General features: G+C 39.1%; 10 protein-coding genes and 1 long non-coding RNA gene across 20 annotated transcripts; 4 read left to right on the top strand and 7 right to left on the bottom strand.

The window, feature by feature from the left end:
* The first annotated feature begins 8470 nt into the window (after window positions 1-8470).
* On the top strand, window positions 8471-26912 carry nkpd1 (NTPase, KAP family P-loop domain containing 1). Its single transcript, XM_081605122.1, is given in 7 exon segments — window positions 8471-8486; window positions 21940-22006; window positions 23251-23367; window positions 24488-24816; window positions 25444-25629; window positions 25631-26341; window positions 26644-26912. Coding segments are annotated over 6 exon segments (1614 nt in total). The 5' UTR covers window positions 8471-8486; window positions 21940-21987; the 3' UTR covers window positions 26896-26912.
* On the bottom strand, window positions 14360-15524 carry LOC145551088 (uncharacterized). Its single transcript, XR_014086886.1, has 3 exons — window positions 14838-15524; window positions 14685-14733; window positions 14360-14533 (listed from the first exon to the last, which is right to left on the bottom strand). It is a non-coding gene; the product is annotated as an uncharacterized LOC145551088 (long non-coding RNA).
* A 674-nt stretch (window positions 26913-27586) lies between the features above and the next one.
* lims1 (LIM and senescent cell antigen-like domains 1) lies at window positions 27587-34033 on the bottom strand. Of its 2 annotated transcripts, XM_081605123.1 has the most exons (11): window positions 33845-34033; window positions 32223-32379; window positions 32031-32097; window positions 31606-31726; window positions 31249-31398; window positions 30977-31127; window positions 29910-30002; window positions 29757-29805; window positions 29530-29605; window positions 29156-29314; window positions 28716-28822 (listed from the first exon to the last, which is right to left on the bottom strand). In XM_081605123.1, the coding sequence occupies exons 1-10, from the start codon at window positions 33871-33873 to the stop codon at window positions 29176-29178; spliced, it is 1032 nt and encodes a 343-aa protein (XP_081461249.1). In that variant the 5' UTR covers window positions 33874-34033; the 3' UTR covers window positions 28716-28822; window positions 29156-29175. The 2 variants fall into 2 exon arrangements, with proteins under 2 accessions (XP_081461250.1, XP_081461249.1); XM_081605124.1 differs by lacking the exon at window positions 29156-29314 and having other exon boundaries at window positions 27587-28822; window positions 33845-34032.
* A 1081-nt stretch (window positions 34034-35114) lies between these two features.
* LOC103461978 (F-box/LRR-repeat protein 3-like) lies at window positions 35115-42385 on the bottom strand. The gene is made up of 6 exons (XM_008404399.3): window positions 42063-42385; window positions 41293-41497; window positions 40363-40527; window positions 40145-40267; window positions 38487-38658; window positions 35115-37650 (listed from the first exon to the last, which is right to left on the bottom strand). Exons 2-6 carry the CDS (start codon window positions 41494-41496, stop codon window positions 37010-37012), a joined length of 1305 nt encoding a protein of 434 aa, XP_008402621.1. The 5' UTR covers window position 41497; window positions 42063-42385; the 3' UTR covers window positions 35115-37009.
* Window positions 42386-43579: 1194 nt separating this feature from the next.
* On the bottom strand, window positions 43580-57102 carry tgfbrap1 (transforming growth factor, beta receptor associated protein 1). 2 transcript variants are annotated; one of them, XM_008404398.3, is made up of 13 exons: window positions 56339-57102; window positions 53630-54340; window positions 53135-53329; window positions 52558-52712; window positions 51438-51520; window positions 50834-51014; window positions 50584-50744; window positions 49277-49334; window positions 49030-49173; window positions 48520-48663; window positions 48064-48223; window positions 47492-47955; window positions 43580-46468 (listed from the first exon to the last, which is right to left on the bottom strand). In XM_008404398.3, exons 2-13 carry the CDS (start codon window positions 54324-54326, stop codon window positions 46280-46282), a joined length of 2631 nt encoding a protein of 876 aa, XP_008402620.1. In that variant the 5' UTR covers window positions 54327-54340; window positions 56339-57102; the 3' UTR covers window positions 43580-46279. The 2 variants fall into 2 exon arrangements, with proteins under 2 accessions (XP_008402620.1, XP_008402619.1); XM_008404397.3 differs by having other exon boundaries at window positions 53630-54345.
* A 62-nt stretch (window positions 57103-57164) lies between these two features.
* On the top strand, window positions 57165-65685 carry cul4a (cullin 4A). The gene is made up of 20 exons (XM_008404396.3): window positions 57165-57753; window positions 59190-59305; window positions 59512-59615; window positions 59918-59987; window positions 60068-60141; window positions 60214-60376; window positions 60463-60552; window positions 60636-60718; window positions 61405-61472; window positions 61735-61853; window positions 61947-62139; window positions 62264-62368; window positions 62472-62582; window positions 63492-63577; window positions 63661-63768; window positions 63858-63971; window positions 64054-64159; window positions 64250-64422; window positions 64582-64734; window positions 64825-65685. The coding sequence occupies exons 1-20, from the start codon at window positions 57624-57626 to the stop codon at window positions 64918-64920; spliced, it is 2262 nt and encodes a 753-aa protein (XP_008402618.1). The 5' UTR covers window positions 57165-57623; the 3' UTR covers window positions 64921-65685.
* Window positions 65686-66642: 957 nt separating this feature from the next.
* lamp1a (lysosomal associated membrane protein 1a) lies at window positions 66643-72866 on the top strand. Its single transcript, XM_008404395.3, has 9 exons — window positions 66643-67090; window positions 69874-69980; window positions 70089-70308; window positions 70604-70765; window positions 70873-71072; window positions 71158-71280; window positions 71360-71426; window positions 71506-71673; window positions 71758-72866. The coding sequence occupies exons 1-9, from the start codon at window positions 67018-67020 to the stop codon at window positions 71895-71897; spliced, it is 1260 nt and encodes a 419-aa protein (XP_008402617.2). The 5' UTR covers window positions 66643-67017; the 3' UTR covers window positions 71898-72866.
* Window positions 72867-73284: 418 nt separating this feature from the next.
* On the bottom strand, window positions 73285-79873 carry grtp1a (growth hormone regulated TBC protein 1a). Of its 2 annotated transcripts, none has more exons than XM_008404394.2 (8): window positions 79222-79873; window positions 77278-77429; window positions 76997-77155; window positions 76367-76491; window positions 75369-75465; window positions 74553-74725; window positions 73652-73837; window positions 73285-73502 (listed from the first exon to the last, which is right to left on the bottom strand). In XM_008404394.2, exons 1-8 carry the CDS (start codon window positions 79254-79256, stop codon window positions 73410-73412), a joined length of 1020 nt encoding a protein of 339 aa, XP_008402616.1. In that variant the 5' UTR covers window positions 79257-79873; the 3' UTR covers window positions 73285-73409. The 2 variants fall into 2 exon arrangements, with proteins under 2 accessions (XP_008402616.1, XP_081461251.1); XM_081605125.1 differs by having other exon boundaries at window positions 79782-79868.
* Window positions 79874-81433: 1560 nt separating this feature from the next.
* adprhl1 (ADP-ribosylhydrolase like 1) lies at window positions 81434-89472 on the bottom strand. Of its 2 annotated transcripts, none has more exons than XM_008404392.3 (7): window positions 88664-89472; window positions 87321-87485; window positions 87112-87237; window positions 86200-86340; window positions 85912-86039; window positions 85681-85816; window positions 81434-85501 (listed from the first exon to the last, which is right to left on the bottom strand). In XM_008404392.3, exons 1-7 carry the CDS (start codon window positions 88875-88877, stop codon window positions 85332-85334), a joined length of 1080 nt encoding a protein of 359 aa, XP_008402614.1. In that variant the 5' UTR covers window positions 88878-89472; the 3' UTR covers window positions 81434-85331. The 2 variants fall into 2 exon arrangements, with proteins under 2 accessions (XP_008402614.1, XP_081461252.1); XM_081605126.1 differs by having other exon boundaries at window positions 85681-85813; window positions 88664-89468.
* Window positions 89473-90462: 990 nt separating this feature from the next.
* On the bottom strand, window positions 90463-96647 carry dcun1d2b (DCN1, defective in cullin neddylation 1, domain containing 2b). 4 transcript variants are annotated; one of them, XM_008404387.3, is made up of 7 exons: window positions 96516-96647; window positions 94369-94585; window positions 94107-94275; window positions 93886-94016; window positions 93711-93793; window positions 93326-93422; window positions 90463-92435 (listed from the first exon to the last, which is right to left on the bottom strand). In XM_008404387.3, the coding sequence occupies exons 1-7, from the start codon at window positions 96534-96536 to the stop codon at window positions 92356-92358; spliced, it is 798 nt and encodes a 265-aa protein (XP_008402609.1). In that variant the 5' UTR covers window positions 96537-96647; the 3' UTR covers window positions 90463-92355. The 4 variants fall into 4 exon arrangements, with proteins under 4 accessions (XP_008402609.1, XP_017159667.1, XP_008402610.1 ...); XM_017304178.2 differs by having other exon boundaries at window positions 96475-96610; XM_008404388.3 differs by lacking the exon at window positions 96516-96647 and adding an exon at window positions 95684-95918.
* On the top strand, window positions 95342-105469 carry slc9d1 (solute carrier family 9 member D1). Of its 3 annotated transcripts, none has more exons than XM_008404391.3 (16): window positions 95342-95581; window positions 98014-98152; window positions 98232-98270; window positions 98804-99107; window positions 99953-100120; window positions 100792-100971; window positions 101071-101271; window positions 101371-101499; window positions 101592-101684; window positions 102244-102430; window positions 102873-102990; window positions 103393-103588; window positions 103673-103823; window positions 103929-104008; window positions 104093-104242; window positions 105208-105469. In XM_008404391.3, exons 4-16 carry the CDS (start codon window positions 98850-98852, stop codon window positions 105319-105321), a joined length of 2025 nt encoding a protein of 674 aa, XP_008402613.2. In that variant the 5' UTR covers window positions 95342-95581; window positions 98014-98152; window positions 98232-98270; window positions 98804-98849; the 3' UTR covers window positions 105322-105469. The 3 variants fall into 3 exon arrangements, with proteins under 3 accessions (XP_008402613.2, XP_008402612.2, XP_017159666.2); XM_008404390.3 differs by having other exon boundaries at window positions 95485-95607; XM_017304177.2 differs by lacking the exon at window positions 95342-95581 and adding an exon at window positions 96643-96766.
* The last annotated feature ends 915 nt before the right edge of the window (window positions 105470-106384 follow it).

A 106384-nucleotide genomic window follows, 5' to 3' on the forward strand; every position in this document is an offset into this window, starting at 1 on the left:
CCCATCAAAGACAGCTGCACTAGCAAAGAATGGTTAGGTTTCCGTTTATTGAAGGTGGATGGGTGAGAACGTACAGACCGACGGATCTTCATTCATCACTGGCTCTTCAATATTTAGAATCAACATATTTGGGGCATTTCACTTTGTACATTATTAGTAAATTCTGTTCAGTGCCTGACCATTTTTAGAGAGAGATGTTCTTTTCTTCTTATTATTGTTGTTGTTTGCTAAGCCATCTAACTCTGACCTATGAATCATTCAGGCATGAAAAGCTCCTCACCTCGAGTCAACTCTGCAGAAGCATGTATTAAATTTGATATTTAGGCATTTTATTAGCAGCAGTCCATCACAGCAACACAATTTGTTCCAATTTCTATAACTCGGCAAAAGCAAAACACTATTTGACAGCCATAATGAAATTTTAGTGCCAATAAGTTAATTCCCAAAGAGCTACTATATTAAAACTCGGCTTATAGTGGATGATTAGCTGAAGGATGATGCATCTGCCTTTATAGGATAACGTTAAGATACAAATCATCTGCTCTGGGCAGTTAGACTTTATACTTCATTTATGTGCTCCGTTTTTCTATCTCCCTCCAGTTTAAGTACATAACCAAGAAAAAAAAAAAAGACAAAAGATGAAAATAACCTTATGCCATTGAGGCTGACCATTTGAAAGATTACATGAAAATCTGGCTATTTGAAGGGAAAACACATAGAAGCAAAAGGTGGCTTAAAACTGTCGCGTAAACTGCACAATAAATGACTATCACCACTTTCCTTGAATAAGTCCAGCACATCCTAATCCTTCAGCCGCACCCGATTTTCAAATGCCTCCTTTAGTGTCAGGCCTGCTCCCCCATACTAAACAGAGAAGTTACATGAAGGGCTGTTGATCAAACGGCACCGTCCTGTTTTCATGTACAATGCTTTAGCACCCTCTGTTGGATTCCAATAGGACTTTAAAAAGCCTCAGACCTGTTTACCCATCAGCTCATGCAAATGGACCAGTGAGCCTCCACCTCTCACAATTACAGCTGCCTGTTCCACGAACCTGACACATGACTACATTAGTTTAATTTCCCCTTATTTTAGTGAGCAAATCTTCTGAATTTTCCCCAGTGTTCAGCAACACTTTATCTCTGTTTGATGCTTATCTTGGATTAGTCATCTAAGAGAATTTATTTGCCTTAATCATAAAGTCTATTCGGTGAGAGGGCAAGGTGTGTTGAAGGTGTGCAGACTGGGTGACGATATCCAGTTTGTTCTGTATTCATCTGCAAAAGACTTCTGGCCAAGCAATAAGTGAGAACTGTCCGTCACACACAATCTTACTTTTTGTCTATGACAATCAAGTTAATTAAAGTAGTTGAACAATCCACTTCTTGCAGAAAGTAAAAATAATCAGTCACCCTCAGGCCAAGCTTTTTTAGTACTAATTAAATACATTAATTAAACTTTTGCAAATTGCCTAAAGATTTAGCCTTTTACTCTTTGAGGGTTGGGATTAAAGTTATCAACGGAAATGACACCAATCGGTAGGATTGCTTAAGAAAAAAAAAAGATCTAGTTATGTTCATCATTTGCTTGTTAAATGTCAAATGTACATAGTGTCAGTTTTGTCTTGTGATTTGAGACTTCACTTTTGCTTTAGCGTTTTTTGTGAAATGGGCTTTTAACACACCAGACAATGCAAAGACATTTTCTGCAAAGACGTGAAAATGTACAGCATAATGACTGCCGTCTCGTTTATGACCTGCATTTAATGAAGAACGATGCTCTTTTGTAAGTTTGAAGCATCCACTTTGAAATGATTTGCATAGTGCGTGAAAGAGTTCTGCTGCAGACCATGCTGTGACAACCCAGCATGGCTAACCTCATGGAAATAAATAAATAGATGCTAAAGAAAATAAAGTAAATATATCAAAGGGAAATTAGGCCTTTGGCTTGTTTTTGAAAGCTTGACTAACCAGTTGTGTCAAAACAAACTCTACTTTAGGCAAAACAAAAAGAAAAGAACAGCTTTGGTGCTGCTGTTTTGGCATCTTAACTGTTTCACATGTCAGATTACGCCGAGCAAAACGATCCAGTCAATCTCCACCTGAGGGACTCCCAAAGTAAGAAAATGTGGTTCATGAATCATGCAGACCCAACAGCTCTGAAGTAAAAAATAAATAAATAAAAAAATCACTCATTTGTTCCATTTTTCCACAGACAGAAAATGTTGGACAGTTGTTGCCAGAAGCTGTTTGAAGAATAGGAGATTTTCTATGGTTTGATGGTTTCAGGCACTGCCTAACACCACAGACCCCTATTATGTGAATGGTGAAGTAGACAAAAATACCAGCTGGGAAAAGGAAAAATAAGATAATGTGCAGCTTTAATTGTAAGACATGGCGTAATTCAATCTTTTTTTATGACTTCACTTCCTGGAAAACGTCAAGTCTATAGGAAACCTGTGGTTATCTGTTTACTTTCCCCCCACCCCTTTCTTTTACGCGTTATAAAATCTGTCATAAGCTCTGCCGCACCTTTTACTTCTACCTGGAGCTGCTGCTAGCTTTCTGTTATTTGTAGTGTTTTAAAAGCATTGATATTAGATGACCTGAAGAAAAGACCAACCACATCATCCAGGTAAGCCTGTTGGATTGAAATCATGTCTCTATCCTGAAGTCATGGGATTGAGTTATACAGAAGATTAAAAAGCATGGTTTATCCACTTTGATCAGAGCTTGGACCATGAAACATAAACAAACTTCAGCAGAACTCTCAAGTCTGCGACCAAGAGCTGTGCGGTCTGTTTGAATCTCTCAGGCAAGTTCTGACAAGGTTAGAAAATATGTTGCTAAAAGAGGAAGGTGAACTGAATAGCAATCATTAACGGGAATAAACCTGTTGAAATAACAGCGGCAATAAAATGTCTGTCAACTTTTGCACTGTTCGACAAACACCAAAACGCAGCACAGCAATAACATAATCAGGTAGTTATGCAAGAAAAAATAAATAAAAGGAAATTTTAGTTCAAAATGAAAAATATTTGAGATATTAACCTTTATAAATGAGCAGCTGTTACATGGATTGGTCGTTCTGGAGCAGCAGCAGAGAAGGTACAATCACCTTCAGCTTAGACTTGAGAATATCAGATTTGACCTCAGTGTTCTCATGGATGGATGGCATTTTGTAAGATTAGAGACCATTAAAACTGTTCGAAACCAGTAGCAACCAGCAGGATTCATTTCAAAATGAATGAGATGACCTGAAGAAAAGACCAACAGCGTTTTGTTAAGGTTGACTGAATTACAGTAATCTAAGCAAATTTATCTTAAAACAATCTTACTAAAGCATTGCTTTAGTAAGAAAACATAGCTGAAAAAAACTCATCTCGACAACTGACCTGAGGTGCTTTGTGAAATGAGTAGTCAAAGAAGATATGACTCTTCAGAGCGCTCAAAAATGACAATTGAAAGATCTAATATCCAAGATACCATAACCTCTGTTGTATTATGGTTGAGGAGGAGGAATCTTGAGTTCATTCACACATTTATATCAGCAAATCATTCCAATAATGCCTTTACAGAACTGTTTTTTGCAAATGGGCAGATAGTGTTGAACGCCATCAAGAAAGCAGTGGAAAGAGACATTTCACAGAAATAGACCCTATAAAAAAAGACTGGCCCTTGAATGAATCTTCACAGAATTCCCCAAGTGACAAGTGTTGCAGCTGAAGAATATGTATCTACCTGGAATGGGAAGCTTTTTTTCCCCCCCATTAAAGACTTAAACCAATGTAGCACAATTCCTCCCAACCCCACACATAAAAGGATTCAAAAAAGCCTTCATAAAAGGATGCAATAATCCAAAGTTAAACAAGGCACTTAGATCTCAAAGAGTCAGGCAAGCATGGATTTTCAAAAACAGTTATAACCAGGTCATTAAAAACTTTAGGATGGCAGTTTTAGTGCTGTGAAACTTTTTAAAGCCAGATTGAAACTTTTCATGAACACAATTCTCTTGTAAGAACAGTTCCAGCTAGGGCAAAAAAATAAAAAAATTAAAAAATAATTTTGTAAAAGAACCTGTAAAAGAAAAGGCAACTTCTGTTTGGATCTGGGAGGTGTCTGCATGTTTAACCCTTTGTTGCAGTTCGTGTGGTCGTCCTCATGAGGGCGCCGGGTAGCAGGAGTCTTGACTCGCTGCAGGTGTTTGGCGTTAGAATCCAGTAGGTGAGTCTGCTGCACAGACGGACCCGAGGTGGAGAACTGATTTTTTCGGGTGAGTACCAAGATAAAGGCAGCCGAGTGGAGGGGTTAGAGGTCAGACAAGTAAAGCAGCAGCAGAGGGGCTGGATGGAGCTAACCGTGGAAGTTTGTCCAGAGTCAACGGAGCAGACGAGGAACCAGGAAGTCAGGACGAAACTCAGGAAATTCATATACGGAGATCAGCAAAGGTAACCTGCGCGTGGAGATTACGAGGATGAGGAGAACCAAGAAACCGCAGAATTGGAAGACACACGGACTACCCAGAAAGCTCGGAGCTTTACCACTGCAAGTTAACGCTAAGGCGTTGAAGTACGTCCAGGTCCTTAAATCCTTCACCTGGTGAGTGGAAATCAACTCCAGGTGTTGGAAACACCTGCAGCTGCTACGTGGCACCCTAATGAGGGCGACCATACGAAGTGCAACAAAGAGTTAACAGAACATACACATACCTCCCAATCCGAACTTCGAAATAATGCCCAGGTTCCACAGTCAGAAGGGTTTAAATGTTTCAGCTTGAAGTGGCAGAACCACAGAATGTTTAAAGGCAGACCTCACCTGAATTGTGGGAAGAGGTTATCAATAGCAAAATGAGTAACCTAACAAATTCAAGAAAATCCTATAAAAATTAGGTTTGTCTAAAAAAATGTCTGAGGCCATAGATGTTTCACACTATCCTTTAACTACTAAATACAGGAACAGAATGAAACTCTGTTCCACCTTTAAGTGTCCCATATTTTGGGAATAAGTCTATTAAAGCCCCTCTCTCACAGAGACCATCTTACAGGTGTGGACTCGAGTTCGCCCTTTAATTTCAGCCATCTTCATGGACACCCAAACCAACACACCAAATTCACTCACAATCAAAAGTTCAAAAACTTTTCCTGAACCTTCAGACTACAAATAAAAGACTGGAGTGTGAACTGTAGAGGAGCCCATAGTAACATAAAAAGCTCTGATTAGTGACAAAGTCTGTCATTCTCCAGAAACATGTTTTGCCTTGACAACTAACCTCATATGAGAAGTTGTAGGAATAGACTAGCCAATGAAAAAAAATCTATTTTAAGGTAATTGAGAAGATCCTAAAGGTGTTTAAAATGTAATGTTTAAAAAGACGTTGAAGCATATCAGTAGGTTGCAATATTTTATTAAGCTCCGAGATGGAAAAACAACACGTTTTACTGAAGAAAAAAACCACAATAGGAAATTAAACATGTCTGCATACCAAAAGCCCAAATTAATACAATTGAGAATAAATCATCTCTTTTGGCTGACGTTAGAGAAGGACGCTTTGAAACACGCTGAGAGGAAACTCATTTAAAACGGCCTCAACAAGCCTTACAGAAGCACACAGCAGCAGGCTATGTCAGACCAACCTGTCGGGGAACATGAGGACTGGTGACCATGACAATAAATCGCAAATAAGCACCTAATTAAATTAACGGCACAGTTGTTAAAAAGGGAATAACTCACTTTCTAATTTGGCCAAGTCGGCCCAGTAGGATTCTTTCACAGAATTTGATCAAAGCTGTTCTACCAGGATGAATCCGAGACATAGATGAAGATGAAAGAAATGGTGCAGAAATCTCCATCATCACGTTATAACTGCAAATATATTATGATGGTTCTTTTGTGGAATAAATTAGTGTTGTTGTTTTTTTTTTCACACCAAGTCTCCAGTGCAAGTAATTACAGAGTTCAGTAACGTGTTGTCAGCCCTTTACAGAATTAGGAACATGGATGATATTGTAGTAAATGCCAGCTTATTAGTTTGTAGGTTTAAAAGGAATATATTAACATTTTATTGGTCCCTGAACATCAAAAAACGAAGCATATTAAAAGTTTTGGCAATAATGTTTTATGAATGCAAACAATGTCAATTAAAAGAGCTGCAAATGTTAATAAATCCTTTGTTCTACAGCCATAAATGTTCAAAAGCTTTTACATAATTGTTGAATGGCTATGTTGGGGCACATTTAAAGCAGGGGAATAAACATAAAGCCCATTTTTCAGAATTAAATACTCCATGACTTGTTTTTAAGTATTCAACATATAGGTTGGTAGTAAATATTGTATTAACAATATCCTTCATAAATACAGCCTGAAGTCTTTATGATTGTTCAATAAAAAAATAAATGCAATAATATGTATTAATCCCATAAAGGTTTGAGGAGAGGAAGAGATGTGAGAGGAGAGAAGTGAGGAAAGAGCTGGAACTAAACAGATTACACATGGCTGCAGAAATGTCTCCAAAATGTCCCAAGCTGAGAGTCTTGCTGTTTCTTATTTTTCACAGATCAAAGGTGTTTTCTCTGACAGCTACGTGCCCCATCCTACAGTCATCATGAAGGAGGTAACAACAGGTGAGTTATTCCACAAGAAATGAATGTGCATGTAGAAGAGTACTTCCCTTCTCCTCAGAAGGACTCTATTTTCACTCTGTTTCAGGGTGCAAATGAATTCTCCCTAACACACTTCGCAAACATTATTATGTGAATCAGTGGTGGCTCTGTGTGAGTTCAGCCTCTGATTTCTATCCTGTTTGATGGGAACAGTGCCTGTCTGGGCCAAATTAATGAACAGCAGCCATAAGGTGTTTGAAAGTCTGGAGGGGAAAAAAGTAGCAGGAGCAAACACAAGGAGTTTGAGAGCATTTTCAGTAGCTGCTATTGCACAAGTCTTGTCTTTCTGAAAATTTCAAGACAACAGCATCACAACTGAGCTAATTCAATGATAGATGGGAGAGGACATAATACCCCCTGTCTCTCTCATGATACCTAAGCAGCTCCTGCAATTCCTGACACAATTGTTGTAAAAACATTGCAAGACTGCAGTTGTTTTTACCAAGAAATTTCACACATTCAAACAGCTGATGTGCTTTACCTTGCTATGGTCGCATACTAAGTTCACCTCTGACTGTGCCTGAAAAGTAATTGCACATTTAGAGCTTTAATGAAAATGTATATGCCAATGAATATTCACTTAGCAAATAATATATGCTGTGTATCGTTACCACTGATAAATCATTCAAAATTTGGTCAGTTTAAGAATATATCCACACTTTTTAATTTTTGGAATGTCTGATAAACCAGTGTCCATCTATTATTTAACATGCTGATCTTTGTGGGGTCGCTAAGGGGGTTGGTGGCTATCTCCAGTGGTGACCAATCCATCGCAGAGCAACACAGAGACATACACAACAAACAACCATACACACACATGCTTAAGGAGAATTCAGAGAAACCAATTGACATTACAGTCATGTTTTTGGACTGTGGGAGGAAGCCAGACTACCCTCAGAGAAACCATACATGCACAGGAAGAACATGCAACTTTCATGCTGGGATTCAGATCCAGGATCTTCTTGCTGCAAGGTGGCAGTGCTACCAACTGCTTCCCTATGCAGCCATGAACCAGCAACTCTTAGGAAATTTCAGTTCATAAGAAAATGTACTGCAGATATCATGTACATATTAACACTCTTACTAATATAGTGATTGTAAACATGTACACTATAATTCAACATGATGGTGGCAGCGTGATTTTGTGGGGATGATGGTTGGGGTTGGTCGGGAAATGAATAGAGTTAAATACAGGAAGAAACTCTGTTTAAGGCTTCAAAACAACATCCAGTTAGACAATGAAACTCTACAAGATCTCTAATGAAGTAGTTTAGATCGAAACATATTCAGATTAGAATGGCTCTGTCAAAGATTTGACCTAAATCCAATCATGTGGCAAGAATGAAATAATGTTTGAAGATAATTAGATAATTTGACTTCATTTTGATCTTGTCTGTAAAGAAGAATAGGCAACAACTTCAGTTTCTCAGTGTGCAAGATTTCTAAGAGTAATACAGTGTAAAAGGCTGAGGTATGAGGCAAGTGTATGCAGAGAACAGTGAAACCTAGTGGACGTCCTCTGCAAGTTTATGAGACGTTTCTCGGACCAAAGTTTACAATTTCACCAGGAAATATGTAGATCTGCAGAGCTTTGAAAGAGAACACCTCTAAATCTACAAACTAAAGGAATAATGTATCTTTAGGCAACAGCAATATTACCTGCATTATAATGAGTTAGCTACATCAACTGTTCACATAAATCTGCTTTCAGATAATATCTATGCATACGCTCTGTCCAAGACGCTAACGAAGGTTTCATCACCGGCAACAGTGGGACTCTACTCTTCTTGTCAGGACCGGCTGGATGTGATTCTCGATCAAATGGAAGGTAAATGGTGTGAAAAGTACAAGCGGATCGTTTCTAAAACAACCACTTAAACCTGCCTGGATTTACTCTGTGTGACACTGATGACTACTTTCTGCATCAGATAATTTGCATGTTTGCAGTGTTTATGACACCGTCTCCTTATCTGCTGTGTGAGCTGTGAACGTGACAGAGACGTGTGAAACTGTGATGCACTGACTATGCAAACTGCACCTGTCCATAATAATATTATGGTGAAAGAATATTACAACATATTATGTTCCAACATAATGCAGTCAAACCCAAAGGTCTTAACTTCTTAAAAACTGACTGGATGCATTTAAAAAGGGACATTTTTAGCATTTTACTCAGTCATCTAAGTCATCCTTAAATCTTTTAAAAAGGATTTCTTTTTTAAAGCATGGTAAACTAAATTCTGGAGAGTTAAACAAAGAGGAATAAGCAAAGTACACAAAAAAGATAGCAAGTCAGACTGAACATATAAATTCACCCTGTTCATTCAAATTTTGGAAATATATTACAAAGACAAGTCATGTCAACTAGTCTGAGTGGTGACAGGCCTCCATGGAAAAGAAAGGTATTGCTGCTGTACCCTGAAAGTCCTGCTGCAAGAGGAATTATTATTTTTCTTTTTACTTTGGCAGATTTATTGCACGTTTCAGATCAAGCTTCAAGCTCAGATAATAAAATTCACAGAATAATGAGGCTCTGAGACATTAATTGTTTTTCTGGAGCAAGTATTGGATTTAGTTTTTGCTGCAGTGTATTTTACTTGAAGCCAAATGGGTAAAATCTATAACATTTTAAATATTTACCAGAGAATTAAGTCAATTCCTTGATTTTAGAGGTTGAATGCACAATATTGCATTTTTGATCATAGTGTTTTGTACGTTTTTCTTCCGACTTTGTTTCTACTTGAGACGAGTTACTAAACAAAGCATCCATAGAAATATATTAAAATATATCTTTTATTCTGGTTTTCCAAGACTGGGTCACAGATGCCTTTTTTGATCAGTGCAGACGACCTGATGATGATATTTTTCATCCATATTTTCTAATACAATCATATGGATCTAAACTACTTACATCCTCAATGTAAATATTGTAATTGTTGTTTTTCAGTGTACACAAATCGGGAGTCTTTGAGGATTGAGCAGAAATCCGACAAATCAGAAAAGCCCCTTGCAGCCAAACTTTCAGTCAAACATTTGTTGCTTCTCATTGTGAGGCTGATCTTCTACACACCAGTCTGGACTATGGAGAACCAGAATCGCCAGAACGTCAGGTTCCTTTATGTGAATTTCAGTGCTTGGCATTTTGCAGGCAGTGACATGCTATGGGCTGGTATAGCCATACGATTGTTTCATGCCATGCAGGTGAATTTTGGGAAACTGCAACTAGCACTCTATCGTGTCACTCAATATGATGAAGAGGATGAAGTAAAGGAAAAGGTGAGTTTCTTCTGGCTCTTTTATACCTTAAGAACATATTTAAAGGTTATTATTTTGACGTGTGTGTTTTTGTGGGTAATAAAAAAAATCATTGGAAAATATTCTGCCTTGTTGGACAGCCAGTTTATGTCTTTTCAGTCCTTCTCTGATTCAATGTGTAAAACATTAACATGCTGTCCATTGGCTTTTTCCAAAAATTAATAATTTCACTCAACTGAATCTACTTATTAAATATTGATCTCATTTTGAGATCAAACTCAACATGACATCTGCATTATAGGGATTAAATTTGAAGGAACGATGCATTTATTTTACCAAACTATCTTCCAGTTACCTAGTGGTTTCAAAACAAAAAGTGGGCAACAAACTGATAGAAAGTCAGCATTTAGTTAAGTAGACATATCCCTAAAACACAGCAGTGATTGGTAACCAGTTTTTTCTTCTTGGGTTACTTTTTGTCACTTCAGGAGGTGAAGGACAGCCCCAATAACTGGATATCGAAGAAGGTTTGCTGCTGCCCCCTGTGGTTTTTCCTACTGTCCATCATTGTTGTCCCGATAGTTCTCGTAGTGGTCTTTTTTGTTTGGGTTTTTCCTAATGCTGAAACAACACCAGAGGAGCAGGGAACAGAAGCACATAGTGAGATGAATATCCTGGAGGGCTTTGCTATTGCAACCTTAGGAGTCCCAGCAGTAACAGGACTCAGGTTTGCCTTTCAGATGATCAAGAACCTCATTTTCAGTCAAAAACATAACATTAAGAAAGAAATGGACAACGAACGGATCAGCAACCAATTGGGATTCATGAATGAAGTCAGGAAAGAAATGTGGTTTCTGACTCAATTCATCAAGTTCATGGAGGTGTTTGAAAAGAGGAGGATTCGTATTGTGTTGAAAATTACTAATCTGGACCGTTGCTCCCCCAAGAAAATTGTTGGAGTCCTGGAGGCCATCGATATGTTACTCTCAGATGAGGAAAGCTCAATTATTTCCATTCTGGCTGTAAATCCAACTGTTCTGTTAGAAAAAGTGAAATTTGCAGAAAGCTCCATCTGTAAAGAGGACAGAGCTCACGGACTGCTGAACCGCATAGTCACTCTGGCCTTCACAGTCCCAACAATGTGTGAAAATTCAAAGCACAAGTTGTTTCACAGTCTTAACAACACTCCAGGCATCTCTGAAGATTCATCTTTAAGATGGAACAGACACAGGAGAAATACATCTTCAATAGATCTGTCTGTGGTGGCAATTGAGGAATCAAAAGAGTCAAATCCTCTGATCAACACAAATAGAGATACTTTAGATGTGAAGGAGGATGAATTGGAGAAAACGGTTCTGACAATCCTTAGCAACGGTGAAAAAAAGCTGAACAAGTACATGTTAGATGATGCCATCTCAATGAAGAGGATGATCAGCTCTGTCTGGGTAACGGTCATAGTCATGAAGTTACTGAAGAAAGAGTTTCCTGACCCAGAGGACACTGCAGCATGGGTGGTTCTAGCCAACCAGTGGCCCTGTCGATTCAGCTGGATCCTGCAGTGTGTGGAGGATGAAAAGCAGAGAGCAGCGATTGATCAACAGAACGTGAGCACTGATGATTCAAAGACCCTTTGGCAGGTCTTCAGCGAGTCCAGGCAGGAGCTATATGTGATGCGGACAAACATTGAGGACCTCCTCGAGCAGGACGGAGACCCTGAAGTGTTTGAAGCGTTTCTCAAGGATGACGAGTTTGAGTTCACCTTAAAGAACCTGGAGATCTTTCAAGTAGGGATGGTGAATCTGGATCAGTCAATCAGGAGGGAACTGGCTCTTATCAGAGGGACATGCAGGCTGGAAGATTCTGGTTGGATGAGGAACATAGCTCCTCTTCCAGTCACAAGTCTTATCAAAATGACCACAGACGACATATGTGAAGAGGTGAGGAGTTCGGACAAAGTTAGTCTACCTAATGCGCTTATAGCATATCTTATATATTTTTGTTCTAAGGCTAGCTCGTTTGAAAAAAAGAAAAACTTACAGACTAAAATTTGTAGTGAGTTTGTCAGAAAGAGATCTTGTTGGACGTTTTTGCATTATTTAATGTTTTTGCAGAGGTAGCAGTTTTGCGCATTCCTTTATGCATTTGTGTATTTATCAGTGTTGATAAAATATTTCATAACATTTCTCAGTCTTACTCGTTGACCTAACATACCCCCACTGTATAAATATATTAATTCACAGCTGAACCACAGCAGCTGTGTTGCTTTTAATGTAATTACGGTTCATAACTATTTAAGTAAAAAATTAAAAAATAAAAAAAAATCAATCTTAGTTTGCAAAATGACCTACTAAACTTTACCAGGTCACTAAAGATGCGTTTCCAGAGTAAACCACACAAGTCATTTATAGCTGATATTTTTCAAACTTTAATTCATAGTAGTTTATAAGTGACTTATGAATATTAATCACATAATGAGATTAAATGAATAGGACTGTGATGAAGCAGACGACATATGTGAAGAGGTGAGGAGTTCGGACAAAGTTAGTTTGTCTGACTTATGCACTTATAGCATATCTTGCTGTAATTAATTTATTTACATTGGATAGTTTTGTTCTAAATCGTTCTTTAAAGATCTGTCTAGATCTTTCTAGCTCATTTCTCAAAAACTTTCAGATTTAAATCTGTAATGACAGTTTTTCAGAAAGAGATCGTTGGACATTTTTCCATCACTTTATGTTTTTGCTTTGATAGTTTGCACATTCCTTTATGCATTTTGTGCTAAAAATATTTTAGAACATTTCTCAGTCTTACTCATTGACCTAACATACCCCCATTGTATTTTCTATTCTTTTTTTCAGATGGAGAGAATGAAATTGGACAGTAAGTACAGGGAAACAGTGAAAAACCACATGCTCAATGGTTCTGCTCTGGTCTTTGGTGACACAGAAGATCTGAAAGCCCTCCTGGGTATGACATTCGGTGAATGGACAACTTTCAAACTTCACTTCTTGAGTTTCGTCTCACCCCTCCGGCCACAGCACGAGAACATGCTGCTGTTACCTGCCAAAACCCACCTGTCCAAGTTCCTCCAGTGTGTAGCAAAGAAATAATTACTCATCTACCACCAGCCTGTGTTAACAGCTGCCTTTTAAATACAGTTAAATACATTTAGTGTGCTAAAGTACTCTGAGTACTCCAAATAATTTTTTTAAACCCCTTTCCATGTTTGTATGGCTTTGATAAGCAGACGTGTTGATCAAGTGTTGAAATATGTTTTCATTACACCTCAGCTGTTGGTTCTGGCTTCCAGGATATGGAGTCAAGTCCCAGAGTGCAACATTTTTCACCCATTGTATAAATATATTAATTCACAGCTGAACTACAACTCAAGCGTCTTAGTGAGTCATTTGACTTCTACTGATAATGTTTAGCATATGCATGTTGCTTTTAATGTAATTATTGTTCATAACCATTTAATAAAATTTAAAAAAAAGCACAAAAGTTCAGTTTTAGTTTGCAACAACGGAAACTGATTATCTACTAAACTTTACCAGGTTACTAAAGAGTTTCCAGTGTTTACCACGTGGGAGATTTATAGCTCAAACTGTTCAAACATTAATTCATAAGAGTTCAGTCGTAAGTAAACTGTCGCATTATGACCTCTAAGAAACTTAACACCACAGAGCACTGAAGTTATGTTGTGGGGAAAAAAGGTTGATCATAAGCTCATAATGATTAATTCCTGTAAACTTAAGTTCAACAATATATGTTCAGAATACTTTATTGCTCTTTGGTGAAGCAGCTCAACACTGTCCATAAGATGCAGTAAACTGTATGTTTTCATTCCATCCTAAATGCCAAGTCAAATGAAATGTAAATAAAGTGTTCCAATAGTAAAATTAGAAACCTTATTTTGTGTGGCTGTCTTTTCAAAACACACTCAACTTTAAAAATAATCAAAGCAACTTGAGGGTTGGTTTTTTAGTGACATTTTCATCAAACACGTTAAAATACTAACTAGAGAACAGTTCTATTTGCTTTCCTTTTAGTCATGCACCTTTAATGTTACGTTAATTAATACAGTAGTATTCCACAAATCTAGCCATTTTCGATACATAACCACATTCAGACAGCATACATTATTAGATTTTGAAATATAAAACAAAACCCATGTCGGGCATGAATTACCACAGTTAATTTCACAATTATATTCATTCATTATATTCATTAATAATACTAATTTTATGCACTACTTTGAAAACTTCAAGATTTTTCTAAAAAATAACAATAAATCAATTTGATAATACAGACATTAAGGCTCAAAGGATTCTGTATTCAACAGTTAATTACAGACAAACACGGGCACAGCTATTCTGAGTGAAGATGCAAGTTGTAATGTAGAAGCCATTCCCATTAAAACTCTTCTTGTTTTTAAGGCACGTGAGAAGTGTTAAAGAAAAGTCAGAGGCACAACAAACATGAGGTGGAAGAGTTGCGTGTGACTAGATTTTATGGTTTGCATCAACGAACATATTAAGACTTACTTGAGAGTGAGCTTGGTGTTGCAGGTGGAGCAGGAGAAACAACTGACACACCAGGCTTTGTTGAGAGCAGACACAACTGAGGGGGTGCAGAAAAAAATAAATAAAAACAGAAGATTCAGCTGCTGTCACTGAAAGCAACACTTTGTTCATTGCTGAACCACAGAACGCTTTTTAATTACTGAATCATAGAAGATCCTAATTATGTGTTTTATCACACCGATGCTCACCATCGCCTTCAATCACACGGTTGCAGTGATAACACACGTCCCCAAAGAGCTTGACAGCAGAGAAACAAGGAGAGAAAGCAAACAAATTCCATCATTGTCTACCTGCATTGTGATGTTAGTCGTGTCATTCAAAGCCAAGTTTTAGCTTCTTACCTGATTGTAATGCGTCTCACAATAAGCCAAACCTTTTCTCTCATAATGGCGGTGACCGAGGAAAGGTTTCTCACATTTGGCACAAACAAAGTGCTGTAAAGAAACAGCTGTTACTGAGGGGAAGACACATTTCTAATGAAAGTCAAATACTGATCAAACTGAAGAGATGCTGGCTGCAATCTAAACATCTAAACATGATATAAATGGCTGTTAAATAGTCAGGAACATTTACAAGTAAAATGTCTGAAACTACAAAAAACACTGCAGTTTGTATGTAGTCTCTTCTTGTTGTGTTCCCATGCATCCCAAAATACAGAGCATTCATGGTGTAACTAATAAAAAAAACAACTCATGTCTGTCATACACATTTCTGAAGTGCAGGTTCGATGCAAAACTACTTGCTGCCAATTAACATCTTCAGCTTTACACCGCCTGCTGAACGCTGTTAGTAATGTCAAATTTTTAAAGAGTATGAAATGCAGCAGCCTTAAGTCAGATGAATCCATCATTTGATCTGCCTTGCTTGACCTCTGGAGAATTTGTCTTTTCCAAACTCTCAGGCCCGTCAGAAACACTCCAACTAGCTTAGAGCGTTTTGGGTCCAAATACCTTTTCCTTCATTTTCAAGTTCATATATCTTGACAACATGCATAATTTATTGAATGTTTTTATATTCTACCCAAGTCTGGCTGCACTACAGACAGATCTGAATAAGACCAAGGATGTATTTATGATTTGGACAAAATCATGTCTATCTATATAAAAAAAAAACTGACAGTTTATGAAGAATATCTTAAATCAGAATATAATCGGACAAAAAAAATTATAAGAATTAAAATATGAAAAAACAACATTCTTTCATCTTTAATTTCAATTCAAGATGAAAGAATTGAACAAACAAAATATTTGAACAAGGTTTGTTTTAGACCTATCAACCTTTAAGACTTCCTGTTTATTCAATCGTAAAACAAAATGATTTCTATGAAAATTTCTTATATTGTTTGTGTAAAAAAAAAACGTAGTGTTCGATTCAGTTAAAGACAGTTAAAGACTGAATCAAACATGAACCGGAAGTGTTCCGTCGATGCAGAAACTGTTGCTATAGAAACATGACTAAACGACTGAATAACCGTTAAAACGGTACGTCCTATGTTTTTTAATTACAATTTGGACATGTAAAGAGGGAAAGAACCGATTATATATATAGAACAACCTTACTTGAGCGACGACTGGAGCGATTCAGTACTGCCATCAGTGAAGTTTATATAGAGGACAGCAAAACCCAGTTTTTATTGTGATATTCCAGTTCCGCTTATCGGTAAGCAAATGTGCCAATAATTAGTTCGTATGTAAATATTGAGGTCCGAGCTAAATAACGCCCTTCATTTAGCTTATAGGTTTATAACTAAACCAATAGCTAAACAGATTTAGTCATTTGTTTATCTCACAGATAAATAAATCTTATTTAGTTACCAATGTAATATTAATTAAAAAAAAAAAAGTTTATAGTTTTTCAATATATTTTCTGTGTACTCTGGTAGCTAAGCAATGACATTTTGTTGCCAAATTCACTTTTGTGTCTTTGAGCAATGACAATAAAATAAGTTGAAGTCTAAATGCTGAAGTTGAAAATTAAATGTTTAGTTTGGACAATAAACTAAATATTTAGTTAGCAAAATTAAAATTTAATTTGGAACTACATATTTACTTAGCAAAAATAAATATTTAATTTGGATCTAGATATTTAGTTTTAACATGTTGACATGCTTATTTTGAAACTTGAACTTTTAGTAAATAAATATTTAGTTTAAAAAACTAAATATGAAGCTTCTTAAATAAATAATATTCAATTTAAATATTAGCTTTATTTATCCTAAATATTTAGTTTGCAAACTATACGAGTAAACAAATCAACATATCAGACCAGATTGTCAGAAGCATGACGAAACACTATATGTTATCTTTATTTAACAATCTGAGTGATGTAGGAACACATAAATTTTAGTTTGAAACTCTGACATTTATAAATATATAAATAACATGATGAAAATGGGACTTTGAAAAATGAACTCCCACTTTTTGGGGGCTTGCCATGGCAATGCATAGGCAGGCACCTATTGTTCTACACCTCAGAATAACTGCCCCTTCCTAGTACCGTTAATGCGGCTCGTACCGCTGCGTGCCCCCTCCCAATACATACCAAAACGTGCGGCTCGATCCCGTGAGGGGAGTTATTACTTTTGTTGGCATTTCGAACTGTGGCGACATAATTAACAAAAAACGGATCAAATTCAACTTCAAAAAGTGACGGAGCCCTCCAGGGGACATGGGGAATTTTTTTTTTTTTCTTTTGCGTTCCCTCGCAAATCTCCTAATCGGTTCAAGCGGCATAATTGAATACTGTACGCCAGTGGTCCCCAAACTACGGCCCGCGGGCCGGATCCGGCCTTTCTTACGGACTATTTCTGAGTTATTATCGCGAGGTCATCTGATTGTGTCTCTGTTGTGTTCGTCTGAATGGTTTAAAGGGCTGCTTTCAGTGCCGTCCCATCTTAGCCTTAGCAGACATAAACATGCAGTAAATAAATCGACTTTCAATCAGTTTTTTTCACCAAAGCGTTAATAATAATAAACACGTTTTATTATTATAAAACACAGCAAACTAATGGTGATAGAGGGCCACACTGGGTTAATTTGAGAAATCTCATCCGTCCGTGTATCAATCAACTTCAAACCTCTTCTTTGTTCTGTCACAATTATCGATTTATTTAATTTTGAGTATCGTGCTCCAAACTTTGTGAGGATTGACCATCCCGATCACCCGCTTCCTCAGAATTTTATTTTGGGGCCCTCTATATCTGCTAATAATGTGGACTGCTGCAAATCAACAGACGATTAGATAATTCAAACAACTGCTATAAACTCATTGCATCTCTGAATAGTGCTGTTTATGTTATATCTTAAATGCATATCATCTAGTGGTGGCAAAAGCAACAAAAAAACTAGTATGCTCTGGACTTGAGATTGAGTACATGGCATGCACACGTATTCATGACATGCTTTGATGAAACTAATTTATCTTTGGTGCAATTCCAGTACTGAAAAATTAACTTTATACCAGGTGAGTTTCTCTCACCTGAGAATGTGAACATGTACTAGGCTGATTCTGTACCTTCAAATAATTTAAACAGCTCCTAGAAAAGATTCATAACTTATAACTTATAAGTCACAGGCTGTCTGAAAAAACAGTCTGTGTGCTACACTCAAGAGAGAGATTCATTTGATGCATCAAAGAGTGATGTCATCACTGATTATGTAATTGTTACCATAGGAACTGAACATTCTAATGGTGCATTCACACCTTTTGAGCATCAGGCGAGTCTGGTTTATATTCAAAGTCTATGTGGAGCGTCCAACGTTGCGCTAGATGCTCGTAGTGCTCAATAGCCCTCGACGCGCCTCCACATCGAGTTTGAATGTAAACCAGACATGCCTGATGCTCAAAATATGTTTGGTGCGAACACACCATTATATGTACAGTGTCATATTATGTCCATCATAATAGGACCAAGACCTGGTTCTAATATGATGGATTCATTGATTTGGATCAGGGGTAGCATTTAGAGGTAAAGTGCGAATTAAGTTTTAGCTAATTAGGAATAGACTAGTATTGGTTAGGGTTAGGGAAAATCGCAGCTACTAAAATGAAGAGAAATGAATGCAAAGTTCTAATATAGGTCGAAATAGATTTGACAAGCCTGTACAGCATTTTGTTTTCTAAATCATTCTATAAATAAACAATGATGATCTAATGTTAGGTTGTATTTCTGCCAATTGCATAGCTGCAGTACATTAGTAGTCTAATGTGCTGAATGTGCTGAGACACATTCAACACATCAGAAACCAATCAGAACCAAAAGTTTGCCTTTTGGTTCTGACTTGATTGACTTGATTTTGGAGTCAGGAATTTTATTTGCCTGCATCTGTTTAGATTTCCTTAATTTGTGTAAAGCAGGGGTGCTCAAAGTCAGGCCTCGAGGACCGACTTTGGGCACCCCTGGAGTAAAGGATTGAATTTACATAATGCCCAGTGTTGGCAAAACCTTGGCTTGGATAGTGACCTGGGTTAGTACCACCTGGGTGTGGGTCGGTGTAAAGGCCGAGCCAGGCTTAGATTTTTCTTCATGCCAATGCCAACATGAAGGCCCTCCATGCAACCAGTGGAGGTTGGTCGAATGGACGTCTGTCTTTCTTCAGACCTCTGTGTTTGATAGTTGGTCTGTCTTTCCTCTGACCTCACTGGTTGATTGGAGGTCCATCTTTCCTCGGACCACCCTGGTTGAGTGAAGGTCTGCCTTTCCTCAGACCTCCCTGGTTGATTGGAGGTCCGTCTTTCCTTGGACCTCCCTGGTTGAGTGAAGGTCCGTCTTTCCTCGGACCTCCCTGGTTGAGTAAAGGTCTGTCTTTCTTCGGACCTCCCTGGTTGATTGGAGGTCCATCTTTCCTCGGACCTCCCTGGTTGAGTGAAGGTCCGTCTTTCCTCGGACCTCCCTGGATGAGTGAAGGTCTGTCTTTCCTCGGACCTCCCTGGTTGATTGGAGATCCATCTTTCTTCGGACCTCCTTGGTTTAGTGAAGGTCCGTCTTTCCTCAGACCTCCCTGGTTGATTGGAGGTCTGTCTATCCTTGGTCTCCTCTGTTTGTAGGGAGCCTTCTGTTTGCAAGCTGGATGTGGGTTGGCGCAAAGGCCGAGTCAGGCTATTGCTGGAGACCCCTTGTTGATTGAAGGTCTGCCTTTGCTTGGGCTCCTCTATTTGCAGGGGGGTCTCTGGTTGGGTGGAACCTCTAGGATGGTTATTTTCCAGAGCAAGTTGTAACTCCACCTTCAGGTCTGCAACCTGACCCTGGAGAGCTTTCACCGTTTCCTCCTGAGCCTTAAATTTGGAAGCTTGCTCAGAGTGACTTTTGAGCTGCTCCTCATATTTAAGTCTCACTCTGTATTCTTCAACCATTACTTCAATTAGACCTTTATTGCGGGAGGCGTATTTTGCAGCCTCCAGCTTGAAGTACTCCAGCTGTTGAAGAACACTCTTGTCAACTGTGACTTTGGAAGAGCAGGAAACCTTTGACACATCTTTAATCTTTTGCTGGTGACGTTCTTTTTCCAACATTTTTTGCAGTTTTTGAATCTCCTCCTGCTGTGATTTGACTTCAGCCTCACATGCAACCCTTTCGGTCTCTTTCCTTAAGGAGTTCAAAAATCTGATTCTGCAACTCTGTTTTAAGATCGTCCACCTGCTTTGTCAGATCTTTGATGTGTTGGTTTGTCTCTTCCACGTCTTCCACTGAGGGGGTAATCTTGAAGCCAGCAGAGGGTGAATTCTCACTTCTCTGGAATCGATATCTAACAAGCTCTGAAGGGTGATCTGTCGCGATTGAACTGTGGAACAGGTCAGAGAGAACTTTGTCTCTCTGGCATTCTATAAATGTCAGAGAGACATTTATAGAATGTCTCTCTGACATTATAGAATGTCAGAGAGAAATTATAGAGTGTCTCTCTGACATTCTATGCCAGAGAGACACAATGTCTCTGACATAACACAGAGACATACACAACAAACAAGATATATTCAAGATATATCTTGAATATCAAGATATGTCTTGATATTCAAGATATATCTCTCTTGAATATCAAGAGAGATATTCAATATCTCTCTTGAATATCTTTATTCAAGAGAGATATTCCCTTTTGATATAGAGTGATGACATCACTGCTGATGTCATTGATACCATTGGAATTGAACATTCTATCCACCTTATTCCCGGGAGGCTTACTGGGGAAACGATTATGGGTCTTACTTCCGGCGCCCACCGGAAGTAGCAGTGTTTCATGTAATTTGTAGGGGTTTTGGCTAATCTATATTCATGACAGAAGTTACATCTCTCTTTTTGGTTATTGTACAATATTTAATAAAAGCCTTCATATTTTTCACAACAGGTAATTGCTGTATATCACTGGTTTAACCCAACCACTGTTACACATGGGATTATTGTGGCACTTTAAAATGAAGCTTAGGCTGTGCACAAATATTAGCCTTTACCATAAAATAAAAATCTCCCAGGTTAGTGCACTGCCTTGCACAATATTCCTCCACTAGAGTGAGAAACGGAGAGGATTTCTGATCCCCAAACAGTTTTTAACTCACCTTCATACCTACAAATATAGTTTGGCTCTATTGGTATGAAAGTCGGTCATGATGACACCATCTCAATATTAGTGCACCGCCATAGGCGGCAGTGAATTAACATTAGCACAAACATTAGTACAAGCATTAGCATTTCACTGCCCCCATTAGCCTTATTACTAAAAAAACTTTTAGGTGTTTTTCTTATTTATTAGCCACGCTTAGTACACTGAATGGAGTAAGTCAATGTAAGACAACATGTTAGTGATGCCCCACATGCTACTGCCAGCATTTAGACTAATGTTAGCAATTTGGCTCATTTTAACTTGTACACTAATTTCAACATACTGAATGGTATAAGTCCATGTTACTCAACAAGCTTGTGCCTCTCCACATGCTCTTGAGTAAATTGCAGCTTACTTTAGTATTGATGCTAAAGTAAGCAGTAGCATCAATACTACAGCATCAGAATGCTGGGTTCAAACCGATGGGCACACTTTGGCAAGCCCCGTTTAAATTTCTTCAGAAATGTTCTAGTTTCTCTCTATTACAGGCTAAATAAACCTAAATGTTGCTGATAATTCCTTACTGTTAACATTACAAACACCTCCCCATACATTTTCTACTCAGAATTAAATTTACCATTATCTGTTTATAAGCCTTTGACATACAAACTATCAGTAACTGTTGTATTAACAATTAATATCCTTCATAAAATTTCTCTAGAAGCCTTTATGATTAATTAATAAAAAAATAAATCCAATGATATGTATTAATACCTTAAAGGTTTGAGGAGAGGAAGAGATGCGAGAGGAGGGAAGTGAGGAGAGAGCTGGAACTAAACAGATTACACATGGCTGCAGAAATGTCTCCAAAATGTCCCAAGCTGAGAGTCTTGCTGTTTCTTATTTTTCACAGATCAAAGGTGTTTTCTCTGACAGCTACGTGCCCCATCCTACAGTCATCATGAAGGAGGTAACAACAGGTGAGTTATTCCACAAGAAATGAATGTGCATGTAGAAGAGTACTTCCCTTCTCCTCAGAAGGACTCTATTTTCACTCTGTTTCAGGGTGCAAATGAATTCTCCCTAACACACTTCGCAAACATTATGTGAATCAGTGGTGGCTCTGTGTGAGTTCAGCCTCTGATTTCTATCCTGTTTGATGGGAACAGTGCCTGTCTGGGCCAAATTAATGAACAGCAGCCATAAGGTGTTTGAAAGTCTGGAGGGGAAAAAAGTAGCAGGAGCAAACACAAGAAGGAGTTTGAGAGCATTTTCAGTAGCTGCTATTGCACAAGTCTTGTCTTTCTGAAAATTTCAAGACAACAGCATCACAACTGAGCTAATTCAATGATAGATGGGAGAGGACATAATACCCCCTGTCTCTCTCATGATACCTAAGCAGCTCCTGCAATTCCTGACACAATTGTTGTAAAAACATTGCAAGACTGCAGTTGTTTTTACCAAGAAATCTCACACATTCAAACAGCTGATGCTTTACCTTGCTATGGTCGCATCTACTAAGTTCACCTCTGACTGCCTGAAAAGTAATTGCACATTTAGAGCTTTAATGAAAATGTATATGCCAATGAATATTCACTTAGCAAATAATATATGCTGTGTATCGTTACCACTGATAAATCATTCAAAATTTGGTAAATTTAAGAATATATCCACACTTTTTAACTTTTGGAATGTCTGATAAACCAGTGTCCATCTATTATTTAACATGCTGATCTTTGTGGGGTCGCTAAGGGGGTTGGTGGCTATCTCCAGTGGTGACCAATCCATCGCAGAGCAACACAGAGACATACACAACAAACAACCATACACACACATGCTTAAGGAGAATTCAGAGAAACCAATTGACATTACAGTCATGGAAGCCAGACTACCCTCATGCAAGCACAGGGAAAAATTGCAACTTTCATGCTGGGATTCAGATCCAGGATCTTCTTGCTGCAGGGTGACAGTGTAAAAGGCTGAGGTATGAGGCAAGTGTATGCAGAGAACAGTGAAACCTAGTGGACGTCCTCTGCAAGTTTATGAGACGTTTCTCGGACCAAAGTTTACAATTTCACCAGGAAATATGTAGATCTGCAGAGCTTTGAAAGAGAACACCTCTAAATCTACAGACTAAAAGAATAATGTATCTTTAGGCAACAGCAATATTACCTGCATTATAATGAGTTAGCTACATCAACTGTTCACATAAATCTGCTTTCAGATAATATCTATGCATACGCTCTGTCCAAGACGCTAACGAAGGTTTCATCACCGGCAACAGTGGGACTCTACTCTTCTTGTCAGGACCGGCTGGATGTGATTCTTGATCAATTGGGAGGTAAATGGTGTGAAAAGTACAAGCGGATCGTTTCTAAAACAACCACTTAAACCTGCCTGGATTTACTCTGTGTGACACTGATGACTACTTTCTGCATCAGATAATTTGCATGTTTGCAGTGTTTATGACACCGTCTCCTTATCTGCTGTGTGAGCTGTGAACGTGACAGAGACGTGTGAAACTGTGATGCACTGACTGTGCAAACTGCACCTGTCCATAATAATATTATGGTGAAAGAATATTACAACATATTATGTTCCAACATAATGCAGTCAAACCCAAAGGTCTTAACTTCTTAAAAACTGACTGGATGCATTTAAAAAGGGACATTTTTAGCATTTTACTCAGTCATCTAAGTCATCCTTAAATCTTTTAAAAAGGATTTCTTTTTTAAAGCATGGTAAACTAAATTCTGGAGAGTTAAACAAAGAGGAATAAGCAAAGTACACAAAAAAGATAGCAAGTCAGACTGAACATATAAATTCACCCTGTTCATTCAAATTTTGGAAATATATTACAAAGACAAGTCATGTCAACTAGTCTGAGTGGTGACAGGCCTCCATGGAAAAGAAAAGTATTGCTGCTGTACCCTGAAAGTCCTGCTGCAAGAGGAATTATTATTTTTCTTTTTACTTTGGCAGATTTATTGCACGTTTCAGATCAAGCTTCAAGCTCAGATAATAAAATTCACAGAATAATGAGGCTCTGAGACATTAATTGTTTTTCTGGAGCAAGTATTGGATTTAGTTTTTGCTGCAGTGTATTTTACTTGAAGCCAAATGGGTAAAATCTATAACATTTTAAATATTTACCAGAGAATTAAGTCAATTCCTTGATTTTAGAGGTTGAATGCACAATATTGCATTTTTGATCATAGTGTTTTGTACGTTTTTCTTCCGACTTTGTTTCTACTTGAGATGAGTTACTAAACAAAGCATCCATAGAAAATATATTAAAATATATCTTTTATTCTGGTTTTCCAAGACTGGGTCACAGATGCCTTTTTTGATCAGTGCAGACGACCTGATGATGATATTTTTCATCCATATTTTCTAATATAATCATATGGATCTAAACTACTTACATCCTCAATGTAAATATTGTAATTGTTGTTTTTCAGTGTACACAAATCGGGAGTCTTTGAGGATTGAGCAGAAATCCGACAAATCAGAAAAGCCCCTTGCAGCCAAACTTTCAGTCAAACATTTGTTGCTTCTCATTGTGAGGCTGATCTTCTACACACCAGTCTGGACTATGGAGAACCAGAATCGCCAGAACGTCAGGTTCCTTTATGTGAATTTCAGTGCTTGGCATTTTGCAGGCAGTGACATGCTATGGGCTGGTATAGCCATACGATTGTTTCATGCCATGCAGGTGAATTTTGGGAAACTGCAACTAGCACTCTATCGTGTCACTCAATATGATGAAGAGGATGAAGTAAAGGAAAATGTGTTTCTGTTGGCTTTTCTATACCTTAAAAACATTTTTAGTGGTTATTCTTTTAATGTGTGTGTTTTGTGGGTAACAAAAAAGTATTGAAAAATTTTCTGCAAAGCACTTTAAATAACACGTTAGCCAGCCTTCTAGTGTCTTTTCAGTCCTTCGCTTACTCCGTGTGCAATATATTAACATAATGTCCATTTTTGGGGGGGGTTGATGAACTTTTATTTGACTCAACTGAGTCTTCTAATTTAAAATCATCAAATCTAACTTGCTATATTGTTAGGACTGGTCAAATTGAGAATCCGAATAGGATTCCAACCTCCATTAGGGAAAGCTGAAGATAATTAAGAATCACTTTAAGGGGCTGTGATCAAACTTATCATTAGATCTGCATGATGGGGATTAAATTTACAGAAACAATGCATTTATATTAGTAACATACACAGTACACAGCAATGATTGGTAACCGTTTATTTCCTTGGGTTACTTTTTTTCACTTCAGGAGGTGAAGGACACCCTCTAACTGGACATACAAGATGGTTTTAAGCTGCCCTCTGTAGTTGGTCCTGGTGTGTATCATTGTTGTCCCAGTAGTTCTCCTAGTTGTCTTTTTTGTTTGGGGTTTTCTTGTAGTACAGTCCCCACAGAAGAACGAGACGGAAGATACTAAGGTGGAGCTACTTGAGGGCGCCACAGCTCACACACAGCCTGCTGAACCGCATAGTCACTCTGGCCTTCACAGTCCCAACAATGTCTCAAAATTTAAAGCGCAAGTTGTTTCACAGTCTTTACAACACTCCAGGCATCTCTGAAGATTCCCCCCTTGAAGTGGAACAGACACAGGAGAAAGATATCTGTGATAGAGCCAATAGTGGTGGCAATTGGGGAATCAACGGAGTTCCTTGCAGATACTATAGAAATGAAGGAGGATGAATTGGAGAAAACGGTTCTGACAATCCTTAGCAAGGGTGAAAAAAAGCTGAACAAGTACATGTTAGATGATGCCATCTCAATGAAGAGGATGATCAGCTCTGTCTGGGTAACGGTCATAGTCATGAAGTTACTGAAGAAAGAATTTCCTGACCCAGAGGACACTGCAGCATGGGTGGTTCTAGCCAACCAGTGGCCCTGTCGATTCAGCTGGATCCTGCAGTGTGTGGAGGATGAAAAGCAGAGAGCAGCGATTGATCAACAGAACGTGAGCACTGATGATTCAAAGACCCTTTGGCAGGTCTTCAGCGAGTCCAGGGAGGAGCTATATGTGATGCGGACAAACATTGAGGACCTCCTCGAGCAGGACGGAGACCCTGAAGTGTTTGAAGCGTTTCTCAAGGATGACGAGTTTGAGTTCACCTTAAAGAACCTGGAGATCTTTCAAGTAGGGATGGTGAATCTGGATCAGTCAATCAGGAGGGAACTGGCTCTTATCAGAGGGACATGCAGGCTGGAAGATTCTGGTTGGATGAGGGACATAGCTCCTCTTCCAGTCACAAGTCTTATCAAAATGACCACAGACGACATATGTGAAGAGGTGAGGAGTTCGGACAAAGTTAGTCTACCTAATGCGCTTATAGCATATCTTATATATTTTTGTTCTAAAGCTAGCTCATTTAAAAAAAAAGAAAAACTTATACTAAAATTTGTAGTGAGTTTGTCAGAAAGATCTTGTTGGACGTTTTTGCATTATTTAATGTTTTTGCAGAGGTAGCAGTTTTGCGCATTCCTTTATGCATTTGTGTATTTATCAGTGTTGATAAAATATTTCATAACATTTCTCAGCCTTACTCGTTGACCTAACTTATCCTCATTGTGTTTTATATTCTTTTTTTTCAGATGGAGAGGTTGAAATTGGACAGTAAGTACAGGGAAACAGTGAAAAACCACATGCTCAATGGTTCTGCTCTGGTCTTTGGTGACACAGAAGATCTGAAAGCCCTCCTGGGTATGACATTCGGTGAATGGACAACTTTCAAACTTCACTTCTTGAGTTTCGTCTCACCCCTCCGGCCACAGCACGAGAACATGCTGCTGTTACCTGCCAAAACCCACCTGTCCAAGTTCCTCCAGTGTGTAGCAAAGAAATAATTACTCATCTACCACCAGCCTTTGTTAACAGTTGCCTTTTGTCACATGGTTAAATACATTTAGTGTGCTAAGGTACACTGAGTGTTCCAAATCTTTTTTTAATCCTTTTCCATGTTTGTATGGCTTCAATAAGCAGATGTGTTGTTTAAGGGTTTAGATGTTTTCATTACACCTCAGCTGTTGGTTCTGGCTTCCAGGATATGGAGTCAAGTCCCAGAGTGCAACATTTTTCACCCATTGTATAAATATATTAATTCACAGCTGAACCACAGCAGCTGTGTTGCTTTTAATGTAATTACAGTTCATAACCATTTAAGTAAAAAAAAAAAAAAAATCAATCTTAGTTTGCAAAATGACCTACTAAACTTTACCAGGTCACTAAAGATGCGTTTCCAGAGTAAACCACACAAGTCATTTATAGCTGATATTTTTCAAACTTTAATTCATAGTAGTTTATAAGTGAAACTTATGAATATTAATCACATGAGATTAAATGAATAGGACTGTGATGAAGCAAAATATGTCAAGGGAGATAAATGTTTATATGAGCATAAGGATATTAGACAAACTCTTCTTACAGCTACGGGTTTAAACTTTGGAAAATTTAACACCCCCAAGCACTGAAGTTATGTTGCAGAGGGAAAAAAAATACATAATAAGCTCATTAATTCCTGTAAACTCAAGTTCAACATTATGTGTTCAGAATACTTTATTGATCTTTAATGAAGCATTTCAGCACTGTACATAAGATGCAGTAAACTGTCATTTTCAATTTCATGCTAATAAAATGCAAGCTCACAACTGAAATGTGAACACAAAATCTTCCAATAGTAAAATTAGCACAAAAAACTTATTTTGTGTGGCTGTCATTTCAGAACGCATTCAAGTTTATAAATAACCAAAGCAATTAGAGGGGTTGTTAGTGATCATTTCACATCAAACAGGTTAAAATACTAGCTAAAAAACAGTTCTGATTTCCTATTAGCCGTTCACCTTCGAATGTTTTAAATGTTAATTAATCCATATATATCCAACAACTCCAGGCATTTCAAATACATAACCACATTCAGACAGCATACGTCATTAGATTTTGAAGTATAAGAACAAGACCCAAGATAGGTGCATAGATTTTACACAGCCATTAATTTCACAATTTGATTCGGAATATATATTCAATAAGGATATTATTTTTACTCAATATTTTCAACACTTGAAGATTTTACTAAAAATTACATAGTACATAAAGGTAAAAGGATTCTGTATTCAGTAGATTAGTCAAAGACAAACACAAGCACAGCTATACCGAGTAAAGATGCAAGTTGTAATATAGAAGCAATTCTCATTTAAACAGCTCTTGTTTTTAACGCACATTTGTAATTAAGAGTCATGTTAAACTCTATATTCTGGCAGGCACACTAACACAGCTAACAGACATGGTGATAGTAGAGGGAGAATAGACTTAAACATTGAAACACTCCACGGAAAACATATTAAGAATTTAGGAATGTACAATCAAACAAAATATAAAAACTTTTTTTTAAAAAAGATGGGTATGAGGTGAAACAGCTGCATAAATCTGTATAAATGCATATTTTTCAATGAATTTCACCTTTTGGGTCAATGTTTGTTTGTAAACAGATGGTTTTTTTTAAGCAAACCTGATAAACCTTCACTTACAACTTTACTGGTGTTGATCTAGAGCTAAACTTTTCCTTTATTCAGTTTCTCCAAAATGGCTTTGTCTTACTATAACATCTTCCCTGGATATTTTACCACAGCAGGAGCCCATCCAGATGATCATCAGACAGCAGCTCACTTCCGTCCCAATGACTCCGCCAGCTTCTTGAGCCTTTTCTTGAGCTCAAGCGGAAACTTCTCATAACACTTTTTACAAACAGGCTTCATGTCAAACTCTACAAACTTGTTCCTGCAAAGACGAAAACAGGAATAAAACTACTGGAGTATTTTGGGTGTTATGTTGTTGATTAGATTACAAAACTTAAGAATGCAACACGTTGCACCAAGCTTTTTTCTGTCTGACCAACTAAAACAATTACCAGGCATCTGAATTTAATCAACCAATCGAGCTCTGCTTATATTTAACATGCATGTACATGTTTTAGATTCATGCCACCAACACAAACAACTACACTGGTTTCACTCTCGAAAATAAATGACAAAAAAATAATGACATGCTATAGAGCCAAAGAAGTTAACAAGGACAACCACAGGAAGAGAGGAAGGCAGCGACAGCACCAACCCATGGATGGAGTGGTGAAGCTACAGGCACACTGCCGGCTTTTTCCTGCGGTCTTTAGCATCACGTTCACGCCGAGCAAGTCTGCGTTTCAGCTCTTCAGGCAAGTGCTCAAAGCAATGCTTACACACTGGTTTCAAGTCAATTTCAACAAACTTATCTCTGAGTTGTCATAAACACACCAATTGAGGCGTGGAAAAGAAGACACAGGAGGAAAACAGGAAATAAGAAAGAAGCAGTGTTGGAGAATCATGAAAAAAACACCTATTAATAGTGAGAAGTGTTAAAGAAAAGTCAGAGGCACAACAAACATGAGGTGGAAGAGTTGCGGGTGACTAGATTTTATGGTTTGCATCAACGAACATATTAAGACTTACTTGAGAGTGAGCTTGGTGTTGCAGGTGGAGCAGGAGAAACAACTGACACACCAGGCTTTGTTGAGAGCAGACACAACTGAGGGGGTGCAGAAAAAAATAAATAAAAACAGAAGATTCAGCTGCTGTCACTGAAAGCAACACTTTGTTCATTGCTGAACCACAGAACGCTTTTTAATTACTGAACCATAGAAGATCCTAATTATGTGTTTTATCACACCGATGCTCACCATCGCCTTCAATCACACGGTTGCAGTGATAACACACGTCCCCAAAGAGCTTGACAGCAGAGAAACAAGGAGAGAAAGCAAACAAATTCCATCATTGTCTACCTGCATTGTGATGTTAGTCGTGTCATTCAAAGCCAAGTTTTAGCTTCTTACCTGATTGTAATGCGTCTCACAATAAGCCAAACCTTTTCTCTCATAATGGCGGTGACCGAGGAAAGGTTTCTCACATTTGGCACAAACAAAGTGCTGTAAAGAAACAGCTGTTACTGATGGGAAGACTTATTTCTAATGAAAGTCAAATACTGATCAAACTGAAGAGATGCTGGCTGCAATCTAAACATCTAAACATGATATAAATGGCTGTTAAATAGTCAGGAACATTTAAAAGTAAAATGTCTGAAACTACAAAAAACACTGCAGTTTGTATGTAGTCTCTTCTTGTTGTGTTCCCATGCATCCCAAAATACAGAGCATTCATGGTGTAACTAATAAAAAAAACAACTCATGTCTGTCATACACATTTCTGAAGTGCAGGTTCGATGCAAAACTACTTGCTGCCAATTAACATCTTCAGCTTTACACCGCCTGCTGAACGCTGTTAGTAATGTCAAATTTTTAAAGAGTATGAAATGCAGCAGCCTTAAGTCAGATGAATCCATCATTTGATCTGCCTTGCTTGACCTCTGGAGAGTTTGTCTTTTCCAAACTCTCAGGCCCGTCAGAAACACTCCAACTAGCTTAGAGCGTTTTGGGTCCAAATACCTTTTCCTTCATTTTCAAGTTCATATATCTTGACAACATGCATAATTTATTGAATGTTTTTATATTCTACCCAAGTCTGGCTGCACTACAGACAGATCTGAATAAGACCAAGGATGTATTTATGATTTGGACAAAATAAGGTCCATCTATATAGATAAGGGGAAGAAAAAGGTTTTGTGCCTGAAATTTTATGAAGAATATCTGAAGTCAGAATCGGATGAGACACAAAATTATAATCTTTTTCCCATTTGAGAAAAAAACGACATTCTTTCATCTTTGAGTTTCATGATTATCTTTATACTGCTTTCATTCTGGCCAAAATATGTGAACAGTGTGTTTTTTAAATTAGAAAACACATTTTTAGACCGAAAAACAATATGAGCCATTTCTCAGGTATCGAACGCATTGAAGTCCGATAAATATTACCAAGAAAACCAAGGACTGAAGCATTCACAAACCTCCACATGCCACTGCTTGCCCATGGCGTTGACCACACGTCCCTCAATGGGCCTCCTGCAGGCACCACAGATTGGCACACCCATCTTATCATGGCAGGGCAAACAGAAGAGCTCCCCTTTCAGTTCTCTTGCATCAGCAGTCAGCTCTTTTCTAGGAAAAAAAAAATAGGAATAAAAGGAATAAAATTTAATAAGACTGTTGGCTTTTTAAATTTATCCTACCAGTAAAATGTGTGGAAATATGAGAATAAGATGAAGGTGTTGGCACCGACCCGCAGTTGTTACAGTTGAAGTGGTCAGGGTGATATGGATCGTTCTTAAAGATCAGCGGCTGCTCTTCAATAATAGCATGGCACTTCTGGCAGATATACTTGCCTAGACCCCGAGCCTTCTCCCGATTATGGCATGGACGACACAAGTGCCTGAGGGAAACAAAAAAAAACAAAAAAAGCAATCACAGGGTGCCAAAAACATTCCTACGGATTTTGTGACACACTCCATCACAGCTGCTTAAAATTCCATTATTTACTAAAATGCAAAGAGAGTCACAAGCTTGGCAAGTGGCGCCACCTGTTCAAAAGGCTGTCATGCTGTTATTTGTTAGACTGTGAAACGCCGGGATTACTAACCTGCCAGCATTTTTGACAAACCCCACATCTGCAAGTACTGCCTGACAAATATCGCAGCAGAAGCAGTCAGGGTGCCAACTGTTGTTCATGGCCTTAATGACACGACCGATGATGAACTCCCCTGGAAGAAGAAGGAAAAAAAAAAAAAACAACATACGACAGATCAACTCGACTCACCAGGCATGAGATGAAAACGCACAATTAAAATGAGACAAAGAAACACTGCAACACTTAGGCTGTTACGTTGATGAAAAAAATAGTTTAACTGTATTATCAACTAAATTTGGAATATCGTCTAGAATTTTGATATGAATAGATTACAAATAGATCCAGTTGCCACTTGTCAAAAAGCTACAAAAAATGTAGTTTTCTGAATCCACACAAAACGTGGTCAATACTAAAATTTGAGGCCGGCCAACACTCACCACACTGGTGGCAGCAGGGTGCGAAGAGCATCTGGAAGTCATGCTCACAGTATTTCCTGCCTTCAAACTGTAAAAGGGAAACATTCAAAATATTTGTTAAGGAGAGTCAACAACTTCCTGTGCACTAGGTATGGCTCAGTATTGCGTTGATTTGTGACATTCAAAAGAGCACCATCAGGTGACGTGCGTTACCTCATAGAAGAGTCCTTCTGGAAACTGCTGGAAACACTGGGCGCAGACAAAGCACTGCTCGTGGTAAAGCTCTCCATTACTGTTGACGATTTTCTCAGTTGGAGCGAAGCCACTTTTACACCGCTCACACACTGCGCTGACCAGGGCATTCGCAAAGCTGTGTTACAGGGGGAGAAAATAAAACACGTGTGCATTTCTCCCCCCGGTGTTCAGGCTTAGTCCGGTGTTTATCATTTCTCACATAGCTCATATCTGAAGTATATGTCAACTGTGTTGAGAAGAACATAATAATAATCAACTCACCCTTAGTCACTGCAAAGACATCACCTAATTTGGTAGGGTTAGAGAAGCACTGATGGCTGGTTAAGCCTTCATACGACTATGCAAAAAAATAAATCCTTCTCCCCCTTACAGGTTTCTTCTGTTTTTGTTCCACACAAATGTATCAAAACAAGGCAACTTATTAATACATACAGATAACCTGAGAAAATAAAAATAAGTCTTTCAGATTGTGATTTTATTTAATGAGAGAAGAGCTTTAGCCAAGCCAAGATGCGTCTGTGCGTAAGAATAACCACTCTTCCTGTCAAGTCACAAATGTCCTCCATGTTTAGAGGAGTAGGATGACCCTACTGAAATTAGGTGTGGCCATCCTCCTGAATTTTCATTCAAGTGCTTCCATACCAAAAAATAACCTCAAACAACATCAGAAGCCTCGATTGCTTTATTTAATGTCAGTGTTTAAGATCTGTCAGAAAGAAAGAGAAAGTCAGACTTGAAGTTGTGGTATCCCACATGCTTTAGTCATTTCCCTGGTTCAACACACCTGAATCAAATCACGGTTCATTAGCGAGCCTCTGCAGATTTCTGACATGCTGAGTGAGGAGGTAGGTGGACAATGTGGGTTAGCTGTGTTGGCGACATCAAAAAACAGCATTACACCAGTCCTTGAGGACAGGAGCTGCCATGCATACCAGTCCTAACTATGAATGGGTTTCAGATGGGCCTAGTTAAAGTCAGGATTTATGCTCAGCTAAGATACTATGGCATTACCTTAAACAGGCTGTTTATTCGCAAAAAGCCTGCGGTTGTGCTTAATTAAAACAATAGGACAAAACTAATTTACTCAATACTCAAAAAGCCTGATGACAGTGGGTGGCAAAAATAGTAATTACATTTAGCTGACTTTTTTGTTGAGTTTTGGGGGCGATTCTTATAGGGTCATGTTGGTTTGTTTTTGTCGTAAAACAACACTAACATCACCAAAAACCTTTACACACAAGACATTTTGGTATGTGTAACACATACCTTCACGTTAAACGCTAAAACTGGCTAGTAGGGCTAGATAGACCCTCAACAGCCAAGCAACTACCATGCTAATATTGCAACTTCGCAAAAGATAGGGGTTGGATACATCCCTATCTTTTTTCACTTGTAAAATCAAATTCTGAAGGAACCGAAATAACAAAAATAGGTAGATGAAAGACTCCAAACTAGTTACTTGGTAGCAGAGCCAGTTTACTAAACTACTTTATTCTGAGATTAGTTACGTTGGCAAGCTAACCTGACATTAGCTTTAGCAACGCTAGCAGAGTTCAGGTTAAAGATTTAACTGTCCGTACCTGCCCGTCATCCCAGCTACCCCCAGCATCACCTCCTTAAACACAGTCTGAGGGGGAAACGGCTTACAAAACGCTGTGCTTGATTATTTTCAGAATTACAAAGTTTAGTCGACTTGAATGTCCCCGTCCGACGCAAACGCAAGGAGACTGAGTAGGCAGCAGCGGGGAGTGTCAGAGAGTCTGAAACCAACCAGGGGGTCGCTTACCCAATGTAGGTCGCGAGCATAAAAAGATGGGTCTGCTTTTTAAAGATCAAATAGCATATATAGAAACAAATATTGTGGATAACTCATTCTAAACATACAATTTTCCAGCAGGTAAACAACCATCATAATCTGTTAAAAATGTCTGTTAGTCTTAGAAAGTTGCACGTTTCCTGGCTTCAGAGTAACCACAATCTTCACATTTCATGTTGAGTAAGAAATTAAAAACAAAAGTTTTAATGGGGAAAATGGGAGGCTAATCATTAATCCAGAAAAGAAGAAAAAATCCAATAGGTCACCCAATTCAGACAGTGACTGTTATAGCACAAATCTGTGTTTCTGGCCTTAGAATTTGTGTGTTTGCATTTTCACTAGAATTATAGCATTAAATCCCTGATTTATGAAGAAATCGGGTGTTCATTTTTCTTTTCCAAAAGTATAAGATAGTGTAAAAACTAGGTTAGTTGATACATTTTCAGCAAACAGTCACTGATGTCAGGGTTATTGGAAAACATGAATATTAGCCTTCTTTATTATTTCCAGAGCCATTTTGGAGGTGTTTTTGGGAGTATTAAACACCCAAGTATGTCCACATTTAACCCTTTCTTTATTAAGGAGATGTTGAAAATGATGTATTCGTTATTTGATTCACCTTGTGCAATGCATCAGTACTACTAGAAGATAACAGGTGTATAGCATGTTGCTACTCCAGTGCCCTGATAGTCTGAAAGCATATAGAGAGGGTCACTTTCTAATGGAAGGCTAATCAAACATTAGATGTATGAATATTTCCTCTCAGTAGTTAATGTGTCAAACTTCTACCATGTATTCAACATACCCTTAATAAATATTCATAACTGTTCAATACAAACGAAATTAAAAGGACAGATAGAAAACGAATTACAATTGTTTCTGTTCAGTTTAATATGAAGATTGTGCATTTGCCCACTAAATATGAAGTAAACTGTAAATGCACAAAATAAATATGTAGGATATTCAATGTAAATGCAAAGAAATACAAATTCAACAGCCATAGAAATATATGTAAAATAATTCCAGACAATATATATTTTTTAAACAAGCATTTTTAATGACTATAAACTAAAATATTGTATAACTTTGGGAAAAAAATACAAGTTACTTTCAAATAAATCTCAGTATTATACAGCTTTAGTAAGAGAAAATATAACTTAACAGCAGCTGAACTGTTTCAGAAGAAAGATCAGCTCTCCATCCCATGCTTAGATTACAATAATCATCTTCATGCACAGGTGAAAAGAAATGCAGTTAACCACACTAACCAGCAGATGGCGTGTATTTACAAAGAAAAAGAAATATGTTCTGAACGTATTTTCATTCGGTTTTCGAACAAACGGGATGAATCATAAAAGGAAAGAACACGCATAAAGACAGGGATGGGTCTATTAACAGAGCATCACGCTACTAAATTTGAAGTTTTTACAAATTTAACTAGTTAAATATGTTTATCTCTGGAATTTAACAACATCCATACATCTTATCAGTGATTCGTGATGCAGTCTCCTTTTTCTGTTTCCTTTACCAGTATTAAATGCATTCGATATTACAATACAAGCTACAAAAACTAAATTAGAAAATCCTTCTCAGATAGACATTTGTATTAATAGTAGCACATAATTTCATTGTGTTGTTAGGCAAGTTTCTCTTGCCAAAGGGATTTTCTACTCGTATAATAAATAATCAGTTATATTCATTAGACTTAGAATGTAAAAAAAAAATTAAAATAAGTCTTAAAAAAAACAACAGACATTCAAGTAATCTACAAAGAGAGTTTGTGACAACAGAAAGAAATGACCTCTGCGGCTGCATGGGCTTACTTTGCCAAGCTTGGAGACCTTCATTAGAGAAAAAGTGCATTAAAGTTATACGTTGTATGTACAAGTTTACTGCATATTAATGTCTGTAATTAGGGTTTCTTTCATGTATACGTTTTCAAATATTAACACTTTTTTCTTTACAGTTTCAACAGGATAATTTGTCATACAATGCATAAAAGAGAGAGAGAAAAAAAAAAAAAAACATGGTGCAACTCGGAGATATTTACAAGCTCATCATGGCCAGCCAGTTAATGTTTCAAAAGGAGATAGGCTATCTTTGGAACACAAAAATAACAAGTGGTAGTGAATCAATCCACAGGGAATAGTGGCTTTACGAGGGAAAGCTGGAGAGGTTAGAAGAAACAAAACCATAATTTCAAGACAGAATCCACCTCTGCTGCTGCATACCAGACTGCTGTCTCATGACCACCACCCAGTCTGGGCCACACAAAGCCTCTTTGCAAAGACCAGTTAGCAATTACACCCCGACAATAACGTAAATTAAAAAAAAAAAAAAATCCACAAACGTTTGCAGAGCGATTAACCAAAAACCCTCTTAGCTTATCATGCTGATCACCCCGTCAAATTTATTTTATCTTTAATCCACGACGAAGATGATTACACAAACCGATTTCACACACATTGTGCATTTAGTGTGATGACAACAATTGTCTTTGTAAAATTCATCTCTGTGAAGTTACTTCCTTTTATTAAAAGGATTGTAGTTATGCCCTTACAAAGGCAAAAAATATATATATAAAAAAAATTACCATATATACAAAAAAAGATATCTGCCTGCATGTCGCCAACACAGATGTGGGGCAACTTCTGTCTTGAACATAATTCCTCAAATTCCAGTTACACCCATCAGTTCACGCTACTAACTGATGTGTAAATAACAACAACAGGTCTGAAGGGCTCAGAGGAAGAAAATGCTAAATGATATAAGTGATTGAATTATATAAATGCATCAGCTAGATCAAATTAAAAACAAAATAAGATTTAAAAAGACGTAATTTCTTCTTCTGTTGTACCTGTAAAAATAAGAATCTGCGCACAAAAAAACCAAATTAGCCCCTCACCAAACCTTTCCATTCTCCAGCTCTCTACCACGTAGGCATCATGTCAGGGAACCAGACCCGACCCAAATGCTTCGACACCTCCCAGTGGATGTCGTCCAGCTCGTAACGGTGATCCGGAACCAGCACTTCCTCCATGATGGACAGCTGCTTCAGTCTCTCTCCGCACATCTTCACGAACTCCACGAAGGCGCTGCAGGACACTTCGCACTCTCCCAGGCCGATGGCGGACAGCTGCGTGCAGCGCTGGGCGATGCGGATGAGCTCCTCGTCGAGAGGCCGCAGCCCGTTGGCGCACACCACCAGCTCCACCAGACGCGGGCAGGTGAGCCCGACGCGGCCCAGCACGTCTTTGCTGACGGAGCGGCCGAAGTACAGGTGCGTGACGGGGATTTCGTCGCGGAAGAAAGGGTCGAACTCCTCCTCGTAGAGGTAGAAGTACATTACCAGGTTGAATTTGGGGGAGTGGCGCACCATGGCGTCCCAGCTGCTCTTCTTGATGGTGTGGAACTGCTGGCCCGGGTTCTCGCTGACCACGTCGATGCGAAGGTGCTCGAGGTGAACGTGCTTCTCCGAGGAGAGCGCGATGAGGAGCTCGTCGCTCAGCAAGTGGTAGTTCAGAGCCAGCTCTCTCAGGCCGTGGCACTGATCGGCCACGCACATGATGCCTACAAAAAGGAGAACACAGTGAGTCAGGATCTATGGCACAAAAAGAAAAAAACTTTATACAACCTGAGGTTTTATCACATTGTATCACATTAAAACTACAACCTCCAATGTACGTTGCTTGGATTTTATGTACTAGACTCTTGCAAAAGGTTGTTCCACAAAGTATTGAATTATGGAGGATGAATGTTAATGAGCTCCAGAACTTTCAGACTTTAATTTGTAACAAACTATTTATCAGTTTTATATTTCGTATTCATCCATCTTCTAAAATCCCCACATATTAAGATTTTTGGTCATCACATAAAAAAAAAAAATGCGAAAAATCTAAAGGCACAATATAACTTTTGCAAGAAACTATATCAATATATATTTTTAATATTAAGTTATGTTTTTTCTCCACATTAGGATACGGAAGCATGTTTATAATCAGCAATTTGCTATTTTTGTGAGTCGTCTACATTAGGCACTTTAGGTAATAGAAAGATTTTTTTACCCATTTTTTTTAAAGAATAATTTCTCATGGATGTGAAATTAAAATAATAAAAATAATAATAATAAAGTAAACTAAATGAAAGAGATGGCAGAAGTTAGTGTTTGCATTTGCAGCCAAACTGAATGAAATTTAATACAATTAGATTCATCTGGACTGCATGGATTTCATCTACATGCCATCTGTTTAATATGAAGAACACCCCGAGTCGACTTTTATTGTGAATCAGTGCAACCTAGATGAACTAAACTGAATTTATCTTGGTGAGAAATTAGCTTCTCAAGAATAATGAGTCGGTTATTAAGAATTAACAGTGGTGCCGTAAATCATGTGTTGTGTTCGTACCTGCAGGTGAAACATGAGGGCAGCTGCTCATTTTCAGCAGCTTGAGTGTGTCGCTGTTGTTGGCCACCAGGACTTTGAGGGACGGATCGTCCACAGGGGTGTCATCGATTTTCAGGGAGGAGAGAGACTTGGAGTTGACGAAAACAACCGTCAGAGCAGAGATGAAGTGAGACTGTAAAGAGAAAGAGACACATTTAATGGCATAAAATGCAATAACCAGGGTGACATAACACCATTATGACTGTACCAATCTGGTTCCAACACAATGGTAACAGTGGTCCAAAATGAAATTACGCGATTGCAAAACTAGCAGGAAGCCGTTTTAGTAGAATTTTCTGCACAAAAATACAAATAAAAATCTTTTCGATTTAATGGCTGAAAAAAGATAATTTAAACATACATGTGTGGGGGTTTTTTTCAAATTAAAAGGAGAAAAAAAAGTAATTGTTATATATCTATTTGTTGAGTAAAGTCTACAGTGTGTGTAGTTAAGAGAGGCCTTGTAGATTTTGACTGGAAACGTCACAGCTGAATTAATGTCCCAGTAAGAGAGGCGCAAGGAATTACAAAAGTATCAACTTTTACGAATCAAAGTATAGATCCCATGTCTTTAGAACGTGGCCTGCCTTACCAATTGGATCCGATCACGAGTGTGAGCTAATGTCAATTAATTGGAGCATTTTCACATTATTTCCAAAGAAAGGCTAAGGCTCGCGTCATTCTTTCAGGTGCTACTTATAACTCACGAGACTTAAAGCTTCAACATGACAGACAAAAAAATAACAATAATTTCAACAATGAATAATAGAAATCTGCTTTTGCTTTTAAAAACAAAATAAACTTGTATATAGTCAATCTTGCTTTTATATATAATATTTGTCTTGTTTAGTTTATCCACGTATGTTTTATTATTCTGTTTTTATTTTTAGTTAATATTACTCTCAACTGTTACTCTTAAAACTTTGTTTTTCAAAATTTTATTGCTTTTCTTCTACTTTTCTCCTTTGGTAAATGAATGTGGCTCCTTAGTTCATCATCAGAGGCACAGCCCTAAGACTACATGTCCTGCATTGTAATAAATGGTCAAAGTCTACAAGGTTTTTAAACACAAACTTAAATTAGGTATATAAAAGAATAAAAATATCAAAAAAAATAACTGATGGTTTAAGTGTGGGGCCAATGAGCACACGGCCAGCACATGGGCTGGCCGTGTGCTGAGAGGGGCGTGGCCAGGAAGGGATCTTGCTCCACATATCTTGTTTGATTTATTAATTAATTAATTGACTGAACACTTGCCACAGTCAGCCAACAAACCGAATCCATTAAAAACGGAATACAACACTGTTCGTGAAAATACTCGACCTGCAAAGCTTATCAAAGTTGTTGAACTTTTAAGGCTTCCTTTTAAAATCAGGCCAGTATAAAAACTTAGTAAAGCCTAAAATAAAAATAAAAAATCCAAGCTGTGACCTCCTCTCAAAGATCAACTGTTACGGAAAATAAACACAAAAAGTGACATTGTAATCCGTCAGCTTGAGAGTTTCCAGGTCTTAGACCTTCCCTTGGGCACACGGCATCAATCAGGACGGCCTCTTCTCATCCATTCATCAAAAATCTTAAGTCTGGGCGGCTGAGCTATCGCTGCCCTTCAGGGTTACCTTGGGCATCTCCATGAAGCTGGGCCTGGCTGTGGATATGAGTCCCAGGGTTTTCAAAGAACAATTCACCAGCTGAGAGAGGATGTCGCACGCCGCCTCTGCAGACTCTCTGCTGCTGTCCACCTGCGAGTCCGACGCAGAAAATCAAACCCTCTTTTTAGAAATGGAGGAGGTGAATCCACTTCCGTTTTTAAACACAAACCGTCCGCCTGTCTCACCTTGAAGCTGACGTACTGGAGGTGGTTGGAGTGCTTTTTGATGATCTGCTTGATGAGCTCCGGGTGTGTGGCCTTCAGGTAGGAGCTGGCCGGCTGGTTCAGCTCAAACTCAAAGCAGCGCCACAGCTCTGGCATGTGGAAGGTGTGATTCCAGCCCCGGCACACCTACAGAAATTACCCAACAGACTTCATGTAAGAAATGGAGTAATTTAAAAAAAAAAAAAAATGTAGTAATATGACAGAATGAGACTCTGGGCGAAAGAAACATCAACCTTTGTGACCTTTACACCAAAAGACTGTCAAATTTGTTGGAAGAATGGATGTGTGTGTAGCCAACACCAGCTACAAGAGTGGCTAAATTGATACTGTGACCTTAAGTCACCTTAAGGTAAGGTAATAAATGTTTGCCAAGCCATAAATGATGAAACACGCTTAACCATCACAACTTGCTCTGCTCTACTACATAGCCAGTAAATAAAGGTGGGATCACATGTCTCCATCTTAAAAACTAATCAAATCCAGGCTTACAAGCAAGTTGCTAATGATTAATTAGTGGCAATTAGTCTCCTAACTTTTAGAAATCAGCTAGGAGTGGAGGTGGTGTCAGTCTGAAACCGAATGCTGGCTTTAATTCACTGATAAAACTGTTCTGTTTGACTCGGCACCACCACTTGAATGCAAAGTGCTTTGCAGAAGCATTTATACCCCTCTGTGTTTTGCTGTCCAATTAATTTTCCTAGAATCTCATGTGAAAGACCAAAGTACAGTCGTGGATCATTATGAAGCGAAAGGAAAATGAAGCATGGTTCTCAAGTCTCTTTTCTCTCGCCAAATACAACTCGCTAAAACATGACAAAGTTTACGGGAGTGAATACTTTTGCGATAATGCTAAAGAGTATAGTTGACATGTAATCAGTGCTTTTAGGGTACCAGAGAAGCATAAGCTCTGTCCAGCAGTGGGAGGTACTGGAAAATGTGAAGCAGGATCTCCTGCGGCAAACACTCCCAGCTGGCTCCTTGCTCTTCCAGTTCTTTCTCTCCATCCTGCTTAGATGACCATTTGATACTCTTCTGATACCCCCCACTGGGGCTTCCTCCTTCCTCCTGCTCATTCTCTTGGAGACCACGTTTCATCCTGGGAAAGGAGAAGAGGGAGTTTAACGTGCTCTGAAAGAATGCAATCATTTTATTTGCAATCCAATAATTAACACATCAGTTCATATTCGGTTAGTGGCCTGCAAATGCTTTAGAAAAAATTATTGCATTCGGCCGTAAATTAAATCACTGGACACTGATGGGCTATCTTTAACCTTGATTATCGCACCACTCGTGGCGCCGCCTAGTACACCGGGCTGTGAATGGTGCGGACCCAGTCTTTCTCGTTCACAATGAAAACATTTGTACTCATAGGTCACGCCTCCCTCTATTTCAACAATCAACACCGATGTCAAATTAACATGTTGTAAACTTGTTAACATCAAAGCAATGGCTAAAACAGCTTTAAGTTAGCGCAAATGTGCAAAAATGTCAAGAAACTGACGTTAAAAACTGCACAAAAACAGAGATCAATAGTTAGCTTAGCCACATTTAACCACGCTGGGAGTTAAGCTGACAATTATTAGCAAGTTGTAACTAGCGACTAAAACCAGTCGACTGAAACAAATTTAATTTCTAAGTTTAGCTTCGTCTGTTTATCTTACCTGGCTTTCAGCTCCACCGTTGGTTGTTTATTTACGGAGGACCACTTTCAACCTGGACCGACAAAATAAAACTGCGTACGGGCTGGCCGAGCGATCAAACACATTGGACCATACGACAGTGCGGTGTGGCCGGGCCTTACTGAACACCAACCGAGGAGGCTTCCGACGGGAGATCTCCAAAAGTCTTCGAGTTTTCCAGGCGTCTGACCTAGTTTCGATCCACAACTCTGCCTCAGTACAGCACTTAGTTGGCTAAAGATGGCGTTTGTGTTGCTGTGCGGATCAGAGCGCTGTAGTTATAGTGAACAGTCGAAAGGGGGCGCAGTTTCACCCAAATGCGTGTTGCAAGGCAACAATGGCTCAACTACTAGTTTTACTAGGAACTGACAAATCAACTCAAGATAAAGACAAAAAAAAATTGTCTAAACAATTAAATTAATTTATAGAGTTTATGAAATCAAGGTATTTACCATGTTTCTGTTGCCCTACTTTAATCCTAACTTATCACCACCCACTCATGCTTGTTGGTAATGGTAAGTCAAAAAAGTTGGGGTTTTGTTCGTAATGATAAAATAGGTGAAGAAGATTAAACAACCACAGCCAATTATTATCAAGGACAGAAGACCGCATCGGCATGTGACAACATAGGGAAAACTTAAAACATGGCACAGAGTTTTACAAAAAACAACATGGCTTCCCCATAATGAAGCATAAAGCTGCAGATCTGTATCCACATGGGTGGATGAACCAAAACATGAAAATGAAGTCGAGCAGAAATCCATCCTAGGCAGCTCATCTCAATGAGGGCATTTAACAATTGCTAAATGTTTTAAATACACAAATATCGGGGTGTTCATGTCTGACACTGCTAATTAGGATGACCCAGCATAGGTCTCTTTTTACTTTGTACATCTTTGTTGCTGGTTTCATCTGTAGTATAAGCTTTGCTTTTTCATTTTCCACATGTACACGTGTTGCAGCTATTGATATTTTAGGTAGATTTCTTTCTTGCTCTTGTAAAATACGTTTTGTTACCAAAACTTTAGATTCTCTTATAATAATCAACTCAAAAGCTTCGGTCTGAAAAACCAAATTGAGTTTGCAGGGACACTGAATGAAATTAAAGCTGTCGTCTTTGTTTTTGTGATTCAGTTTTCACAACTGAATATTTCTACTGGTCCTGCACTGTTTTTGTTACACACCGATAGTGAAAATCTTTATATGTATGCTATTTTTAATGTACGAAACCTCTTTTCTCAATTAGTTTAAGACCATCAAAAGAACGATTCATGAAAGTAGCAACATAGCCGATCAGCCCAAACTCACTTAAAACATTAGCAAAATATGTTCACTCACACTTTTGAGTCCGTTTTGGTAAAGCTCTTGGGTCCTATGTCTCTTTTCAAGAGACTCTTAATCCAACCCTGCCATTTAGTGGTCAGTTTAATAAGAGAACTTACCAGAAGAAAGCATCGTCAAGCCCAGCTACCAGAAACGAAGACAAGTACAACCGAAAGTTTGAGTCGGAGCTGAAACATATGTTTATTAAAATGGGACGGATTAGCAGTTTTTTTTTTACACTCCATCCACAGTGGCATCGATTTAGAAAGCAACAAACACGTACAAATGCAGTATTTACACACCACTATACACATATTTATAAAATACAATTGCAACTTTTCATACAACTTTGCAGAATTTTCTTTTTTATATGATTTAAAGTAATGGTGCGGAGGCCTTTCCAACAAGCTACAGTTAAACTCTTTGGACAGCGAAGCTTTAAGAAATGCAGAACTGGACAGTAGTTTTAATAGTGTCAGCCTTGTGGCAGTCATTTTCGTTTAATGCACGTTCCGACAAGGTTTTCTGAGGACAAATATGTTATACAAGTAAATATGGCTCTGATGAAGTAAGTCCATACAGTTTGGCTGCATCTTGCCAGACTGAAAAAAAATTATTTATGACGTCCAAGCCACACCTCATTCTTATCCGACAGATACGCAGCATTTAGAAAGAAGCTGGAGACAAGGTTCTTTGCTCTGATGACAAGCCCGTAAAGAAATTCAGGGTTTCTGTATGACAGAAACCCGCTGACCTCCATCTCTCTCCGTTTTCCACGGGGGTGTCACAGCACAAAGGTTAAAACCATAACTCCAGGCCTCTGAAGCAGGCAGCTTTGAAAGCTAAGAAGTATTAAGCCATTCGGGTATGTTCTTGGACCATCAAAGCAGTTCATGATAAAACTTTTTTTTTTTCTTTTTTTTCTTTTACCCACATTTTCCAATGAAAGAGAAAAGTCGAAATGACATATGTGTCACTGGCACATTTTTGTTAGAAATCCATCCTCTGAGAGTGTCAGATGCTGTTAGATCATGTCTGCCGTCAACAATCTGAGTCAAATATAACCATCTTTTACTCTCTGCAGTGCAAAATAATATCTGTGGCATGTAATAAATGAAGAGAACATACTTGTAGTTATGTGAAATGTATATTTATGTTGTTAGATGTAGCCATTCTGAAGACCTGCACATTGGTTTCGTTTTAAATGTTACACAATACTGCCATCGTGTGGCCAGATTTATTTTTGCAGATTAAACAGTCGCTTTTCTTGCACCAAAATTGTTATTGTAATAAAAACCGAAGAAATTTCCTTCATTAATGACTATTCATTAGTCTGAATAAAATTATTAATTGGGATTTAGGTGTTTAAAAAATTAAACATTTGCTACGTTTTAAACCTTTTAACCTACGTAAATTATTCAAATGTGTGTCATACTTCTAGTGTGAAGTTTAAGGGTAAAATTTAATGTTTGCATAACGCAGAGCTTCCAAAATCTAACCTGAAGGTTCAGCCAAGCTGTCCCTTCTTGGGTATGATTTTTATTTTTCCATATTTGCACAAGGTACAACTACATGGAAAATTGTTTTCCTGTTCTGTGCTGCCGTCGGTAACCCTGGAAAAATGTTTTTTTAATTATTCATGTTCCCACTTAAAAGTACTTGAAGGTTGTTCAAGATTGCCTTTCATTTTCTTCTTTCTTGTGTGGCGTTTGTTCGGGATTAATGACAGAAGACAATGTGATGCTGAGAGCTATTCTTCAGAGCACAGATGATTATTCACCATCTATATCGCCTTCTGACCAATCCATCTTTGTATTTCATTCGACTAACAAAAGGAATTTACAAAGTAAACAAAACCTGTTTATTTTGAAAAACTTTTGCCATTTTTTTTTTTTTTTTTTGAATATGACAATATGGCTCTGTGAGGCAGCTGGGCGTCTTGAGGCGGGAGAGTCGTGGGTTGGAGATCAAAGACACTGCTGTTGACAATGAGGTGAAGTTTGATTTAATTTGAACTGCAGTGCACTTCATTTGTAAAAGCATCTTCAGTGTAACAGAAGCTGAAAGCGGAATGGAAACCATTTTTTATTAGTCAAAGCCAGACAGTAAGATTTTCCCCCCATACTTTCAATGGGGGGGTATAACATTTAATTCATTGCACAGGTTTCAGTTTTCTTTCAATTCCCTTATTTGCACCTGAAGCTGCATTCAAATGTACGTTTCTCCACTAATGATCCATAAGAGCTCATCATATCATTTCCTCATAGACTCCACAGGTCACCAAGTTTTTTTTTTTTACTTGGATAATAATCAAAATGTAGCAATAGGTCGGATCAAAGTGTTGCCATGTGAAACGCTGTGATACAGAAACGACTGATGTTGCAGAGGACGACGGGGAGGCGGCAACAGAGACACCTCTTGCAAAAGACACACACAAAGAAAGTGCCTTTGTAGTATTTCACATTAAAACCTGGGTGTGCAGCGCGCACGTTAGGGCAGAATAACAACACAAAGTGACTTGGACAAGAACCGGAGGAGTCTTGCTATTATTCCATGCTTCAGAAATATTTGAAACGGGACTAAAAATGAGAAGAAAAAAATATATAAATCATCTGTTGTTAATTTTGTTGATCCAATTCAGGGTTCCACCTTTTTTGAGTGAAGACGGGATACGGAAAGAAACTGAGCTGGGATTTCTAAATCTGCACGTGTGGCGCACATGAACTGAACTGAGCACAACACGGTGGCACTGAGCCGGCTCCCTTCGTGGTGTTCACGCCATGGCCGAAACTGGATTCTCCTCTGTGCCTCTTGTTCTCCCAACAAGACTGCAGCCTCCGGTCGCACATCAGACAGCAGTGGGGGAACGTTTAGTCTCACGTGTGGTTACTGCTATTAGCTAACTGTCTCTTTGTGGGAGAGTCTCTTACTCTCTGTGCGGCGCAGTGGACGTGGACAGGCACTCCTCCGGGCAGACAGACCACGCCGGGCTCACTGAAGGTGTTGTGGCACAGGTGGCATCCCTTCTTCTCCGACACGACGATAGGTTTCCTCCGCTCTTTTAGCTGTAGAGGAAGAAAACGCGAGTTGCAACAAATCAAAGCTGAAAACTTTTTTTTTTTTTTTGCAATGTTTTGAAATTGAGTGTCAACTATCCAGAAGAAGGAGCAAGAATAACGTCTGATCAGACTTTGCGATTATGTGCCTCGGTTTATTTATATTTTTATTATTAGTTCTAAATAAAAATGGTTTTTAAGTACATTTAAAATGCAGGTTTGACCTAACCGACTCATGGAAGTGTTTAACTGCCAGAGCTTGAAAATAAATTAATTTCATTTAAACGAGAAAACTTAGTTGCAAAACTCGTTAAAAAAAAATTTCCGCCATTTAAAAAAAAAAAAAAAAAACTTGTTAAAAATGAAATTTATACATCTCATTAAAACCAAAATATATTCTCTTAAATAAAGGTTGTAGCATCCTTTCATGCCACGGTGAGAGGAAGGAAAGTCCCGGCAAGCCCCTCTATACCTTTGCAAGTCGTAATCTGTCCGAGCGCATTTTCACACCTGGTTAAAATGAGCGATGTTCTCGTTATGACGAGATATAAAACGAGAAAGTTTTTCTTTAAAGCAAGAAAATCTCATAAGACGCAAAACTCGCTGAACGAGGAAGTTTTTCGTTGAAATGAGAAAGTTTCCCGTTTCAGCGAGTTTTGCTTCTTGTTCAAAGTTTTTTGTTTGTTTGCTTAAATGAGAAATGATCTCGTTTTAAGAAAACACTTGATGTTCCTGAATTAATTCCCAATCTGTTCGTTAAACACTTCTGTGGAAACTGGCCCAGCCTTAAAAAAGGCAAAATATCCAAAAACACCTACCAGCACATAAGAAACAACAAAGACAAAACAGACTTATTAATAATTAAAACAGTCTGTAAAGCCCACTGGTTTAATTAGCTCGTCCATTAATTAAAGCATAGCCAACATTTGGTTAAAAAAAAAAAATAATATGAACATGAACAAATAAGTGGACGGTTTAGGGAGGCAGATAAAACTTTTCATTCAGCTTTTAGTGCTTTCCTGTGTTGCTCACCCTGTCGTGCAGCAGCTGCACGTTCTCAGAGCGGGCGAGGCCCAAAGCGATCTGGGAGGTCCGGCCGGCGTGCATGCTGGCCCTGACGGCCCGGTTCAAGAATGGCCTCAGCAGCTGCAGCGACCAGCTCTCCGGGAGCATCCGTAGGACGCGGACGGCGTCAAACACCTCGCCGTGCCTGTTTAACAGATCCACGGCCGCCATCTCCATCTCGCCACCGCCGCCTCCAGCTGCTTGACCTTTTCCAGGAGGGCTGCCGTCGAGGTAGACCCCCAGGAGGAGGTGGAACAGCCGCTGTCGATATCCTGGATCGCGACTGGACGAGGCCCAGATACAGAAGGCCTCGGCGGACGGGAAGTCTCTGAGTTTGTGGACCAGGATGTGCAGCGCTTTGTCGTGCTCCTCCAATTTCCCATGTAGTGTTGCACGCTCTAGCAGCAGCTTGTCACAGCTCTCCATTTTACCTAATCCGGGTTTAAACAGATAAAACAAAAAAAAGAGCTTCAATCTGAAAAATGATCTCACTGACTCTAAAATAAATATTCCTGTTGCACTGGGTGGTTTGTGTTCACCTAAAACAAACTGTACACGGTATAAGTCAGACTCCCTGAGCATGGCTTGGAGCTTCTCTCTGGCTCTGGACAGCTGCCCCTCATCAGTTGGCGACTCTGACAGCAGCAGCATGACCCTGTCCAGGTACAACATGACCAGGTGTGTGTGGAACTTCTCTTTCTGCACAACAAGAAGGGAAAAACAACCCCAGAAATAGTCAAATCCATCTAAATAACAACATGATGACCTGTTACTGTGCTTGGGTCTGGCTAGGTTATCAATGCAACCACCAGTTTTCACAAGCAGTAGTACTTATGCTGCAGAATTTGTGAATTCAAATCACATTTATTTGATTCAAAAAGCTTACAAGTCCTGGTTGTGGGATATTTTCACATTTGTGAAGATATTTTCTGGCATTTTTTTTTCAACTGTGTCCCCATATAAAGGTTACATCTAATAAACTCTTTTTCTTTTACCTGCATTTTTCTCTCCAACACAAGATGCTCCAAGTAGAGAAGCAGAGCCTGGCTGTGTTTCCCCAGGTAGGCGATGGCTTCATCTGGGTTCACCTCTGATCGATCTTTGCCGACAGGCCTCTTAGTAAAGATCCGAATACCTGTCTATAAAGAAAAAAAACAACAAATAAATAAAAAGTCTTTGAAATGATCAAAAACAGCTGTTCGAAGAGAACCGCAAGGTCTGTGGAAGTTCCTAAATACTTTATTTGCAGATTTCACGACCGTGTGTAATAGAAAAGTGAACTCATTTAGTTTTTTCTGTTGAAAAAAAAAAAAAACACCTTTAATTACATGGCAGTTTGGTGAAGAGAATAAACAGTAAATATTAAGAATGAGGAAGAGAGTAAACATATGGTAGCCATAAAAAGTGGGAAGTTGGATCTTCCCAGAACACAAATGTTGAAGAAGATATTTGGGTCAAAGCTTCACCAAAAGTCAGACATCAGAGTTACATTTTTGGGAACCTACGGTGGGATCCTTCCGCAAAGCCCAGTCTGCATACTTCCACACAATCTCAATACTGGAAGAGCAGCAGAGGAAGTCCACGATGTACTCATACAGATCGGATCTAGTGGAGTCCTGCAGTTCGCCATCTACAATGCGAATCCACAACTAAAGACAAAAAAAACAAAAACAAAAGAGAAGAGAAGACACGTTAGTGATCTGGTGCAGGTTCTGTTTATTTTTGGGGAAAAAAAATCATAGGAATACAAACCTTTAGCGCTGCCGCATCCTGCCCATTAAAATGATAGAGAAGCCCGAGTGCAAAATATCTGAGAGAAATAAAAAGAGCGGATTGAGTGGAGCTTCAAAAACATAATTACATTTCTGTGCCGAGTAATTAAACCGGCCTGGCTGAACCGGACACGGATTTAACAGCTTCATCAGGAAGTTAATTAACAGCACGGGACAACGAGCGGTATTTACCCAACAAAGGCTCGCCTCGGACAATCCTTTAGGAATTGGTCAATTTCATCGCTGCAATAATTAATGAAAATCATACCGATTCCCACGGTAATCCTCTCTTCCAACTCTACACGCCAATTTGCTCAGAGTTTAAACAGAATCGCTGAGATTAATAATTGAAAGTTCTCGCTTCTCATAGAGCTGATAAAGAAATCACAGCATAATATTTGCGTCTTAATCCGCTGGAAAGAAATGGACATTTTAATGTGGAATCTGCATTTTTCATTCGGCAGGGTTCCAACTCACACTCATGACCAAATCACCGCCAGAAATTCTCAGTCCGGTTTCAACCCATTTCTTAAAGCCTACATACAAATGACAACAGAGTTTACAGTATAGTACAGCACGGAGAATACTGTTGTTGTTTTTTTCAGCGCTTCATTTCCTGTTTCCAGTCCATGTTAAAACTCCCCGACACCATGACAACCAAATGATATCTCAGGTAACTCAGGCTGCAACTAATTATTATTTTAGTAATAGATTATTTTATGGATTAATTTAATCTAAAAAAATAGGCACATTCTGCAGATATTTCATTTAAAACCCCTAGTCTCCTTTTGTACAATATTAGAAAAACATTAAAAGAAAAAAAAAGAAAATATGTTTTTGTTGCCTTTTTTAAATAAGAAAGTAGTACAGCTTTCTTTAGTGTACTCCTGATCATCTGCAGCTAAAAAAAATCTATTTCAAACATCAACATGTGAAAAGCTCAGCCCTTTTCTGTTTGACTCAACATCAGTACAATGAAGGCATAATCTGACGATTTATGTTTGGATTAACCGGTTAAAGCTAAAACTACGCCAATATAGTTCTGAGTAGAACATATTTACAGGTTTTTTTTATCTTAAATGCAAAATGTACACATTTCTGTACAGTTTTGACTTAATTACTGTTCTGACTGTGTTGTTCTTTCAGCCTTCTTTTGAGTCTGCACACTCTAGCTACAGACTAATCGATTACTTAACTAGTTGACGATTACTCCAGCAATCGACTCGTCACGATTAATCGCTGCAGCCCTACTTTAAACCAGACGAACAATCACAGCAGCATACACACTTGTGATACTTCTCCAGCCACGAAACGCTATCTGTGAGCACGCAGAAATTCTCCGAGGCCAGCAGGTCCAGCAGGCTGTCGTGATCCTGCTCGGCGTAGAGCTTCAGCAGAGCCGTGTCCACGTCGTCTCTGCAGCCGTTCGCCACGTCTGTGCTGCGAACCTGAACGGAAGGAGGGGAAAAATGCAACATAAAGCCGCACAACAACGCCACGTGCTGCTAGATTACGAGGCCATTTTAATCCGGGTTACCTCTCCCAGATAGCTGATGAGGAATTTCTTGCATCGCAGCACTTTCTCCTGGTCACCTTGTGCCAGGTGGTTGAGATCCGCAAACTCGTGAAGAGGAGGGTGGCAGCGCATGAACGAGGAGGAAGCCGGTAGCAGCAGGGGGTAGAGAGAGATGAGCTCCCGCACGTCCAGCTCACCCTTGCTGGAATAATTCAAGATATTTCATATGACGTATCAAAAGAAAAAAAACAAAAAAAAAGACTAATATTTGTCATATAGGACCGACACATTTATCAAATTACATGTAGCTCCTTTTTGGAGGTGTCAATAAAAAGACAAAGACGTAGAAAAGGATATACAAGCAACTTATTTCCGAAAACATCACAGCTTTTATCAAATTATTGAAAATGGTAATTATTAAAATCTGTAACGGTTTTTGAGAGTAACACGATAGCCTTAATGTGACAAGATGAGACTGTTATTTTACTCAAAACCTTTACAGCAATGATTAAAGTGAAGTGCACGAGATGCACAAGGGAAGAAAAATTCACAAGAATCAGATGGTTCTCGTGAAAGGGTTTCGAAAAGGGTTGAGACGTCAAGAAAAAGCAACTCCAGCTGTTACCTAAAGTGTTCTTTAGCCTCCAGGAACTGAAGCTGGCCAAACTTTATGAACCCTGCCTGCTGAAGGATTCTTCTGTGCAAAACCTGAAGAAAGTGGCAACAATGGAAAGAAAAGTGTCACTACAGAAATTACAAAGTGCTCCAAGTGCAGCATGACATTTTTCCATCCTAAGCAAAGTAATTGATCAAATATGTAATTGTATAGCAGAGCGATGACTTAAAATATCAAAATTCTTAAGAAAATATTTATTAGTAATTTCCTCTTGCTGTTCAGTCCAACAGAAAAAGTTCCAAAGTATCAAAAAAAAAAAACATGCTGACAGCAAGTAACCTCATCCCTAGATATTAAAACGTCTTTCTATTCTGTGAGATTTAATTATCAAGCAAAGGAAAATAACTTAGTCACCTAGCTGGAATTAACTATTAAGATTAACTGGCATTAATCACCATAAGAGCTTTGACTCATTCTCTATGTATGTTCAAATGTCAAAAGAAATCATGCTGCCTCTGTCAGTCATTTCAGTCCAGATGTATCCAGAAATGTTTGATTGCCTTTTCATTTGTGAAAGTAAATTAAATTCTGCATTTTCACTAACCCCTTAAAAATGTATGTATGGAAACTAAAAAATGTCCTAAACACCTCAACAACACTTTTAGACCTGCACAGGACTAAAAGTCTAAATTTATAGCAGAAAAGTCTCACTACTGTACATTAAAATTTCTGAAGACATAAAATTATTTTGACATATTAAAAAAAAAAAAAAGAAAAAAAAAAGGCAAAGAAAGCTCCACATTTTGACTCAAGTCTGACTCTGCTTCAAGTCTCATGACTCAAGTCCACACCGCTGGTGTATATAGAAAAACATTTGAGATGCTTGTTTATTTACATTTCGCTTCATTAAATCCAGACAAACTGAAGGTCGTTTTTTTTTTTTTTACCTTCTGTGCAAACAGGATTTGGTGTGTGTCCAATAATTATAGCTCCATAAGTTGATTAAAAGTTTCCGTTTCTCTTCGTCACATTTGTACTCTACGACATTCAGGCACCATCAGCCTGGCATCAGTAGTTCTTTTAGGCCTCGGATTTGGTCTTTCCATTGAAACGACCTGCTGATATTTACCTGGAACTTGTCTTTGGGAATATTTCTCTGAGCTCCCTCGGTTAAGACCAGAGCTTCCTCCACTCTGCGGCTGGCCAGTAAGTCTTGAATCTGTCTCTCCAGTGGCAGAGGAACCAGGACGTAAACAGACTTAGTGGAAGCCAGCATGACTTTACCTAAAACACACACAACCCTCACACACTCAGACTGTGACTGCGCGTGTATTTGTTTTAAGGAGAGCCAGTCGACTCATCCTCCCTTTAATCCACCGCCATGCAAAGCAACCTTTAAAGAGTGTTGAGCTCTAAAACGAGGTCAGTTTTGTTATTATTTTATAATTAACATTTGGCAAACAAGAAGAATTTATATTAGGATTTTTTTTTTTACACAAAGCCTTGCAAAGGTTTTTCAACCTATGGAATTGCAGCTTTTAGACTTTTGAAGCTTAACGTGAACGAAAGACAATGAAACTAACAAACTAAACAGAAACACTACAGCTAAGAAGACAATAATTTGAGTGGCTGTAATAAAAAACAATCATATTTTAACCACATAAACATTTTTGATCGCATGTGAAACCCAGAGGATGCGAGCACACCTTCGAAATCTTGCAGAAGGCGCCCATCCCTGAATGAAAGAGTCTGTTTCAGTTGTTGGTCCAACATGCTGTGGATGGTGACGAAGTTCTCGTCCAAAGCCACCACATACGGAAAACACACAGCGGCGGCAATCACGCTCTCTGACCAGTTAACTGGAGCCCGCTGAGACGCTCCCTCTGAGTTGGCGAACATCCCTGGAGGCAGGATGAAGAGGGAGGGGAAAAAAACTAACTTTTACTGAGCACAACAAGGTAGAGTTAAAACCTATCAAACTTTAGAAAGACTGGGAAAGCTGGACTCTTCACTCACTATGTAGCTTGCCTTTTTGGGAACAGAAAACAAGACTGTCTAAGCAAAACTAATTCTACAACCTAAAACAAAAGACAAATTTACTCTAGTACAAGGTGCAAAGCCGATTTTCGTAGGTGGATATGAGTGCAGCTTTTGCTCTCGGCAGAACTCCCAACTTTTTGAGCCACCGTCGACAAACTCACCGAGGCCGCCGGGAGCGGCGAGGAGGAACTCCTCCCGGCTGATCCTCTTCACAATGGGCCTCCTCTCCTCGCTGTTGTAAGGGAAGAGCTCCTGCGAAGCTCCTGTGTTGTAGTTAAGAATCACGTACTGCGTCGTGAGGGCCAAGCACAGGAAGTACCCATCGATGCTGACGGCGCACGGCTGCTCCGGAGTATTCACCTCTTTGACCAACTGCACTCTGTCCTCGTAGACCATGTAAACCTGAACTGTCCGCCTCTTGGACGACAGCACGCCCATCTCCACGCAGAACGGGTCCCCGTTGACGGGGTTCTCGTTGACGCAGAACGCGGTCACGCCTCGGATTTTGGCCCCGCCGCCAGCTGCCGAGGGAACCGACTCCAGAGTCACCATATCGACGAGGAACACCATTCCATCGCAAAGCACTATGAGACGCTCCAGAGCGGAGGCGGCGCGCAGCTCGGCGACGGGCTTCTTGAGGCCGAGGTATTTGTGAAGCAGCTTCTGGGTCGAGTAGATCAGCTTGCCCTTGGAGGAAGCGACCTCGTCCAGGTGAAAGTGGTGGATGAAGCAGTCGTTGGTGCCCACGTACAAGTGTTTCCCGCAGCATTCGATGCACTCGATGTTGATGCGAGCCTTGTCGCCCATGAGGAGGTCGCGCTCCACGGCGGGAACAAGCTCAAAAGCCTTCACACTCATCTCAGCCAAGGCATCTAGGCTAAACAGCAGAAGACAGGCGTCAGCAAAACCGCATGAAGACGGACGGAGTAGTTGATTTAATGAAAATAAATGTTAAAGTCAGGCAGCTCGGACCCTTTTAACATGAACCTAGCAGTAAGAAAAGGGTCGAGTATTTCACAGCATAATTTCTCTCAGAAAGACATTCGACCCTGGAAATGTACAAAAGGTCAGTTCAGACCTTTGTTTTTGTTTGTTTGTTTAATTTTGTGGAAGCATCACGATCCACTCGGCTCCGTAAAAAATGAAGTACGCCCTTAACTGTGTGCAAGTCCCGATTAATTTAAACTCTCTACTGTTTAATCCACTGTATTAAACGCTGCAAGGGATTTACAATAAAAATACGCACATTCATTTATTAGGATTTTGCCTAATGGTAAAAAACAAATCAGCTCTGAATGGTCATCAGGCAGGTGAAATACTCAACCCTAGTTCATTATATATGATTTGCAAAATTTTCCCCACCGTCTAAATCAAGAGAAGGTCCTTCGATGTGCTTTTAGTGTTTAATAAAAATCCAATAAAGGATGGGAACATATGCTTTGAAGTATAAATGAAGACAAGCTTACTAATCTTGTGTAATATTAATAATTATCCATTAGAGCTACAAATGGGCTTTATAGACTTATGAAGTCAAAATGGAGTTTATCCTAATATCTTGCGGCATTTAGTTTGTTGAAGATAAAAAAAAATGATGATAGGAAGTCATAAAAAGAAACCACTGCAGTCGTTTTTAGCAACAGACTTCATGGCGGGACTGCACCGTCCTGCTGCCGAAGCCCACAAACACAAGGACTGCACTTAGGAAAAAAAACTATTTATAGACAACGTTAGGACCCATTAGTACTCAGGTAAAGCAGTTCTATTGTTAAGCAGCAAACAACAAGCACATTTAATCATATTTTGAAAGATAGTGCTGTTCGTTGCTGCTCGTGTAGGCCTAAGCTTGGAAATACTTTTTGGAGGGGTGAAGAGGAGTTCTGCAAACATCATCAAGTAAAGATGATCGCTGTCGCAACAACTCAAACATCCTATGACGATTAGAAGAATTTTACAATAACGATAAACAACAATTTCCCACCCCTAGTTATAGCCTTTAAAGCCTTCATTTCTGTTTACATTTTGGCTGTCATTACTTTTCGAATATCTTTCCAGGAGAACAACGAAATATTCCCTGAGGGTCAAGTTAAGTTAATTTAATGTAATCTGATCGCAATTAAAATAAAGTCGAGTTAATGTGTTTAATCTTCCCAGAAGTCAATGCTAGTGATAAATACTTCCTGAAACGGTTTTCCATATAACTGTTTCACATGGCATCACATGGCTATGACTGCAGATTTCAACACAGCTGTACATGAAGCACGTGACTCAGTACTTCCTGGCCGTTAAATCATTAACATAAAGACATTTGCATTATATATATATGTATATACGGATTCTTAAGCACGCATACAAGAATTCGAGAAAAGAAAGGGGGAAGGAATTGGAGACTTTCTCTTTCATGCTTCAGGATTGACTTTAGCTGCCTGTTAGCTTCCCAAACCAAGCGCCCAAAAACGGCAGGAAAAGTTCCCTCCGAGGTCAAACCAACTGTCAGAAAACAGGGTATTGTGTTTACATGTTGACACCATTCAATGAAGATTGAAATGGGTTCTCGCTTTCTTAAAAATCCGTGGGAATCTTACAGTTGAAGCTACCATTAGCTTGCACCGTTCTAGCCAGGCTAAAGCTAACAGTATTTTTTATAGTTCTTGGATTTCCAATTATGTGACTGAAATGGGAGATATTCAGTGTGGGTTCAAATCAGCTAAGCTGGTTTGCCGTTTCATGTGCGTGCCTGCTTCAAAAATAGAAAAAAAACCTAAAAAGCCATGAATCCAGTCGATCACTCATCTCTTGATCTGATGCTCGGCGGACCAACTCCCTGCCGAGTTTGTGGTGGAGTTGTCGGCGTTAGCAGCTACGATACCTACCGCTGCAGACAGGCCGAATCAGCACCAAAAGGCGAGCCCTAATGCTCTGGAGGCAGCCGTCATGGGTTGTTTGTAAAAATACACATCAATCTAGCCATGGTGTCCAAGAAGGCACCGAGCCACACTGAAGAAAATGTTCATTTTTACTGCTCGAGTCCTTCCGATCCAAAGTAAAACAGCCTCCCATCTGAACCTCCGCTGACTGCAGGTGGAACGCAGGTGCGTTCAAGACCATCCGGGCGGGGTGGAAATCTGCAAAGACTAATAGGCAACACATTACAGTGGCAATTCCATCCATCCATCCATTTTCTGTACACCCCTGTCGGGAGGATTTAAAAAACGAAAGAAAAAACAAACAAACTTGGAGACAATTAACATTTGATCAAGTCTAACAAGTTGATTTTGTTAACACTTTTTTTTATAAAGCTCTACTTGCAGTATCAATGAAGCAAGTAGTTCTAAGTACGTCATATTTATACTTCCTTACCACTGTAAATATAAAGCATATAGTTTATAAGTACGTTTAAAGTTATAATAAACACAATAAAAAAAATACATATATCACAATCTCAGTTGGGGAGTGTGTTTTAGTCTCATGTAACAATAATAAGAACTGAAGTGATTGTTATTTCACTTTAGTTCTTGAGAGACTGAAAATGTTGAGTTAACACATATATGTAAGTAGAATGAAAAGTTTAGAATCTACAAGAATCTACTGTCAAAGTACAGACAAGCCTTATTAAAGGTGAAAATCCGAGCCACACTTGAACGCACCTGTCCAAGGGAGCCCGTCTGAGAAAAGCCATTTTGTTATGCTAGCTAGCTAAATGGTAAAGACAGCTACCAACAACATGAGTCGAACATGTCAACGCTATAACTAAGTCGCGTTGGAGCTCCTCTTTTCTTTTGCCCAACACATTAACTGAGCTGGTTAAAATCCGTATGTAGTCCGCACTGACATGGACTAGCCTACAAAGCTAAAAAGAAAAGTGGCGAATGGGACGAAAAGTGTGCTGCAGTTTTAGATAACACTCCGTTAGCTAGCTATGTGTTTACTTAGCTGTCTCTAGTTTATTTTTTATGCTCACCTAGCGTTGTGTTTTTCAAGTTTTTGCAACATCATGTACTTTAAATAGACTTCCTGTGGTGCCATCCAGAGACAATCTAGTTCAACGAAGGGACTGCATTGCTGAAAGCGAACAAAACAGGCAACAGGACAATCCAGCAGTAACTTAGCAAAAACACTTTGAAGCACACAGCGGTAAGCCAAAGCGCTAATCTGATAATGGCAGAGGACACCCGACAGGACAAGAGGGCCAGCTTCTCGGCTCTGACCGAGCACGGCACCAACGGGATGGCCAGGACTTCAGGCAAAACAGGCGCCTCAAAGAAATTAGTGATCAAAAACTTCAAAGGTACTGTCACTGTAGTGCTTTTTACCCCCACAGCATCAGCAACAGGGGAGGGTGCAGGTCTCGAGTCATGCTACAGAAGATTGTGTGTGACAGTTTTTTTTCTTTGTTGTTTTATTTAAAAATAATTTGCTCCTTAAAGCCTGCTATTTTAAAACCAACCAACTTGCTCACACTTTCGTTTGAAAGAGTGGAGATATGGAATGATTTTATTTTGTCTTGCATGCTTCATAATTTTAAGCAATTAGTTGTGTTATTTCCTCCTGAGATTCTCACTTTCCACGCAGAATTACCCGCATCTTGGTAAAGCAGCCTCACCAAAAAGTGTATTTGTCTATTTCTGGATCTCAGCTGAATGAAATCACAACTTTACAACTTATGGTGTTATAATATAGGCCACTTCTCTGGTTAAATGTTTGCTCCAATAAAGCAGTCATATAATTGTGACTTTAAACCCTTGATGTGGTGTGTACTACAATATTCAGTTTAAATTCAACATCAAGGTAACAAGGTTTTAAAACATTTGATATTTTCAGTCCTGTTGCAGCTACGGTTTAAAGTCCTTTCATTGAGAAGACTGAGAACGTGCCAGAGTAATCAGAGATTTTTTTCTGGCTGCTTTAGGAATAGAGTAGTCCAGTACTGCCCCTCCCCCACTTGTTTCTGCACACTACCTTTCAGCTTTTTCAGCTTTCTAAAAGAAGGAAAAGCCTTCTTTACGGCTTTACATAATTTATTCACAGTTATATATATATATATATATATATATATATATATTTTTATATATATATAAGTTTTATTCTGGGTTATTTGGGAATCTCAGACCTGCTCATGTTTTGTTTTGTTTTTTTGTTTCAGCAGCAGAATATATCCATGTGTTTAAAAAATTGAATTTCTCATTAAACTTTAAATCTATAAATATGCATTTTACAAATGTAAGAGGAAAAATATGCAGATTTTGCAAAAAGTAGAAAAAAATATAAGAATTGTTAAAATATCAAAAACAAAAAGTTCTCAAAAGAAAAAAAAACCCAATTTGAACCAAAAACACTTTTTGGAATTTCCACCATGTTTTATTTGTTTGTAGAAAATACTCTAACAGCAATTTGTCAGCAGTTCAAAAAAAAAAAAAGTCCAAGCTTGTAGGAAAATATTGTTCTTTTGAAATCAAAAAGCAATAAAAATTGACGTGGGTCTTTAATAAATACACAATAAAAGTTGGAGATTTCTGTGGAAGCATTAAGACATAAAAGCTTAATAAAACTAAAACGTCAAAGTGGATGTCTTTAAAAAATGCAGTTAAATGTTTGGGGGCATTAAATGGACGAATAGTTGTCATCTCACCTTTGACTGGTAGAGAAAAGGGTTTTTTTCCCCCCCTGTTTTTGTTAATCATATCAGCGATTTGTTTGATCTCGTCTATTGTTATGTTTCAACAGATAGGCCAAAACTAGCAGAGAACTACACAGAAGACACGTGGCTGAAGCTTCGAGATGCAGTGGGTGCCATCCAGAACAGCACCTCCATCAAGTACAACCTGGAAGAGCTCTATCAGGTCAGTGTAGTTAAACATCAAGCTCAGATCTGAAAAATTTGTCTCAGGTTCTGTTTTTAGAAATCAGTTTTGCATAAATATTCAAGTTGCTTAAATACGTCTCCTTTGGAGAAGGCTGAAGTCGTGGCTGAAGACTTCACTTTCTCACGTGTTTCTCGTCTTTTTCCTGCGACTCTTGCCAAACGTTTTGCTGGAACGCCTACAAGGCCGTGGAGAACCTGTGTTCGTACAAAGTCTCCCCCACGCTGTACAAGCAGCTGCGGCAGGTTTGCGAGGACCACGTGCGGGCACAGATCCATCAGTTCAGAGAATATCCTTTTTAATTGTCCACAACCTTGTCAGCCAAACCAGGAGAAACCTTTACGAAGCCCGACAGCCGGTGAGACGCTTTGGTGATTGGATCATCAGTTGGAATATTTGGCTGGCTGACTGTACTGATAAATTTGTAGCTTTAACAGTCAAAACTTTCTAATTTTGTTGAGTTTAGTTGCTGTTTTCGAAATAATTTTGGAGTTGAGAGCTAAAAGCTTTATGAGTGATATTTTCCCCAGTGAAATTAGAAGTTGTTGTGACTATGCTTGTTTGTGGTTTTACCTTTAACCTGGAGCTCACAGAGTCGATGGACAACCTGTCCTTCCTGAAGCGAATGAATCGCTGCTGGCAGGACCACTGCAGGCAAACTGTAAGAGATGACCTTCAATCCTAAAGCTTTCAAAGGTGTTCGCTTAGTAGGTGACGAGATAACGATTCCCCTCTTTCCAGATAATGATCCGAAGCATCTTTCTCTTCCTGGATCGAACATATGTGCTTCAGAACTCTCTGCTGCCCTCCATCTGGTGAGGTTCCGTCGGCTCGGTTGTGTTTCCAGCGATGCGTTCAGGAAGCTGATGCTGGTTTGTACGCCGCAGGGACACCGGGCTGGAGCTGTTCCGCACACACATCGTGAGCGACAGTGCGGTCCAGAAACGAACGGTGGAAGGCATTTTGGAGCAGATAGAACTGGAGCGAAACGGAGAGACCATCGATCGCAGTCTGCTGCGGAGCTTGCTAGGCATGCTGTCAGACCTGCAGGTATCCGACGGTAACGGGGTAGCAGGCTGCAGGGGTCGTTTTTTTTGCTACAAATAAAGACTGCGTTTTACTTCTTTTGCTCAAAGGTTTACAAAGACTCCTTTGAGGAGAGATTTTTGACTGAAACAAATCGTCTCTATGCAGCTGAAGGACAGCGGCTGATGCAGGAGAGAGATGTGAGAGACACTCCTAATAGATCCTGGGGTTATGAGGTCAAGTTCATCATCGGTGTCTTAATCTATGCTGTCTTTGTGTTTAGGTGCCTGAATACCTGCACCACGTAGCTCGCCGTTTAGAAGAGGAGAATGATCGAATTGTGAGCTACCTCGACCAGAGCACTCAGTAAGATTCAGAATGTTGTTGTTGTTGTTGTTGAGTCATCTATCTCTGTTCGCCCTGGGGAGACACTCAGGCTGAAAACAAACGATAGAATTTCCAAAGTTTGTTTCAGTTTATTTAAGATTTCCTTTCTTAAATGGGTTGAACCCATGAACAAAATAATACAGTCATGTAAACCTGATTAGTGTAGCTGGGAAAACATTTCTTCTATTACAGATAGAGTTGTAGATTGAGTGAGTTCTGGTACAGCTAAGAAATGATCTACTTCCAACCAAGAGGTAAAAAAAATACAGTATATGTCTACAAGTTCCCTCGCTTCTGGTTGTTAACAGGTTTAAACTTCAGACGGATTTATCGCTGCGATAAGGTCCAAAGGCCTCCCGTATTAACAGAAGTTAATTTTTGAGTGAAAAGATGAGAAGTAAAACATAGCATTACAAAACAAAAGGGAGCAAGAATTGATGTTGAATTGGTAAAACTTAATTAAAACATATATTAAATCCCTATAAGCTTATTTTGGTAAATATTTTGAACTTGTATAAAACTGTGTGTGTGATCTTTAAACTGGAAGATCTTCTAAACCGAATAACTGGAGTATTTTACATTTACATATTGTATTTTCTTATTCAAATTCTTAGGTTTTGTCAAATTTTTAAATTTTGTATTTTTTGCGTTTCATCATTTGACAGGAAGCCCCTCATCTGCTGTGTCGAGAAACAACTTTTAGGAGAGCATATGAACGCAGTTCTACAAAAGGGTGCGTCTGTTTAATTTATTTAAATTTCTCATAATGGATATAATCACTTTCTTTTGAGCTGTGGCGTAGTCCCATATAATGTTACTGTTTTTTTCCTCCTTTTTAGTGAAAAAATTAAGTTTGTCCAAAGTACAATGCTCATGTAAAATATCAATGTAATACATTTAGTGATTTTTGAGTCTCTGGAAGTGAACAGAGACTGTTTTAGTAGACGTAACAGTTTTAGCTGTGACTTTAAAATTAGTTGTTCGTTTTATGTTAGGTCTGAGCAATCTCCTTGATGAGAACCGTGTCACTGAGCTGGCCCTCCTCTACCAGCTCTTCAGCAAGGTAAAAGCAGGACTGCCCACGCTGCTGCAGTTTTGGAGGGACTATATTAAGGTAAATATGTTAAACACATACATGACATATTAGAGATGTATGTTTTAGTCCTGTCACTTCTCAGAAAAGCCTAAATAAACCTTCTGGTTGCAGTCATTCGGTGGGGAGATCGTTTGCACACCAGAGAAGGACAAGGACATGGTTCAGGACCTTTTGGACTTCAAGGACAAGATGGACAATGTTGTGCAGAGCTGCTTTGCGCGCAATGAGGCGTTCATCAACGCCATGAAGGAGGCCTTTGAAACCTTCATTAACAAGAGGCCTAACAAGCCTGCTGAACTCATTGGTAGGTCAAGCGAATAACAGTCGTTTACAATCATTTTTTAGCCCCATTAACTTTCGTTTAGTTTTGATGCTTTATTAGTTCCAGCCTACGATGACATGTTTTCTGGTTATTACTTCCCGTTCAGCTAAATACGTGGACTCCAAGTTAAGAGCTGGAAACAAGGAGGCGACAGAGGAGGAACTGGAGAGAATCCTGGACAAGATCATGATAATCTTCCGCTTCATTCACGGTCTGTTACACTCTACACGGATGAGGAACGAACCTTTTCATCGTGCTTCGCTGTGATTGTCAGACCTGTTCTAAAGTAACAAGGACTCCCTTCGTCCATGCAGGAAAAGACGTGTTTGAGGCTTTTTACAAGAAAGATTTGGCCAAGCGTCTGCTGGTTGGTAAGAGTGCCTCTGTTGATGCTGAAAAGTCCATGCTGTCCAAACTCAAACATGGTGAGTTTCTTGTTTTTTAACTTAGTAAACTATTATTGAATACTTTTCTGGATATATAGTGCAGTATAAAAATGTTCATAACTCCTGGACTTTTCACATTACAGCCACACAATTCAGCAGATTTTTTATTGTAATGCATAGCTGTGAATTGAGGGGGGGAGAAAAAGGAAAAAGTAAATCTATTTCTTTACAAATAGAAAGTCTGTTGACCTAAACTCACAGGCTGGGTAAGGAGAGCATAAAAACACAGAAGTAACTATGAAGTTCCTCAGAGCTACATTGTTGTAGTTTAAATCAAAAGATATTCATATCTTACTTTGGAACATCCAGAGTCATGAATTTGTGGAATGACTTACAAACTGATGTTCAAAGATGTTCTCTAAATATTCTGATTGAAGTATTTTTTCCAATGAAGGGTAAGAATATTAGTGTCTACATTTGCAAAACCAGTTAAAAGCATACCCAAAACGATTTGCAGCTGTTAAGATAATCAAATATACTGCAATCTGCTGGGTTTCCTTAGATAGAAACTTTTTAAACTATTTGAATAATTAACTGAGCTTACCTTCTTTAATAACTTGAATCAATTGATTCAAGTTATCAAACTTGTTGAAATGTTTGTTTTTTTTAAATAACTCGAGACGACATTTGTTGTGAATTTAATTGAAATACAAACACTCTTCAGTTTGCAAAAAGTATAATATAAAAGTCATTCAAGTTGTGGAAAAAAAAATACAATGCGTATGAATATTTTTGTAAGGTACTGTGCATTGAACTTAATAGAAGAGTTAGGTTTTAATTATCAGATTTATTGAGCTAAAATTATACATTGAGTCACTAAATCCCAAAGTAGTCTGTGTGTTTGTAGAGCATGGGAACATGTCAGCTGTGATGTTTGTGCGTTTGCAGAATGTGGCGCAGCCTTCACCAGTAAGCTTGAGGGGATGTTTAAGGACATGGAGCTGTCTAAAGACATCATGATCCAGTTCAAACAGGTACCAGAGACATCCCAGCACATGGACTTAAACGCACTGCAGTGCTAATGACATATTTATGTGTTTTAACTTTCGCAATTTAGTACATGCAGAACCAGAGTGAGCCAAGCAACATAGAACTCACTGTAAACATCCTCACCATGGGCTACTGGCCTTCATACACACCGATGGAGGTTCACCTCCCATCAGAGGTAAGAGTGGCTGTGCTGCAAGAATGACAAGAACACATGGCTTCAACGTAGCCGGCCAATCACATGCTGCCGCTGCAACTTCTTGGTAGATGGTGAAACTCCAGGAAGTGTTCAAGCTGTTCTACCTTGGGAAGCACAGTGGAAGGAAGCTGCAGTGGCAGCCCACACTGGGCCATGCTGTACTAAAGGCAGAGTTTAAAGAGGTGAGAGCTTGTTGCGTATCACCAGAGCTCTGAGATGGGCAATCACTTGACCTACTTTTACAGAAACCGATTTGTCCTGCAGGGCAAGAAGGAGCTGCAGGTTTCCCTGTTCCAAACTCTGGTGCTGCTCATGTTCAACGAAGGGGAGGAATTCAGCATGGAGGAGATCCGTGCTGCTACCGGAATAGGTTACGCACGTTTTAAAATATGCAGCGACCACAGAGATGTGAGAGAGCAGTCTGTGGCTTTAACTGTTGTTTGTTTGTTGTGTTGCGCAGAGGAGGGAGAGCTCAGGCGAACACTGCAGTCCCTGGCCTGTGGGAAAGCGCGCGTCCTCAACAAGAACCCTCGGGGGAAAGACGTGGAAGACGGAGATCGCTTCAATTTTAACAATGACTTTAAACACAAACTGTTCCGCATCAAGATCAACCAAATTCAAATGAAGGAAACGGTACATTTCTCTTTTCTGTACTTGTAAATTCAATACTTCCTCTCTTTTTTTTAATATGCATTTTATTTGCTGTTAACTTACCACAAGCTTTCAACTAATATATCCCAGAGAAGTCTGTTATTTATTTATTTATTTTTTAACTTGTCATATTTCCTACAGGTCGAGGAGCAGGTGAGCACCACAGAGCGCGTCTTTCAGGACAGGCAGTATCAGATCGATGCAGCTGTTGTGCGCATTATGAAGATGAGGAAAACTCTGAGTCATAACCTGCTGGTGTCAGAGCTCTACAACCAGCTCAAGTTTCCTGTCAAGGTGACCTATAAAACCACTTGTCTTCAGTTTCATTCTTTCCTACACCCAAATCTCATTGCTTTTTGCTTCTTTTTGCTGACCTCTGCGCAGCCGGGAGACCTGAAGAAGCGGATCGAGTCGCTCATAGACAGAGACTACATGGAGCGTGACAAGGAGATTCCCAACCAGTATCACTATGTCGCCTGAGGGAACGCCGCTGTAGCTGCAGTGCTGTTTCCCACAGCGAACGCACAGCTGGCCCAACTGCACAGGATTTACAGCCCCTCAGCCACCCGACTCTCCTCTGGTGCCCATCTTGTCCTTCACATTCACAATCCTGGACGCAGAGCTCCAGAGAGACAAGAGACTTGGCTGCGCTGTTCCCCATTCTGCAATATCCTTCATGGGACTCTGAGACTGGGCTGCATACATGGACTGGGCTGTTCATGGTTGGTTATGACTAACAAATCTGCTAGTGCGAAATTCAACTCAAAATAACTAGCACTTTCTTTGTTTTGTTTTTGTTTTTTTGTTTGTTTGTTTTTTGAGAGATTGGGTTTTCCTTCTTACATCACGTTATAAATCACTCTTTGTATTTTGCAGCTTGTTTGTCACAAGTTTTTTGATTTTTATTTCTTCTTCTTTTCTTGAGGTGTTCTCCCTTTAATTGGTTGTGCTAACTACTGAGTGTCAACCCGACTGGCTTGGATGCTTGACTGGTTAGAGAAGCAGCTGCCTGTGTGAAACCGAGTCTTGAGCAAAACGTTGGCCGACGTGGTTGGTGCTCATTGTGTTTTACACAAAAGCTAAATGAGATGCAGGCCAGCCATTTGTGTATTTTTCTTTTCAGTTTCTTTTATGTTTGACCAAAATGTCTAATGTCACGTGCTGATGCTGATGTTTTTGTAGATCGGACTGTGAGTGCAAAAAGTGAATTTGAATAAATGAGTATTTAATGATTGAGTTAAATAATGGGAGTATTTTCTTATATTAGTCTAACATGACTGTGGTACTTTCTTCACTGCTGGAACTAATGGTTTAAAACTTCCTCTTTGGGTAAAATTTCTGTGGTTAATACAGTCAAGAACTGAAAATCTGCCTGATTCATGAAGTATTGCAAATCATAACTGTGGTGCAAATTGTCTAGGTTCACTCTCTTCCCCCAACATCTTTAGGTAGGTTTTGATACATCCGAGTTTGAGCGACAACCGAATTTTCAAAGTCAGAAAAAAACATTTTATTACCCAAGTTAGTTTTACCAATTGAACTTCTGAATTTCACTTCACAAGCTCATTGAAGTGAAATTGAAAACTGTTTTTAAATCAGTTTTTATGGTTCCATTGAAGAGATCATGAAAGTCTGTTGCCTAAAATCATAGTGTAATCCATGGGAATCTGTGTAAAGTTAAAACAAACTCAACTATGCAGTAAGAATGTACCAGGCAGCTGCTAAGTGGTGGAGAGTAGCATTAAAGCAGCCTCTGTTCCCTTTGGGCTTTTGCAGAGCCTCGTGAATTGATGAGGGTGTCAGCTGACTGACCACAAGTCATGTACATTGCAGCTTGCAACGCGCAGGCCGTGCAGACCCCCTGCCACTTGCAGCACAAAACTAGGCATTAGACACTTCTATTACCTTTTTTATAACGCTATTCTGATTGTGTTGCGATAATAAACAGGAAGGAAGAAACATAAGGCAAGCCGACACCATCAACCCCTCCTTGTTACGCTCAAATTACGTAACCTTAATACTAAGAAGTATTATTCTTAGTAATTCTATTAATTTTTCTCAATAGGTGTCAGCTATTGTACTATATTCTAAGTCACAGTCTCTTCTGCTATTTGTGTTTTACTTCTCAACATCAACAGCGCACTATTATAATTTTTTTTAATGTTTTTTTTTGGAGCCCTGATAAGCTCAGCAGTAGAAGAAGAAGAAGAAGCGGGGGAGGGATGGGTGGTCTCACGTGACTGGGTCGCCCTGAACGCTGCCAGTTCTCATGACAGACGCAGTTTAATCACACTGCGCGACTAACATAAGCTCGATATCTAGCCACGATTTTTGATCCTTTTCCGTCTGCAGGAGCTGATTTACATGTACTTAACATCCCCGTGCTCTCCATCTTCGGCCAGCGGATAAACAAACAACCGGAGCAGCAGCATCACCACTTACCGTTGCTTCACTTTCAGCTAACGGTCCGCGAAGACAAGTGCAGGAGCAGCAGCTGACCCACCTGCGCCTGCAGCGGAGAAACATCCCCCCACGGAGGTAATTCTCCATCTTTTTGACGAAGGAGGAAACCTGTGCATGGGCTCAACATCTAAGATGAAAGTCCTGGACTGCTTAGCCCCGCTTTTCATCGCCTGTCTGGGGATTTTAGGTGAGTGTTTTGCTGTTAAAAGCTGTGCTAAATGCTACTACTGTTAGCCTGAACGACATCACAGTGGTGACGCTGTTCTGGAGTTGAGACCCCCAAATCTGAGGAAGCTGAACCCCTCCTTCTGCTACCAATGAAGGTTGCAAAATTTCCCTGGGGTCTTCCACCAACACGGACCCCACGTCCTGAAAACCTTTTAAATGACTGCTGGAGTCACGTTTAAAATGTCCGTCACTGATTAAAAGTATCAGGTGTGGAAAAACTGCCGCATCACATGCATGGCTGGGACTAAACTAAATAACAATATTACTACTTTAAGATTAATATCACAACATTAAACAACTGATACCACTGCTGATCAAATATATTATACAACTAAATCTCGCACTTCACGTTGTTTTTATTATCGTAATAAATGTACAGAGAAAAATTATCTGACCCATGCACAATTTCTTTTATCATGTGTATTTAGTCGTTCAGTAAATTAAACCTCCAACATGTGTAATTTCCGTAAATTACAGGAATTTGCAAATATGTAATTTGAAATGATGGATTTATATGTCCATTAGTCAATTTATTTTTAAAATGATGTGCCATCAGTTTAAAGTGTCTCAAGTGATAACCTCGTGTAGAGATGATGCGTTAAATTGACCATTTATTGAATCTCATAAAAGTTTAGATTTTTTTCCTAATAAATTAACAGTGATGCAGATATGATACAGATATACTTAACTGAATAAACTTTAGTGAAATAAATTGGAAATCCTTGTGGTAAATATTAGCTACTAAAGGAAACTTTGCCCTAAAAAAGGATCAGTGTCTTCGATTTCAGAGCCTTTCAAGATTTTCCCTGTCTTTGAAAATCCTGACTGTAGTTTCAGGAAGTCTCCATACTTTGTGTTGTTTTGTTTTGTATTTGATACCGATATAAAGTCCTTGTATTGTGAATGTTGTGGACCAACAGATAAGCCTCATTGTTGTTTCATCTGAGAGCTTCACATGACTGCCATAATGGCTTTGTGTTGCTCAGAGCTCTGGAGGGGCCCACAGACAGTGGTAGTTTAGAAACTGGTGAAGTCCTGTCACACACACAGTCACATAGTGCTGCTGATGCCGGGGAAAAAACAACAACAGACCATTACTAGCTTGAATAGTGCTGAATATTTTCATTTATGATCATTCTTTAAACATAAACTTAGCAGTTTTTCTTCTGAGTCTTGAATTCCTGCATCAGTATTTTCCGGTGTGCTCAAGCTGCAGTTTGGGATAGCTTTCTGTCTGACATTAAAACGGCCGCTTTTATACTTTGTACACACAGTAGCTTACCTCATGACAGGATTGCAGCGTTGTGTAAGCTGTCTGCTGCGTGTTTACGCTTTTGAACAGAGGTGACCTGAGGGACACTTTTTAAAAAAAGGCAGCGACTGGCAGAGGTAGAGAGACGCCTGAAACCGAGACTGCTCCCAACAATTGGATCATTTCAGCTGACAGAAATCAGGAGAAGCTGACTGTCTGATAAATAAAACTGCATAGCATAATGACTCAGGCAGAATATGAAAACAGAAAACAGTGCAATAAAACTGGAATAAGTATTCTTATTCAAGTTTTTTAATAATTTCATTTTTAATTTAACTTTTTTATAGATTCTTGGGGAGACTATAATAAAGTCTGTGTTGTAAAAGATGTGTAAATATGCAAGTCTGCTAACTGCTGGTGATTCAGGTTCAGGATGTTCACTGTTAATGTTTGAAACCAGGCCTGCGCACACCCACAGCCAGGGAACAGTAATTTTGCAGGTTTCACATTATGAATAACGTATTAACAGCTTTCTGTGTAAGTGTGTCAGTTTCTGCATTGCTACTTTGTATAAGTCTGCATAAATAGCTCTGGAAAAAAATCTCGGAGCAGCAGAACGATTTGTTTCACAATCTTAAACAGAAAAGAAGCAAAAAGGTTTAGAGATTACGTGTGTTCCTTTGTCCCCAAGCTTCCCGTTTCTTACGACCTCTAGTGGCAGTCTGTGTGAACTGTCATTCTTGCTTTTATAGATAGATGTCAGCAGTGAGTCGCATTGGACGCTGCCAATTTGTAACGTTTTTCTGTAGTGTAAAAAAAATAAATAAATATAACATGTTTATATAATGTTCGGAAATATTTGCAGTGAAGTGCATAAACTATGAAGAAACTGTGAAAAATATTGTTGAACCAGTAACTAAGAATAAATGACTTGTAAAATATTGGGAATATTTGCAATAAACTATTTTAAGCTCTAATAACAAAGACCCACTTTTGTAAAAAAAAATAAATAAATAAAAAAATCTATCCATCCATCCATCCATCCATTTTCTTCCGCTTATCCGGGGTCGGGTCGCGGGGGCAGCAGCTTCAGAAGGGAGGCCCAGACTTCCCTCTTCCCAGCCACTTCTTCCAGCTCCTCCGGGGGAATCCCAAGGCGCTCCCAGGCCAGCCGAGAGACGTAATCCCTCCAGCGTGTCCTGGGTCTTCCCCGAGGCCTCCTCCCAAATATATCATTAAGATACAGCTAGTTATTGCTTAATAATAGTTTTTTAAATTTGTGAAAAATGTGAGTTTGTATTTCCTAGCAGTAGTGGTAGTTCTTTACATTCTTACTCAGAACTCAGGTTTATATAAATTAGTAACATACTTATATGAAGAACAATTTAAGTATACATGTCAGTCTTTTAATTGGATTTTATACAATTTTTATAAAATATCTCCATGTTATGTAGCTGTTTTCAGTTCCTTTGTCGTGTCCTCATTTGCAGGTTGCACTCAGGCAGTCACTCTTGAGGTGAAGGAAGGGAACTCTACCTGCATCAAAGCCGAGCTGTCTGCATTACTCTTCATCACGTACACCACCTTCAACAGCACGGCAAGTGCTCAATGCTCTGCTTGCGTAGAATCAGAAAAGCGTCTCCTTTTCTCGGCGTTACATCCTTTACTGCGTCACCTTATGAACTTGCTTGTTTTCTCTCCTCAGAGTAATGTTTCCACCTCTCTGCCTGACTCCACCTCGGTCGACGCAGCAAGCAGCTCGTGTGGAGCAGCGGGCCGCCCGCCATGGCTGGTGGCGGTGTTTGGATCGGGTCATGCGCTCAGCCTCAGCTTCGCGAAAAACGGGAGTTTTTACAGCATCACTAACCTGACGGTCCAGTACAACCTGAGCGACACTTCGCTGTTCCCTCAGTCTAACGGCTCTGGTGAGAATGTGCATTAAAGTGGTCCCGCCTCAAGTTTATTACCAGTTTTAAAGCTGCAATATTTAACTTTTATAAAACTTTTTTTTTTGAGACAAATTGTGAAAAAACTCAGACCTCACCCTGACAAAAGCATTCACAAATGTTCTTAATATAGCAGCAATTACACAAAGGTAGGGATCATTAGAATATAATAACAGTTTGATGGTTTAATTTTTTGGGGGGGATGTTCTGAATGCGTTTTTGTTACATTTTATGTTTATAACTAATTCACTGCCTGCGTGCTTGTGTCCTACAGGCGTAGTGACTGTAGTGAGTTCTTCGGTCGGGATCTGGGCTCCGATCAACACCACCTACCGGTGTGCGAGCCCCACCACCATCAGAGCGGGAGGAGCTGCCATCACCTTCTCTGCTATGAGGCTGGAGGCGTACATGCCAGGAAATGACCTCAGCCCAACAGGTACATTTCTTCTTTTAAACAATCTTTATATATATATATATATATATATATATATATATAATTATTATTGCATTGAAACTGACCAGGCATCTGTTGTCTCATCACAGAAAGCGTGTGCGCGGCAGATCAAACCACCACCACCACAGCGCCCCCTACTCCAACTACAACAGCGGCTCCAGCGCCAACTCCCCCAGCAACGCCCGCGACCGGAGTGTTCTCTGTGACGAACAGCAGCGGTACAGTTTGTCTCCTCGCCAAAATGGGCCTGCAGCTCAACGTCTCCTACGTCTCTCAGTCTCAAAATAAGGTCAGCATGAAGCTCGAGCATTGTCATTTAGCATAATAGTACGAGGTATTCAAAAAAAATAAAAAATTGTCTTCTCCATTGCCAGACTGTTCAGGAATTGGTCAACGTGAACCCCAATCTGACGGTAACATCAGGATCGTGTGGAGGCACCACTGCCAGCTTAGTTTTAACACAACAAACCACCACGCTCAATTTTACCTTCTCCATGGTAACGTCTGCGTTTCCTCTCAATTTCCATTAACGTGTGCAAACATTACAAGCGGTGAGCATTGTTACCCTGTTTGCAGAACTCAACAACTAGCAAGTACCATCTGAGTGGGATAAATCTGTTGGCCAACTGGTCCGACATGACTGGTAGGTCGCTGTTCTTGAGTGTCTTTGCTCCGAATGCCAACGTTTGCTCGGCCAAATGTCTGGTGCGTTCTCTTCCCAGCTCCTTTCTCAGCCAGTAACACCAGTTTGGACTACCTCCGGAGCACGCTGGGACGCTCTTACATGTGCAACACGGAGCAGACTCTGCTCGTGGTCCCAGCTTTCTCTCTCAACGCATTCAGACTGCAGGTGCAGCCGTTTGGAGTCACATCCAGCCAGTTTGCAGCAGGTATTGTTGGGGATTAATTTCCATATTCAGAACTGAAGAAATTGAGATCCAAAGCACTTTATTTTGTAAACCTGCTCTGTGCAGCGGAGGAATGCCAGTTAGACCAGGACCAGATGTTGATCCCCATCATCGTTGGAGCAGCACTGGCTGGTCTGGTGCTTATCATCCTCATCGCGTATCTAATAGGCAGGAAGAGGAGCCATGCTGGGTACCAGACCATCTGATCGGACGCTTGGTTTAACTTGAGCCTTATGGACTGAGAGCTGGGAGAAAGGAGGGAAAAAATAAATTGTGGGAGTAAGTGAAGGAAAAGTTTGAGTGAGTGAAAGTTGTTCTCTGCATGTCCTCTGGATATTTTTCTTTCTTTATTTGACGTGGGTGATAAAAAGTGAACTACTTGCTGACTTTAGACGATGTTTGTCACGTTGAAGCTGGTGAGGAGCAAGTCCACTCAACGGTTCAGCTCTGAGATTATGTCGACAGGTGGACACATCGCTCGAATCGCTTTTTTTTTTTCCTTTAGCTGTGTGATTATCTGTGATAGAAAAGAGAATCAAACACTGTAAGATCTTTTAAAATCTTATGCCAGAGATTCTGTCGAGGATTTGTTTTTCTCCTTTATGATCCTTGATGAAAAGGGAAATCTCTAATGAAGCGCAGCAAAGGGGAGATTCTCAGATTTCTCAGGCTGGTGTAAATTGAGTATTTAACAATACAGAAATTTGAGAAGCTTCTTAAATTTAAACAAGAACCAGAGGGTATGAGTTATGATTGTATTAAACACAGGAAGCAATCCTCTCCATTTAAACATTTAATCTGGTCAAAATGACAGTTTCTACTAAAATAAACTACACTTTTATTTTCCTTCTGGGTTCTTCTTTTATAACTTGCCTCCCAAGAACACAACAATGGGATTCCAGAAAAATCTAACCTTAGTGGCCATTTGGTGAAATGTTTTGGGTACACAAATGCTTGTTTGCTGGATCGAGTTGTTTTTTTTTTTGACTCATTTAAATCTGAATTGTTGCAGTAGAATCCTACAGTATTCTACTGCAACAAGTCATTGATCAAGTACTAAATGAATTGGTCAATCTTTTTTTTCCCTGTCGTACAAAAAATGGTTTTTTTCAAACTGAAATATCTATTTTCCATTATGCATTTTTCTGTAATGTAATAAAAATATTTCGAGTCCATGTTGGAGTTATTCTGGTATATAAAACAGACAGAGCAGCTGTTTCGGTTGTGCTTGTATTGGCTCACCATGGCAACTTGATTTAAATACAGTGTATAACCTAAGTTCACATCTCCAGTAATGGACAGTTTCACTTAAATGACTAGTTTTAACATGAACACCACAAAATATTGAATCAATTTCATCATTCAACTCTTCATCTAAAAAACAAAAATTAGTGTTATTTAAATTTGACAAAGATGTGAAATACAGTGGACATTTTTATTCCTGGGCTGTGCTTTAAGGGAACAACATTGTTTTCATTCAGGTTTTTCCATTTAGCTTTTGCCATTCTGGAATAAAGTGCAAAAATTTTTAACTTCACTTAAGACAAACTCATGGCATGAAATGGAATCATCGGGTCATAAAAGCACAACATGTCAGCTTTGATTGTCTCAGTTTATGCTTTAAGACAAAGTTCAATGTAAAGTGATTTGGGTGTAAACGAGCTACTGGGAGCTCGACCCTTCTGGAATGCATCGGCAGACGTTCTTGGAAGTCCAGGTCAGGATTCTTCTTCGCCGAATCGACCACGACACGTCGCACGGAGCTTGGTCAGGGTTGCCATGGAGAGACTTCCCGGTTCAGTGAAGATTTTCTTGCAAAGGTGAGAAACACCAGGATTATGGGATTACAGAGGCAGAAATAAAAACGGGACGACTCCTTTATTCTGAGCGAGCTCCTCTAGTGAAACCACTTCCTTCAGGAGCAAAGATAGGACGCACTGCCGCCCACCGTTCCTCTTACCTGCATGAAAGGGTGGCAATCTTCAACAAATGGTCCCTGCGTGAGCTCTTTGAAGGCCTGGCAGACGTCTGGCAGGGATTTGGCCCTTTCGATCAGAGCCTGGTTGTGATGGATCAGTGTAAGAGCTACACGGAACAGGATTTTTGAACCTTCGTAGAAAAGGCAATCCCAAATCCGCATAACGGTCTGAGGGAAAACAACAAAAATGTAATGCTTTAAGTAAAAAGAAAAAAAAAATGAATCTAACTACAAAAACAGAATGCTGTTAGAAATGCAAACAATCTGTAGGAAAAAAAAATTCAGTTTTCTTTGTATTAAAAAAATATATAAATATAGTCGCCTTGAAAGTTTTCCACAAATGCTCTCTTGTACTGTATCCTCCTAATATTCTCCACCCAAAACATCAGCGTAAGGGAGGAATATGTGAAAAGTCGCACTAATGTTCCCGAACTTGTGCAGTGTTTGTGTTCAGATCTACTTCTGAGAAAACAGCGTGAACGTCTCCATGTGTTACTTCCTGGTAAAGGTTCCTCCCGTATTTGGAGAACAAACACCGGAGCCTACATCGTTTCAACTCAAACGGAGGGAGACGGCAACAACAACTCGTATAAAGTAGGAGAAACTCCGCTATCAGAACTGAGGAATAAAACAAAAACCACATTTTCATCTAAAACCAAACGGCAGAATCAACTGTGTATGTAAAGTTTGAGACTAGAGGTACAGATTTTAAAAGGCCTTTACAAAACACCATCGTACCAACCACTTGTTTTTCCATTTAAAAAAAGGTCAGTACATTTCCTGATTCAGATTTTTTTTTTTCAGTATTGAGCATTGGAATACAAAGTATTAGTATATATATATATATATATATATATATACACACACACACACACATGCTCACCTCCACAGGCAAAATGTCAATGTAAAGACAGATGAACCAGCGAGAGACCACCAGCGTCCACATCACATTGTGTTTCACCATCACCTGCCACACTCGGGGGATTTTGAGTTTCACCAGCTCCCCCAGCGCCTCCTGGTCCGTCTTCAGTCCCAGCATAGCAGGACTGTAGTAATCTATGACCAAACAGTGAGAGTTTTACTCAAAACGTTTTGATACGTAGACCAAAAATATAAATAATTGCCAACTCAGAAGCACTTGTGGGATATAAAACTTCTACCTGCTCAACAATAAACTAAGTTGCAATATTTTAGTCCGACAAATAAAGCAGGAAGTATTTTATTTTTTGTAGGAACAGGATATGCAAATCATAGCAGAGCCAAAACTTAGAACAAGTTTGTCACATTTGCCTCTTAAAAAAGGCATCCAGTTTGGAAATTATTTTGCATTAGAAATTTAAAAAAAAATTCTATTCTTAGAGATCAGAACAGGAATTAAGTCACTCTCTGAAAACATTTGTTGTATTTGGCCAGGTGTAAGAAATAAAAACAAACCTGATTTGGGTGCACAAAGAATTGCCTTTGTGTAAAAGTTACAGGATAAATGTGGTCCTACTTACTATGAAATTAAATACAATACAAAAAAAACATCTTAAAAGAGGAGTACTGTGTTTAGTACCACACTTTTTCCACTGTAAAATGATTTTTTTTATTATTATTATTTTGCCCCATGTAAAAAAAAGTCTCATCAGGATTAGTCTGATGACCAGAGCAGAGTAGAGAGACGAACAATGACAAGAAAATCGATTCGCGAACATACCTGGCAAAATTCTCCCAATCAGTGCATCCATCAGCCAGAAAGACTTTTCTTCATCTTTAGTGATAATCAGTAAATAACCAGCAATAAAGTTCATGCCCTGCAGAGAGAAAAATAAATAAGACTTTAATGCAGCGTTCACACATTTCATCATACAGAAGAGCAGTTTGACTTGAAGGGCTATTTAAAAGTCTATTACAAAATTGAAAATATCTGCTTAAAACATTTACCATGCTGATACTTTACTTTACTCTAAAATATCTAAAAAGTATTTGCATGTCGTGGAAATGATGGCAACCCTCCAGGTGTGACGGGGAGTTTCCAAACTACAGCTACATTATACTGGTTCCTGCTGGTTTAAAATGCACGACGTGACAAAAAAAAAAAACAAAACAAAACAAAAAAAAAAACAAAAAAAAAAAGAGCGCTGTGTGTGTAATGGGAACACACACAGACATCCCAAATAAAACCACGCCGGTTTCAGTGGGGATGAATGGAATCTGTTTATACTCTGAAACCTTGTTTGAATTTCAAGCCAGCTGCATTTTGATATTTGCCTTTCAAATTCTAATAAATAAACAAAAAGGCGTACTAAGCTGACACAGCACTAAGCTTTCTGAGCGCTTACATAAAATACTATAAAAACTATTCCCAAAAAATGGCTTATTTTTATTTGAAACTGTGGTCTGTAGTATATAAGAGCTCCAGATTGAAATAGTGGTTTTGATCACAACTCTTCTGATTCAATTTCAGCAAATCAGCAGAATCCATGTCAGTAGAATGAATAGCTCGTTTACCAGTAGAACTGTCAGTTCTACTGGTTTTCTATTACTCCACTACACCTACTTGCAACAACACAGAAATAAATTTTTTACCTACAGTAGCGACTGATCTAGTTAATGATGTTGACGTATTATTTTTTCTGAACTGCAATTATTACAAACTAAAATGAAGATAAAAAGAAATCCGTTTCAGCTTGGATTTAGGAAGGCGAGTAGTACCTGGCAGTAGCCCACAGATGGGTTATGGTAACCATAGGCCAGCAGCACATTGAACAGAGATTTCTGCAGACACGAGTCTGAAGACTTGCGGAACAGGACGTTGTCTGGAAACGTTCTGTTCAAGTCTGAAAGATACAAACAAGCTGATGGTAATGATGCTTTCTGCAGGTTTGTGGGTGCAAATATGGAGAAGAGTGACATATCATTAAACACAAGCAGGAAATTGATTACTTTTAAAGCAGAGAATAGCATTTTAAAAACTTTATTTTAATAAAGTTTCTTTCATCCTTACAAATAACTTTAGGACGATGAAGGAAAAAGAGAAAAAAAAACGTATCTCTGGTCAGAAATAAAATCAATGCCATTTAAAAAGATCCAAGGAGCACGTATGCCAGACAAACCAGGAAACGCTCATCAGCTTTTCCTAAAGTGAAAAAAAAAAAAAATGCAGCAACATTATGCTGTGTGTGCCGACGTGTGTGTGTTTCTCAGCAGCAGGGACTGATCTGAACTAAGGGAAGAGTGAATGCAGCCAAAAATGTGCTGAACTTGGGATGGCAGTTCACGTCTCGGCACAAGCCCTATGAAGTAGATGATTTCAGAGTGAAGAAGCAGCTGCTGAAGCCTGACCTGTTCTGATGGTCTCCACCAGTTTGGAGTCATTGTAGGTCACCAGCATGGACTGGTAGTATCCTGGGTTCTTCTCCAGCTGCTCTTGAGCGCCGCTGGCCGTCATCCAGATAAAAGCGCGGTGCTCATTGGGGATCCCCTTGCGTACATAGCGCTTTACTGAACGACAAGGAGAACATTTACTGGCTGGCTTGGGTTTCGGCGCAGGCATTCGTTTACGCGTGGACGCGTAAACGAATGCCTGCACACACTATGCTAGTGTGTTTGGTTTTCACACTTACATTTTACAGTCCTTTGCACCTTGCCGGTATCTTTCAGCAGTCTGGACCACTTGATGGAGCGTCGGGTGCAGATGATGAGATACTCGGACATGAGCTCCTCGTAGGATTCGAAATCAAAGTCCTCCGAGCGCTCGAAGCCATACGGATCAATTCTGAGCCAAAAGGAAAACCGTTTCAAACTAATTTTAAAGAGCAACTGGAGGGATTGGTTTCAGAATTACGTTAGACAGTAGTCAAACTTAATTTGTCTCAATACAATCAACAGAACTGGTTCCCATGTCGTTCTTTTACTAGTGTCCCAGTATGCTAGTATTGATATTTGTGATAATTAGACAACCAGTGTTTACATCGTGCTAATTTAGGAACATCTTCCTTTCCTAGAAGACAAAGTGTGGGTGTAGGTAGCTGCAGCCAATGTCTTAGGTAACATGTTAATCTTCCTACTGCTTAACCTTCCCAAAGAGCAAAGTCATGCCTGAGGAACTAACGCATTAACAGACCATCAGTTCAGAAATCTGATAGGTTTGTTCTGAGTCTGTGTGATCACAAACCAAAGTGCAACATAAAATCAAGACATGACCCAAAGGATTAATTAAAATAAATCTATAAATATGTGAAGACTGCGTCTAAGATTTGTGAGCGGACATTTAACAAAACAAAGCTATAGTTTGCAAAGGACATTTGACTTAATGTCCACATATAAGGCGGCAAACTAGACACTGGGATCAGTCATTACTGTTTTAAGTGATTGCATTTAAAGTGCATAAATGTCGCAGCCATTTCCGTCATCAGAATAACCTGCATTGTTCCTGCTCAGATGCATACGAGATATTTTACATAGAGTATTTCCATTAGAGAAAACCTAAAGAAAGTTTAAATTAGTTACGTTCCATATGCTAAAAACAATGCTGAAAAAGATGCTAAAGCTCAATGAGAATGGTAAAAATGTGATGACAAAAAAGACCCCAAAAAAACAATGGAGAAAATGTGTGTTGAATGCAAAAAATGTGTTCATTGCAAGTCATTTTTTGGGGGGGGGGGGAAAAATTAAACCTAAAATAAATTTGTCTTACACCAAATGCATTTTCAGTGTACAGTTAAGCATTTGAGAGCGCAAAAAGAAAAAAAAAAGTAAACCCATTAAAAAAATAAACATTAACTGTATTTTTCAATTATAATACACATAATATTGATTCTTTAAAATTTAGAATATCTAAGTTTGTGTAAGTATTCTGGCTTTAGACCTGGCTTTACATCCACAAAAAGCACTGAAATGTTCAATTTTTGAGTTTTGAGCATTGAGGAATGTGTAAATATTTTAGATTTTTAACTAGAGCTGGTCTAACATAACTGAATAACTGTTTATTGGTTTTGTGATGGTTATGTCCTTTTTACTTGATAATGTCATTCATTTTTAATTCTTGATATTGACTACCGTTTGTCTGGAAATAAACAAATAAAGATCAACATACTTCCAAGATATTTTAAAAGCAGGGAAATATCCTTTAAATCTAGTGAAGAATAAAGTTCAAATACACAACAGGTGAGATGAGGAGGTAGCTTCTCAATGGAGTAAATCTTTAACTTAAAACGATTATAAAACATTTAACAAGAGTTTGCAAGCCATAATACCTCAATGCTAACACACTACGGTTTAAATGTACGTTTTCAGAATAAAACTGATATTAAAAAAATATGATGAAGGAGGGCGCCTCAAAGAAACAACCGTTATTTTACAAACTTATTAATGTAACTAGTGACTGGCCAACTACTAGATAGATTCATACATTTTCATCAATATGCACAACGTGAAGACCAGAATTATCTTGCAGCTCTCGTTTTTCTGAAAGGCTTAGAAATCGTTGAGGTGTTGTTATTGATAAAATAGCATTTTAACCGTGTTTAACGGTGATGAATTACACCGTTAGGTCCGCCAGCTTTTACCTGTCCACTCTGTCTTTAGCCGTACTCTGGTCCATGGTGGATTGTGTCTCTTTGATAGGCGTCCCCGTTGCCGCTTTCGCTCCAGTACAACAACGAAAACTGAGCTAGGATTCCAGCATTTGCACGTCGATGTGTTTTCCCTCAGCAAAACCAAAAGTTTACAACCGAATCGGCGCACAGTTAAGTTGAGGTTGAGATCTCCTGGAGGCTCACTTTCTCCATGTTGGAGTGCAGGGAATCGGGACGGGACGCTGCTCTCGCTCGTTCTCCCTTAACATTAACTTACTCTAGAGTCCCAAAATCCGTAAGGAATATTCCCGAAGCCCCTTCCAGGTAAATAAGTAGTTCTAAACTAAGTCACCCTTATATTTTATCAATACAGCCGCAGTCAACACAGTCAGTCGTGTTTAGAATCCGGAGAGTTTTCCTCTGTTTTTTTTTTTATCGCCATCCACAAGCACCTGCTCCTGCTTGTCCTCGGTCGCTCGTTGAGCTAACCTAACTTGTTCTGTAGAGCAAAGAAAATATCCAGAACCAGCCCCAAAAACGACCCCACCCACCGTATGTTCCTGGACGTTTATCCAATTAGTGTCCCTCCTCCTATCCGGGCAGTTGAACCGAGGATTTGGAACGAACTAAATCAGATCTAATGCTGCCTTCACGGGATTCACGTTAACGTCGTAACTAAGAGATTCCTGAGTGTTTAAAAGGTACTCAAGTTGCATTCATGGGGCTTTGAGGAAAGTTTTTTTTTTGTAGTTTTTGTTGTTAAGATTCCTACTTTTTAATCTTCTCAGTATTTGCAAGAAAATATAAACACACGCTTCACCAGGTCTAAAATTGTTAATACTTTTTAGAATAGCTTCCTTAAAATAAAATGCACGCTTTCTTATTAATTTAGGTTTGTTTTATCGCCTGTGATCTGTTTAACAGACAGAATAAAAACTTATTTACTAGTTTGAACAATACAAAATGTTATCTTTTAGAAACAATGCGATCACAATAAGCCGTGCTTCTTAACAGACACTTAATCGTACATGACCAAAAGCACTAAAATACAGCAAAAATAATGTGTCACCTCCAAATGTTTTTTGCCGCTACTAAAATCTAACATCTCTCCATAAGAAAGATTCAACTTTTGGCAGTAATTTCAAAATGTCTGTGTGAACAAACCATTTGTTGAAACAGCACATCAATAAAAGAATACCGTACTCAGTGAAAGATAGTGGGGGCAGCATCATTTCATCTTTTTCAGATGGAATTTGGCTTTTTTCTGTCTAGGTGGATGAAAGAACTGTTAAACAATCTGTTTTGACCTTAGGCTGAAGGTAAAAAGGAATTTAATTATTAGCGTCACAGTGAGTATATGTTAACATCAACAGATGAAACCACAAGAAATACAAAAATGTCTGGAATGAGACAGAGTCCAGAGTTAAAGGGGACAGAAAACCTGTGAGGTTACATGAAGAGGCCTGAGGACAACAGATGTTTTTAGTCAGAAAGATTTGGAGAAGGCTGAGTGGGTATTCATAGCCAAGCCAGGAAGTGTAAACGGATTCTTACCAGAGAAAACTGAATGCAAAAATTTAATCAAAAGGTGACTCCATAAAATATCTGTTTGCTATGCAACCAAGGTTTTGAAGCTTTATTACTTTTTATATTTGTCCCTTTGTTAAATTATTTTTTTTTCGTTTGAGCTATATAATTTAAATGTCACATTAAGGGCGGAGAAAAGTTTTGATATAGCTATATGTGGTCTCATTTTATTTACTTCTCAAAATCCTTCCATTTTAACACAGATATATAGACTCTCCCCCCCCACCCCCCCACACACACAATTTCTTGAATTAAACATCTTTAAGAATTCAAATTTTTAGGTCCTCATTTTGTGTTGTTCTCTAGTAAATCTGCAGGAAAAAGTTGATATTCAGACTCTCTGCAGTGGTATGATCCTGCCTGCAGGTGTTGGGTTTTGTATCAGCTGCTTCACTTCCAACTGTGGTCATGTTTGTCTCTGTGGTGCGAGCGCTTATCAACTCTGAACAAGTCTCACTTTGTCCCAATTTAGGCACAGCCAAGATGTGTCTGGTAGCCGCGATATTGTAACTTCGCATGGAAAAGAATGAGAGACGTAATAAGACAAGGTCATAAAAAAAAAATTCCACTGTCTTCTGTGTAAACAGCCTTGTAAAGATACTTGTTACACTGTGGATTTTAGATACCAACAGGAATTAGCTATTTTATTTTCAAAGCATGAGTATTCAAGGATGGACAATGCTGTGTGATACAGAAGATATGCAATATTTAAAACGACGTACCACACAGACCATACAATTCTACTTGACAACACTAATTTACACAAAATATAACTGTAAAGGTTGAGGTAGTTTTCTGTTGTTCATGCTTCACATACATTTATTCACATTGAATATTTTGTTTTTCATTTTCACACTTCTTTTAAAACCCAAAGATCTCTATGTAACAACAAGTTTAGCCAAAATTAGCAGCAACTGTTTAGTTTTAGCAGATTCTGACTTGGGTCACCAAACCTAGAAAGTGAATGTGTCCATAAATCGTATTATTTTAGGCTTATATGTTTGTTTCACTGAAGAATCTGCGTAATTGATGGTTTTGTACTTTGGCCTCTGTTTTGCGTTATCTCTTTCACTGTCTGCCTCCTTGTTAGCAGTCTCTTCCAAATGGCTACAACTTCCTGGCTTTCCAATATGATTTTTTGCTGATAGTTTTCCATCTTCATTTCTTTCTTCAATGGCTTCTTTGTGTGTTGCTTCAGCTCCACCCTTTGAATTACTGGTTGTTACAGCGGGATGACCAGTGAAATGAGGACTGCATCTGTCCTTGTCTTCAATATCTTCCATTGAGCGTGACACGTCATTTCCTTGATGAAGCAAAGATGAATATGACAGCTGATTTTCAGAGAGAGAAGTTATACTTTTGGGATGTGGGGTTGACTCAATCGGATTATTTTCACCACAGAATCTGTAAATAGATGGAATGACCGACCTGGAAAACGTTTCTTGAATAAGCTTTGGTCTTTGGAGATTGATCTCTCCGTTGGCATATTCCAAAGAATATGGCTTGGTTTTCGAGTCTGCTATGCTGTCTGTTTTTTTGGATTCATCCCCGTCTAAATTACTAGAAGAACATTCCAGGTTTCCCAACAGATTTCCTTGGGTTTCCTCTGATATCTTGTCCTGTTCCCAGTTTTCATAAACCTCAGATTTAATTTCCCTCTTAGATTGTTCAGGAGATGTATCTATACATGTGGACCAGGCAAGGGAGCAGATCACAACTGTGGCTCTTTGCCAGTTTACTGGGATTTCCTCCTGAGGAAGAACTCTGCAGGGTTGTGGAACTGACCATTCAGTCACAGAAATTAAAGGAAGTACGTCTATCTCTGCAAATTTAACACTTTGCATAAGTTCAGCCTCTGTGACTGTAGACGGGATTTGGCTGAATTGTTCTGAGCCTTTATCCTCAATATCAACATCACGAGCTTCACCTTTCATTTGGTTTAGTGAAAAGCAAATCTCTTGAGCCAAGGACTCTGCTGCTCTCAGATGACTCCCATCTTCTGTGTGTGAATTTGCTTTTATTAAAAAGTCTGTCTCCTGACCTGGCTTTTGCTGCTGGTCACTTGTAATTTTATTACTTTTTGATTTTTGCACAACAGAGTAACACTGCTGGCTCTTCCCTGGGTTCTGCTTGTTCAATGTTTGATCGTTCACCTGGTGTTTCCCTCTTTCAACACCAGCTACTTTTTCTTTTATTTGACATGCAACCCTGTCTCCCCCACAAGCCTGCTTGTGAGATAAAAATAGATCACTTTTCTTACATGCAGTAGCTATGTTTTCAAATCTCGTCATTAAGGAATTTAGGAGGATTCCTCTTCCAATGCGTCTAGGTTTGATTGGCTCTTCCTTCAAGGTTTTGGAACCCCGTTGTTTTTGCTCGGCCAGGGCAAATTTGGCAACAATTTCTTTCACACTACCACGTCTTTTTAGCCTTTTGTTCCTGGTGTCTGTGTTGTGATTTCTGTTTTTAATAAGGTTATCTTGAACTTGCGCTCCTCTGCTGGGAGACAGAGTTCCTACTGCCCTCTGATTGGTGCTGAAAGGTTTGGGCAAAGACCTTAAGAACTTAGATTGGAGAAGCTGGAACGTGGTAAGGCGCCGAGATGGCACTTCTGCTTTTGATTGACTTTGATTGACTTTGCACCTTTCAGAAGTGTTGGAACTGCTTTCGGCTCTGACGCCTTTCTGAAACTGAGTTTTTTTTGCCTTCTGCAGATCAGATTTGACAGTGTTCCTTGTGTGAATTTGTGATACGCTGCTAGACCCTGGCGTCTTCATACTTGTGTTATCGGTCGTCCTCTTGAGCAGATCGTGCGTTAGATAATGCTGGAGACTCTCAAAAATCCCTCGGAGCACTGGTCGGCATTTGGGGTCTCTAAGCAGCCTCCTCAACGCACCGACATCGGGGTAGATACCGGGTTTCCAACAATCTGGTCTATGGAGAATAGAGGACATGCAAGACTTTTTTGAAACTGACACCAACATCCTTAGCAGCAATTTGGGAATTGACCTTTAGAGAAAAGCAGTTTTAATTTCTCTAAACTCTAAAAGGAACATTTTCTGACTTCACCTGCTATAATTAACTTTGTTAATCAGTCAGTGAAAATCTCTGCCCTCTTTGAACTGTCAATTTCATTAGTTCTCTTATTGCTGCAGCAAAAGCAAGGATTTAGGATTTAGATCACATTTGAAGCTGATCAAATGTTCCAGACTGCAGTTCTTTGAACTGTAGTAAGGAGCTGCCAAACAAGACAAAGAAGTTTGCTTGAAAATCAAAAAAGCAAGCTTGAAATATATGTTAAGACAGGGAGACACAGTCAGCCGGTTCAATTTGTTTTAATTAGGCATGAACTGGTTACCAGTATCAAGGCATACCAAGGTTTTAAAAAGTTATGCTTTAAAAACCGCAAAGCTCTTCTGTCATTCTGTTCCTGCAGTATAAGAAATGGAAAGTATCAAAGTGACTGCAGGCTTCTCTGTCTGTATGAAGCATAAGGTAGCTGTTGCTGCACACTGCAGGTCAGCTGACTGATTTTTTCTTGCTGGCTTAAAAGATAGAAGAATTTAACTTTTTTAGAATATTTATCTAGGCAATATATACATATTAATCAGTTTGTTCAACTCTCTTAAGAGCAAAACACCAAAAATAATATTCTAATGTTGCTGGCTCATGCATGCATAAAATAAAGTTGTTGTTTTTTTGTTTTGTTTTATTTTAGCTTTTTCACATTTCTGTGGTTTAAAACTGTAATACGAGTATTCTGCAAATACTTTCACACAGTACAGGGAAACATTATTCTCATTTCACAACTCGACATTTTATTCATTTCAGACCAACCCTGATTGCACCATTAAGGTAAGGACAGTAAAAGCTTAAATTTTTTTTTACTTGTATATTAAAATTCTTTTCTGAAAATTTTTGATTCAAAAGGAAATTAGTTATGCAAAAGGTAGCTGCAGAAGCAGGTTTTCTCACACCTTCACTGACAGCACTTGCTCAAACTGTAAGCTGATTAGATTTGATTATTTTCTTTGTGCTTCATGTTAATAAAAGTTAGGTTTAGAAAAAATACATCCGTCAGAGAAAGGAAAGATCTACCTTCCCCCACTTCCAAGTTACTAAAGTTAAAAAAGCAGAAGGTTTTTTCTTTCCCCACAACTCTGTCACTGGCAAATCAAGATGACGGTTCTTTTAAGCAAACAGCATAATATCTGGATTTATGACAACTGATTACATATGAATGATAAGTCGATATTCAAAGAAAAAAAGTCTGGCTAATTCCTTTCTATTAATGTTTCTAAGTTACGCATCTTTAGTGAGATGCAATTTAACCTTTTTATAGAACCTTCGACAGATGTGTGGATAGTGGACAGAAAAAATCAAAGAGAGCAAGGAGTGAGCGGTGAGAAGACTTATAAAACTAGTCAGGGAATGAAGAAGGGTGTTGGGCACAGTGAGGAGTCGCGCTCAGTTCCTCTGACAGCCAGTAGAGTTCAGCTCAGTGGAGATTAGGATTACTTCTCTGTGCATTTCTCTGCAGAAGCTGCATTATAGAGTGCTTCTCCCAGCTCCTCCAGCCGTTCTCTTTTGTCCAAATCCTGGTGCAGGTTCTGAGGAACCTGGCTCAGGCCGTTCATGAGGCCATAGAGGCAGCCTGCGATGAGGCCCGTGGCTTCACTCTCACCTAAAACAACATGTTTACAGAGTTTCTTAACTCACAATGTGCTTCTATCTTCACAATACTGTACCGTATCAATTAAAAACGCAGCCAAAGCCATTTAAAGTCAGCTAAAAATAAAAAAATTTTAGATTGTTTTGTTTTTTCTGCGCAGTTCTGTAAAACGTACAGGCAAAGTTTCTCACCTCCATGAAACATGGCTCGTTTGCACAGCTCAGCCCAGTTGCTTCCTGAGGCCAGAAGTGCATCGTAGGCGATCATGGGAGCATCATGACCTCTCCGCCCTGCCTTACCCTCTGAACTCCAACGCTTGTACATCTGCTTTGAGGGAAAAAAAACAAAACGGTCTGTGTCTGTAAAGGGGTGGAATCTGTTGATTTGATAGTATGAGAAATAAAGAACCTCGAGGGACATACTTTATCAGTCTCCTCTGCATCATAGCCATCAGGAAATGATGGTTTGTTTTGTCCATCCTTGTCAATCTCTCGCTCTTCGAGGTAAAACTGCCACTTAGCCTCAAAATAAAACCAGTTTTCCTGATATTCTGTGTAAACACATGTAAAAAAAATGCACTTTCAGGAATCGCTTTTTTTTTTTACAGAAATGCACAAGAATTTATAATAACATATATTGATAAACTCTTTTTAATGCAGACATTTTAGGATTTGTTGTTTAAAAGGATCTAGACTGAGCCAGAGTCCAACCTGCCATGTGTCGTATTGTCTTCTTACAGTACTCCTCTGCTCGGGGGATGACCTTCATGAGCTCACGGCCCCAAGTCACGAGAGGCTTCCCCTGGATTGCAAAGGATGCAAATAATGCTGTTGTCAGGGAGCCGAGGAAGCCTGAAGCCAAGAGAAGAGAGAGACATCAAAAGTGACTTTGGCACTTCAGACTACAGTCAAAAAATATTACAGCACCTTCACAATTATTCATTTACATAAATCTACCTGATGATTTTTTTATTTTTATTTTTTTTTACATTTTCACTTTTTTTATGATCAGGTTCCAAAAACCTTTAATTTGTAGCTTCCTTTTATAAGGCATGAGTATAAAGTTACAAAAAAAAAAAAAAAAGAATTTCTATCAGCCACTAATCAAAATGTGAAAGACAAGTGGGCACTGCTTTTCAAGTAGAGAAGATTTGCAGTCGTTGTTATATGTCACGTCATGGCAATAAGAAATCGACTTCTTGCCTAAACACGTTCTTCGTATCAGCCGTAGCTCTAATTTAAAATGTTTTGTACAGCTGGAACTGTGACAAATAAGGTTAGATTACAATCCAGGTTTGTCTTGATACCACACACTTTCCTCTTTGAAAGGTTTATGTCATGGATAGAAAAGAAGCTGGACAAGAGGAGTTCATAAGAGCGGACTCACTGTCTTTAAAGGCCTGTGCAGTGCATATTTTAGTTGTGTCCTTGCTCCAACACATCTGCATAAAAGCTAATTTATGTCCTTAACCTGCTCCAAAGAGCCTAAGGATGAACAGCTCATGCGGTAGGTTCAAGCAAGATTTTGGGAAACAGAATCAACAAAAGTAGATCAACCAAACAGTCAAACAACAACACAATATTTGGCCGGTCATTGGAAGTTTGAAATTGCCAGCACATCACCTGTTGGGTGGTTATGGGTCATTCTGCCAATCTCAATGCTGACCTCCACCAAGTTATCCAGTCTCTCAGGCTGCCAGTATCTCATACCAACACACATGGCTTTGGCTGCCGCTCCAAATCCAGATCCTGGAAACAGACATACATTTTTTTACTGTATTTAAGTTTGGTTTATACCACACAAAGCTTCCTAAATCTTAATTTTAATCTACCCTTTTCATTGAAAGGTGTATGCCAAGCGAGCAGGAAGTTATGAGGTTTTAGGTGAATGCAGTGCTCCACGGTGCCAGGATCAGGAGCTCGTCCCTGGAGAGAGACCATGGCTTCCACATAGAGACGCACCACCTCCCTGTACAAGTCCTCCAGACACCAGTAATCTGGACACACACAAACACATGTACACACAGTGGTTAGGAGTCATTCGTGACTGGCATGCAGGGAAAGATAAGTGGGGCCGCAGTGAGCTAAGTTTAGCCCCACTCCACCACAACACAGATTAGGACCAGAATGCATGTGGTCAAAAAACAATGTTACTTCAGCAAACTTTGAATTGTCCTTGAACATTGTATCTGTGATCTTTGCATGAGAGAAATAATCTGTAGACATAGTGCTACTAAGTTACTGACCCGTTCACATTTGTGATTTGGAAAATGGTCAATTAATTTCAAGTTTGAGTTGCATCATCACGTTTAACATCTGTTAACGGTCCAAAAGAACTCCTTGAATAATGAGATGATTTATTTGTTCTTTGATCAAGTTAAACTGTTCATCAGCGAGAAATGAGGGAAAAAAAAGATTATATTGTTTTAGCTTAAATGTTCACATTTCATAAATCTGAACTTTGGGAAGCATGACTAAAAACAAAAACATGATGCATTACTCTCTATACATTGTTGTCTATCCAGCTGGTGTCTCTACAAGCTGGATAGTTGCTAAATAGGGATTCCTAATCTTGAAATATGTCATCACTATTTTTTCTCAGAACCATTGTGGCTACCTATTGGCTACATCTACAGCCAAACATGATACCAGTAGATTACAGAGGCCACTGATCCACCATTGTTCAGAGGATCGGCTTCTCTAAAGTAGTCTATTTTGGACTTTTTGGACTCTCTGTCCAGTAACATGTACAGGGGAGGTTAACATGCATTCAGACTGTGTCATGTTTTTTCCAAAGACTTTGATGCTCGGTTGCAATGATGGATGATGGCATGTTACTTAGTTTTGTCTTTTTTGATTGAGCTAACGTAGTTTGACTTTGCTGAATGCAGTATAATAACGAAATAAGCAAAGATATATACAAAAAAATCAATTTAAAGCAAAAACAAACAAAACTAAAGAAGAGCAGTAGTAAAGTATATTTATACGTTCAAAGGAGTGGGTTGAAGTATCCTTAATACAATCCAATGTGCTTGGATATTTCTAACAATATGCAAAGTACTGGTTTCATGTGAAGGTATATGTACATTTTTGTACTTAAAAGCTGCTACAACTTTCTCAGTGTTGACAGAAACACAAAACCCCCCAACCTTGTTGAAATTAATTCTTCACATACCTGTTATGAGGGCTTCAGCTGTGGTCATATGCATCAGCACTGCATCACTCAGGGGCCAGTTGTCAGGGTCCAGCTTCAGGGACTCCAGTCCCCCCAGAGACGCCAGCTCTACTTGGATCTTCTTGCCTGACGTGCAGCTTTCCCAGCGACCCTTCCTGTAGCCCAAAGAGTCGCCAACGGCACCGAGAACCATGGCTGCTTTAAACTTCTCCATGCTGCTGGATTTTTCTCTTAATGGCACACCCAGCTGAAGTTAAGACAATAATACCCTCCTGAATGAATCTCCTTGCAGGTCTTCCTTCCACCGTCAACAGGTGAACAGTCATGGGCCAATGAAGAGAGACCAAAAATCTTTCAAATTTCAAAACCTCTCAGCCATTTTCTCCATATCTACTGCATCACAGCTCTGCTTGCCTTCCATCTTTGAGGTTCTCCTATCAGTTTACCAAACTAACTTTGAGTAGCAAGGCTGGGCGGACACACACGCAAACATGAAAGCAGTGCATTATCACCCTCGGCTTTTGTCTTGGGCAATGGTGAGCCCAGCTGTGTTCATGCATCTCCTAAAAAGGCAATCCCTGTGGACCCAAAGCTTAAACGCTGGATGACCACCCCTGATTTGGAGCAGTAATCAGGGGTGGACACAGGGTGGGAGAGATGCTAATGTGCTGCTGGGCCTGAGTGCAAGCATGTCCAGCAGCTGGCGCTAGAGCTTATTGACATCTCACCTGCCCTGTCAGAGGACAATGCACCCTCACACACAACAACTCACCCTCAAGAAACTAATTAAATCCAATCAACTGATTTATGTATCAGTGTATTCAATATTATTACTTTTGTGTCTCACACATACATGTAATATGACTTTTATGTGCATATCTAATGGTGTACTTTGTTCTAAGTTTATATTCAGACATAGCTTTTCTAAGAGCTGATGATGACGATATGTAGCAAGAATGCAACTTGATAAGCGACAACTGGTACCAAGTTGAGCAGCTCTCTGCTGGCATACCAAAGAGCTGTGATTATGTGGAATTGATTTTTTTCCTCCGTCACATTCACTGCTGTTGTGTAATTTACATCCAACTCTGTTTGACCTGAACTGACACCTGCTGTCGCTTTGAATCTGCAATGGAACAATGTTTGCATACAGCATAATGCAGCCACACAGTTCAGTTTTACATTTTTTCCAAACACAACGTTGCTCATGTACTACGGATGATGGAAAATAGTTGGGCTGCAAGTTCTCAGTTTTATCAGATAGTTTAGGTTCTCTCTTTTATACACAACATAAATCTAAAAATACACATCCAAAGTGTGCTAGGCCATAGGTTTAGTCCCACAGAAAGGCTTGCTTCATGCTTCTGCATATCAAATTATTTCAGACAATGTCTTGCTCCCAAATTTGCTGGAAACGTTTGGGGACGTTCCCTTTCTTGGCCAACATGACTGTGCACAAAACAACGTCAGTAAAGATATGGATGAATGAACATGGTGTGGAAAAACCTGATTGGCCAGCAGAGTCCTGCTCTCAACTAAACATGAATGATGAATTTGAGCGGACACTGTAACCTAGGCCTTCGTGTCCAACATCAGTGTCTGACCTCAAAAAGGCAAAAATGTTCAAAGATTCATATACACATGCATCTAAGCCATGCTGCAAGGGATGAGCCAAAATCTGATGCCACTTGAGTTCATACATGGCACATGTGAAGGTAGATCAGTGAAAACGTTTGGCAAAATAGTCCAAGTGCAGTGACAATGCACATCTGTAGCAAAAAGAAAAAAAGAAAATCACACTATATTGACATTGTTTTTTATTAATACCAATGCAACTGAGAAATGCTTTTGATCCATTAAGAGCTGCTTTCTTTCACAGCCAAAATAACACTGTTAAAATAAGAACATTCTGCATCAGGAACAGTGACACATTTGACAAAGACAACGTACCAATGAACCACCACATGAGTACAATACATGCATATCATAAAATACATATGTATTGTACTGATTGCAAACAGATGTTTTCATATCTTCAGTTTAAAATTTCTGACTGGTCTCATTTGTTTTTTTAAAACAATGTTTCACTGGATCAACTCATGCTCAGCTGATGTGATGAGAAATATGGCACTTGATTTGGATTTAATGTGGAATAAACTCAATCATTTGGACTAGTATCTATAATTTCACTCAAACTATTTTAAACTCATCAACCTAAAACTTAACTACTTTACAGTGCATAGCTGCTCTGCTATAAAATAATGCATAATCCTTATTGACAAAGTATGGCAAAGGTTATGTTATGGTGACAGCAGTAACCTGTAAAACATGGAACTGGGTGAGCTCTGATATAAGAACAGGACGACACACAGTGCTGACAGAGATAGCTGGTACCTGAGGTCTGCATCCTGTAACGCTGCAGTCAGCATATGCATCAGTAAATCTGATTATTATGAACAAAACAAAGCAAAAAAAAAACTAAAGTCTTATGTAGAATTTGCCTATAACGCAATTAAAAATGCTATAATCCTCAACCACCACTAGATGGCAGCACAACAGCCCAATGACCTTTTGATGATGAGGCAGCGCAAACCTCAGTGTAAACGAACATTTAAAACACTCTTGGCTGTACCTCATTACCTCATTAAGTACCTCATAAAAAACAGCTAAACTTACTGTAATGTAAACTGAACAGCTCTGTACTTGTAAAAGTGTGCATCAGTGCAGTTTGAAGAGGTGACAAGGCTTCACCTGGGTAACTGAAAACAGGTTGAAATTCAAGCTCTTAGGCACTGCAGCGCCAGCCCTAAATAATGCAAAGCTTTTTCCATTTTCCAAACGGAAAATGAAAAAAGCTTAGTGTGAACAATTAGATTCTAAATGCCATTACCTGTCTTGTGCAAGCAATGTCAAATATATATTTTTGACCATCTAGATTCTCATTTTGATGAGAGCTGGATTTTAATCATTATAGCGACCTTTATGCTGGTGCTGAGATTAGAAAACGTGATGCTTCGTCCAGTCATCGGACTGAACGTAAATAGTGTATCTGAACATTTTCACTGTCACTTGGTGAAGGTGAACGTTGTCTATATGACATCTCAAACCAAAAAAAAAAAAAAAAACACCTTTTGTGCAGAAGGCAACATATTTTACCTCCACCCAACGCACTCGTGCGACATACAGTAACAGACGCAAACACATATTCTCAAATTTTGATAACCTCGACTAAATCAAACAGCTTCATACTAACTGACAGAACAGCCAAACCTTATCACAATGTTTCATTCATACCCGCAGGAGCTTAAAAGCCCATTTTTAGTCTGGATGACTGCTTTGCTGAGCGTGCTTTTAAATGAGTCCACAGTGGCAGTTCAAACCTACCAACATTGCAAGTTTAAGGGATGAGTATCGGTTTACTCATCAGTCTCATGAAACATTTCCAGCATCTGTCCACAACAGCAGAAAATAAAAACAAAACAGTTCCCTCTTCTTTTGGTGTTGCTTTTTCCACTGTGTTTCTTCTCTTCTTCAAAGGCCTCTTAGCAGCAGAATAATTATTGAAAATCTGCAGGCCAACCTGCTTAGAAGCTGTTTCTTTAGGCTACCTTGTATCATAATCTCATTAATAAATAGAAAAAAAATGGAAGAAAGAAAACGGCATCTTCCATTTGGTGAAGCTGCAGCAAATATTACGTCATGTTGCGTTTATTTCCTGCTACAATCGGCCGAGCAAACTCCACAAAGTCATCGATGAGCACAGGCCAGGCACCTGAGCAGAAGACAACAAGGGTAATACTAGTTAACATCCAAAAGTAGCAGTTTGACAAGTGGAACACTATTACTAAAATACAGTGTCTGGCAAATACCTCTTGAACTTTTTCACATTTTACAACTATCACAAACTTCAATATATTCACATTGAATGATAAGTTATCATTTTTTCAGAATAATTCTCTCCTTCTCTTGCCTGCCAGTTCAAATATACCACCATTTATTGGTACGTTTGTAGCTGTGCCACTGGTTAGTGCCATAATCTTTCTTTTTCGGTTAAAGGTCCTCATGTTCTCCAACAACCCTGAGGACATCTGTGTTTATACTGAGATTGAATAAATAATTTCTCAGTCGCTTTGGGTAAAAGCGACTAACAAATGTATTAACATAGGAGGACTCTACCAACAAGGCGACTTTTGAAGACAAATAGTTGCACAAGATTAGATTTCGGGATAAAAGCATGCAGGGTTGAATACGTATGCGCATCACACTTTTCAAATTTTAAAACATTTCTCATCCACGTTTCGATTACATGTTGACCCATTATAAAAAAAAAAATTAAAAACAAAATGAAAACAATGAAATATTTTGAAGTTTGTGGTTAGCGAACAAAGTTATCTATATCATCTATATTATCTGAGATGAGCATCTTTTTTTTTTTTTTAATCGGAACATTTTCAAGGTGTTATTCCAAATACAAGTATCAGCACTACTTTGCTCCTTCACAAGGTTTGCTTCAAGTGTATAATAATCCTTTAGTACCAGGGATCCATCCGTATGACTTCAATTATTCCACAGTTTTACAAAAAAGAAAAGCTTGTATTAGACAGATGAATGATGCCACAGCACCTTCTAAAACAATCTTTCCAGTTGTGATTAGAGACTCACCTTCTTCATCATAGTTAGACATATCATCTGCAATCATGTTGCCAAAGTCCAGGAGGAGGTTCCAGGTGTCTTTAGGAATTGAGCGCTTGTGATGCTCCTGAATACAGGGCAGGGACAGGACAGGGTAACGCTGTCTTGTTAACATTTCCAAAACAAGCAGTATATACTATGTGTTGGGAAATAATCAGTGGATTGCATCAAACACCTAGCATTGGATTTATTTATTTATTTTTGTGGAAAACGTGTTTTTGAGATGAAGTGCCATGTAATTATAGCCGTGTTGTCAAATGAGCTGTTTTGTACTAGTGCACAGCTAAGACACTCCCATAAACTCCAAAACCCTTAATTACTACTGGGGTGGGGGAAGCACATCTTCAAAACTTACTTGCAAGAAGCGGATCCATAGATCTAAGAACTTGAATCGATCTGTGAGAACTAGATTCCAGTAAGCCACAGCCATTTCTAGTTCTGGAAAGAAAGAAAAAAATATTTGCAAGTATTTTAGATTTATGACAGAAAATGTGACATTTTTGGGATACTTTCCAACATTATCTGCTTACCTAAACCTTTCTGGCCTGGGTTCTTGGCAAAGCTGAACGTAAACTGGTAGAAGTCTTTGAATTTTCCATTGTCTTTCAGTTCTTGTTCTAGCCTGGGAAGGATTGCCTTGAGTTTTTCTGGACTATCACAGCTGAATGGCACAACAAAATATTAAAGGTGTTCATATAATAAGCGCTTCATTACAGAGTCAAATATTGAAATTTTTTGATATGGCTTTTACCCGAGCTCCAACATCCCATCGAAGAACTCCTTCCTGCTAAACTCGCACTGAGTGGCTGCTTTGAACTTCCAGGCCACTACAAGTATGCTTATGCTGGCTGGGTCCAGATTTAAGTCATCGCAGAACTGCTGGATCCCATCGATGCCTATCTTGTTCTCATCGTGGGGGTCTGCAATAAAGACAGAGGGAACTTAGCTACACAGAGAGAACAAGTGCAGATTTTTAGGGGACTAAATAGTGTGTGTGTCTGCCTGGCACTTGCCTTTGTATCTGTTGTAGAGCTGTTCAAGCTTCTTGCGGTCCACTGAGGTTTTCATGGGTTCTTTATAGTATAAGTCTGGGTTCTGGAAATAGTTGTCAATGGCGACTTCTAGTTTCCAGTCATTCTGCGTCAGGCAGTGCACAGCTGTTCGGTCCCCTGCTTGCGTGACAGAGATAAAATGGCGAACCTTGTCCTTCTGTGATGATTTCAACTTGTGCTGCCAGGCAAATAAACACACAAGGAAATAAATACGTAGACATGTTTACCATCTGTGCCAGACTTTAGAAAGGGGATGAGATTTTGGTGTAGTGCGCATCTGCTTTAAGTTTAATCTTCATGCAGAAGGTTTTTTTCAGTGACTGTGTTACATTATCACATTCTGACTTGGTATGGTTACTATAACATTTCAGGTCATTTTTATTTAAATGAAAACATTCCTAAAAAGTATATATTTTTTTTCTTTACAAAACTGTTTAAGAAAAGAAAATACACATAGATCTGTATGTTAAAACTTAATATTCATTGAACAATCTTTTGTAAATTTGCATGTGTAAAGGGATATTATATGGGTAGGACACCAAAATTGGTTTTATCTCAGGGACACAGATTCTTCTACACCTGGACCGTTCTATCATGATAGTAGTAGAGCATTAATGAACAATCATATACAAGATGATTATAATAAACACCCACTGTTACTGTGGACATGCATTTGAAGTTCCTGGTGCAGTTGCTTGCAAAGATCTGATTTCTATTCGAATCTAAACATACAGTAAACTATTCAGTCTGAGAATTTTTAAGTGTTGTTAGCAATGCATGCATAAAACTCAAATCAAGGGTCCAAACACTTCCAAGTTAGAGTTGTAAAAAAAAAAAAAATCACTTTCAAAATGCAGCACAGGAATAATATGTTTTGTTAATCTCTAACAGATTGCGCATCTCGGTGGAACTAACCCACCGGGTGATCAAACAGCAGGTTCTCTGTGACCCAAATTTTCTTGGGTAGGGGGCGTTAGATCTCACAGGCTCTCCTGACCTGCGGAAGCAGCAGCAGCAACCCAGGCGGGCCACCAACCAAAAAGGGAAAGGAACGTAGAGCGAATGCAGGTGTCCGATCTCAAAATACCAGCAACTGACCTTCCATTACTCTCACATCACTCTGACTGGCAAGGCGACGCTGAGGACAGCCTGATCCCTCACATGGTGCTGCACCGTAAGCATTAGTGACAACTGCTATCGGTATGGTGACATGTTGAACGGGGGCTTTACAACTCTCTGTCTCTCACTCGGTTTGTCTATTTAAAATATTACCTACCATTTTATCACCAGCTGTTTTGGCCAACTTGATATCCACGATCTCATAGTGCGCATGCGCAAGAAGAAATACGATCCATACCTAAATACTGGGAAATGTAGTTCCGAAGAAGTCAACAGGCCACTTACTTTAGAAACTTAAAAAAACATGTTTATGTGATAATAAATATCACTTGGCAACAAAGCACTTTGTTGCCGTCTAGTAAATGCGCCGAACACCCCCGACAATACTTCCTTCTAAAGACACTGCTCTCCAAGGCATATCTGACGCAAAGCTGAGTTGTTTTAGTTCAAATTGTGTTGTTATTTAAAAAAAAATAGTCTCGTGTAAGGATTAGAATTATGTTAGCTGTCACAGTTTGAAAACATGAACGTCACGAGCGAAGTAACTGACACACCTAAAAAACTACAACTCCCATATCAGCTCTGATAAAGATGTTTCGGAAGTAATCTGATGGTTGCATCAAACTTACAACGAGAAATTGATGTTAGAAACCTAAATAAAAACTGCTATTTTGGCTAATGTTCATTTAAATTGTACTTTACCGAAAGAAGTTGTTTCTAATATTGTACGGTTAGTCTGCTATTATTAGCAAAGCAAGTGTTAGCAGCGGCAACGTTATGTCACCATGAGAAAGAAGAGGGTGAACCCAGCTGGTTAGAGCTGGACTGACAGCTCCGACGTTAAATATTTAAAGAACAAATTGTTGGAATTTGACAAACTCCAGGCCAGAAAGCTCAACTTTATCCAAGGGGCTTTGTGAAGTTGTCCCAGAGACAGGTTAAACTCACCGTCGGTTCCCCACTGTGTATTCCGGAAAACCGTCACTTACGGTGGAGGTCGGAGTAAACATGAAGTAGGAGCAGGGAGCGCCTGTGCCGACGCTGGCTCCAACTATGTGGCAGGGGAGGGGTGTCTCTGTCGGTGTCGGTGCCGCACAACTACACGATTGTTCTTGTCTACTTCTTCCTCTGCTGAGAGGCAAGACCGAAGACTCACCTCCCTAACAGTTACAGTTTTGCTTTAATACTCCGTACACAATGCCAAACTGATGGATGTTTTTACCGACTGCTGTGTCTTCTGGTATGTCTAATTTATATCTAGGGTGTGTTTGAATGTGTGTATCTGCTTATTAATATCTTGGCTAACTTTGTCGTTAAAGTTTGATTACTAAAGACCTCATGTCCATTGAAATCTTGGCTTCTTTTCACCAGCTCCAGTTCCAGCAGTACAATATCCACAATTGTCACACTAGGGACACTGAATAAGAATTACTTAAAAACTTAGTTTTTGATTTGTGAAACATTTATTTGAAAACAAATATGTTTTCAAATTTTTGATTTTTTATTCTTGGAAAACAGTCTGTTTATTGTCATTTAAATAATCTTAGATGAGACTGACCTCAAGTTTGAAAGGACACTGCAAACTCAGATGTCACCTACATCAACATTGGGTTTTTAAATAAAATTTGAAACACATGAGTTTTTGTCAAAGATTATGTAAAGCATTTATTGTCATCCTAAGATCCGGACATTTATTCAAAGCTTGAAGAAAGTTAGAATAGACACAATCTAAATTGGTGAAATCGCAAAATATAAAACTAACTATTTTTTTGTTCTGTTTTTATTAACTGAATAGAAAGATATCTGTTTAAATTGAGTTTAATGAATTTGCAATCCAGTTCAGCATTAGCCAATCTGCTTTTAACATTTTATGGCTGGTCTTTATCTAATACTAAAAGACCCTGTTTTGGATTAAAAAAAATTCTCAGTGTATCTGAAAAACCCTGCGTTTAGTGACAAATAATGCCACAGTGGTTGTCACTGTTGCTTTGCAGCGAGAAGGTCCTGAGTTCAAATCCCAACCTGGGTGCTTTCAGCAGTTTGTCCTCTCCATGTGTTTTTTTTTTTTTGGGTACTCCAGCTTCCTTCCACAGTCAAAAAATATGACTTTAGAATAATTGGTCTCCCTAAATTGGCCATAGGTAGGAATGCACGTGTGATTTGTCCTGTATGTCTCTGTGTTGCCCTGTGATTGACTAGCAACTGTCTGAAGTGTACTTGACATATTGATAGGACTGAAGTATATTCACTTCTTTTATTGCAATATGTTTTCTGCCATGGTTTTCTGTCACATATTTAGTGAGCCGGAAGCAAGTAAATAAAAGTGAAATAAATAAATAAAAAAGCTTTGATAAGGATCAAATCAAATTTTGAGGAGTATTGTTGAAAATGTGTTTTTGTAGTGTATTTTTTTTCTTCACACTCATAATATGTTCCATTGCACATGACACGTTTAAGTGACATGTTTGTGCTCTGATGTTTTCTCAGACTGCAGTCCAGATCTGAACAACGGTGCCCCTGATCTCTAGCAACTCCAGTAAAGTGGCAGCAGTTCAGTTGAAGGAAGGAGGAGAAGAGGAAGAGTTTTGAAAGTTTGAAAATCTCAGCTTGACTCATGCTTTTGAAGGTAAAATCATAACTGAATTGATAAATATAATCATAAACTGCCTCCCATGTTTAGTATTCTACTTGATTCTTCTATTTAGGTCTTCGTGGAAAGACAAGTTGCAGTGGAATGTAAACAGGTAAGGTGTCCTGTCATGTCACTGCACTGTTTGCTGTCATTTCTCTTGTAGCCACACCTTCAAAAAAGCATGAATATGGTGTTGAAGATGCACATCCACATTGTGTTCTCTTGAAAACATCTGCTTAAAGAATTGTCAGAAATGCTAAAAAAAACTTGTGTTATTTAAAATTTCTCAAACTGTATCTAATTTTGCTGTTGCGATTGATGATGGGGAAATGATTTAAAGATACCGAATATTTATACTTTTGTTATTGCTGTATATTTGTAACACATGCAAATATACAACATATAATATTGCAACTTATATGAAGTACAACAGTCTCTGAATATGATATCTCAGGAACATCATGTGTTTCTACTAAGCAGCCTTTAAAATCTAAATTGAAGCAGGATGAACTGTAGAAAATCTGGGTTGTATTTGAAAACACAATCTGTAGCAGACGCAAACATGAAGCTTCGACTATCAGTGTGGTGAATGGGATTTTGCTTCTAATGCTTTCAGCACTGTGTACTCTGTCCCTCTCCTCCTAGGTCTTGCATTTCTCCTCAAACTCCTCGCCGCAGTGAAGCAGTTTGGATGCAGGTTCTGTGCTGGCTGCTGTGCCTCGGCTTGACTGAGGCACTCGCTGTGCTGCCAAAGGAGCAGGTGGCCCGGCATGCCATCAAGCTCTATCGGAGCAAAGCGCCGGTGCAGGGCCACAGCTGGGTGACCAACAACTGCAAGCGGCTGGTGGGTCTGCTGCGGCAGAAGAATGTGGCCATCAACAAGCTGGCAGCCGCTGCGGCAGCTGTTGGGAAAGACCAAAGCCTTTCAGAGCCAGAGAAGCACTTCCAGGTATCACTCTACGAACCGCCGGGTGGTCCTTTTTTATTTTAATTTTTTTTGTTGAAGTCATAATAATGTTGGAATTAAAATGTGTTCAGTTAGTTCTCATAGGTTTGCAACACTCCTTGGTCTTGGTTTCAGTCAAGGCTGAAGGAGGAAGGATAGCAAACAAAGCAGACTAAGCACATATGTATATAAGCAAACGAAGGAGGAGTTAAGCCTAGATAATAACCTGTTAGACAGCCAATACAAGGGTGGGGCTTGGTACTATGTTGAGATATCTCATGCCTAATTATTTCATGGCAGACAAAGTAAGCATACCTGAAAGTCACTTAGGTAAAAACATGTTAAAAATGGAAACCACAACTTTATTTCTAAACCAATGGATGAAGCTGCTTTTTCCTGGTAGATGTGTGAAAAATCTCTACTGTTGTTTTAATGTTTATATTTACTCAGATGACTTAATCAAAGCTCTATCTGATGCTTCCTGTTTATTAAAACTGTGCGTCTATTAGGAAAACTTTTTCTGTAGAATGACTTCACAATTACATAAAATTATCTTTAGCTAACTGATGTTTCAAATGTCCAAAGATCTAAAAAAAGAAAATGTATTTCTAGATATAAATATTTTTATTTCTGAAAATTAGGTGAAAATTTTTATTAATTGGCTTATTTTATTTGTTTATAACTGGCCAAAAAGCCTTTTTGACTTATATATTGAATTTATATATTTTAAGTTTAATATCTGGATATCCTACTCATGAGACGTACCACATTAAGATCATGTGGAATTACATTACTTAAAGAGTTTATGATTTTCTTCCTTTCTCTTATCTTTACTCATTTGCATTTAGGTTCACACTCTGGAGGTTTTTCAGAAGGAGCTGAATGAGAGCGAGCACCTGGTGTTCCAGGCGCTGCACGGCCTGCAGAGGGCGCTGCAGGGAGACTACAGGGATGTGGTCAATGTGAAGGAGAGCAGCAGACAGAGGCTGGAGGCCCTCAGAGAGGCAGCCATAAAGGTAAAGCAAAATCTGCAGAGTTTTATGGATCCTATATTTGCAAGTAAATGCATACTGCTTCTGGTTGACTTTCCTAACAGTATGGCAGTCAAGTAAACAGCAGTCTAACTAGCTAAATAAAAGGTGAAAACAACATTCCACATTTTCGTTGTACTCAATTCAAAAATGAGCGACTTTGCCTAATATAAAGAATTTCATCCTCTCAGTAAAAAAAAACAAAAAACGAGATATGATCTCTTTTCTAATTTCAAAATAAGGTAGGACATTACTAGTGTCAGAAGTTGCAACATTGTTGAGCATTTTGCATCATAAACACAAAAATATAATTTTCCTTTAAGATGTTTTTAATCAGATGAAAGTTGAAATGAAGCTTTATTTTTCTGTCTGCTTAGTACACATGCTTTCCTTTTGGATGTTTTTCTCTGAAGCTGAGCAGAAATGCAGCATCACATTAAAGAAAATGTGGCAGATTTGCCCTCAACAAAAACATCTGAACTTATTTGAAGTTGACTTTAAATATGTGTTTCTGAAATCAAGCAGAATAATGTGTTGCAATCAGGTGTGTTAAGTTTTTTAAACATCCACTCGCTAAAATGAAAAGAACTTTGATTTTTCAATCTTTTTTTGCTAGTAAATTAGGGTGTTCGTTGGGCTTTGTTGTTATATTTCAGGAAGAACAGGAGTACATGGAGCTGGTGGCTGCAGAGAAGCATCAGCAGGAAGCTCTTAAGAGCGCTTTGGCCCAGAACAAGACTCTGTCCATCTTGGAGGAGATTTTGGAGGATGTCAGGAAGGCAGCAGATCGCCTAGAGGAGGAGATCGAAGAGCACGCCTTTGACAACAACAAACAGGTCTGCTCAGTTTGGCTGCTAAGTGTCAGAGAACGTGCAGATTCAGTTATTGTTGCACCCAGAACCAGCAGTTATGCATATACGCTCTACTTCGTGTAGATGAAGGGAGTGAATGTCGAAGCAGTGCTGAGAGTGGAAGAGGATGAGGAAAAAGGAGGGAAAACAAAGAACAAATCCACACAGAAAGAGGTGGAGGATGACCTGGGGCTCAGCATGCTCATCGATTCTCAGAACAACCAGTATGTTCTGACGAAACCACGAGACTCCACGATGCCCAGAGCAGACCATCACTTCATCAAGGTTAGTTGCTGTTTCTTCTCTAATGATCCTGGTTTTTATCCAGGCTGCAGAAGAAGTAGAAAGACTGCACTAATTGTTTTTAAATGAATTTATCAACAGGACCTGGTTTCAGTGGTGATGCTGTCTCTGCCTTGTGGTTGGATTTGCACTCTGGTGGGTCTTCCACCTATGTTTGGATATATCATCTGTGGGGTCCTGCTCGGCCCTTCCGGACTCAACAGCATCAAGGTTTGCCATCTGTGCGTCACGGCTGCAGCAGCTTACAGACCAACATGCCTGTTACTGAACTGGAAAATCACAACTGGCTTTTCTTCTTGCAGTCCATAGTTCAGGTGGAGACTCTGGGGGAGTTGGGTGTGTTCTTCACTCTCTTTGTGGTGGGACTGGAGTTTTCACCTGAGCGCCTCCGAAAGGTAAAAGAGAAAGAGTTTGATCACTTTCTTCAGTTGTTTTACTTGCTGCTGATTATTCTTGTACAACGATAAGCAAGATTCTCCATCTGCAGCGATGTTAGTTTTACGACATAACATTGACATGCAGTCATTGTGTCATCTGGTAATATAAATATATTATTATGAACTTCAGATCAAAAGTCAATATTTTATGCAAGAGTGAAGAAAATGTAGTTTTATTAATATATTTTGGAGTTATTTGTTTTATAAATAAAAATCTGAAAAGCTGAAAAATTGTCATTTAGCCATAAGAGTCAAAATTTTATAGCACCACCTTGAAGTGCTATTACAACTCCAAGTTCTTTAGAGTACGTCTGTACCAGCTTTGTGTATCTAGAGAGTGTAATTTTTGCCTAGAACATTGGAATATTAAAACTTTTTTTAAAGACAAATACAAGTTCTCATTAAATGAGTAATTGAAACATATTATAAAAAGCTCCTTTGAAGTAGAGTAGTACTGTTAGTCGTCAGTTTTGGTGTTTGAAAGAAGATGACTTCTTCTTTTGTTATGTGTGTTTAGGTATGGAAGACCTCAGTTCAGGGGTCATGCTACCTGAGCCTGCTGATGGTGGCGGCCGGGTTGTTATGGGGACAGCTTCTCCATATTCGCCCCACCCAGACGGTCTTTGTCTCCACCTGTCTGTCCCTGTCCAGCACTCCACTAGTGTCGCGATTCCTGGCAGGAGGAAGCAGGGTGGAAAGAGAAGGTACGTAGAAATGTCTTTTTTTTTTGTTTGTTTGTTTTCTGCATACTTCTACATGAAATTGGCAACAAAGGGTTGGAGAAAAGGGACGACCTGTTGACCCTGAAAATGGGATGTATTTAAATTCTTTGAATTTGGGAAATCCTGTTACACAGTTGAGCTTTTATGGCTCACAGCTGGTACAATATATTTCACAAGGGTGATTTTGACTTGGACAGCTAATAAAATTGTCATTATATTCTAGTTTTTCTGAAAGTGTCAGAAACGCTTTCCTCCAATTTCTGACTGACTCAGTGTCTTTAACAGTGATGTGCATGTGTGTGTATGTGTGTGTGCGTGTGCGTGTGTGTGTGTGTGTGTGTGTGTGTGTGTGTGTGTGTGTGTGTGTGTGTGTGTGTGTGTGTGTGTGTGTGTGTGTGTGTGTGTGTGTGTGTGTGTTTGACAGGTGACCTGGACTACAGCAGCGTTCTCCTCGGGATGTTGGTAATGCAGGATGTCCAGCTCGGCCTCTTCATTGCTGTCATGCCCACTCTGATCCAGGCACAGAGCGGGGACTTGGACAAGTAAGCAAGGTGTCATTTATTGTTTCTGCATCATAAATTCATGACAGGGCACGTCCCACCGGGAGGAGGCCTCGGGGAAGACCCAGGACATGCTGGAGGGACTACGTCTCTCGGCTGGCCTGGGATTCCCCCGGAGGAGTTGGAAGAAGTGGCTGGGGAGAGGGAAGTCTGGGCCTCCCTTCTGAAGCTGTTGCCCCCGCGACCCGACCCCGGATAAGCGGAGGATGGATGGATGGATGGATGGATGGATGGATGGATGGATGGATGGATGGCTGGCTGGCTGGCTGGCTGGCTGGCTGGCTGGCTGGCTGGCTGGCTGGCTGGCTGGCTGGCAGGCATCATAAATTCCTCCTTCTCAAACTTACAGTCCTGTAAATGTTTTGTTTCCTCTGTTTGAACCAGCTTTCTGTTTGGAGGTCTGCGAGTGCTGAAGCTCCTGGCTCAGGTCCTGGTGTCGCTGGCTGCTGTCTTTTTGCTTTGCTTGGTGCTCAGATCCTTCCTGATTGGTCCGTATTACAAGAAAATTCACGCTGAGAGCAAAGGGAACAAGGAGATCCTGGTACTGGGGATGACAGCGTTTGTCTTTTTCATGCTGACGGTACGATTAAAAGAAATTTGGTGCGACTTCTTTTGTGCCATCTTCGACTTGAAGTTAAGAGGCTGATTTGGTTTGGTATTTTAGGTTACAGAGTTTCTGGATGTTTCCATGGAGTTGGGCTGCTTCTTGGCAGGAGCTTTGCTGTCGTCACAAGGTCACATGGTCACAGCCGAGGTCATGGGGTGCATCGAGCCAATCAGAGACTTTCTCGCCATCATCTTCTTTGCCTCAATTGGTTAGGCTGAATATTATGATCTTTCTGTGATATTTGCTTCACTTTTTTAAATGATTTTCACATGTAGATTGTGCTGAATCCTCTTTTGCCTGCTCGATGCCGCAGGTCTTCACGTGTTCCCTACATTTGTGCTGTATGAGCTCACCATCCTGCTGGTGCTGACGCTCACACTCGTCATCATGAAGGTTCATCAATTCCTTGTTTTTGTTCTCAGTCTGTCCTTTCAGTCAAAGTTTCCTCATCTCCTCACTTCTCTCATTTTGCTCCAGTTTGTCATGGCCGTGCTGGTTCTGTCCACCATCTTGCCTCCGAATTCCCGACACATCCGGTGGATCGTCTCGGCTGGTCTGGCTCAGGTCAGCGAGTTCTCCTTTGTCCTGGGGAGCCGCGCACGTCGAACCGGCATCATCTCCAGAGAGGTGAGTGATGAGCTGGTTGAAATTTCGGTCTGTTTAGAAGAATTGCATCCGGTTTTTCTCAACCAGTTTCTGATTCATGGTTTCTTAGAGGCTTGCTTGGCAATTTAGTTTTATTTTTTAATTCTGAAGATTGTAAGTAGTTAAACAGAAAATTGTCAGTTCTTGTCAAAGAGCTCACTCTGTACAGAAAACATCCAACAAATCAGCTCACAGGAAACTTTTAAAACATTTTGATTTTTATAGAGTTTTCTATATAAAAGGTGTTGATGACAAAAACAACTTTAGTGCTTAGAAAGACCACAATTAGTTTTTTTTTCTTTGCAAGCTACATTTCGCTCATGATTTTTAGTTTCTGTCAGCAAAATAATATATTAATGTTGAGGCATAATGTAATCTGCCAGTATTTAACAAGATTTGTCCCAAGACTTTTATCTTTTGCATTATTTAAATGTCAGCTGATGCATTTTTTATTATGTTTTACAGTACATGTCATTGATGAAACACAAACATGAATTATTTTGGTTTTAATCTCTGTGAGCTAAACTTTTACAACTAGCATTCAAGTGTGAACTTGCACTAATCTGTTTATAACTACAAAGTCTGTAAAATCAACACCTGAAAGTATAAATAAAAAATTTAGATATGTTTAGTGCAAGTAATACTTGTGTTTTTATGAATTTAAATAGCTTTAAAAGTCGCGCTGGTACGTTAACATATAAATGTCTTGCCATATAATATGTGTCTTTACTCAATTAAACTGACGAAAAGCAGAACTTTGTAAATGTTAGAGGATACATTTATATCAGAGTTAAAGTTAAGGATGGATTTCCTCTTACTATCTCTTTTCTGTGGTTGCTCACTGAATAGATGCACTCTGGATGAAGGAGGTCGGGCTTTGAGCCTTTAAAGCGATGTTAACAACTAAACCGCGTATGTTGAGAGTAAAACTATCCATCTCTGTTCAGGTGTACCTGCTGGTCCTCAGCGTCACCACCCTAAGCTTGCTGTTGGCTCCGCTGCTGTGGAGAATCACGACACACAAATGGGTTCCTCGCCCCGAACGCAAAACTGTCACGTGACCACACCGACATCAGGGCTGAAAAAAACAACAACATTCCTCTGTGACTTTACCAGCGCTGGTTGCAATATCACTTGAAGTCTTACTTTTCTTTTTTTTAAAGCTGGATTTAATCTGCTTCAAATCCATTAAACTCTGATCCAACACTACTGCTGATCATAATGGCAAATACAAAAGAGAAATTCTTACAATATTTTCACTGGAAGATTTTTTTTAACACTTAGACAGTCATGTCTCTGCAGTATGTTGATTATTACATTTTATGATGTAATAATAAAATTACATCATAAAATGTAATTTACATCATAAAATGTAAATTACATCATAAAATGTAATTTTATGATGCAAAATATTGTCGCATTTTGCACATTTACTTTGAAAATCCATGGACCAAATCTTAACAGTTCTCCATATAAATATTTGCCTTTTATGTTGTTTTTCTTTATAGATACTGACATTACTGTTTGTGCTTTCTCTGTTGTGATTTGAGGCAGCGATGATCACAGACCCTGCCTCAGGCTGAAGTCAAAGATCTCTGCTGATTAACATTAATGGTACTTTGTTTTAATTTAATCCTTTTCGTACTGAGAGTTTCGGGAAAACTGACTTAATCTGCCCAGAAATCTTGTTTTTCGGGTATATTAGATTGCACTAATAACAGCAAAGACAATGAAAATGTTTCAAAAAACTTGCGTTTGATAATTTATTGTTCACTGGTATTATCTGAAGAAAAAATGCCAGCACTCGTCCTCTGAATGTCAAAACTGATGTGCCTGCTTTGCTCTATTCCACCCGGCACTAAAAGGAAGAGCTTTTACACTGAAATGTACATTTATAAAAACACTTGATATGTATCATCATCAGACATTACTGTTTATATTTATTAGTTTCATATATTCCATTTGTTTGAGGGTTTTGTTTTAATTTAAGTTTGTATTTTATTTCTGCTGTCATTTGCATTTTTATTCAGATCTTCATTTGTGTTGAACTTACTTTGATTTATATATCTTTAGTAAAAATAAGATGACAAACATTCTTTTCTTTGAACTTTATTTATTTGTCTG

This window comes from Poecilia reticulata, chromosome 3 (assembly GCF_904066995.2).
Source record: "Poecilia reticulata chromosome 3, P_reticulata-male-v2, whole genome shotgun sequence".
In the NCBI taxonomy this organism is placed as follows: Eukaryota; Metazoa; Chordata; class Actinopteri; order Cyprinodontiformes; family Poeciliidae; genus Poecilia; species Poecilia reticulata.

Excerpts from the sequence above, each read along its gene's own strand:
- lims1 (XM_081605123.1), bottom strand. The coding sequence starts at position 33,873 with ATGCTGGGGGTAGCTGGGATGACGGGCAG. Across the intron at positions 32,380-33,844 it reads GTAGCTGGGATGACGGGCAG|CTTTGCGAATGCCCTGGTCA; the intron begins GTACGGACAGTT and ends CCTGTAACACAG. Across the intron at positions 29,806-29,909 it reads GTGAGACGCATTACAATCAG|CTCTTTGGGGACGTGTGTTA; the intron begins GTAAGAAGCTAA and ends TCTGCTGTCAAG.
- LOC103461978 (XM_008404399.3), bottom strand. The coding sequence starts at position 41,496 with ATGAAACGTGGTCTCCAAGAGAATGAGCAGGAGGAAGGAGGAAGCCCC. Across the intron at positions 40,528-41,292 it reads ACAGAGCTTATGCTTCTCTG|GTGTGCCGGGGCTGGAATCA; the intron begins GTACCCTAAAAG and ends TAATTTCTGTAG. Across the intron at positions 37,651-38,486 it reads CCCTCATGTTTCACCTGCAG|GCATCATGTGCGTGGCCGAT; the intron begins GTACGAACACAA and ends TCCTTTTTGTAG.
- tgfbrap1 (XM_008404398.3), bottom strand. The coding sequence starts at position 54,326 with ATGAGTGTGAAGGCTTTTGAGCTTGTTCCCGCCGTGGAGCGCGACCTC. Across the intron at positions 48,224-48,519 it reads TGTTGGAGAGAAAAATGCAG|AAAGAGAAGTTCCACACACA; the intron begins GTAAAAGAAAAA and ends CTTGTTGTGCAG. Across the intron at positions 46,469-47,491 it reads TGCAGCTGCTGCACGACAGG|CTAAAAGAGCGGAGGAAACC; the intron begins GTGAGCAACACA and ends CTTCCTCTACAG.
- cul4a (XM_008404396.3), top strand. The coding sequence starts at position 57,624 with ATGGCAGAGGACACCCGACAGGACAAGAGGGCCAGCTTCTCGGCTCTG. Across the intron at positions 63,578-63,660 it reads TCATGATCCAGTTCAAACAG|TACATGCAGAACCAGAGTGA; the intron begins GTACCAGAGACA and ends TTCGCAATTTAG. Across the intron at positions 63,972-64,053 it reads TAAAGGCAGAGTTTAAAGAG|GGCAAGAAGGAGCTGCAGGT; the intron begins GTGAGAGCTTGT and ends TTTGTCCTGCAG.
- lamp1a (XM_008404395.3), top strand. The coding sequence starts at position 67,018 with ATGGGCTCAACATCTAAGATGAAAGTCCTGGACTGCTTAGCCCCGCTT. Across the intron at positions 67,091-69,873 it reads CGCCTGTCTGGGGATTTTAG|GTTGCACTCAGGCAGTCACT; the intron begins GTGAGTGTTTTG and ends CCTCATTTGCAG. Across the intron at positions 70,766-70,872 it reads AAATGACCTCAGCCCAACAG|AAAGCGTGTGCGCGGCAGAT; the intron begins GTACATTTCTTC and ends GTCTCATCACAG.
- grtp1a (XM_008404394.2), bottom strand. The coding sequence starts at position 79,256 with ATGGACCAGAGTACGGCTAAAGACAGAGTGGACAG. Across the intron at positions 75,466-76,366 it reads CATCTGTGGGCTACTGCCAG|GGCATGAACTTTATTGCTGG; the intron begins GTACTACTCGCC and ends TTCTCTCTGCAG. Across the intron at positions 73,838-74,552 it reads TTGACATTTTGCCTGTGGAG|ACCGTTATGCGGATTTGGGA; the intron begins GTGAGCATGTGT and ends GTTTTCCCTCAG.
- adprhl1 (XM_008404392.3), bottom strand. The coding sequence starts at position 88,877 with ATGGAGAAGTTTAAAGCAGCCATGGTTCTCGGTGCCGTTGGCGACTCT. Across the intron at positions 87,238-87,320 it reads TACACCTTTCAATGAAAAGG|GATCTGGATTTGGAGCGGCA; the intron begins GTAGATTAAAAT and ends GTCTGTTTCCAG. Across the intron at positions 85,817-85,911 it reads ATGCAGAGGAGACTGATAAA|CAGATGTACAAGCGTTGGAG; the intron begins GTATGTCCCTCG and ends TTTCCCTCAAAG.
- dcun1d2b (XM_008404387.3), bottom strand. The coding sequence starts at position 96,536 with ATGTTTACTCCGACCTCCACC. Across the intron at positions 94,586-96,515 it reads TGTTTACTCCGACCTCCACC|CACAAGTTGAAATCATCACA; the intron begins GTAAGTGACGGT and ends TTTGCCTGGCAG. Across the intron at positions 93,423-93,710 it reads TATGGATCCGCTTCTTGCAA|GAGCATCACAAGCGCTCAAT; the intron begins GTAAGTTTTGAA and ends CCCTGTATTCAG.
- slc9d1 (XM_008404391.3), top strand. The coding sequence starts at position 98,850 with ATGCAGGTTCTGTGCTGGCTGCTGTGCCTCGGCTTGACTGAGGCACTC. Across the intron at positions 101,272-101,370 it reads CAGACCATCACTTCATCAAG|GACCTGGTTTCAGTGGTGAT; the intron begins GTTAGTTGCTGT and ends ATTTATCAACAG. Across the intron at positions 103,589-103,672 it reads TTGTCTTTTTCATGCTGACG|GTTACAGAGTTTCTGGATGT; the intron begins GTACGATTAAAA and ends TTGGTATTTTAG.